This window comes from Giraffa tippelskirchi, chromosome 2 (assembly GCF_054371585.1).
Source record: "Giraffa tippelskirchi isolate mGirTip1 chromosome 2, T2T-mGirTip1v1.2.pri, whole genome shotgun sequence".
NCBI classification, from domain to species: domain Eukaryota; kingdom Metazoa; phylum Chordata; class Mammalia; order Artiodactyla; family Giraffidae; genus Giraffa; species Giraffa tippelskirchi.
Window position 1 is genome coordinate 209670307 of NC_137276.1, and position 121896 is coordinate 209792202.

The following is a 121896-nucleotide window of genomic DNA, read 5'->3' on the forward strand; positions in this document are numbered from 1 at the left end:
ACAGAACAACAGAGCCCTCAAGCCACAACTACTGAGCCAGCATCCCAAAGCTCATGTTTTGCAGCAAGAGAAGCCACCACAGTGAGAAGCCTGCACGCCACAACCAGAGAGTAGTTCCCACTTGCTGCAGCTAGAGAAGCCCACATGCGACAACAAAGAACCAGTGCAGCCAAACAAAATTAAATCAACTAATAAAGAAAGAAAGTAAAAAAAGAAAAAAAGTCCCGGGGATGTAATGTACATTTGGTGACTATAGTTAATAATACTTTATTGTATATTTGAAAGTTGCCAAGAGAGAAGATCTTAAAAGTTCTCATGAAAAAAATTGAAAGTGTGTGTGATGATGGATGTTAATTAGACTTACTGTGATGATCATTTTGCAATATATGTGCATATCAAATCATTAAGTTATACACCTGAAACCAATATAACGTTATTGGTCAAAATATAAAATAAAATGAAAGACATCAGAAAATAAAATTAATCTGTGATGAAGAAAATCATGTAATTCCAAACGTAAAGGACATATTTACTTTAAAAAGATTTAAACCCGATATATCCTGGTGAAATATTTAAATTTCAAGACTAGATGAAAAAAACTTACAAGCATCAACATGGTGTCAAGGGTAGGGTGAATATAAGTGATTTACAAAATGAAGATGTAAACTTTCAAGTTGGCCTCAAGGTTTTCTGCAATACTAAATGACAGAGGTTCATGGAGCAGTGTCTTCAGAGTTCAAAATCATTCTATGATCCAAGAATTCCATATCCAGTCAAGCTGATACACATACAAGAGAAAAGCAAATACAAAGCCTGATACCTATGCATGCCCATGCTCAGGAATATCTGATTCTTTGCAATCCCATTGATTGTAGTCACAGCCTCCTCTGTCCATAGGATTTCCCAGGCAAGAATACTGGAGCAGGTTGCCTTTTCCTTCTCCAGGGTTATCTTCCTGACTCAGGGAGCAAACCCACGTCTCTTGCATCTCCTGTATTGCAGGCGTATTCTTTAGCACTAAGCCACTGGGGAAGACCAATATAGACCACCAGAAAAAAATGTAAAAAGAAAGTGACAGTTCATGGGGACAAAATCAAGACTGGAAACCTAAAAAGGGAGAAGACACTATGTAATAATAAGTAGTTTTCAGAGTAGTTACTATGTGCCAAATACTTTATATTTGTCAACCCACTTAATCCTTTAAAGGTAAAATCCATAATGGATTTGTGAAAGGTGTGAACTTTTATATTGCACATATACCAAGGTGCTACAAAAAAAATAAAAAACAGCAAAATCTAATGAAACAAAGTAAAACTGATAAAATATAATCAGGGTAAGAAACATTTCAAGTTTTCTCAGTCTTTGGTCATTCAAGAAGAAAGTTTAGTGTATAAAACAACTGATATATTTAATATGTTTATTTTGTAGATAAAAATATAAAACTAATAATACAATAATACAGAAATATGTGCAAAGGAAATGGCTAAGGATATGACCTAAAGAGTCTACAACTGAGCACCAAATGTGTTTCCCTCACTTACCTAGCTGGATTTTGGGCAATATACTTGACATTTCTCAGCCTCAGTTTTCTCATTAGAAAGTAAAGGATATAATTGTATGATGATTAAATAAATTTATGTATATGAAATACTTAAGATGTAATAAGTATATAATAAGTACCCAACTAATTGACTACTATAAAAACAACTAATGATGATATATACAGAATTTTGAACTTTACCTATACAAAATATTTTTCTTTCCAAATGTCTTGAGGATATTTACAAAAAATAATAATAAAATATGCCACAAAAACTCAATAAATTATTAAAGGTAGAAATTGTATGAACCACATGGATATGCACAAAATTTTGCTAGTAGAAAGTAAACAAGCAAAAAAAAAAATTCAGACTATAAGAAATTGTAAAACACCATCCTAATTAACTCCTGAGTTAAAAGAAGAAACTGAAGTGTATTTTTAAATTCTCTAGAATATAACCCATGTTATATTCTGTGTGGGGGGTTACATAATGTGATTCATACATCTGTCAAATAACATTGAAGTCTAACACTTAAGCTCTTCTTATTTACCTTTATGTAAAATATCAATTGGAGCTTCCCTCATAGCTAAATAGGTGAAGAATCTGCCTGCAATACAGGAGATCCAGGTTCGATTCCTGGGTCAGGAAGATCCCCTAGAAAAGGAAACGGCAACCCACTCCAGTATTCTTGCCTGGAGAAGCCCATGGACACAGAAGCCTGGTGGGCTACAGTCCTTGGGATTGCAAGAGTTGGTCACGACTTAGTGACTAAACCACCACCAAAATATCATTGGGCTTCCCAGGGGGCGCTCATGGTAAAGAACCCAACTGCCAGTGCAGGAGACATAAAAGATCTGGTTCAGGAAGATCCCCTGGGGGATGAAATGGCAACCCACTCCAGTATTCTTGCCTGAAGAATCCTATGGACTGAAGAGCCTGGTTGGCTACAGTCCATAGAGTTGCAAAGTGTCAGGTGTGACTGAAGTGACTTAGCATGCACGAATACAAAATATCAATACACTTCAATAAAAATAAATATGACACAGTAAAAAGAAAAAGGCCAACAAAGTTCTGACATCTTTCCTGATTCCCATTTGGAAATTGATCTTTCTCCGATAATGTGCCACATGTAAGCTCATCCCTGTCTTTGTCTTCCACATTAGTTTAACAACTGTCTTCAGGCAGGAACTGGGTCTTGATTCCATTTTTTTTTAATACACTATCTTCCTAGCATAGTATTTTTTACACTGGAATTTAATAAGTATTTTTAGACATTCTCAGTGAATAGAAGGATGTTAACAACAGAACTTACTAATAGTGGCTCAAACATTTCTCATCTTGTACCATTCACAGCGAATATATTCATACCAGTCCTGGGCTACAAGCATACTCAAGACACATATCATTCCAGGAATCTTCAGGTTTTTCTGGAAATTGTGCTTTTGGGTTGGAGAAAGTCACTGTTGTTCACACACACACACATACATTCAATAACTTGATTCTCTTCTACCTTACAGTCTGCCAAATCCATGAAAAACCCTCTATTACAACATGAATTCTCTTATCTCCTAGACTGATGGTGGAGAGCAAAGATCTTAACCAAACTGGGGCAGGGGTGAGCAGTTAGAATGAAGTGAAAGTAGTAGTTGCTCAGTCAACTCTTTGTGACCCCTTGGTCTGTCCACAGGATTCTCCAGGCAAGAATAGTGGAGTGGGTAACCATTCCCTCCTCCAGGGGATTTTCCCGACCCAGCCCAGGGATCGAACCCAGGTCTCCTGCATTGCAGGCGGATTCTTTACCAGTTGAGCTACACTTAACCTCAATTGAATTTTCAGCCTCAGCCAAAAAAAGGAAAAAACCCAAGAGTGTGAGAGTGTAGAGGTAAGAGCTGACTGTTCCTACAGAGCTATTATTCCTGTCCCTCCTCTATCTAGATACCAGTGTGTACTACCATTGGTACTACTACAATCAACACCCAACTATTAGAGTATACACTGTTCAGAACTATTGATCTAGACATAGAGAATGGACTTGTGGTCACAGTGGGGAAAGGAGAGGCTGGGAAGAACTTAGAGAGTAGCACTGACATATATACCAAGTGTAAAACAGGTAGCTAGTGAGAAGCTGCTGAAAAATACAGGGAACTCAGCTCCATGCCCTGTGATGACCTAGATGGGTGGGAAGGGAATGGGAGGGAGGCTCAGAAGAGAGGGGATATATGTGTACATATGGTTGATTCACATTATTGTATAGCAGAAACCAACACCATATTGTAAAGCAATTATCCTCCAACAAAAAAAATAAAAAACAATGAATTTTAAAAATATTTATTTTTAGAAAAAAAGAGAAATGCATGGATCTGATAGGGTCCATAAATGCTACTATACAGTGAACTTTTATAGTGACACTTTTAAATTAATTCCTATTCAAATTTGGAGATATAATTTTATTTGAAAACATTCAGTTCTCAAACAAATATACAATCAACAGTTTCTAATAAAGGATGTTACTGAAGACAAATAACCACTTTATTTATGATATATCACTAATATTAAAACTAGCTTTGTGTTGAGGTTCAACAGAAAACAACAAAATTCTGTAAAGCAATTATCCTTCAATTCAAAAATAAATTAATTAAAAAAAATAGCTTCAGAATAGAAATTTAAAAGTGAAAGTAATAGGAACTAGTGTCAATTTTGAGAGGAATTCTATGGTAAAAACAGAAATAAGCCTCCTTTCACCATTTGGATGCTTATACTCACCATCTAGTGCCCTAATACTTCTAAAGTTTTGTCCCACATTATTGTTTTAAAGGATCATACTGTATTCCTCTTAATATTTCCTTGTGTTATCAAATCTCTGATTTAATGAAATCAAACTCAAGACATTTTCGTAAACTATTATTTCTATCAAAATTTGATGTCTTTATTTCCTATCAGTTCCTTCTCTTGTGCTTTGTAGCCTTGCAGACTATTAATGAATTTTAATTAGCCTTTCTTGATTTTTCCTGTTTTCATTCACTAAATTAAAAACAGTTCTGAAAAGCATTGAAGAAGTTATGGTGGCACTAGTGGTAAAGAACTTGCCTGCCAGTGCAGGAGACATAAGAGACAGGGGTTTGATTACTGAATTGGAAAAATCCCCTGCAGGAGGGCATGGCAACAGACTCCAGTATTCTTGCCTCGAGAATTCCATGGACAAAGGAGACTGGCAGGCTATAGTTCATAGGGTCGCACAGAGTCAGACATGACTGAAGCAACTTAGCATGCACTTATTGGATGAAGCTATTAGCCTATGACTTCTATCTTTATTGCTACTGGTACCAAAAGGCAGAAAATTCTTTTGACTCTCTTTGCTGCCTCAACACCCATGTCCCAACCTGGCAGCTTAATTCTGCAATGTGTTCAGAATCCATTGCTCACTCTTCTCTAATCCTGCTAGGACTGCTACTTGGTCCTTCATTGCTCTTTGCAGGGACTTCTATAACCTACCCATGGATGTCCTTGGTATAAGTCTCCTCCCCAGTCCAACCCAAATCTCAGCCTGAATGACCTTTCTAGAAGGCTGATCAATCACCCATTCATCTGCCTATAGGAGAAAGTTAGAACTCTTGAGAATCGCCTTCAAAGTTTATGACTCCAGCCTGACTTTCCAACCTCACTTGAGTTTACTACTCTCAGTCTGCGACACCAAACCCCACCCGCCTCAGGAAATACAGGACCTTTAGAAAAAGTGCTTCTGATGAAACTTCTTAAACATCAGAAACATTTGCAAACCACTGTTTTGATACTACTGCATATTTTACAATGATCCTACATTTTCCAACCATTTGTTTTTCACTCCCACATTTCTGACCTTTACAAGTACTAGAAAATTTTTCAACTGCAATTTCTTTTTAAACACCAAGGGATATTAAATCTCCTTCATGCAAACAAATTATCATCTTTGTAACTTGTGTTGCCCACACCCATCCTTGTGTTTTTGAGGAGAAACATGTGGTTTCACTCATTTCATTTTTTAAAAAATGTCCCAGACTGTTAAATAGAGTTACTCTTCTAAATGACCTGTATTCTTTCATACGTTTCTCTTTTTTCTTAACTCATGATGTTACCTCTTATTGAAAATTCCTTGATGGTTTTCTCCACCTAACCATTTATACATTCTATAGTTTATTCAAAGTGACAAATACTAGAATATTCCATCCCAAAATATGCCTCTTTGGAATATGGATTATTTTGAACTAAAGTAACAGAACAAGCACACACAGAGAAAGCTCTTTGCCTGCCTTTAACTTCCAAAAAAAAAAATTATAAATTTTCCTTTTGTAAAGGGAATTTATGTTTATAAGGGAAATTTGTAGAAATGTCTCTATGCCTGAAAGAGATCTGTTCCCAGGAGACAACCCACCACCTGAGAGACTTTTTTCTACCTAATAACAGAGCCCTTATATACTAGACATCTCCTCCCCTCACCTCCTCATAACCTGCCTCTTTCACCAGAAGCCCTATCTTGCCATCGTTTAACCTAAGACAATATTGGGTTGGCCAAAAAGTTTGTTTGGGTTTTTCTGTAACATCGTATGGATGTTTTATGTTTGACCAATATAAAAGGCTCAACCATATGACTGCCTCCCAGAGCCACATTTGTTTTTGTGAACTGTCACACACCTATAGTTATTTAAAACTATTTTTTCTTATTGATCTGTGTTTATCAGTTTCTGTTTTTGGTCCTCAGTCTTGAATCTAGGAGGATCAAAGAAGAGGGTTTTTTCTGTCCTGTAAAGGCCCACCCCAAACATAGCTTCCTCCTCAAAATGCTTTTCTCTGGATGTTCCTAGCACATCACCTCATATATGTGTAGGAAGTTGAGTTTACCTAATCTATTCATTATTGCTTAGTTGCTAAGTCGTGTCCCACTCTTTTGTGACCCCATGGACTATAGCTGGCCAGGCTCCTCTGCTGGGGATTCTCCAGGCAAGAATGCCAGAATGAATTGCCATTTTCTTCTGCAGGGGATCTTTCCGACCCAGGAATCGAACCTGCATCTCCTGCATTGGCAGGCAGATTCTTTACCATTGAGCCACCAGGAAATCTATTCATAATTACCAGTAATAGAGGCTCAAGACTGAAGATATATCAAGACTCTAGAAATAATAATGTTAAGGTTAAAAAGTCCACTTTTGTTTCCAAGTTTTAAAATACTCATGTTTTCATCCACTCTTTCTTTTGCATTTCCTATTGCCCTTAATGACCGCTCTCTTGAGACATTCGAACATACTTCTTGTCTCTTACCCTACACAGGAGCAGGTAAAATGCATTTGTAACTTTTCAGGCCCTGGATAATCATCCTAAAGGATTGCTGAACAGTGAAGGAAGGAAAGAAATGTAACAGAGCAGGACCCTACGGGGCCTTCCCGGGATAGACCCCTCCCCATATCCTCTGCTTTAGCTCCTCTCTCAAGTACCTATTGATAGATAATAAATAATACCTGATGCACATTTCCTGAGTTGTTTTGCAGATACTAAAACCCTCACCAAATGGAAGAAATTAACTACTTGATGACCCCAGACTTACTAGCACCTAAAGACTGGTAACATTAACCCCTGTGACACCACCCTGTCACCTTACCATCAACCAATCAGAGAAGTGTGCACCAGCTGATCACACAGCCTGGGTCGCCCCTCCCTCACCTTATTTTTTAAAACGTTTTCCCGAAACCCTTCAGGGAGTTTGGGATTTTTTGAGTACTCTCTGGACTCCTTATAGGGAACTAAACATGCAACAACTCTGAGTCTGTAGATTGACTTTACTCTGGGCGGGTGAGCTGACCCAAGTTTGGTTCGGTAACAAAGAAAGAAAGGAGGAAGGAAGTAAGGAAGGGAAAATGAAGAAATCAGTAGGGAAGGAGAGTTTTCCTCCACCCTCCCAGGGTCCCTGACTGGGTCTGAAAATTAAACTGACAAAGACAGATAAACAGGAGAAAAGTGTGTCAACTAGAAAAGTACACGCAGCCTAAAAGTTGAGAGTTAGTTTTTATTCGTGGGAATGTTAGAACTCAAGCCCGGCAGACAGTATCTCAGGTGACCCCAAGAGAGCTGACTCCAAGGAGGCAGGGGAGGAACCAGGCTATGAACAAGCTTGCAGCAAGGGGCAGGTATCTGAATATGAAGAGATTACTGCTAATTAAGAGAAAACTAAATTTCTCACATGAAGACATTTAGTGATCTTCTATGTATGGGAAGATGCAGGCATCTGGGCTTGCTGAAATTATTTCTTTCCTGTGCATCTAGCTATCTGGGGCCAACCCTGCTTTCTTTATTGTTCGCATACCAACTCCTTGCTTACTGTCAGAGATGGCAATTGTGGCAGATGGCCCCCTCTCACATTCTCCCAGCTCCTCAGTGCTAACTGGGAAGGAGTAGCTGATGGCTTCCAAATAGCTGGCTTTGTTTTACCTGGTCTCAGATATTTGCATTTGGAAAAGGCTTGTTTACTGGCAGAATGTAGAGCAAAAATATTTCACTTCACAAGTACATAAATCTAATTTAAATTTTATATTACACAAGATCCTTCATAACAAAAAGAAGACTCAGAGACAGAGACCTGAGTATTTCATTCTAGGGTTAGGAAGAGAATCTGCCTATAATTCAGGAAACCTAAGTTCAATCCCTGGGTTAGGAAGATCCCCTGGAGAAGAGAATGGCAACCCACTCCAGTATTCTTGCCTGGAGAATCCCATGGACAGAGGAGCCTGGTGGGCTACAGTCCATGGGGTCACAAAGAGTCGGACACGACTGAGCAACTAACACATATCCAAGAATGAGGAAGAGTAGACAGTGGTAGAGGAATATGATAGGTTAGGGGAGGTCACATAACCTTCTTGCTTCTCTTGCTTTCTCAAACTCTTTCAGCTTAAAATATTCACTATTCCTAGATGCCATATTTTGGGGTAGTATGTCCTGAACCCCATCAAAATCATTCTATTCAAGTTTCTAACTAGTCTGTCAACCCAAACTTTAGTTAGTAGAAATGAATGATCTATGATGGAGAAATCTAAATTATCAAACTTCCACCAAAAAAAAGAAAAAAATAAGAATTCTCCTTTCTCTCTCAATAGGTTTCCGTTGGTTACATTGCAGCAAGCATTTGTATATGTAATTAATTACTCTTTAAAAACAGGAAACTTGCTTCTCTACAAATACTAGTTTGCCAATTCTCTTTTTCTTTCATTTTCTTCCCTAAAACATCAATTCTGTAAATTGCTGTAGCAGCTTAATAAACAAGCATTAAGTTGTGAGCTCCCTGAGGACACTTACATCTTATACAGTGATATTTCTCAAGAAGCTCCTGAATACTGGGAAGTCAAGATGGCCTACATTTAACTGAGAATATATTGTTATTGGGATTCCCCAGTGGCTCAGTGGGTAAAGAATCCACCTGCTATGCAGGAGACATCTTATTAGGACCAATGGAGTCCTTGTTCTCTCAATGTCCATCCACAAGGCAAAACACTGTGGGAAGAATACCAGTCAGAGAAGTCGCAAAATTGCTCATTTGATATATTTTAATTGTACGTGACAGGACAAAAGTCTAGGAAAGCACTTTCTTGCCTGAATGCTGTTTGCCTCAGATCAATAATATGCAGAAAATACAACTACAGAACAAATGAGAATTATCTTGCCTCCAACCATAACATAAAAGGAAAAAAGACATAATGAGATAACTTTTGTCAGTTACAATGCACTGCTTTCAGAAGGCTTTTTTCTTGCGTCTTTAGTCATTCCTACGACATTCTAGTCACTGCTGCAATTGAGATGTGCCAAGGTTAGATTGAATGTTTATGAAACACGACTTAGTGGCCTTATGACTCGTTAACTTATTAAAAGGCATGTTGTTTCCTGGACAAATTAAATGAGAACATCGACATGCTCCTAGTATTTGTAAAGTTCTATGGTTCACTTGTCAAATTGTAGAAAATACCAGACTCGGAGCCTCCTTCTCCTCTTGCTTACCCCATAACTGGCTTTAATCTCAGGTTTAAATTCAAATGGTGCATTGCATTAGAAGGCTGGTAAATCAGCTTTAATGTTTTTTAAACAGCAAATACAAGTGAATAATTCTGCTAGATGCTTTACGGGTTCTACAAAATTCAGCCCTTACAAAACTCTTCTGAAGTTTATGTTTTCATTTCTATTTATACTTGAGGAAACTAAAGAGTTCAGCAATCAAGTGATGGCCCCCGCCCCACCACCCAATCAAACAAGTCTACAGTTGAATGCTGGAAGCCTCATCACAAGTCACGATCTTTTCTTTGTGTCAGACCTACCTCTACGTTGATCCAACCCATGGCAGTTTCAAATGGCATCCTCTTTTATCAAACAGGGTCAAGTATTCTCCACTCACCCACCACCCCATCCCTAACAAAAATTCAACAGTATGAAAGCAATTTGCCTTATTCCTTCCATCTCCCAGATGAACTAACCTCAAAATAGGTCCAACCAAGAATAGCTTCTTATGGAAAACTCTGTGCCAGCTGAGTAATTAAAGGATCTGTATTCCCTTCACCCCTTACTGTAACTGGCCATGATAAGGTACTAAACTTATTTTAGCCTCACACTCATCATCTTTAAATGAGAAGGTTAACCATCCATTTCCAGAGGATATTTTAGTCTGATTTATAATGGAACTATAAGTGTATTTTATGTTGCCTTTAAATTAGCATTTAATCAGTAAATTGCAAAGTAGGGACATTGCCCGCAACCTTAAAAAAAAGATAGTGTGGTCTCTCAACCACACTCTAATGTCACTTGGATTATGTTTCCCTCACCCCCAAATCCCTTTTTTAAAGAATGCAATAATTAAAAAAAAAACAACTCATTGGCTTGTTTTTGTTATTATTTGGCATTTAAAATGTGCTGTTCCTATGTTGCTGCTGCTGCTGCTAAATCGCTTCAGTCGTGTCCGACTCTGTGTGACCCCACAGACGGCAGCCCACCAGGCTCCCCCGTCCCTGGGATTCTCCAGGCAACAACACTGGAGTGGGTTGCCATTTCCTTCTCCAATGTATGAAAGTGAAAAGGGAAAGTGAAGTTGCTCAGTTGTGTCCGACTCTTCGTGACCTCGTGGTCTGCAGCCTACCAGGCTCCTCCATCCACGGGATTTTCCAGGCAAGAGTACTGGAGTGGGGTGCCATTGCCTTCTCCGGTAGGGGCTTAGCAGCATCCTATTAAATTAATGGGAAGTCCTGGCCCCTTTGGACAGCAGGAGTGAGCAATCCAAACACCTTTCCACCACCCTAGGAAAAGGTGAGATTGAAAGGATAACCAATTCAGTTATGTGTGTGTGTTTCCATGCAATTTGTCCCCTAGATCAGGCTTTAAATCCACGATTCCCTCAGCTTGGTTTTCAAGATGAGCAGCTGCTAAAACAGCCTTTTAAAGGTATCTTAGGTTGTTGACAACTTGTCTCCTAAGTACATAAGAAATAGAAGGACCAAGAATCCCTCCAGATCTCTAAAACTGTCCAGTCAAAGTGACCTTTGAACTGGGATCCATAAAGTGGGCTTTCATTGGATGGTCTGTTGGTTTTTACCATCAGCAACTATGCTATATAAAGAAAGGCATTCTGATTAGTTAAAGGTAAATAAATAAATAGACTGGAATCTAATTTTTCTTGAGACAATGTCAAGACGGGAGAAATGTTGGATTAAGAATTACATGAGTTGTGCTACCAAGAACCTGTGCAGCTAGGAATAACTCATGACCTTTCTCAAGACCTCAGTCTCTTCGCTGATTAAAAAAAAATTGATTTGACAATATGATGGATAAATTTTTCCAACATTTTGAAATATACTGCTCTCTTTGAAAACAAAGAGAAATACGGTCAATGAGTAGGTAGCTGATGCTGTTGTTGGGATTAAATATCCCAGGATTTATCTTTTTTGGGCATAGACCTTCTTCTGTAAATGGGAAGAGTATTCTATAATATTTTCCTCTCAGTGAACACATGGCCTAGAATCCTTGGGAAGTTTATATATTGAAGGATAGGCAAACAATATTCTTAGTATTCTTTACCATGACTCATATAACCTATTAGACAACATTTATCAACTAGTCTTGACACAATTTGTTTGTCTTTCTACTTCCTTTAACCCATAATTTAATTCTCTTAACCACCAGGAAGAAATCCTCAGACACCATTTTGAAAGAGTTCATTTCTTATAATCTTGTTAAACATAGATCACACAGTGACTGCATTTCCATTTGGTGGATTAATCTTCTATGTCTTTTCTGATTCCTTAAACTGTCTTGCTTCATCATCCCAGTACTCTTCAACACCTTACTCACAAAATAGAAGTTTAAAGAAAGATGCCGAATATTGAAGATAATTTATAGGTTTGGATAAAAGTTTTTAAATTATGGAAATCTTAATTTTGGAATTAAGGAAATTGTTAATGGAAACATTAACATTTGCACAAAGAAACATATAGGAGTTTGCCAGATCTGTATGTTCTATAGATGTCTGAGAGAGCTCATGCCCTAGAAAAATAATAAAATCAAAATTTAACATGCAGTTTCTTAGCAGGTTTTTATAAAGGTCTACAAAGAAGAGAAACAGCAACCTCGAATACATACAATTTGTCAAGCACTTTACATGTACTAGTTTGTTTTGTCTTGTATTTAGCCCTAAAAGGGTTGCATTTTGAGTCTCGACTTACAAATGAACTGAGACTAAGTGAGGTAAAGTAATGAATGCATGGCCTCAAAGCAAGCAAATGGTAGAATTAGTGTTTCAACTCTGGTCTCAAGGGCTCTGAAAGTGATGCTCTTTTTTCACTGTATATCACTGCTTCTCTTGCAAAAATCTGTTAAGGGAGTCCCCCATTTTTTGTCTTCCTCCCTTTCTTTCTCTCTTCCTCCTTAAACTCAAGGTGAAGGCTCTTTATTTCACCCTTTCTAACCTGCCAAGATTCTGAACCTAATAATAAATGTTATTTATTTATTTTAAAGTATAGTTGATTTACTGCTACTAACAATAAATATTACTTTATTATTACAGTTAGTATTTATTGAGAACTGTGTGGCCTAAGCCCTTGGTAAACATCCTCTAAATACATGATAGGGTAGATACCTACCCACCTAGTGTTTACACTTGAAACCTAGTGTTTACACTTTTACTTAGTGTTTACACTTGAAACCAAAACTTTAAGATTTTCAACTTGCCTAAGATAAAATCCTTGGTTGTTTCTAAAGAAAAAAAATTAATGCCATATCTGATTATAAAATTTGTGTTCTTGGCTACTATGAAGAAATCTAGGACTGAGAAAGAAAATATATAGTAAAATATCTTTTATTTTAAATAGGGGAAGTATAATTACATTCAATTTATATTTTTAAAATATTTTGGTTGTTTATCTTTATTCTAAAAAGTCCTTTTAACTTTTTGCTCTTCAGAAATCACATATTTGACACCTAGAAAAAACAAAAATAGCCAAACCAGATACCATTGGTATAATGATACAGCACTGCCATCCAGTGGCCATTGAGGGAAACACATCACAAATGCTTCGTGGCACCAAATGACCCTTAGTGTAATATTTGAATATGAAATGAAATACTGAGATTGAAGAAAATTGTTCAGGTAATAAAGTTCGACTTTATTATTTACCCTGAACTTGGGTCACCTCAAAGTGAATAAACTAACTGCCCGTGTCATGATGCAAATGTTAGTGTTAGAGACCTTATAATTTAGAAACATGAATAAAAGAAAATGCAGACACTTGTGCAATTAGGAATTTCTCTTTAAATATTTAAACTTTTTAGTTTAGCACAATTTTTATTGGCACATATTTCAAAAAATATGTTGAAATTGCCCGTATGAATGCGGTGCTGGCCTTGACTGATATGCACACTGAGGAAAATCAAGTAGCTTTCCGTTCTTGGACTAAGGATTCTATTATTAAACATAGCCTCTTGAATTCCTTTATTGCATGTAGTTTAATGTGCACACTTCAAATAAGGTTTTCATTATTTGCTTGCTTTGTTTGTTTTTAATGTTTGTTCAAACTTTTTTTATTTGTTGGTTTATTTAAACCAGAGGTGCCAAAGAAAGGCAAAAGCCAGAGCTCTTGGGTTCAAAAATGTTTTGAATCATGGATTGGAAGCTTTGATTACTCATTTAGAAAATATTGATTAAGATTTGGTGAGCTTCTGCATTTACAGTAAATATGGCACAGTCTTGCCTTGGAAGTAACTACTGTTCACTTCAGAAAACAGAAACACAAATAGATACATAGCAACACTAATACTGTGAGGAACAGGCACAGGACGCAGTCTCCTTGTTCACGGGGATATCTCAAGAAGCCAGCAAGCGCTTCACACACAGTGAAGACCCAGTTGTTGCTGGATGAATGCATGAAAGTGAAAGTGAAAATGAAGTCGCTCAGTCGCGTCCGACTCTTTGCGACCCCAGGGACTGCAGCCCACCAGGCTCCTCCGTCCATGGGATTGTCCAGGCAAGAGTACTGGAGTGGCTTGCCATTGCCTTCTCCAGGGGATCTTCCTGACCCAGGGATCGAACCCGGGTCTCCCGGTCTCCCGCATTGCGGGAAGATGCTTTACCGTCTGAGCCACCAGGGAAGCCAGATGAATGAATGGAGGAGTATAATTGAGGTAAGCATGAGGTGTAACAACATCCACTCACAATCTAAGAGGTTTCAGTAGGTTGTCAGGAGCAAGAAACCGGACTAAGTTGTGGTTAGGTGCAAGCAGTTAAAAGTCATAATAAGCAAAGTGGGTTCAGAAACAGAAGACAAATACCGCGTGGTATCACTTATATGCGGAATCTGAAATACAACACAAGTGAATGTACCTACAAAACAGAAACAGACTCACAGACATAGAGAACAGACTTGTCGCTGCCAAGGGGGAGGTGGAGTGGAGAATGGAAGGACTGGGAGTTTGGGATTAGCAGTTGTGAACTGATACATATAAAATGGATAAACAGCAAAGTCCTACTGTATAGCCCAGGAAACTATATTCAGTATCATGTGATAAACCGCAATGGAAAAGAGTATGAAAAAGAATATGTATTTTATCTGTGAAAATAGTATACATAACTAAATCACTTTGCTGTACAGTAGAAATTAACACAACATTGTAAATCAACTATACTTCAAAAAAATTTAAAAATAAATAAAATATAGGAATGAGAAAACAAGAGAGTATACAAACTTTAAAAAAATGAAAGACAAAGTAAGATGGAATAATGTGTTTTAGGCAAAGATTAGTAGGTGAAAAGGTCTGGAGGTGACTGCAGAATTATTTAATTAAAGTCATTTGAAAAGTAAAGACACTACAGGCAAGTGACTTGCTGAAAGTCACATCACGGAGAGTGTCACAAGTTTAGACTGGATCTTCTGATTCCCTGGGGCTTCCCAGGTGGCTCAGTGGACAGTGTCACAAGTTTAGACTGGGTCTTCTGATTCCCTGGGGCTTCCCAGGTAGCTCAGTGGTAAAGAATCTGCCTGCCAACGCGGGAGACGCAGGTTCGATCCCTGGGTAGGGAAGATCCCCCTGGAGTAGGAAATGACAACCCACTCCAGTATTCTTGCCTGGAAAATCCCATGGACAGAGGACCCTGGCGGGCTACAGTCCATGGGTCACAAAGAATCAGACACAACTGCATGCACGTATGAAATGAAATCCGATTCCTTCTCTAACCTACTTTGACTTATTAGTGCAACTGTGAATGTACTTTTACAAGGAGAAAAAAATAATGCACTGAAAAAGGGAGCAAAGGAGCTGATGAAAAAGACATATTGAAGGAATAATCTGCAGCACTCAACTAATGGTTGGACACAGACAGACTCTGAGGATGGTCAGTTTAGGAAGGATAAAGAATAAGAACAAAAGTGAACCATCAGCTGAACCTCGAGAGCATTTTTTCCGTTAACTACATACCCATTCATTGAACTGCTGCTATTAATAAGAATAAGAACCATGCAGGATGTAACCCTGGAGGGCAATGTGACTAAATGGTTGAGAAACAGCCTCTGAAGCCTAATACATTGTAGGTAGTGTTTACATAGAACACATTTACTAACAGCCAAAAGCTCATTGCCATTATAGGGGAGCCAAAGAAAATGGAAGAAATGATTCCCTTTATCAAGTAACTTTCACTCAATTTGAAGTCTTCTTAAAAAAACTTGCAGAAATGGCCTATTAAGAAAAAAATACCAGGGAAGCAATAGCACAGTGAGGAGACATCATGGTGCACACGCACTGGTCTGAATCTAAAGAAGCCCATGATGGGGTCTTCCCTGGCTGTCCAGGGGTTAGGAATCCTCCTTCCAATGCAGGGGACGCAGGTTTGCTACCTGGTCCAGGAACTAAGATCCCACATACTGGGTGGCAGCTAAGCCTGTGCACCACAGCTAGAGAAGCCTGTGCACCACAAAGAAGACCCACCACAGCCAAAAATAATAATAATAAATACATTTAAAAAAATAAGCAGCCCACAATCTCATCTGTGGATCAGGTCTATTACAGGCTGGTTGTGCTCTGTGGCACACTGTTTTCATACATTTGTGTAGTTGTTGTGAACATTTTTGGCTAGTGGGAGTAAAGTATCTCCAGTGAGATTGGTCTTTTTAAAATTCTCACAAGATAGCCAGTTGGGCCAGTGGAAGGGCTGCCGTCACTTGACCTTTCTGTGTTGTATGTTCCTCGCTTTAAAAGTGAGCGAGTTGGTCTTTCAAGGGCCCCTGTCAGTCCTCTCCCGATTCACAGTATTAGTGTAGTGCATGCTTTTCTTGCCTGTTGAGAAGCAGATCAGCGTGCTTTTTGCAGCCCCTTCATCAGGTCATGTGTTGGATTTTGAAACTGCTCCCTCGGTCAGATGTGGCCACAGCCATCCACACTGACCTCTCTGCTAGCCAGCCTCCACCTTGCGCCCTGGAAGCTGACTAAACAGAGCACTTCAGAGGCAAGTTCTCCCTCACGCGTAATTTATAATTAGCGTCTCAAATCCTAATTTGTGACTTGGATTTTACTTTGTATGTCCATCCTATGACATGACCAATCTACTCTCCCAAGGAAAATATACTATGAAGACACTATCTTCTTTGAAAATTGATGTAGAGGAGACTTAAAGAGACTGGAGTTGGGTCCTGAAGAAACTATTGGCCAAAACTGCTTCAGAGAACAGCTTGTTCACAGATGGCATTAGGGTCTCCTCTTGACTGAAGGTAGGGAGTTTTTAGAAAGAAAGTAATATAGATACTAAGTGTAGGCCAAAGAATTAAAATTTACTTAACAAGTAGTTTGGACTCTCAGGAGATATTTTTAGTACTGTCAGACCTCAGAGAGATTATGGGTTCAGTTCTAGACCACAGCAATAAAGTGAATATGGCAAAAAAGTGTGTCACATACATTTTGGGGCTGTAAGTACATGTAAAAGTTGTGTTTGGGCTTCCCAGGTGGCAATAGTGGTAAAGAACCTGTCTGTCAATGTGGGAGACATCAGAGATGCAGGTTCAATCCCTGGGTTGGGAAGATCCCCTGGAGGAGGGCATGGCAACCCACTCCAGTACTCTTGCCTGGAGAGTCCCTCAGACAGCGGGCTACAGTCCATAGGGTCACAAAGAAGTGGACATGACTGAAGCAACTGAATACACAGGCAAAAGTTGCGTTTGTACTCTACTGTAGTCTATTAAGTGTACAACAGCGTTATGTCTAAAAAAAAATGTGTTGTTTTTGTTCAGTGGCCCGGCTGTGTCTGACTCTTTGCAACCCCATGGGCTGCAGCACACCAGGCCTCCTTGTCCCTCACAAAGAAACAATGTACATACCTTAATTTAAAAATACTTTATTATTAAATAATGCTAATCATCCTCTAAGATTTCGACAAGTCATACATAATATTTTTGCTGGTCAAGGGTGCTGTCTCAATGTTGATGGCACTGACTGATCAGGGCAGTGGTTACTGAGGGTCAGAGTGACGTGTGGCAATTTTTAAAAATAAGACAATGAGGCTTGCCTCATTGATCGGCTCTCCCTTTCAGGAATGATTTCTCAGTAGCATGCAATGTTGCTTGATAGTGTCTTACCCACAGCAGAACTTCTTTCAACATTGGAGTCAGTCTTCTTAAATGCAGCCTTTATCAACTAAGTTTATGTAATATCCTAAATGCTTTGTTGTCATTTTGACAATTAGTGAAGTTCACCTTCTTACATGGATATGGTCCATGGATCCCCCAAAACAATTACAATAATAACACCAAAGATCAATGACCATGAATCATCATGGTAAATATCATAATGATAAAAAAGTTTGAATTATAGCTAAAATTACCAAACTTTGACACAGAGACACAAAGAGAAAAATGCTGTTAAAAAAAAATGGTGCTAATAGGTTTGCTAAATGCAGGGTTGCCACAAACCTTCAATTTGTTTAAAAAATTGTGAAGCACAAAAGCTGTAAAACACCATAAAGTACAGTAAAACAAGGTATGCCTGTAATAATTAAGGGATTTTGTGATGACCACACACCCTATTCAAGATGGTGTATGCAAGATGCACTAAAATTTAAGAATGCTGTACAAGAGAACAACCAGTTGAAGATCTTTACTCTGAAGAAGTTTTACAATATGATGGTCAGTAACAAATCAAAAATAGGAGAGCTCTATACAATAAGCAGTAAGCCAGACCTGATGACTTTACATAGGCAAGAATTCAAAACAGCTCCAAATGCAAATTTGATGGTATGACTAACAGAAATAAGAGGGGCTCTTTTAGAAATTATGATAATTAGCCCAGTTTTAGACTTTAGAAAGCTTCAGGTGTGAGACAGGTAATGTCCTGTCCTGGAATCTGAGCTCAGAAAAGTGTCAAATATGGCAGGAGGTAAAAGATTCAATGTTCAAGAATATATCTGTATTCTTGTGCAGAACTTTAGAGAGAAGTCCATTGTTGGTGACCATGGATAGTAAGTCTTCTGCATGGTGGAGCATTCTAGAGACTAATTTAGGACTACATAATTATAAGAAAGTTCATATCGGAGGACTCCAAAGGTAAAACAGGAATTAGTTTGGACGTGTCAATGAAAATAATGCTGCCTGCCATCTCAGTAAGCAAAGGATGTTGCAGCCATCAAGCCATCACATTACAGCTGCCTGACCGTGAGCTCTGAGGAAACTCAGGTTGGAAACAGGATGCCTGCCACCCAGCCAGCAGCCTCTACAATCACCCCCACAATGCTTTCTGAGGAGACTCAGGATGAGAAAGAACAGGACACTGGCCCCAGAGAGGTGAGGAGCATACAGGAGTAAAGATTTCAGTGAACCCAGACTCTCACATCTTCCCACATGTAGAAAAGTACTAAATTCTTTTGCAAAATTTCGTGTGTATCTTGATTCCTCCCATACCACTTGGGAGCTGTCTCTCAGAGCTCTCTGAGATACTGCATCTCAGACTCAGGTCATCAGTATCGTCTGCCAAATAAAATATAACTCTCAGCTTTTAGGTTGTGCATTTTTTTGAATTTTCAGAGAGTAGATCACTACCTCATCATATACTTAAAGAGCACCTACTGTGTGCTAGACAATTTAGTGAATGCTGGGAAGAGAAAAAAAATCAACTATGACCTGCTCTCAACTGCTAACATCTGGTTTTAGTGCCTAGGTGTCTTTTTCAACACAAATTATATCAACTTTAGCTAACATTTATTAAGGGATCATTCTGAGTCAGAGTTCTACACATTTTACATAGATTATCTCATTTAATCTTTATAGCAATCATATATTACCTTAATATATGGTAAGTCCTTATTACCATTTTGCAGATAAAGGAAACAGAAAGGAGTTGTAGGAAATAGTGGACATAACAGGTGTAACTATTACCCTTTGAATCATGTGCTTACAGAGTTGGACCTTAGCTGGCACCTGAAATTTGAATTTTGGAAATGTCCCCTCCATTCCTGAAATAGGCAAGAGTGGCCCATTGTGCAGAACTGCTTATATATGCAATGGTTTATGATAAGCGCTCCCAGAGAGACTCTTTCTGGGAGTCTAGAATTTTGGTAGATGCCAGGCAGAGGGTGCCTGCACGATCAGCCCCCAATAAAAGCCCTGACCAATGAGTCTTTAAAGAACAGTTGACAACATTTCACATGTGTCATTGCAACTCTTGCTGCCAGAATTAAGTTCATCCTGTGTGCCTCTCCTGGGAGTGGACTTTGGAAGCTTGTACCTTGCTTCCTCCAGATTTTTCCCCAGATGCTTTTCTCTTCACAGATTGTGCTCTGCTTCCTTTCACTGCAATAAATCATAACCATGAGTACAATTATGTGCTGAATCCTGTAAACCCTTCAGGAGAAAAAAAAATCACAGTAGTTCATCATCCTTCAAGTTGTGGATGCTAAGAATATCTTGTTTGGTGCTAAGAGAGAAAGAGCAAGTGTAAGGGATTAGTTGAAGGTATATAACCTACCTCCTCACTAAAACAGAACCCTTCTCCCCTCAGTTTTTTGCTGCCAAAAATGTTTTTCTTTCAATGTCACCTTTCAAGAGGGGAACGAGAAACTGATTCCTCTAGGGTGTTGGTTTTATAAAGGAAAGTTGGCTCCTTATAAAAGAAAAGCATCATCTATGCAGTGCTTCTCAAATCTTCTCAAATCTCAAATACCCTGGAGGGTATAAGTCATTGCTGGGTGCTACCCCAGCATTTCTGATTTAGTAGGTCTTAGGTAGGACCAAGAATCCACAGATCTAAAAAGAATTTGCTGATCATGGTTGTTAGTAGGGCCACAGAACTGCTAATTCACTAGCCTCTCTAAGCACATAGGGGCAAAGAGAGAGTCTTCTGCTTTGGGAGAAGAAATGTTTGTAAGATGCTTCTTGGCACACAGACACAGAACAATTGATTCTATACACAGTTTAAATAAGAATTTGGTTTTTTTTTAATCAGGCCTTTAACTCTTAACCAAAGAAACTTCCAGAATTACTTCCAGATTGCAACATTTGTATGTGGGGAGAACTTGTAGGGACAAGAAGAATAGCTCGAGAAAATCCTGTGATTCTTTGTTATTATTGTTTAGTCCCTAAGTCATGTCTGATGCTTTGTGATCCCTGTGTAATGAAATTTGATGTAAATTACTATAAATTTTGTGTATTAAATTTTGCATGTGTGGGCTGTTTAATCATTTACACTTCAAACATCAATAGAGCTTATTCTCAAATCTATAATTCATTCTCAATTTCAGTATGAAAAAGAATTATTCAGAGTTTGAGAGAATTTAAGCAAAGTCAATTTAAAGTGGAACATTTAAAATTGGAATATTTTTCCCAGTTTTAGTTCTGAGGTCTTAAAATGTATAATTAAAAGTACACTGTGTTGTGCCTATTTCCCTAACAGTAAAATTAGAGGCCATGAAAACTGGCTTGCCTACCTTAAAGAAACTGCTAAGGCCCACTTTCCAGTCTCTGTGAATCAACATGGATTCTATTTGATTGAATCTGAGATGAGTGATGTAAGTCACACCTACAGAGACTCAATTTATCTCTTACTAAAAAAAAAAAAGTTTTCAATGACAAAATTTTGCTATATTCTGTAAGTTGAGATGACCCCAATTCTTGTAATAGTAAGAATTATCCAACTGGATTCCTATCTCTGATTTGAGGTCTTCTCCTCAGACCCCTTAAGTATTGGTGCGATGTTGGACTTCTCCGGTGGCTCAGATGGTAAGGAATTTGCCTGCAATGCAGGAGACCCAGGTTCAGTCCCTGGGCTGCAAAGATCCCCTGCAGGAGGAAATGGCAACCCACCCCAATATTCTCATCTGGAGAATTCCATGGACAGAGGAAACTGTCAGGCTACAGTCCAAGGGGTCGCAAAGAGTCAGACATGACTGAGTGACTACCATGCACCTCAGACCCCTGAAGAATTGATGTTATGTAGTTTGTCACTTAATGCAGGCTGAATAAATGGCCTCAGACATAGCTTTTCACTTCTTTTAATTCCCCAGGTGCAGGAGTTGCTTTGATTATATTGTTCAATTCAGGGTGCCTTGAATTTTTGCAAAACCCTTCTTACTTCTTATTCTTTTTTCCTTCTCATCACTACTCTCATTTCCACTATGGAAATTGATAAGTGCTATATCCAAGCCTTTTTTTCCTATCTTTTTTCTCTCTTTTGGAAATATGATTTGTAAACATTTATCAGCACATCGATGGCTCAGATCTTACATGTCATTACTTGTATCTTGAGAAGATCTCTGTACCTCACTAAGCCTCAGATCTTCATCTGAAGAATGAAAATGTGATGATTAATTTTGTGTGTCAACTTGACAGGTCCACAAGGGCCCCAATATTTGGTCAAACATTATGTGCTTTGCTAGGGATGTTTTAAATGAGATTAACATTTAAATCGGCAGACTGAGTAAAGCAGAATGCTCTTCATAAAGTGGGAGGGCCCTTATAGTCAGTTGAAGGTCTGAATAAAACAAAACGCTTAACTTTCCCCAAGTAGTAGAGAATTATCCTGCATATGAAACTTCAAACTGACCCATCAATGCTTCCTGTCTGATGTTCTTCAAACTGGACATGACTTCTGCAGGTTTGGGACGTATAATCATGTGAGCCAATTCCATATAATACATCCATTTATATTGGTTTTTTTCTCTGGAGAAGCCTGATGAACACAAGGAGTCTGAGCTTGGATGGTCCAAAAGCTTTGAAGGATGTGATTCTAAATAATTCTGAGCAGACAAAGATGTACTAATTTTCTTTTCAAGGTCTCTTCCAGTCTTGGTTTTCTAGTTTATATTGATATTGAAGTTTGCGGTCTCAAAGTGCTGCTGCTAAGTCGCTTCAGTCGTGTCCGACTCTGTGCGACCCCATAGATGGCAACCCATCAGGTTCCGCCATCCCTGGGATTCTCCAGGCAAAAACACTGGAGTGGGTTGCCATTTCCTTCTCCAGTGCATGAAAGGAAAAAGTGAAAGTGAAGTCGCTCTGTCGTGTCCGACTCTTAGCGACCCCATGGACTGTAGCCTACCAGGCTCCTCCGTCCATGGGATTTTCCAGGCAAGAGTACTGGAGTGGGGTGCCATTGCCTTCTCCAAAGTGCAACACACATCTAATAAAACTTCAGTGAGTAGGAATACAAGATGGCTTTGGAAAGTCATATCTACAATTTTAAAAAAGATAAAACTGAAGAAATTATTTTAAAAATTAATAAGAAAATAAATAATCATCCTGGGAAGGTTACTACGTTTAACCTATCTTCTACACCTAGGGAAATACTGGGATATATTGGAAAAATTCAATCAAATGAATGCTGCCAAGTAACAAAACCAGGTTCACCAAATATAAATTGATATGGCTATAGTCAAAGCCAAGCCTTTGTCCCCAGTTTCATAGAAGTGACTTTAGAAGAGGAGAATTCATAGCAGTTTAATGTCACTGTGTTTTGGGATGTGTTACAGTCTCTTGAGAGTTCCTTGGACAGCAAGGAGATCAAACCAGTCTATCCTAAAGGAAATGAACCCTGAAATCTCATTGGAAGGCCTAACGCTGAAGTTGAAGCTCCAATACACAAGCCACCTGATGCAAACAGCTGAATCATTGGAAAAGACCCTGATTCTGGGAAAGATTGAAGGCAGAGTGAGAAGAGGGTGACCGAGGATGAGATGGTTGGAGGGCATCACCAATTCGATGGACATGAACTCAGGCAAACTCTGTGAGATGGTGAGCGACTGGAAGGGCTGATGTGCTGCAATCCATGGGGTCACAAAGAGTTGGACCCAACCTGGTGACTAGATAACAATAGACTGTTTGGCTGTGCCCTCTTCCAAATGTATTTGTTGAAATCCTAACACCCAATGTAATGGTGTTAGGAGGTGAGGTGTTGGGAAATAATTAGATCATGAGGGTGGAGATCTCATGAATGGGATAAGTGCTTTTACAAAAGAAATCCCAGAGATCTCTCCGGCTCCCTTTCCACCATGTGAGAACACAGCAAAAGAATAGTCTGCAGGCAGAAAACGGGACTTCACCAGAACCTGACCATGCTGGCATCCTAATTCTGACCATGATGGCATCCTAATCTCAGACTTTCAGCCCCTAGAACTGGAGAAACAAATTTCTGCTGTTTATAAGCCACCCATTCTATGGCATTTTGCTATAGTAGTCCAAATGGACTATGATAGGATGGTTGGATAAATGTGTCAACCAGTCAAGAATATGTGTACCTGTGGGTACTCAGTGTCTAAGAAGAAGCTGCCTGGGAGAAAGTAACTACTATTTTCATATAGCTTTTGGTGACAAACACTTTATGTTTAGTACCTTAAATCTCTTTTAGAAATATCATTCTCATTTTATAGAGGAAGAGACTGGGATTCATAGATAAACTCATCCAAGGCCACAAGGACAACAGTGAAACCAGGACAGAAACAAGAACAATCTGGCTCCAAACTCAATCTTCCTCCTTTTCCACATCATTTTGAAATATAAATATAGGACTTCCTTCAAGAAGATTGACCTGACTAAAGAGAGAAACAATAGTTCAACTCTTTAAAAGCAGAAGGTATTGGGCTACTGACCAATCACAGTTGGATTTAAAACTTTTAAGCAGTTAAAGAGATTAGCAAGTATTTATTAAAGTAAATTCCAAGGAGACATAAAGATTAAATACAACGTGTTATCCTAGATGGAATCTTGTAATTGAAAAAGGACATTTAGTAAGATGTAAGAAAATCTTAATAGAGACCTCAAGTTAATAATAATGTATTAATTCATTAATTGTTAACATATATACCATACTAAGACATTATTAATAGGGGAAATTGGGTGTGGAGTATATGAGAACACTCTACATTGTCATTGTAATTTTTTTCTGTAAATCTAAAACTATTCTAAAAAATAAAATATGAAATTGAAAATAAATTTATTAAAGCAATTTTGAATTCCTCTCTCCCTTTGATAGATAGTATCTTTAAACCTCATTCATTTTCCTTCCCTACCTATCCACTGTTTTAGAATCTAAGAGGAATGGTTAAAAAAAGATACTTGGAAAAAGATTCCACAAGGAAGAAAAGCAGAAGAAATAAACTCTAAAGTTTATTTATTTCAATTACAATGGAGAAAAAATTCCTTAGTCTATTGTTCTCCCACGGCTTGTTCTGGAATTGATTCTGAATCATGCTCTATTATGAAAAACATAACAAAAGATCAAAGACAATAGTTTTGTAAAGTACATACATCAGTATTTCCCAGCTTTTGGTCATGCTCTATATTCATTATCCATCATCACAATAATACCTCTTAACAAAACCTCAGTGGTATATAATCATATCCTCCGCCACTGCTCCTGATCTTTGGGGTCAGCTGGATGGTTTTATTGATTTCAGCCAGTTGTGGCTGATCTTGGCTGGCTCACTTAAGCATTTGTAGCTGACTAGGGGATATCTGAGAGCTGGTTGACCAAGGAGGTTCATAGCTGGAGAGACCTAGCTCTGTTTCATTTGCTCCTTCATCATCTAGCACACTAGCCTCTGCTTGTTCTAACTGCTCAGCAAGATTGCAAGGGAGCGATAATATACAAGGTTTCTGAAGCCCAGGCCTGGAACTAGCATTTTGTCATTCTTGCCACGCATGTTCTACTGGCCAAAACAACTTGCAAGGCCAGCCCAGAGTCAAAAGGTGGGGCAAAGGACACCTTGGGAGGAGCTGCCAAGTCACACTGCAAGCAGAAGAAGATTAATCTTGCAATCAGCCTACCACGTTTACCTACCATCTTTAGGAAATTTGCAAATTCCCTTTAGATGCTTATTAACATGCTTGTTACTTAAGATGTCCACATTACCACAACCATGTTTGTAAAATCATGGGTTTGAAGTTTTATTTTGTATATGCATTAAAAATTGCAACTAATAAAAACTGGAAAAAATATCACATAGCAGTTAAAATTCTCTCAGTGAAACACGCTGAATTAAGTAATGTTCAGAAGCTTCTGGGATCCAAAGAGATAAAGTCTCTAACTTGCAGTGAAATAGTCAAAGCAATCTCTCTAACAAGTGCTAGACTCCCTATTGTATCTGAAGTACTCAAATACATTCAGAGGAAGATACCAAGGGCTTAAATCCCATCTCAGGAGAATTTGCAATACAGGGTGGCAAACAAGATTATCTTGTCCAGCAAACTTGCTAACCCTGAGTGAGTAGAAACAGCATGTGTATCACACAGAGAATAAGTAAAATAGTACTTCAAATTAGGAAGTGATCATGGAGAGGTAGAGGAAGAAGACATAGATGGAATTGATTTTGAGCTAGACCTTCTCATATGCGTAGAAGAATAGCTAACCTTAAGGTAGGGAGGCTTTTTAAATTGAAAGAAAGCCTCAGCCAGAGGCTCAAACGCAATTGCTAAACAGTTAGGCCTCAGAAAAATTAGATAAATAAGATTAAAACCAACATTATTCACATTATAGTAAATACATTATATTATGTAACACCTGACTTTGGACTTCAATATGGTGATCATTGTGCACATCTGAATTTAAGAGAGACGGGGAGGAGTATTAAAGACTTGAGAAATGGGATGCACTCTGCTTATGGTAACTAGGGCTGCAAATTTTGAACCAACATTTCTATTAAAGGAGAAAAGCTGGACATAATATAAAAACCACTAGCTAGATTACACTGGAAAGCTCATAGGATAGTGAAGAATTGTCAGGTCAACATCCAAGAGAAGATAAAAGTCAAGAAAGCTGACTCCACACTTGGGGACAGATTTTCCTCTGGAGACATTAGCTGCTGAGAGTCTGATCAGCACTTTTGAGAGCCTCTCAGGAATAAAGTCATCAAGAGTGGAGTCCAGACACATGTTTTAGTTTGGGAGGCTAATAGTTACATTCTGATGTCAAGTTCAGGTAAATCTGCTCATCCATAGACTACAGATCATCTTCAGAGCAGCTAAATCTCTGAAATAAATTTGCATCCCAGGCCACTCGTATTTTAGAGATTTTATTTTGTATACATATATCCGCTCTCTCTTGAGCCTCCTTCCCACCCCCAATCCCACTTGACCGCTATTTCACCCCTCTAAGTCATCACAGGACACGAGTTGAACTCCCCAGGCTATATCGTGTTATAGCCACGCGTTCCGGGAAACAAGCTCACTCAGAAGGACGATGCAGATAGTGAAGTGCAGTTTATTACACCGGCGGGCCCAAGGCAGAGTCTCCTCTTAGCCAAGGACCCCAACCAGCATTTGTGAAAATCTTTTATACCCCATGTGTACGTGTCTGAACCCACCACCCAACTTCCTTGTGACTTACATAAACAAAGGAAAGGTAAATACAATCACAATAACTCCATCATTCACGTGTTATGTGTTCAAACAGTCAATAATCAATAAGCCTGAGGTTACAGATAAGAATTTATGACCTGTCCAGAGGGGGTCTTATCCTTCTATTGTCATTTCCACAGGCACTAAGCACAGAGTTCAGAGTCCATTAGAGAGGTGGCCAAGCATAATCAGCACGAACAGGCCTAAGATGGAGTCCAGGCCCTTTGAATTCCTTCTTCAATCGCAGTTTCTCACTGATTATCAATTTTTCACAAGGTAGTGTATATACGTCAATACTATTCTCTCACTGTGTCCCACTCTCTCCTTCTCCCACTATGCAGACAATAGGTGATTCATACTACTGTACAGCAGAAGCTAACACAACATTGTAAAGAAATTATACTTCAACTTAAATTTTTTTTAAAAAAGACATTTTGGGTTTTTAAGTCTATTTCATTTTCCTTTTAGCTGAATGCTCCTTTGGCTGAACACAGACAGAATCTCAAAGAGAAAGGACATTCATGAACTACTGAGAAAATATAAAATGGTGTGTGATGCGAAAAGGAATTTTAGTTATCACACTAAGGAATGCAGAGCAAAATATTGCATCTTTATTCATTAGCAAAACAAAAGCAAGCAAAAATAAAACCTTTTCATTGGAACCCAACTATGGGTTATTCACTGGCTTTCTTTTGCTATCTTCTTTACTTGGCAATCTGTTGAGATGACTTTTCTATTTTGTTGTATGTGGAGATTGATTGTAAGATGTAGAATAAAAATAATTCTGAGTGGCACACAAATTGTCAAGTCATATCAGAGAGAAGCAGACCCAACTATTGAAGATACAACAGTTAGTCTGGTGCATTAGTTTTGGTGGGGTTTAATTTGTATGATGCTTTAAAAATTCTTGACATACAGTTTCCATATATATAGCTAAGAATAGGCTCTGCTAAGCAACAGAAGTGAATTGTAACACATGACAATATGTAGGCTTATAATCTGCTACTCTACTTAAAATATCCTAGTATGTCTTCCTACTTAATTCATTTTTTCGATTCTCAATATGTCAGAACAAAATGTTCTCATTCTTTCATTTTTGAAGACACAATTTTTATTTGTATAATTTTAATTAGCACTTGTCTACTCTGTTCTTTACACTGTTTTTATATGTGGGATATGCTGTGTTAAGTGAGTAAGCAAAGCATAAGCACCAGATGCTGACTTGCAGAAAAGAATGGGCCTAATGTATCCAAGTATGTTCCATGGTAAAATTTGCCATTGCTGAACATTCTAGTACAATATACTAGGCAGGAATCTGTAAGATATTAAAAGTCACTTCAAACATTTAGTAAAATCAATGGCAGACAATGGCCCTGAAAGAAAAGACTGCAAGCAATTATAACTAGATTAAATACTTAGTGTTCTTTCTCTCCCAACCTTCTATGATGGCTAATTTCAAATGTCAACTTGGCTAGACTACAGTGCCTAGTTGCTTGGTCCAACAATAGTCTGGATTGCTGTAAAGGTACCTTTTCAATGAATTAACATTTGAATCAGTAGACTTTGAGTAGTTTATCCTCCAGAATATGGGTGAATCTCACCTAATTTGTTGAAGACCTTAAAAGCAAAGATGGAGGTTTTATTCAAAATAGGATGAATTCTGTCTCTGAGCAGCAATATAGAAATTCTACCTGAATTTCCAGTCTTTAGACACAATATTGCAACATCAACTCTTAGCTGAATTTCTAGCTTTCCATCTTATCCAATGGATTTCAGACTTGCCAGCTCCTGCAATCATAGGAGTCAATTCCTGAAAATAGATCTTTCCCTCTGTATACATATGTATATATCCCACTGATTCTGTTTCTCTGGAGAAGTCTGATTAATACAGCTTTCAAGTTACAGAATGAAGGTACATGCAGTAAATTGCCCATACTCACTTGAAATACTTCGTTTAAATTTATTAGATTTATCTAGCACCCATTCTGAGAGTATATGTTAATATCATGTCTTTGTATTTTTTAAAACAAGTGAATAACAGCCAGAGATGCTTGCTCCTTGGAAGAAAAGCTATGAAAAACCTAGCCAGCATATTAAAAAGCAGAGACATCACTTTGCCTACAAAGGTCCATATAGTCAAAACTATGGTTTTTCCAGTAGTCTTGTATGGATGTGAGAGTTGGACCATAAAGAAGGCTGAGTACTGAAGAACTGATGCGTTTGAACTGTGGTGCTGGCGAAGATTCTTAAGAGTCCCTTGGACAGCAAGGAAATCAAACCACTCAATCCTAAAGGAAATCAACCCTGAATATTCATTGGAGAGACTGATGCTGAAGCTGAAGCTCCAATACTCTGGCCACCTGATACAAAGAGCTGACTCATTGGAAAAGACCCTGATGCTGGGAAAGATTGAGGGCAAGAGGATAAGGGGGTGACAGAGGATGAGATGGTTGGATGGCATCACTGACTGAATGGACATGATTTTGAGCAAACTCCAGAAGAGAATGAAGGACAGGTAAACCTGGTGTGCTGCAGTCCATGGAGTTGCAAAGGGCTGGACATGACAGAGTGACTGAACGACAACAACCACAATCCATTTATCATGTATACTTTTTTTAGATTGTCCAAGAGAGTATGTTCTTTTGACTCTCCTATGTTTCCTTAGTCTTATCCTACTGTTGCTCCCATACTAAGTCTTAACGTTAACGTTTAGTTTTTCTACCTGGAGTAAATTTAAAAATTATAATTCTGTATCTTATGGCCCTTTGCAGATTATTTTTTTAAACCTATGATTATCTCTGTTCTTCTTTTCTTTCATGAAAACAACTACTGCATTATTTTTTTCTATTTTGAAAAACATTAAATTGCCATATGCTGCAATCTATGGAAAGAAACGTTGCTATTCTCTAAAACAGTTCCCAGAGAATTATTATCAAGGGCAGTTTATCAAAAATATGAGTGTTAGGACCATTTCAAGGGCAACTTTTAGTGGTGGAAGGAAACAAAATTAATTTATCAGAAAAGAAAAGTGAGTTAGGAATGGAGCAGTCTAGAAGAGAAGTGTATAATGAGTATATGAAGACAGGTTTTGTTATTTTCACTCTCTGCTCTCTCCTCCTGCTGTAGCCAGGTGGAAGAAAAGACCTGGATTTCAGAGAAGAGGATGGAAGAATTTTAAAGTACACATAAGGCTGTTCTTTAATCTTTTTTTTCATAACCTAGTGAGACTGAATATATCACTGATAGTTGTGATGGAAAATAAAACCAAGTGTAGGCAGCTAAGGGGAGGATAGGAAGGGACTAAAAAGAGTACAGTTAACAAAGTGCCCCAAATCACAAGATCCATTAAACTAGTAATTTTTCAAATGTGCTTCCTTATATACTCACTTGGAGATAATGATTAACTCTATTAGTTTCTTCAAAACAATCATGAGTAAGTTTTAACAAAGTTATGTAAGAACCCATGTTCACAGGATGACAAGAGAGAATTTTATCTTAGCAGCTGGTACCAATGATCTAAAAATGTTTCAGTCTTGTTTGAGCACCCTAAGCTCTGTTTTTATACATGTGCTCCAGATTTTTTCCAATATAAATCAACAAGTCTTTGATTCCTTGTCATGTGTATGATTGCAACCTAACTTGCAAGGTTTTATCTGTAGTTTATCTCCTTCATTATACAGACACCTAACTCTAGCAGCAGGTCTGAATGAGGTTGAGATGGGGAGAGACATGAGGATAATGGACTTCCTCTTCAAGGAAATCACTAAGGTGACATGATAACAGAATAATCTTTAAACAACTGAGAAAGAACCATCAGACAGGCAAAGGGAATCTGAGAGCAGAAAGATGCTTAGTGGAAGGTGGGGAAAAAACAACTAAATATCTATTTCTAGTTCCCAAATTTAGATATTTGAATTTGCCATTCCCTTTCTTCAACCATTTAATTCTATCAGAAGGATTCATGCCACCATGAACCCTGAAGCCTTATACTTTGGTGGCAACCATGCTGTCTCCCAGAGCTTGTTCCCAAGTGAATACGGGATGATGGAATTAGCAGTTTCACAACTCTTTGGGTAGATTACTAAATTCTCATGACAGAATATTATAGGATTTTGCATACATTTAGACCAGATTATCAATCGTGTTTCTCCATATTTCCCCTGGGATATTTTGTGTGTGTTTATCTATACTCTGTATCAATTAGGACATTGTCTTAAAATAAGTAACAGAAATATCTTGTGGCTAGCTTAAGATGATAGATAGATACATACATAGATAGAAAATAAAGTACTTAAGGAGAAAGACATTTAAGCATACATGTGTATTTAAAGATACATATGTATTTAAGAATATATACATGTTAAAGGATACGTATATTTAAGAATATCTATGTCTACCTAAATATATGGTATCGGGAGTAACTTTATTGATAGAAGGCTCTTCTGAAAGAGCATCTCTTAGCATTTCACTCTGGCTCAGATATGGCCGCTAATGCTCAGAGTAAATTGTTCCTATTCTTGTTTGAATCACTGAATACAGTCCAGGTCATGTTTGAAAAATCCAATTGAAAGGATTAAATCATTATCACTTCCTAAGGGCCAGGGTGTGCCCTGTTCTCTGTGTTCTATGTAGCAGGAAATCAAATGCTGCTTATGAACAAGATCACACAGTGTGGGAAATTATCCCCTAATAGGACACTAAACAGCCCTAAAATGCAATGAGCACTAAAACTTCTGGTATCTTTTTGTCCAGCATAATTCCCACATTGACTAAAGTGCACTTCAGTGTTGCTAATTTTTACATGCCTCTGAGAGTACCGTGAATTACTTCCACCCTGGACATATCTTGGCTCTTTTATCCACCACAGCAGGGATCAAAAGCAAGTGTTTTCCATTGTAATTGTTCAGTCACCATGAACATATTAACTTGTGTTGATTGGCAAGGAAGCAGTCAAATAGCTGTCACAATAGCAAAGCTAAGTATCCTTTGATCATAGAAATATCAATAATGTTTATTCACTGGTCTCTGGCACATGGCAATTACTTTTCTACCACAGAAAGGCCATCTTCATTGAACTTGTATTTCCTGTTTCCCAGGCATTTTGCGTAGGAGGAGGACAGACATTCTCCACCATCTAAAGCAATGATTTGCATCTTTTAATTTGGTTGGAGTCTTAAACATCCTAAATCCTGATTGTCTACATTCCAAGCTGTGGGGTGTGGCAAACAGCCCAGTTCTTTTAATTCCAGAAACTGTGTGATGAAGTTTTGTTAAACCTCTTTTCTTTATAAACCCTCATGAAGGGTGGGAAAAGTTTGAACTCTGTGCCTCAGTTCATGTGTTATATGTATTGAATATTTGAATATGTAAGCGATCGAAGCACATTTACTTAGTTTTGACATTTCCAGGCACTTAGTGATAATTTCCTCAGCTTGCAAAGAGAGAATAACAAGTGAATCTTATTCATCACTTGTTCCCAATAAAGTCAAAGAAACAAATGTTTGAGCTATTAAGGGATAATAAAAGATCAAGCGATAAGTACCAAATGAGTAGTACAGATAGCAACAGGAGTGCGAAGAAGTTTGTTGTTGGTGGTAGTGGTGATAATTGTGACTTATCCCACCCCCTTCCACCAAGTTCTACTTCAAAGAGAACAGTTGTATTTATTTTTTCTTATGTGCTCAGGTATAAATTAACCAAAAATTATTTTGATGTGTGATTGTTGTCATTTAGTTGCTAGGTCATGTCTGAGTCTTTTGTGACCCCATGGACTATAGCCCACCAGGCTCTTCTATCCACGGGATTTCCCTGGCAAGAATACTCGAGTGGGTAGTCATTTACTTCTCCAGGGGATCTTCCCAACCCAGGTACTGAACCCAGGACTTCTGCTTGGCAGACAGATTCTTTACCACTGAGCCACCAGGGAAGCTTGATTTGTGATACTTCTAGATTAGGGTTTCTGCCTTTATTACCAAAGGGAAAGATACTGTTGTTACCTGAAACATCTGTTCAAATACAACTTTGAATAAAGAGCCCCAAAGCTGTAGCAGGTGGTCCCTTGGTCATCAGCCTTCAATATATAAAACTTGTTATTGAATCCCAGGTTAAGACCTTGGGAAAGAAAAATCCCTGAATGGCTATATCCAGATAAAAACATCTGATCTTGTGACAAGGAACTTTAAGACTTTTTGCCCAAAGACTGAGTGGAAGTGTTTTCAGTTCATATATCCACCTGCAAGTTAATAATACTAATAAAGTAGATTATGGTGTAGGACTATCTGCATCCATGGCTTAAATAGAATTGCTAGAGTTATACAAATAGAAAAACAAATATCTTCTTAATAAATTGATGTTACTGAATTCTCCAGTATGAACTCCAGGGTACCCTCCCTATGGGTCAGCCTTTGTGTCAGTTTTATGAGCATAAAAGAATAAACAAGATAGTACTGCTGCACTGGTTGAAGGTCATTCTCTAGCACTTTACATGTTGTTTGGTATACACCAACATTTGAGGGTTCCTAAGTGTCAAGCATTGTACTAAACACATTATGGGCACATGGGTATGAAAAGACAGAGAATTTTTCAACATATTCTTGCAAACTCTGCATGCCTCTAATGGGTCTAGAAACTCTTTTCTTAAATTACAACTTTACTAAGAGCTTTTGGAATCCTATAATAGGGTCACCACACATTTTTTTTTTCTTCTAACTCCATAGTATAGTAAAGTACTGGCCCCTAAACTATAAAATATCAGGTGAGTAACAAGGTGGAGAAAACTCAATTCCCCAGAGTTTTTCGGTGCCATTTGTTGATGGAGAGGCAGAGTAAGATGAGAAGCCTGCACTGTATTTCTCTTGTCCTTGACTGTTGTGGGAAAGGCCCTGAGATAGCAGAGTGATCTTTTGGAAGAAGATGAAGGGAGGAGTCAGCAAAAACAATAAAGAGATATGACTCATGATATGACCTCACCCTCTGAAATAATTAGGAATTTGTTGGGGTTTAGGAATGTCAAATAACACTGAATTATACAGTTATTTCTAGTTACTTACTCCTAATACATTGCTTAATAAAATTAATAGAAAAAAGTCTATTGTCAGAGACTTCTTCATTTCTGGTCTGGCATGTAGGAAGCGTAGACATTGCCAATCCATCCTAACAAGTAAAAGCTGAATAAACTGAAAAGTCAACTACTCTTCTTGGATCCCTGAGAAGTAAGGCCACAGAGCAAACTGCTGGCTCCAAAAGAGAATCACAACTTACTGCACCAGAAACCTCCATGGGAAACAGTGCTCCAAGGCGGGGAACTCTGAACTATAATTGATGAATTACGGGAAGGTTAATGTGGGTAATTCTGAGAGATAAAACCTCCAGAGGGACCCAGTCATCAGTGGGCTCCTACAATTTGTGTTTTACCTCCTGGAGCTCCACTGGGTTATCACAGAAAGTAGAGAAAAGTCTTGTGCTTCCAGCAGAGTAAATGGAAAAAGAACCATCATGAAATAAATCACATCATATTTTCTTCTTTAGTAAGGTTTGCCCTTCGGAGAAACTATTTAACCAGAGCTCACCTGCTTTGGTTTCATCAGGGCCTAACTGACTTAGGGGTAGTGACGTGCACGCTCAGCCGCTCAATCCAACTCTTTGCGACACCAGGAACTGTAGCCTGCAGTCTCCTTTGTCTATAGGATTTTTCAGTCAATACTGGAGTAGGTTGCCATTTCCTCTTCCACAGGATCTTCTTGACCCAGGGATAGAACCTATGTCTCCTCTGCATTGGCAGGTGGATTCCTTATCATGTGAGCCACCCGGAAATGGAAATACACAGTTCCCATCTACCCTGGCTATCCAATCATACCTGAAGGGTTGGTAGGGTGTGGCTTCTGAGAAACACTTAGAAGTTCATAGTCCAGCACTCAAGCTCACTAAAAGACTTAATCATATGACTGTAGAACATTTCTGTTCCCCCCAACACTTCCCCACCACATTACTAAAGTCTGATTCACAACAGTTTCTTTAATCTCATACATCATATCTAGCTATTGAGAAAAAAAAATTACAAGGCATCTCAAAAGACAAAAGCCAACAATTTTAAAAGGCAGAATGAGCATTAGAACCAGACTCTGACGTGGCAGAAATGTTGGACTTATCAGACCAAGAATTTAAAATGACTACAATTAATAGTAAATATTTTAATGGATAAAGTAGACAGTATTCAGTGGTATAGCCTGACAATGGAATTTTATTCTGAGCTAAAAAGAAATGAGTTATTAAATCATGAAAGGACATGAAAGAATCTGATAAAGGCTACTGACCATCTCTCCAGAAAAACAGGCACTTGCATATTTTACCCACCCACTGAAATCCATCAAGGAGCCCCAGGTTTAAAATCCTCCTCTGAAGTTTAAAGTAGTACTTCTCAACCCTTTTTCACATTATGAAATTCATAGAAATGATAATATTTGTATATCACACAGGAACAAATTAAACAGAATTTGAAGGCAATCGCGTGGTATTTAGTGAACAATTGGTTTTAAACTATCTCATTATAATGAGAAAAAGAAAATAAACATATTAATGATATGAAATATTGTGTTTGTATAAGCTTCCAAATAAAACCTTCTTGAAGATAAATTAGCAAAAGACATAGGGAAAACTTAAATGCATGTTACAGAGTGAAATAAGCCAATCTGAAAATGCTACACACTGTGTATCTGCAGCTCTACGGCATTCTGGAAAAGACAAACTATGAGACAGTAAAAAGATCAGTAGTTGTCAGGTGGCATGAATAGGTTGAGCACAGGAGATTTCTGTGACAGTGAGACTACTCTGTATGATGCCCTAATCTTGTATATACGTCAGACACATTTGTTGAAACACATAGAATATACAACACCAAGAGTGAATTCTAATGTGAACTGCAGACTTTGGAAGAAATGATGTATCCATGTAGGTTCATCCATGGCAACAAATGTGTACACTGTGGGGGATGTTGATAATGCAGGAGACTATGCAAGTGTGGGGGCATATGAGAAATCTCTGTACCTTCCACTCAGTTTTACTCTGAACCTAAAAAGCTCTAAAACATAAAGTCTAATAAGAGAATTAGAAATCTATTTTCTAATATGAACCACAGAACCTGGGTCCTGGGAGCATGGATAAAGATTTTTGAGAAATTAACTCTGTCTTATGATAGAACCCAGTTACTTGAACTCCTTTGCCTGTCTCCTCATATCTACCCTTCTACATGAATGTTTGTGAAGGTCAATACCTGCAACGTGAAGAAAATAAGAAAAAAGTCGGGAGAGATATGAATTAAAGTGTTGGTAGCATGAAATATATAGGCTTCCCAGGTGGCTCAGTGGTAAAGAACCCACCTGCCAATGCAGGAGACGCAGGTTTGATCCCTGGGTCAGGAAGATGCCCTGGAGAATGAAATGGCAACCCACTCCAGTATTCTTGCCTAGGAAATCCCATAAACAGAGGAGCCTGGCAGGCTACAGTTCATAGGGTCTCAAAGAGTCAGACCTAACTGAGTGACTGAGCATGTACGCACACAGGTAGGGGAGAGAAAGATGAGAAGAGATAGCTGCTAAAATCATCTTCACAATCATTTTACCCTCTTACAATAGTTAATCCAGTAGTGAAATAGATTTAGTCTGTTTCTCAATTGTGTCTGATTATTTTTGCCTAAATGTTTTGAAATAGCCTCTAGTCTTTTTCTTTTCTGGTCTGTCTTCTGTATTATTGTCTGAAATTATTCTAATATATGAATAGGATTAGTGCCTGGGAAAAATAAGCCCTCAAATATTTGTTGAGTAAATGAAGTTTTTTTCGTGATTAAAACCCTCCCAAAAGGTCTAATTGCTTGTGGTATAGAGTCCAAATTTCTCAGCATGATCGCTAAGACTTCAAGACTCTACACATCCTCTTCTTTTCTAGGTTCTTCATCACATATACTTCCTTGTGACTTTCTGATTTTGAGATGTTCTCTTATGTTTCAAGTGATTTACATGTACTATTTCCTCTAGCTGTCATGTCCTACTTCCCATTTTGTCCTGAATGCTTCTATTCCTTCTCAAGCCTGTTCCTCAACCAAATCTTCGCTGAGATTTCGAGACAGACTAAGTTGATCTCATCAAAAAGTTCCCATGATACAAGCTTGCAGTTAGAAGATTAAAAAGTCCTGAAGACATAATGTACAACATAATTATAGTCAACAACATTCTACGCTTCAAAATTGCTAAGAGAATAGATGTGTTCTCACCTAATATATATGTGTATGTATATATATATATGTGTGTATATATATATATATATGTATATATTTATGTGATGTGATAGTTTTACCTAACACTACAGGGGTCCTCTTATTACAACATATAAATGTATTGAATTATCACATTGCACACCTTAAACTTACACAATACATAAAAGAAGTGAAGTCGCTCAGTTATGTCTGACTCTTCGAGACTCCATGGACTGTAGCCCACCAGGCTCCTCTGTCCATGAGATTTCCCCGTGGACAGAATACTGGAGTAGGTAGCAAGAATACTGGAGTAGGTTGCCATTTCCTTCTCCAGGGGATCTTCCCAACCCAACCCAGGGATCAAACCTGGGTCTCCTGCATTGCATTCAGACTCCTTACCAGCTGAGCCATGAGAGAAGTCCAACTTACATAATGTTATAGGTCAATTTTAGCTCAGCACAAAACAGTAATAAAACAATTTTTCTTAAAGCTCCCATGAAACTAGCAAAATGTATCCTGCTTTTCATGTGTATTATAAATGATTGTCTACGTATTTGTTTTTTTCCTTTAAACAGCTTCTTTTGGGGGCAGAGATCTCAGCCTAATTGTCCATGTCAAGTCATGGAATATAGTGGAACACGTAAAGCAGTGATATTAGACAAAGCTAGATTAGACTTCTGGCTCCCTCAGTCTTGTTGCATGACCTTAGTAAACTCAGAAGTTTAGTTTTCTTCTCTAAAAATACAAAAGAAAGGTATCTTGGCTAGGTCAGCAACTGGCAGAGAAAATTTCAATTTCTGAATTAAATATGGTGACATATAAGCAATATATATGCATGTAATTATCAAATTTCCAGAAGATTATTTTAATATTTAATGATTTTTGGTTTTCTGGGCTTTTTTGTCAAAGCTCTTAGTGCCACTTAAAATTTGTACCAGATGCTGCCTTTACAAATTCTATTGTAATTATAGATATTTGAAGTACTTGTAATTCTTTCTGGAAATGAAAAGTTAAAGCTTATGAAATATGCTTTAAGTTTCCAGCTTTTCTGAAATGTTTTCCTTTTATCATCTGACTTAAATCATTTGCTTAACATGAGTTCTAGAATCAGCAGTTCTTATTCACAGAACCTACTAGTATATTGTAGTAGCATCAGTGTAAGTGAATACACTAAGAGAGCAACACAGGTGTGAATTAACCAATGAAAGTCAAAATATAAAGCTATACATAACCCAGAAGTTAGAGTTGCGAGTCATATGTGTTAAGTCAAACTTGTGACTGGTCTACTTGGAAAAATGGATTAATAACTTATCTAGTTCCCAGGATTTCTTATTTATCCCAAGCCATCCTGATCTAGTCACATTTGCTTTTTTGATTCTTAAGTGTGGAAGTGAGGATGATTGGAGAGAAATTAAGATGAGTGAGCTATTATTGTAATCAAAGATTTAAAGCTAAGAATAGCATGAAATGCCATGGAAGTTCAAAGCCATTCTCAAAGAGGAAATGTGTAACCAGTCCCATAGCAAAGGATATCTCAACCTGAATTCAGTATATGCTATCTCTTTGTTGTAAACTAATTGCAAATCAAAGCACTTGGAATGTTACATTTAAAAAATATACCTTGGATCACATGATGAGATTTATCTTATTAAATTCTTTACCTTTAAGGATTTGAATTTCCTCTTACTCTATGCATGCAGAAAGAAAGGGATAAAACCAAAACACCCATTTAAAAAAAAAAAAAAAACACCTCCACAACTTGAAATTTGGTTGTTCTCAAAGGGTAAAATTTCTGTCAAATGGATGACAAGCTGTTGTCAAGGCATAATGGGAAGCTTTCGTGGGAGTAGGCGAAGTATTAATGCACAGAAACTATATGACATCTTGAGCTCACATACTCTTTGAAACAGAAAGAATCTAAATTTTAAAGCTTTTACTAATGCTTCTCAATAACTGTAGCATCTATTCATAGATTTCCAATATAACCTTGTAACATTAATCCTATAAATAAAATGTTAATTTTTTAAGAAATATTAAAATTATTTTCAATGACCTTTTTAACTTATTATTTTTTTGGAAATCTAAAATAATCCAATATGCCAAAGAAATAAAAAACATATTTCTCTTACAGATTAATAAAATATGAGTCTCCAGATATTAAGATAATGTTATGTCATCTAGTCACTCAGTTGCGTCCAACTGTTTGCCATACCATGGTCCACCAGGCTCCTCTGTCCATGGGATTCTCCAGGCAAGAATACTGGCGTGGGGTGCCAGTTTTTCTCTAGGAGATCTTCCCAACCCAGCGTTCAAACCCAGTTCTCCCACATAGAAGGCAGATTCATTACCATCTGAGCCACCAGGGAAGCCCATTTAGATGATCAGAAGAATATAAACCAAGACTTAGAGAGCAGACTGTGACCAATGACAAAGATTCTTTGCTTGACCAAGCTTTATTCTTTAAACAGCTGAACCTTCTCCTGAACAGCTGAAACTCTCCAGGCTCATGAACCTTCTCCTCAGCCCAGCTGTGCACTTCTTTGGAAAATCCAGTTTTATCATGATGCCTGCTAGATCAGTTTAGCAAGCATCCCCCATCCTCTGTATCTGTTCACTCTCAACATCTCATTGAGTTTCTCATTCTCCACCGTCCCACAGGTGATGTCCAATCACCGTGATCTGTCTCTTTTTAAAAACTTTTTAATTTTTATTTTGTCTGTGCTGGGTTTTCCTTGTGCCATGCAGGCTCTTCGTTGCAGTGAGATGACTTCTCTAGCTGTGGCACACAGGCTTCTCTTCTTGTGGCACAAGGGCTTCTCCTCGCTGTACGTACACTTCTTTTGTGGAGCACAGGCTCTAGAATGAAGAAGCTCAGTAGTTGTGGGGCATGGGCTTAGTTGCCCCACGGCGTGTGGGATTCTAATTCCCCAACCAGGGATTGAACCCTCCTCCTCTGCACTGGAAAGTGGATTCCCGACCGCTGGACCACCAGGGAAGTACCCATCACAGCCTGTCTTTAGGAAAGATCCTGTCAGGTCCATCTAGCTAGAATCTCTCTTTCTGATGTTCCCTCTCAGTAGTTTTCCATCCACTTACCCCTACCCTGCTTCTCAGCTGTAAATGGCCACTTGCCCATATGGTATTTGGATTTGAGCTCAGTTCTATAGTGAGGTCTCTTCTCCTTAATGCAATGGCTCTGAATAAAATCACTTTTACCACTTTAACTAATATCCAGCTCTGGTTTTTCTTTGGCACCAAAGGTCATTAGAGTCCTTGGCATAATTTTATTATTAAATCCTTACAGCAACTTCTATGCATGTTTTACATTTCAAGTTTAGAAATTAAAAGGTGGAGAGAGACTATTACTCATTGAAGATCAAGAAACTAGTTAGTGGTAGAAACAGAACACAAACGCAGGAGTTTTTGTGGATTTTTAAAAGGCCTATTTATTTCAAAATTTGTGTAATTTCTAATTTTTACCTACTGTTTCAAATTGTCTTCAAATATAGAAAACACAGGAGCAGTTAAGCAGGAAGTTTTTATAATATGGGAGCTGTAAATAGCTTCCTTTTCTCAGATATAGTAAATTTATCTTAGCATCAACACATTTTGAAAAGAAGCCATCATCATTATACAAGGGAGTCCCAGAAGGGAGCCAGAACAGAACCTTTGAAAATAGAATCACATGAACCTTTCATTTCATATCCTCTGGGGAAGGAAATGAAGCATCTCTATCCCACATGGTAATGCTCCCTGCTGACCGTCCATCTTTGGGAAGGGTCATGCTGCATTCCTGGAATGTTTGAGGTCATTTGGAAAGATTGGTTACATTCCCATCCACACCCATCATTAGGGAAAATAGTATTCAAATTCAGCTAGCTGATGATTATAAACTAACTCTTTATATCAGAGCTCTCATCCGTTCTTGAACTTACAAAATAGCCTTCAAAGTTACTTTATAGTGATAACCTGTTACTGATTTCTAAGGAAATTCATCTCATTTTATTACTAACAATGGTTATTTGTTAACATCACAATATCCAGGTAAAATAATTTTAGAAATTATTTGACTCCAAGACTTAAGAGTGAGGCATTTTACCTCCAATCTGAGGAGGAAAGATGACTTCAATATGGATACAAGGCACTGCAAAAACACACACTTCCATAAGGCTGTAAGTAGGTTGGCTCCTGGGCTTCCCTGGTAGCTCAGACGGTAAAGAATCCGGCTGCCATGTGGGAGACCTGGGTCGATCCCTGGGTTGGGAGGATTACTTGGAGGGAGGCATGGCAACCCCACTCCAATATTCTTTCCCAGAGATGCCCCATGGACAAAGTAGCCTGGTGGACTACACAGTCCATGGGGTGGCAAAAAGTCAGACATGATTAAGCGACTAAGCACATGGCACACGGGTTGGCTCATACACATCTTTCTGGCTTGTTGGGACTCACGTTTGAGGAATCAAGAGAATCCCTTCCATTTACTTTGTTAACTGAGGATAGTAATTAGGGATAGATATCACATTCTAGCTGCTTAACTCCTTAAACATATAATTCCAAATAAATGGACATGATTAGGAACTTGGACCAGGACCAATACAGAAAAGGAAAAAGAATCCTCCTCTACCCTCTTAGGTTCTGCCCTGAGCCTGAAAACTAACTGGAAACAATACAGAGTAACAGGAGAAAAGCATACTATTTTTTTATATATATACATACTTTTGTGTGCACCCAGGAGCCGTCACAGGGAAAAAGTGAAGATTCAAAAGAGCAATTAGGACTGAGAGTTTATAAACTTTTTAACAAAAATTCATAAATTTGTGGAGAAATGACAAGACAAAGAAAGAAGACAAGCTTTTAGGGGCAGTAAATTGTGCGGAAGTTGCTAGAAAGTATATAGGGGAAGTTAGTAGAAGGTTGTGGTTATTTTAGCAGATGTATTTGTACAGATCCATTTAGGAATTGATTCCCAGTTGCAGGTGATAAAAATGTTCTTCTCTTACATAAGGTACTTTTCTCATGGGAAATGTGCCCTTTCTATACCTATTGTTTCTTAAGTGCTTTAAGCTCAAAATAGTCAATAGGCCAAGAAGGATGTTTTGAGCTGGAATATTCTGAACACCACCATCATTAGCAGTAAAGGAAATATGTACTCTTAGCTCTAGGAAACTCATAAAATATAACATCTGAATGAATGCTGTTAAGAGTCCATTTAATTCATGCTCTCCAACAAGTAACACAGAAATCACTAAAAGAAAAACTGGGTTTAATAAGGTCTCATTTGTTTATTTTTGGTTTTATTTTCATTACTCCAGGAAGTGGATCGAAAAGATCTTGCCTTGTTTTTTTGTCAGAAAGTGTTCTACCTATGTTTTCTGAGTTTTATTGTACCTGGACTTACATCGATATCTTTAATAAATGTGAAAAGTGATAGTCACTCAGTTTTGTCAGACTCATTGCGACCCCAAGGACTCTAGCCCACCAGGCTCCTCTGCCCATGGAATTGTCCAGGCAAGAATATTGGAGTGGGTTGTCATTCCCTTCTTCAGGGAATCTTCCTGACCAGGGATCAAACCTGGTTCTCCTGCATTGCAGGCAGATTCTTTACTATCTGAGCAACCAGGGAAGCTGATAAATTAATAAATGTAGGGCACAATAAATGTAATATGCTTGAATCATCCTGAAACCATCCCCCACCCCCACCCACCCCCTCACACACACATGGGTCGATGGAAAAATTGTCTTTCATGAAACCGGTCTCTGGTGTCCAAAATCTTGGGGACTGCTGCTCTAGGGAACTGTACTTCGTATGGAAAATTAAGCACAACTGGAGGAATGAATATGGTAAATACTATAATTAGTACGGCTGGGGTGTTGTATCAATTCTAACAAGCAGGAATGCGGAAGACACTTCCAGACAGACTCCCCTACACTGAACTCTTCTTGCAGCTCAGTTCCAAACTGAGACCACAATGTGAACTTTGAGTAGTTGACACTATATCATCTGTTAAGAGATCAAAGCAAGTAATTTGCTACATAACAAATGAAAAGTTCTTTTTTCCCCAGGGCAATATTTACTTTTAGAAATGCCAGGAATCCATTTTAAGGAAAAGAAGTTCCATAGGCAGATAAGACATTTGCATATTTAATGGAATATGATAAGGAGACATTATTAAATAAATTGTTCAGAGATTACGCTATACAACACTGAAAAAATACAGCCAAGAAAATGGCTAGAGTCAGAGGCTGCTTTCCTGACACGATTCAAATACAGATGTTTTAAAATCAATGACCTCAAATATGAAGGAAGCCTGAAGCTAAAAATTAAGATAATTGTCTTGTCTGATTATTGATTCATATAAACATTACTGGGAATTATCCCTTTGATCATCTTTTAACCAAGCAGTTTACCAACAAGAATTGGGTTAAAAGAAGTCAGAAAATTGTTTTCAGAGAAAAATAAATATCCCCACCTCTTGTACCTCAATTTTATTTCATAATAGAGATCTATCAACAAAATAGGATGACCTTTTCACATGCTGTTTTCCCAAGTCTGTAAGCCTTCACTCAATCCCATTAGAGCTGGTGTGAAGAAGCATCCATATGACCATATGGAGCAAAGGACAGGCCACGGCCCACCATCTGTCCATCAGAAGTGGACTGGAAGGTTGTCATCACTGATCAGGCATGCCTTGGCACTACAAGCAGAAATTGGTCACCTGCTGAACAAAACAGTTTATGTTGGACGCAGGAAGTCATTTTCACAGAATGTATAATAAATCATCTACAGGGGACCATTTTGAATAGAAATTGTCACTTCTTGGTCATGTAGTGTTTATTACAGACTCTGCAGGGATTGTCATTAAATCACTGATACGTTTGCCTTCATCTTAGGGTTTCAAAGCTCATTTCTGTCTTTTCCTACCGGTCCTGGAGCCTTTCTATTTTGATGAGAGAAAAAGCTTTATATAAATTAACCAAATTCAAAGAGATCTCATGTGTGTTCTAGATGGTAATATAGTAAACTTGACTTTCATGGTCAATGTATCAAATTTCACTGCCTCTTCCCCCTGATTTCCCATATCCACTTTGACATCATTAATATGTCTTTGCTGGCTTCCAAAAGGGTTTGAGATTCCCTTAGGTCCAGATGAAGGAGCAGGGCATAGAGGAAGAGCCTTTATTTGTGAATTTGCTGTTCTGGGTTGAATAACCAAAGCTCTCTCTACGTGTGTCTTTGGGAAAAAAATATTCCAAGTATAAAGGAGATTCTGAGCAGAGTTATGTTCTTTGGTTGTATGCAGACTAAGTCGCTTCAGTCATATCCAACTCTTTGAGACCCTATGGACTGTAGCCCGTCGGGCTCCTCTGTTCATGAGATTCTCCAGGCAAGAATACTGGAGTGGGTTTCCATGCCCTCCTCCAGGGGATCTTCCCAACCCAGGGGTTGAACTCATGTCTCCTGTGTCTCCTGCATTGGCAGGCGGGTTCCTTGCCACTAGCGCCACTTGGGAAGTTCCTGCTCTTTGGTTAGATTTTATTTGCAAGAGCACTATACGAGACTCAGGTTAGAGCCTTCAAGTTTAATGAGTCAAGTGAACACTGTCATAGTGGATATTACCCTAAATTTTATGCAAGTATTGGTGCCTTTTTAGAGATTCTTATTATTTGTGGGAACAGAAAAAAATTGATTGACCTACCATGTAATAGGTAATCAGGCATTGGGTGTCTCCAAATAACACTGGGAGTGGTTACGTAAACAAATAGAGAGACCTGTGGATTTAAAATAGTATCAGATAAACTAGGTTACAGAATACAAAAAAAAAAAAAGACAGTAGTGCCATGATAATCTATTCTTCTCAGTGTGTTTCTCATGCCATTTTAGACAAAACCCATTTTCCTGTTTACTTTTTGGACACCAATATATGACATAATATATAATAGTAGCTTCTATTTTTTGAAGACCTACTGAGTACCGAATGCTAAGTTGTCTCATTTTACTTTTAGGTCAGTTTGGCAAAGATAACAATATTATTCATATTTTACAAGTTAGAAATCTAAAAGTCAGAGAAGTTAAAAGACTTACTTAGGCCCTCAGAAGTGACAGGGAATCAGAGGTGGGCTATGAACCCAAGTGTAAATCCAGATCCTTTGTTTCTCCCCCTGTACTTGACTTTCTTCCATATTATATTTCCTGTTATGCAATGGAAACTAATGTACGTACTAACGTCAATATTTTTGAAATATGTAATTTATTTCAACAAACAAATATTAGTGATGTTTTTCTCAGCCAGTTTTAGCTTTACTATTTGTATATATATAAATGAAATGAAGTGTTTTTCCCACTTACCTCTTACCCCATTCTCCACTTTCAGTTTCCACTGACACACTGCAGCAAATCCTGATATTGGTAAGTAAAGTCAAATATTTAAGCAAGAACTTCTATAATTAGTTCCCATTTTTTCATCTTGTGACATTTTCTTGAGCCCCAAGATAGTACTGCCCTTTCCAAAGGAAATATCAAGCTTTCATACTACAAGCTTGATATGTAATCACACAGTGTATTTGATGCTTTGGAAAAGATGCTTGTGTGGCCTTCTTTGTATTCCACTGGTAGCATTGATAAGTAGTTTCTGTAGTTAACAGAGTCAAATGAAATATTTCAGACAGGTGCAAACACTAATACACAATCATCTATATGGAATGGCCATGATAACTCTAGGAACTATCATCTGATATGTTTTCAAGGGAAAGCTTCAGACTAAAATCTTCAGATAGTTTTTCCACCTTCCCCATTCCCCTAACTCTATGGCAAATTTTCAGTTAATATTCTGTACATGGGATTAAAAATTAATCAAAACAGGAAGATAAATGGAGATAACATAAGTTTCCTAGACAGAAGATTTCTTCAGTACTGATTTATTGAATATTTTTTAACATGCCCAATCTTGATGAAAATATTGGAGCTGCAAATATGCTTTAAAAAGACCTATAAAACTAAATCATTCATATTTTGAATGATCTGGGAAGGATTAAATAACTGACGGTACATTTACTTGTTGGAATAGTTTGCAAACGCTAAAACTGAGAACTTCAAAGACATGAAATTATGAGGAACTGTTTGATAGTATATTAAAGTTGAAGGGAAAATAAAGTACTTGTATATACACTAAAATTACTGATTTTTTTAAGCAGTCCTACACTGGAAAACTGATCTCTGACAAGGCAGACAAGAATACACAAAGGAAAAAGGTCAGTACAGTTTAGCCTCGCAGTCGTGTCCGACTCTTTGCGACCCCATGAACCGCAGCACGCCAGGCCTCCTTGGCCATCACCAACTCCCGGAGTCTACCCAAACCCGTGTCCATTGAGTCGGTGATGCCATCCAACCATCTCAACCTCTGTCGTCCCCTTCTCCTCCTGCCCTCAATTATTCCCAGCATCAGGGTCTTTTCAAATGAGTTAGCTCTTCTCATCAGGTGGCCAAAGTATTGGAGTTTCAGCTTCAACGTCAGTCCTTCCAATGAACACCCAGGACTGATCTCCATTAGGATGGACTGGCTGGATCTCCTTGCAGTCCAAGGGACTCTCAAGAGTCTTCTCCAACACCACAGTTCAAAAGCATCAATTCTTTGGCACTCAGCTTTCTTTATAGTCCAACTCTCACATCCATATATGACCACTGGAAAAACCATAGTCTTGACTAGATGGACCTTTGTTGACAAAGTGATGTCTCTGCTTTTTAATATGCTGTCTAGGTTGGTCATAACTTTTCTTCCAAGGAGTAAGCGTCTTTTAATTTCATGGCTGAAATCATCATCTGCAGTGATTTTGGACCCCCCCAAAATAAACTCAGCCACTGTTTCCACTGTTTTCCCATCAATTTGCCGTGAAGTGATGGGACCAGATGCCATGATCTTAGTTTTCTGAATGTTGAGCTTTAAGCCAACTTTTTCACTCTCCTCCTTCACTTTCATCAAGAGGCTCTTTAGTTCCTCTTCACTTTCTGCCATAAGGGTTGTGTCATCCGCATATCTGAGGTTATTGATATTTCTCCCAGCAATCTTGATTCCAGCTTGTGTTTCCTCCAGCCCAGCATTTCTCATGATGTTCTCTGCATATAAGTTAAATAAGCAGGGTGACAATATACAGCTTTGACTTACTCCTTTTCCTATTTGGAACCAGTCTGTTGTTCCATGTCCAGTTCTAACTGTTGCTTCCTGACCTGCATACAGGTTTCTCAAGAGGCAGGTCAGGTGGTCTGTATTCCCATCTCTTTCAGAATTTTCCACAGTTTATTATGATCCACACAGTCAAAGGCTTTGGCATAGTCAATAAAGATAATCTCCAACAAATGTTGCTGAAAAAACTGGATATCCATATGCAACAGAATGAAATTAGACCCTTATTTACACCACCATATACAAAAGTAAATGAAAATGGGTTAAAAACCTAAATAGAAAAACTAACTCTAAAAATCCTTAAAGAAACTATAGGAGAAAGATCATTGACATTGGTCTTGGTAATTATTTTGATGAAAAAGAAATTTATATTTTAAGGAAGGAGGAAAAAAAACAAAAAATCTCTATCTGTGTGTCTTTTTTGGCCTCCTCCATCCCTCGTTAATGTGCATGAGCATCTTCAGTTCAGTTCATTTTCTCAATATTGTCTAACTCTTTGCAACCCCATAGACTGCAGCACGCCAGGCTTCCCTGTCTGTCACCAACCCCTGGAGCTTGCTCAAACTCTTGTCCATCAAGTCAGTGATGGACATCCAACCATCCCATCCTCTGTCCAGAGCTCCTCAAAGATGGGAGGACCTGCTCCACTCTAAAGATCAATTTTTTCTCTTTCTTCTGATTCTATTAATATAAGTTCTTTAATGAATAAATGTTCTTTCACAGCTGTGTAGGGTGTCATGGTGACTTGTTTATCACTTTGCAAGTGCTTAGCTGGACTATGCATCTTTAACAAACTTTGTATAAAATATCAGTATGTTGTTTTGATATGCAATCCTTTGTTTTATGTTCTAACAGATGAAACAGTTTTCAGAACTTTCCAAGAGTCTGTCTCCCAAGATAAAACCCTCTATTTCACTCAAACAAAATTCCTGTTTTTCTTCTTAACTTTATTGTTCATTGAACTTTCATCAACAATTTCTCGGACATTACATAAAAAGCACAGGAAACAAAAGCAAAAATAGATAAACAGGATTACGTCAAATTAAAAATCTTCTGCACAGCAGAAGAAACAATTAACAAAATGAAAAGGCAACATATGGGATAGGAGAAAATACTTGCAAATTCATATCTGATAAGGAGTTAATATCCAAAATATATAAGGCATACCTGCAACTCAACAGTAAAACCAAAATGAAAATGGAACATATAACTTGATTTAAAAAAATGGTCAACGAACTTGAATAGATATTTCTCCAAAGAAACTATATGATGTTGGATGATGACCAAAACTATCTGAAAAGGTCCTTAACATCACTAATTATCAGGGAAATACAAATCAAAATGGCAGTGTAATATCATCTCACAACCTGTTAGGATAGCTACTATAAAAAAAAAAAAAAAAAGCACTGTCAAAGATATGGAGAAATTGTAATTCTTCTACACAGTTGGAAGGGATGTAAAAATGATGCACTCACTATGGAAAACAGTATGGAGATTCCTCAAAAAATTAAAATGAAACTGCCATTATCATCCAGCAATTTCACTTCTGGATATACAGACAGAAGAACTGAAATTAGAGTCTTGAAGAGATACCCATACTCTCATGTTCATTGCAGCATTATTCAAATAGCCAGGATATGAAAACAACCTAAATGTCTCAACAGATGAACAGAAAAAGAAAATGTGTTATATACATGAAATGGAATATTACTCAGTCTTAAAGAAAGAAGAAAATCCTGCAAATACCATGGATGGACCTAGAGGACATTATGCTAAATGAAATAAGCCAGTCACAGAAGGACAAATACTGCATGATTTCATTTGTATTAAATAGCTAAAATAGTCAAAACATTAGAATGGTGGTTTCCAGGAGCTGAGGGATGGAGAAATGGGGAATTGTTGTTTTAACAAGCATAAACTTTCAGTTACACAAGATAATTAAGTTCTAGAAATCTGCTATACAATGTAGTGCTTGTAGTTTGAATACTGTATCATACACTTGAAAGTTTGCAAAAAGGGTAAAACTCATGTTGAATTTTCTTGACACAATTAAAAAGAGAGAGAGAAAGAGATAAAGAGAGCTCCCCTTTTTATGAGAAGATGAGCTACAGGAGCAGATTTATTACTGTAAGTAGATCATTCTTGTAGTTGTACAAAGGAAGACCTGGATTAGGAGAGAAACTGGAGAAAGGAAGGGCAGAAGGAGAGCTAGAAAATGGTTCTGGAGCAACATGGTAGAGCAGAGAGGCAGTAATTGTGGAAAAGAGCCAAATTAGGCTTCTCAGTTAAATTAACCCCCAACTCTATGATCTGAGATAAGCTTCTTTACTTCTATTTTTTCACCTGTAGACTATGAGTGATGGACCTTCTTCAAAATATCATTGTGAAAATTAATATATTAGAAAGTATTTTATAAGTTGTTAGACCTTATAAAAATACAAGATTTGTATAGTTGCATTGGTATTAGTTATAAAAATATTAGTATCATTCTTTTGCACCATCCTAATAAGGCATGTATTTTGAAAACATATATCAAAGGCGGTCTAGGAAAACAGATGAGAATTTCGGCTTATAATAACTTTGGGGGGAAAAGAAATGTGGTGTAGCAGTCATATAGCTTCATTTTATAATACAAGACTTTAGTACTGGCCTAAAATCAGATTTGAAGTTAATATTTTTTATTTAAAAATATACTGTTGAAAAGAATCACACAACCTACTTTTGTGATATTGGAAAATCACCAAATAAAATGTTTATTTCAAAAATGTATATTTTATCTGGCTAACTCTAGTGTTAATACAGCTTGAATGTGTGGGTTCTTTCCATCTTTTCCCAAGATTACTTTTTTTAGTTGAAATTTCTTCTTAATAACCTTTAGAATTAAAGAAAGGAAACATATCCATTCCTTTTCTTTGCAAAAGCATTTTTCTCAATCTTGAATAACATTTGGATTCAATTTTTGAAAAATGCTTAGACTAAATTCCTTTGGATATAATGTTAAATACAAGTAAAACTAAGAATACATTATATTTATAGCAAAAGTACAATCATACAATCAAACAATTTTTTTCAAGTTAAGTACAGCCAAACAAAACATCTAAAATACTTAAATTAATAATGACAGATGATACTGGTTTAGTAGAAAGATGACAACTTAAATCGAGGCCTAGATTTGATCTTTCTGTAGTTTTACATATACCCTGCATAGTATAAGAAGCAGAACAGCTTCAAAACAACCTGTTTAGAATAATGACAATTTACCCAACAAACAATCTTCAAGTGCCAATCTAACACATGAATAATGAACAAAGTTATTTTTACTTAAAATTCAGGTTAGCACTGTCGTTTGTTAAAACTGACATTAAATATTTTCTATTTTATTGATTGCTAGCATTGAAAACAGCAAATTGCTTCACTGCATATTTAGTGCCCACTTATTGTCGCTGATTTATTACAGATTGGTATCAGAAATATTTGCATAAAGCAGCCATTTGCCATGTGATTGAGGCATAGAGGTAACCATTGACTCAGGACTTGTCTATTTCAAGTGATTTTAAAACTTTACACAGTGATACAGCCTCCATTTTTCTAACACACTATCATACCCCAATACAGACTTGGGCATTCATGCAATTGCATTATAAGGTGGATATTTAGATGAAGCAAAATTCAGAAAAAATTAGGAACCTGAATATACCTTTTGATGACCTCAATGTGAGACACTGTTTGTGCTTATTTGTGAGAAAAATACATATTGTCCTAAACTCTAGTTTGCTTTTACTATAAAATTAAAATTATGGCTAAGACAACAGAAACAGAGTGATTAAACTAAAATTCCTTAGAAAAAGAAAACAATTAACCTAGACTTACTAGAGGAAGAGATAATACTAGCTGGTGAGTGAACAATATGCAATTTAGGTAAATGTGAGAAAACTAACTGGTTGGTCTGTTGCTAGTTTATGGAGTTGAGGTAAGAAAGAAATTGTAATGATGTCACTGGAGAGGTTAAGAAAGTCTTCACATGTATATTTTGCTAACTCTCCTTGTTTGTTCAGAACTAAACAGGTTGTCGAGGAAAAGAATATATAAGAAAGAATACCAAAAAAGTGCTTTTTCTCACCCCTGAGGGAATAAGTCAACCCCTGGGAATTATGTCACATTTGACACAGAATAACTCAGAGTATGGAGACATGCTCCCTTTAGAATACATCCCAATGTAAACTTAAGTTGCTAGGTCTTCAGGAAGGCTGTATTTTTGTACTGCCACAAATGTGATAGCAGCACACCACCATTAATCATCTTATGTTTACCAACTCAGTCCTTTGAGAAATGGCTCAGGAATAGCAGGCACTCTTTATAACCACCTCTAACCCAAGGAACTATACTAACTGGGAAAATGGAATGATCCAGAGAATGAACTAGGTAGCGTCCCTTATGTCACGTGTTTGTTTTTGAATCACTTTACTGTCAACATAAAATTATCATCTTGGAGTTATGTATTTTTCCTGGTGACTAAGTCACTCAGTCAAGGTCTGAAGTATATGATAGCTACTTTTCTATATTTTGGCCATTTTTAGGAACTTATGTCTTGGGTTTTTTAAAGAAATCAGTGTAAAAAATGTCAGCTCTCATGTCTGAGGTGATTATTTTCTCAGAATGCTCTTCAATTTTACTTGCAATTTTTTAAATAATGATTTTTGGTAATAATATCTTCCTTTCATGTTAGAAACCCATTCCAACCCAGATATCTGAAAATTAATTATTGAAACTTCATTAAAATTTTCTTTTTTAATTTTAAATCTAGTTCATCTGAACTTTCAGTTGTGTGAAGTGCAGATGCACATCCTGTTTTAACATCTCTTTCTTCCATCTTGGAACTTGTTTGACCTCTAACTCCTCTGTTTTTCGACAAGAGCTCAGAGTTGGCACCTGGCTTATTTCAGCTGATAGTGGTATCAACCCTTTGAGCTTTAGTTTTCAACATGGAGTGCTGGAAAACCAAAATCCTTTCAAAGTCCTGAGTATATTTTTGAAGAATTCATTTAAAATACAAAACGATAGTTAAATGTCTTCATTTATTTGTACTGAAGCACTTACCTAGAAATTCTGAAGACCTACCAACTAGTCCTCGGCCAATTGTAAACAAGCTGTTTTTTTCCTCGTATGTACTCTTCCTAAAAAATACACCTTTTTAAAAACTTTTACATATAATATGTTAGGATTTGGAGCCCACTGATAGTCTTAACTCTGATTTAGACAATGCCAAACTTTAGGTATTTACAGTGGGAGACTTTATTTTTGGGGGCTCCAAAATCACTGCAGATGGTGACTACAGCCATGAAACTTAAAGACGCTTGCTCCTTGGAAGAAAAACTATGACCAAACTAGAGAGCATTAAAAAACAGAGACATTACTTTGCCAACAAAGTTCTGCCTAGGCAAAGCTATGGTTTTTCCTGTAGTCATGTATGGATGTGTGAGTTGGACTATAAAGAAAACAGTGATGAAGAATTGATGCTTTTGAACTGTGGTGTTAGAGAAGACTCTTGAGAATACCTTGGACTTCAAGGAGATAGAACCAGTCCATCCTAAAGGAAATCAGTCCTAAATATTCATTGAAGGGAAGGACTGATGATGAAGCTGAAACTCCAGTAATTTTGGCCACCTGATGCAAAGAACTGACTCATTGGAAAAGACCCTGATGCTGGGAAAGATTGAAGGCAGGAGGAGAAGGGGATGACAGAGGATGAGATTGTTGGATGGCATCAGTGACTCTATGGACATGAGTTTGAGTAAGCTCTGCGAGTTGCTGATGGACAGGGAAGCCTGGTGTGCTGCAGTCCATGGTTGAAACTGTTCAGCTTTATCCATTAGAGCAGGTATTTGATTAAATATGGGAGGACCTTTGAAATGTGAAAGTGTTAGTCGGTCATGTCCAACTCTTTGCAACCCCATGGACTGTAGACCCCCAGGCTCCTCTGTTCATGGGATTCTCCAAGCAAGAGTACTGGAATGGGTTGCCATGCCCTCCTCCAGGGATCTTCCCGACCAGGGACTGAACCCGGGTCTCCTGCATTGCAGGCAGATTCTTTACCTTCTGAGTCACCAGAGAAGGCCCATTACCTAAATATAATTAAAGCACAATGCAATGGACTCAGACTATCATGAGGTCTTTGAAACTCTCTCTTTATTGAAATATAGTTGATTTATAATATTATATTAGTTTCAAGGGTATGGCATAGTAATTCAGTATTTTCATAAATTATATTCCATTAAAAATTATACAAAATGATGGCTATAATTCTCTGTGCTGTATAATATATCCTTGTTGCTTATCTATTTTATACAGAGTAGTTTGTATTTCTTAATTCTGTGTACATACGTTGTCCCTCGCCCCTTTCCTCTCTCCACCGGTAATCACTAGGTTACTTTATATGTCTATGAGTCTGTTTCTGTTTTGACATATACATTTGTTTTATTTTTTAGATTCTACATATAAGTGATATCATACAGAATTTTTCTTTCTCTGTCTGACTTATTTCACTTAGCATATTATCTAGGTCTGTGTTGCTGAAAATGGCAAAATTTCATTCTTCTTATGGCTGAGTAATATTTCATGGATATATATACATGTATATATGTATATATGTATCCATTGTATACATGTGTATACATATATGTCACATCTTTTTTATCCATTCATCTGCTGATGGACACTGGGCTGCTTACATATCTTGGCTATGGTAAATAGTGCTGCTATGAACAATAGTTACTTGTATCTTTTCCAATTACTACTTTTTTTTCAGATTTATACCCAAAAATGAAATTTCAGGATCATATGGTGGTTCTATTTTTAGTTTTTTGAGGAACCTCCACACTGATTTTGAAATTGCCTCTTTTCCTGAAAATCTGGAATCCCTAAAGACAGAGTAGACTTCCAGAACACTTCAGCACCTCTCCTGTATTTAAACAACACACGACTAGAAAGTAAACTAACTATAAAACAAATGGATTGGAATATTGTCCAGCCTGAGAGGTAAATTTCAGAGAATTCAGATATAGTACATCCAAGAAACAGGAATAATGGCAACTAAAAAAAATCTGTTTCAGAATCTTTTTAGACATAAATTTGGATTTAAAATAACATAGTCATTTTATTTGAAAATGCAAGAGGAATTAAATGAAAAAAATAGAAAAAAATGGAAAAATAAGAAAAACTGCTTACAATCAAGTGAAACTGTGTACCAACCCTGCAGAATGCATAAATGACAGAGAATACTATCAAACTATGCTCTTATTTTAATCTGATCTATGTGGAAAACTCTGTCCTGAGTACAATTGATCATAACCATGGCCAATTCAACTGAAAATCATTCTGTTAAGATAAATATTTGATCAAGAAAATAAAAAATAGATAAAGTGGATTGCATCAAAATTTAAAATTTTTGTGCATTAAAGGATGCTATCAATAGAGTGAAGAAACAACCCATAGAATGGGAGAGAACATTTGCAAATTACATATCTGATAAGGGATTAATATTCAGACTATATAAAGAAAACAACAAACCAAACAACCTAATTTTAAAAAAATGGGCAAAGGACTTGAATCTGCATTTCTCAAAAAAAATAAAAAAATCTCTCAGTGAACACATAAAAAGGTGCGTGTATGTGCTCACTCATTTAGCCATGTCCAACTCTTTGGGACCCCATGGACTGTAGTCTGCAAGATTCTCTATCCATGGAGTTTTCCAGGCAAGAATACCGAAACATGTTGCCATTTCCTACTCCAGGGGATCTTCCCAACCCAAGGATTGAACCCACATCTCTTGTGTCTCTTGCATTGGCAGGCATATTCTTTACCACTGCACCACCTGGGAAGCCAATGTTCACCATCAGTAATTATCAGGGAAACGCAAATCAAAACCATAATGTTATACCATTCACTTAGGAGAAGTATTATAAAATTTAAAAAGGGAAAATAAAAAGACAACAGAAAATAACAAATGTTGGAAAAGATGTGAGGAAATTGGAACCCTTGTGCATTGCCAGGCTGACGTAGAAGGAGGAAGACATTGTGGAAAATAGTATGGTGGTTCCTCAAAAAATTAACTGTAGAATTACTGTAAATTGCATAATACCATAATTCTGAAATACTGTAAATTCTTCTGGTAAACTTCATTTCTTGGTATATGTACACCCAAAAGGAAAGCAGGGACTTGAACAGTTATTGGTATACCCACTTTGACAGTAGTGTTATTCATAACTGCCAAAATGTGAAAGCAACTTACATGCCTATGGACAGATAAATGTATAGACAAAATGTGGTATATAATACAAGGGAATATTATTCAACCTTAAAAAGGAGAAAGTTCTGACACATGTTACAACATGGATGACCCATGAAGACATTATGTTAAGTGAAATAAGCCAGTCACAAAAGAATAAATACTGTATGATACCCCAAATATGAGGTACCTAGAATAGTTAAGCTCATAGAGACAGAAAGTAGAATGGTGGATGCCAGGGCCAAGCAGGAGGGATGAATGGGGAGTTATTTTTTAATAGGTACAAAATTTCAGTTTCATAAGATGAAAAAAGTTTTTGAGATGGATGGTAGTGATGGTTCACAAAAATGTGAATTTAATATACTAAACTGTACAGTCCAAAATGTTTAAAATGAGAGTTTCCCTGGTGGCTCAGTGGTAAAGAATCTGCCAGCAAATGCAGGACACACAAGTTCAATCCCAGGTCTGGGAAGATCCTTTATGCTGCAGAACAACTAAGCCCATGCCCCACAACTATTAAGCCTGTGCTCTAGAACTCCAGAACCACACCTGCTGAGCCCAGGTACCAAAACTGCTAAAGCCCATGTCCTCTGCACCAAGAGAAGCCACTGCTTCTCTTGCAAACCACAGCTAGAGAACTGACCCCACTAGCTGCAAGAAGAGAAAAGCCCACGCAGCTAGGAAGACCCAGCACAGCCAGAAATAAATAAAATGGCTAAAATGGTAAATTTTATGCTGTGCATCTTTTATAGCAATTTAAAAATAAATAATTAAAAATGATATGAATACTGGCAACAAAGTTTGGATTTTTTAAAATGATTGGATTTCCATTATAGTGGCTCTTGATGTTTTGTGTAGAGAACTCCTTAGCATATTCTTGTCTTGTAAAATGAGATAGTGATATTTGTGCCATTTCTGCCTCTCCTAAATTTTGTATTTTGCATTTTTGATTCCTCAGGAATTATAATTTACTACAATATTCCATGTGAGAAGGTATCTTTGAGCAGGTCTGCATTTCACCATCTAAAGATGGCTTATTATGAAAACTATTTTAGTCTTTAAAATGTTTATTTCTATCTCAAAATTTTTTCTTGCAATGCAGGAATTTCACCAAGTGGTAAAAAGTCTATGGCCTGTTGCAAAAAGCTTTGTGCCATGCTCTATGTGATGATTCTCTTCCTAACCACTCATAAATTTAATCATTTTTATTAAAATCACATCTTATTTGTTACTGATATTGAAATCAAGCAAGCATCAAAGATGACACCCAAATATTTAGGTGTTGGTAAGAGCAAAATTAGAAAATACATAGTCATCCCTGTCCATTTTCTACTAATCGTCACACTATTGGTTATTAATAATTTCTACCAATAGTAACAACGTATATTGGCTACTTTCTTATGCAAGTACATGCAAAGCACTGAACCTATACCATTTAATGTTTTTTCTTGTGTACAGTAGTTTATCAAGTCAGATTATGAGTATTTCATTTTAATGTATGCATTTTGTGATGATATCTATAGATGTTGAAGAAAAGTCCTTCTGTGTTTTAAAACCATCCTTTGACTCCCCTATGGTTAAGACTTCATACTTCCAATGCAGAAGGAGCAGATTCATGCCTGGTCAGTGAACTAATAATATTCCACCTACCACAAGATGTGGACAAACATGTAAACTCATGGTCGATTCATATCAATGTATGGCAAAACCCACTACAATATTGTAAAGTAATTAGCCTCCAACTAAAATAAATAAATTAAAAAAAAAGTAATACCATTCTTATTTCTAGGCAGCCAAATAAGATCAATTTAGCGTCTTACTCTTGAGAAGGGAGAATTCTTCATGATTATGATGCTTCTGGTAATAGAAACTTTTTCTATCACTTCACTCAGAAAAAAAGAAAAAGCCTCTTGACATCTCAGTTTGAAAGTCACCAGAGCACTGTGCATGTATGAGTAGACAAATATCCTACTACAAAGAAGCCCTAGATGAGAGATACTTAAAAAGATCTGGTAACCTGTATTAAATGTTCAAGCTAAGAAGTCCAGGAAGAGAGTGAAAAATCATAGATATCTTCATCACTTTTGTCTAGAGGTTTCCCCCTTCTTACTTCTCTGAGCGATGGGTCTTTGGCTAATTATTGCTGCTGTCTAATACCCTTCATTATCCTTTGACTTCAGAATGTTTTATAGTTACCTTTAGTGTGTCAGGTCTAGTACAGTACTAGAAATACATACTCTCCATTGTGGCTTTTAGAATCTATGCAATTTTAGCTTAGCATTGATACCACATTTTTAGAGGGATGTGAACGACTCTGCAATGTTCAAGATACTCAGACTTTGAGTGTCTTGATGCATGTAGAAGTTTTCAAACACTGATGGTGATATGTAGTTTACACAGCAAGAATTCAGGAAATCATCAAATGCAATTCTCAAAGTTAAATACCAGTATCAACTTTTTCAGTTCTTCTGAGAATAACTACTTACGGGACATGGATTACTTAAGTGACCAGAGGAGGAACAACCCAGAAGGGATTCATTAAAGAATTTGCATGTTAGGAGAGTTCTCAGCCTAGTTAAGGTTTAATAAAACTCACTTCTTTGAGATGAACTTAAAGTATAGCATCCCATGTTGCCATGACACTGGCATGCCTCATGGGATCAATAATCTCTGAAGCTCAGACTAATCTTTGTTTTCACAGTAATGTCATGACTACTACAGAGAGAAGACAATGATACTGATAAATTATGTATGAATAAGAGAGAATTGCTTTAGAAATGTACTTCTTTTGATGTTTTATATGGTAAGTTTTTGGCAAAATGTTCTAGTAAGTGTCATTCTCCATGTATTGGATGTCTTAATCCAGAATTACATGGTCCTTTTAAAATTTCTTAAGCCCAGTTTCATGCTCTGTATGGATATGTCGTCTAAAGCATCCTTTACAGATATAATGGAAACTCCACTCAGAAACCTACAAAGATACAGAATGTAGCCTTCTGAGAACACACATAAGTAAGTGAAATTATAGCCATTGTTTTCAGGCACATTTTATTGTTTTACTTATCTAAGATATCCATCTTAACTAAAATTTCTAAGCTTACAAGAAGTACTCCTTTCTTCTGAAGGAAGATTTCTATATGATGATACTATGTCTTAAAAAAGTAAAAAAGGAAATAGAGGGGGGAAAGATAGGAAAATCTATTTCTTTACTTACTTCCCTTTTTTTTTCACCACAGATTTGCCACCAAAAGCTTAGTAAACACTTCTAGCAATTAAAATAAACCTAATAAACATTTTCTAACAGTTTTATTGAAATATAACTTATACACCATAAAATTCACCCTTTTAAATTATACAATTCTGTACTTTTAATATTTTGACCAAGTGGTGTGATGATTATCATAATCCAATTTAAGAATAGTTTCATTGTCCCAACATAAAAGATTTTTTAGTTTATATTGTTCTTTGTTGTTCTTCTTTACGTATATATATATATATATATATATATGTACACACACACATATATATATGGATTCTCTGGTAGCTCAGCTGGTAAAGAATCCGCCAGCAATGCAGGAGACCCCGGTTCGATTTCTGGGTCAGGAAGATATTGGCTAAGTTCTTCATGTTGGACAATACATCATTCAGCCTACCTTATATCCAGTAGTTTGTACCTCCTATTTCCCCACTTCTGTATTGTCCTTTCCCTTCCACTGATAACCATTAGTTTGTTGTCTATATTTGTGAGTCTGCTTCTTTTTTGTTATATTTACTAGTTGGCTGTGTTTTTCAGATTCCACATATGTGATATCATACAGTATTTGTCTTTTTATGTCTGACTTATCTAACTCAGCATAATGACCTCCAGATTCATCCATGTTGCTGAAAATGGCAGAATTTCGTTCTTTTTATGGCTGAGTGGTTTTCCATTGTTTGTATATTTATATATATACATATATGAATGGTGGTGGTGGTGGTTTAGTCACTAAATCATGTCCGACTCTTCACAACCCCATGGACTCTAGCCTGCCAGGCTCCTCTGTCCATGAGATTCTCCAGGCAAGAATAATGGAGTGGGTTGCCATTCTCTTCTCCAGGGAATCTTCCTGACCCAGGGATTGAGCCCAGGTCTCCTGCATCACAGGCAGGTTTTTTACCAACTGACCTATGAGGGAAGCCCTACATATATGAATATACATATATACACACACACACACACATATATGAAAAGTGAAAAAATTTGTTGCTCAGTCATGTTTGACTCTTTGTGATCCCATGGACTCTAGCCTGCCAGGCTCCTCTGTCCATGGGATTCTCCAGGCAAGAATACTGGAATGGGTTGCTAGTCCCTTCTCCAGGGAATCCTCCCAACCCAGGGATCGAACCCAGATCTCCTGCATTGCAGGCAGATTCTTTATCATCTGAGCCACCTAAGAAGCCCTATATACACATATATATATATACACACATATACTTTACATCCTTATCCATTCAGCTGTTGATGGACACTTAGGTTGCTTCCAGATCTTGTCAACTGTAAATAATGCTGCTATGAACATTGGTGTACATGTATATTTTCAAATTAATGTTTTTGATTTTCTTGTTCATATACCCAGAAGTAGAATTGCTGGGTCATATGAAACTCCAATACTTTGGCCATCTGATGCGAAGAGCTGACTCACTTGAAAAGACCCTGATGCTGGGAAAGATTGAAGGCAGGAGGAGAAAGGGACAACAGGGGATGACGTGGTTGGATGGCATCACTGACTCAATGGACATGAGTTTGGGTAAACTCCGGGAGTTGGTGATGGACAGGGAAGGCTTGTGTGCTGCAGTCCGTGGGGTCGCAAAGAGTCGGGCACAATTGAGCAACTGCACTGAACTGACTGATGGCAGTTCTTGTTTTAGTTTTTTGAGAAATCTCCATACTGTTTTCCACTGTGGCCACACCAATTTACTTTCCCAACAACAGTGTAAAAGGGTTCCCTTTTCTCCACATCCTTGGCAACTATTATTTGTGTTCTTTGTGATGATAAACATTCTGACAGTTGTGAGGTGGTATCAAGTTGTGGTTTTGATTTGCATTTCCCCAATGATTAGCAATGTTGAGTATCTTTCCATGTGACTTTGGCCATCTGCATTTTCTCTTTGGAAAAAAATGTCTGTTCAGTTCTCACACCCATTTTTAAACTGGGTTGTTTGTTTTGATGTTGAATTGTATGAGGTGTTTATATATGTTGGATATTAATCTCTTATCATGAATTTGAGCAAACTTCAGATGATAGCCAAGGACAGGGAAGCCTGGTGTGCGGCTGTCCATGAAGTCACAAAGTTGTACATGACTTGGCCACTAAACAACAACAACAAATCCCTTATCAGTCATATTATTTGCAATTATTTTTCTCTCATTCAGTAGATTGTCTTCGTTTTGTCAATGATTTCCTTTACTGTACAAAAGTTTTAGTTCAATTGGGTCCCATTGTTTATTTTTGTTTTCATTTCCTTACTTTAGGAAATGGAACCTGTATTTCTGGGTAAATATAACAGGCATTTTTATTGATTTGACAATGGCTGTGTTAAATCTAAAATGAAAGGAAAAAAGGGTGAAAATTTAGACAGTTGGCAAGAAGTAATAAAAACTAACTCTTTTATTTGTTGTCTTTAGAAATGTGAATATTTCTGGGAATAAACCTCAAATCTTAGTTTCAGTAAAGGAAATTCTGGAAAGTAAAGTGTGCCAAACGCTAAATGCTACCATTCAAAATTTTTTAAGCAGTAACAAACTGTATATGTTAGGCAAATTTCTACCTTAGATTAGAAAGACATAGTTAGAGATCCTTTTTGAAGTATTTGTACTATGTTAAGGAGAAAACAAACTTACTCAGATTTAATCATACCTTTTGGCTCTGTCAATGCATGAAATATATTATCATGTGATTATACAGTAATGGAGTTTTCTATTCATATAGAAAATGTTCTCTTTTCAGTTCAGTTCAGTCACTTAGTCTTGTCCGACTATTTGTGACCCCATGAACTGCAGCACGCCAGGCCTCCCTGTCCATCACCAACTCCCAGAGTCAACCCAAACCCATGTCCATTGAGTCGGTGATGCCATCCAACCATCTCATCTTCTGTCGTCCCCTTCTCCTCCGGCCTTCAATCTTTCCCAACATCAGGGTCTTTTTAAATGAGTCAGCTTTTCGCATCAGGTGGCCAAAATATTGCAGCTTCAGCTTCAATGTCAATCCTTCCAAAGAGCACCAAGGGCTGATTTCCTTTAGGATGGACTGGTTGGATCTCCTTGCAGTCCGAGGGACTCTCAAGAGTCTTCTCCAATACCACAGTTCAAAGGCATCCATTTTTCAGGGCTCAGCTTTCTTTATAGTCCAACTCTCACATCCATACATGACTCCTGGAAAAACCAAAGCCTTGACTAGATGGACCTTTGTTGACAAAGTAATGTCTCTGCTTTTTAATATGCTATCTAGGTTGGTCATAACTTTCCTTCCAAGGATTAAGCGTCTTTTAATTTCATGACTGCGATCATCATCTTCAGTGATTTTGGGGCCCCCCAAAATAAAGTCAACCACTGTTTCCACTGTTTCCCCATCGATTTGCCATGGAGTGATGGGACAAGATGCCATGATCTTAGTTTTCTGAATGTTGAGCTATAAGCCAACTTTTTCACTCTCCTCTTTCATTTTCATCAAGAAGCCCTTTAGGTCTTCTTCACTTTCTCCCATAAGGGTGGTGTCATCTGCATATCTGAGGTTATTGATATTTCTCCCAGCAATCTTGATTCCAGCTTGTACTTCCTCCAGCTCAGCGTTTCTCGTGATGTCCTCTGCATATAAGTTAAATAAGCAGGGTGACAATATACAGCCTTGATGTACTCCTTTTCCTATTTGGAAAATGTTGTTGTTGCATGTCCAGTTCTGTTGTTCCATGTCCAGTTCTAACTCTTGCTTCTTGACCTGCATACAGGTTTCTCAAGAGGCAGGTCAGGTGGTATGGTATTCCCATTTCTTTCAGAATTTTCCACAGTTTATTGTGATCCACACAGTCAAAGGCTTTGGCATAGTCAATAAAGCAGAAAGAGATGTATTTCTGGAACTCTCTTGCTTTTTTGATGATCCAGAAATTGTTGGAAATTTGATCTCTGGTTCCTTTACCTTTTCTAAACCAGCTTGAACATTTGGAAGTTCACAATTCACGTATTGCTGAAGCCTGGCTTGGAGAATTTTGAGTATTACTTTACTAGCATGTGAGATGAGTGCAATTGTGTGGTAGTTTGAGCATTCTTTGGGATTGGAATGAAAACTGACCTTTTCCAGTCCTGTGGCCACTGCTGAGTTTTTCAAATTTGCTGACATATTGAGTGCAGCACTTTCACAGCATCGTCTTTTTGGATTTGAAATAGCTCGACTGGAATTCCATCATCTCCACTAGCTTTGTTCGTAGTGATACTTCCTAAGGCCCACTTGACTTCACATTCCAGGATGTCTGTCTCTAGGTAAGTGATCACACCATCATGATTATCTAGGTCCTGAAGATCTTTTTTTTATAGTTCTTCTGTGTATTGTTCTCTGTAGTTCTATGCAAACTATTAAAGACCAGATAGATGCTATATTATAGTATGTAAATAGAAAAAAAAAGTGTGCATTCATTTTATGTTTGTAAGTCCTATACAATTCTAACTCAGTGGTGTGTTTTATTTTAAATTTTTGTTTGCATGAGTTGGAAGAAAGTTCTTGGTCAAATATTTGGGAGGATTAGTCATTATTCTTTATTAGTTCATTTCTGCACTGGAATAAGCTGTCTTTGACAATTTTCTTCCAAACACGACTTAAGGTGCTCACCAAATCAACAATAAAATTGCTTTTAAACTATTCTATCACTCCAATTTTCAGATATTACAAAATTTTTCTGCTCTTTCTATGCTGCTTCCCCTCCAAAAATCACACTTTTTAAAAGAGTTTTTAAAGCACATTTTAAAACTCTTTGAAAATATTTGAAAATAATGAAACAGTATCTCTAGGTTTCACAAGTTGAGAATCTATACTTTTAATAAACATCCCAAGTGGTTTTTTTTATTCCTTTCTGAGAGAGAGAGAATTTGAGAAACACTGCGAAAATACAGTAAGGCAGAATTTGGGAAGCAACTTGTTCAAAATTGTGAGCTATGATGTTTCAGGACAAATTCATTAGGATGAAAGTATCATGAAGGCAGGTACCTTCTCTACCTTGTTCTCCACCCTTTTTTCAAAAACTTTTATTTTATATTGTAGTATAGTTGATTAATAACGCCATGCTAGTTTCATGTGTACATCATAGTAATTCTGTTAAACATATACACATATCTATTCTTTTTCAAATTTCTGTCCCATACAGGTTATTACAAAATATTGAGCAGAGTTCCCTGTGCTGTACAGTAGGTCCTTGTTGGCTAGCTGTTTTAAATATAGCAGAGTGTACATGTCAACCCCAACCTCCCACTCTTTGCAACAGTTACTACCACACTGTATGCACACAAATATTTGTTAAATGAAAGAATTTTCTTTATGAGCAGATCTCTAACTGAACTTGAAGTCACTTCAGATAAAAGTAGATTTGTGGACAAAGGAATCCAGAATGAAATAAATATTTTGTATGACTATTTTAACAAAGACCTCTGATTATTTTGGAGTCAAGAAAATTCTAGACATTTTGGTGAAAATTTTCCTGATGGTTCAGTAATAAAGAGTCTACCTTACAACTCCTGCCAATACAGCAGATTCAGGTTCTGTCCCTGGGTTGGGAAGATCCCCTGGAGACAAAAATGACTACCCACTCCACTATTCTTGTCTGGGAAATTCCATGGACAGAGGAGCCTGGCGGGCTACAGTCCATGGTTCACAAAAGAGTTGGACACAACTTAGCGACTAAACACCACTACCCTGATTAGAGTTACATTTCTGGAGATCCGTTAAATCAAAAGAAAATGAACAGAGATTGAATAGTATGGCAGAAGTCTTTCCTACACCCTGAAATACTCATTTGAAAGTTTTTCTAGAATATTTAATAGAATGACAGAAAGCTAACCTGAAACTCAGCACTTCGCCTTTGTTATATGTAAGCAGATGCTGTGCAACACCTTACTCACCAGGAATTATACCTGTTGACTCTTAGTCGCTTGGGGACACACTCCACTCTGGAGAAGAACAGAGAAAAGATGGAAGAAACAGAACTGCTGACTCTTCAGTTCAAGTGACTGGAATTCCTTCTCAACTTTTGTGTTCACTTAAAAATGTTATCTTAATCTCAACTGACAAGAATGTTCTTAAAACAAAACTCAGAGGCAGAAGGCTAGAGGAATGCTTCAGAGCCATCCAAGAAGAACAAACTGAATAAGATCTGCACAGAAATTACATTTTGCAACTGAAATTTGCTACCCGCAATTTTAGATACTACATGGAAAGACAAATTGTTCCTTTCTATTTTGGGGTGAAGATTATAATCGATCGTCATAGTAGCTTTTTACATTAAATAATGTTTTTCCACTTCTGTAAAAAATGCCTTAATGTCAAAAAGGAAGGAAAATCACTTAGTCACACTAGTACATGCTCAGCCACTCAGTCGTGTCCAACTCTTCGCGACTTCATGGACTGTAGCCCTACAGGCTCCTCTGCCCATGGGATTCTCCAGACAAGAACAGTGGAGTGGGTTTCCATTTCCTTCACCTAGGGGATCTGCCTGATGCAGGGATTGAACCTGTGTCCCCTGCATTGGCAGGTGGATTGTTCATGACTGAGCCACCAGGGAATCCAGTCACATGATGGGAAAAAATAATCTATGTAGTGGCAATAATTCATGTATTCTTCTCTCCAGGGGTTTCTAAACACTTATTGTATACCTAGTTTTGGTTTAAGCAAAGACATAATTATCATAAGGATCCCTACAGAGAGTCTCTTTAACTTTTGGTGGCACTTGCAAACAAAGGACAGGTGTGAGGGAAGACCTCTCAGAAGAGTATTGTCTCCTTGTAAGTAAGTACCACCTGAACTGCCTCTTGAGAAACCCGTATGCAGGTCAGGAAGCAACAGTTAGAACTGGACATGGAAGAGCAGACTGGTTCCAAATAGGAAAAGGAGTACGTTAAGGCTGTATATTGTCATTCTGCTTGTTTAACTTATATGCAGAGTACATCATGAGAAATGCTGGGCTGGATGAAGCATAGGCTGGAATCTAGATTGCCAGGAGAAATATCAATAACCTCAGATATGCAGATGACACCACCCTTATGGCAGAAAGTGAAGAAGAACTAAAGAGCCTCTTGATGAAAGTGAAAGAGGAGAGTGAAAAAGTTGGCTTAAAGCTCAACATTCAGAAAACTAAGATCATGGCATCTGGTCCCATCACTTCACAGCAAATCGATGGGGAAACAGTGGTTGACTTTATTTTGGGGGGCTCCAAAATCACTGCAGATGATGATTGCAGCCATGAAATTAAAAGACGCTTAATCCTTGGAAGGAAAGTTATGACCAACCTAGACAGCATATTAAAAAGCAGAGACATCACTTTGTCAACAAAGGTCCATCTAGTCAAGGCTATGGTTTTTCCAGTGTCATGTATGGATGTGAGAGTTGCACTATAAAGAAAGCTGAGCACAGAAGAATTGATGCTTTTGAACTGTGGTGTTTGGGAAGACTCTTGAGAGTCCCTCGGACTGCAAGGAGATCCAACCAGTCCATTCTAAAGGAAATCAGTCCTTGGTGTTCTTTGGAAGGACTGATGTTGAAGCTGAAACTCCAATACTTTGGCCACCTGATGCAAAGAGCTGACTCATTTGAAAAGACCCTGATGCTGGGAAAGATTGAAGGCAGAAGGAGAAGGGGACGACAGAGGATGAGACGATTGGATGGCATCACCGACTCAATGGACATGGGTTTGGGTTGACTCTGGGAGTTGGTGATGGAGAGGGAAGCCTGGCGTGCTGTGGTTCATGGGGTCGCAAAGAGTCGGACACGACTAAGCAACTGAACTGAAGTAGGCAATATGGAGATTTAGAAATTGAATTTTGAAACATTTTAAAAGAGCATTATAAAATTGTTTCTCTACATAGATTAAGTAATATTACTATTGCAATCTTTGTGTGCCCTAAGTATATATAACTCACAAGAGGGGAAAAATCAGCTCCATGCCATGTGTGAGAGGGAGGTATTAGATTTAAACATTTCCTAAAATCTAGTCTCCATTTAAAATAACGATTGCTCTTCACAGGATTGAGACAGTATGCTAAAAACTGACATTAGGAAAGAAGTGTTTCAGGAGTACCTGGAGTGAGCAGTCTTGAATCAGAAAGCTTTTTTTGTTTTTAAATCTTAATCATCAGCATAGGAAGAAGGACTCATTTTATTCTCTAAGGATCTAAGGGGCTCTTTTTTCTTTCCCTCCCTCCTGCCTTCTTCTCTTCCTTCCTTCTTTTGCCAACTGAAAAAAGCAAAAATACATAGCCTCAAAGTGGAGATTTATATTTGTTCTGGGAACTTACTGAGGACTATAGCCCAGAAGACAGCCTCTCAGATAATTCTGTGAAAGTGAAAGTCTCTCAGTTGTTTCTGACTCTGCAACCCCATGGACTATACCCTCCATAGAATTCCCCAGGCCAGAATATTGGAGTGGGTAACCAGGCCAGAATATTGGAGTGGGTGGCCTTTCCCTTCTCCAGGGGATCTTCCCAACCCAGGGATCAAACCCAGGTCTCCTGCATTGTGGGCAGATTCTTTACCAGCTGAGTCACAAGGGAAGACCAAGAATACTGGAGTGGATAGCCTATCCCATCTCCAGTGGATCTTCCCGACACAGGAATTGAACTGGGGTTTCCTGCGTTTCAGGCGGATTCTTTACCAACTGAGCTATCAGAGCTAAGAGCCAGGACAATAGGAGTTTTTGCTGTGAGGAAAAACAAAATACTATGTAGTTGAACATCAAAAGAATTTCTCCTGATCACAAAAGACAGTCATCGAGTTAATGATTTTAGCCCATTTCTATGTGTCATGGTTTGTTGTTCAGTTGTTAAGTTGTATCTATCTTTGTGATCCCATGGACTGCAACATGCCTGGCTTCCCTGTCCTTCACTATCTCCTGGAGTTTGCTCAACTCATGCCCATTGAGTCCATGATGCCATCCAACTATCTCATCCTCTGTCGTCCCCTTCTCCTCCTGTCCTCAATCTTTCCTAGCATCAGGGTCTTTTCCACTGAGTTGGCTCTTCACATCAGGTGGCCAAAGTATTTAAGCTGAAGCTTCAGCATCAGTCCTTTCAATGAATATTCGGAGTTGATTTCCTTTAGGATTGACTGGTTTGATCTTCTTCTGCCCAAAGGACTCTCAAGAACCTTCTCTAGCACCACAATTTGAAGGCATTAATTCTTTGGCACGCAGTCTTTTTTATGGTCCAACTTTCACATCCATACATGACGACTGAAAAAATCATGGCTTTAACTATACAAATCTTTGTCAGCAAGGTGATGTCTCTGCTTTTTAATATACTGTCTAGGTTGGTCATAGCTTTCCTTTCAAGGAGCAGGTGTCCTTTAATTTCATGGTTGCCTTCACCATCTGCAATGCTTTTGGACCCCAAGAAAATAAAATCTGCCACTGTTTTCACTTTTTTCCATCTATTTGCCATGAAGTAATGGGACAGGATGCCATGATCTTAGTTTTTTGAATGGCGAGTTTTAAACCAGCTTTCTCACTCTCCTCTTTCACCTTCATCAAGAAGCTTTTTAGTTACTCTTCACTTTCTGCCATTAGAGTGGTATCATCTGCATAGCTGAGCTTGTTCATATTTCTCCCAGCAATCTCAGTCCCAGCTTGTGACTCATCCTCCTGACATTTCGCATAATGTACTCTGCATATAAGTTAAATAACTTTATATGTATGGGAAGATACAAGAGTCTGGGCTCATTGAAATTATCCCTTTGACATGTGTTCTAACTGTCTTAGGCCAGTATCTTGTTTTTCTCCATCTGAATTCCCTCCAGCATGCACTGTTGGCATGAGGGAGGGATGGCAGGGGGTGGCTACAATAGCTGATGGCTTTTTTGAGGGAAAACATTCACTGTTTACTGAAATGGCAGATGTCATTATTTGTCCACAACTTTTCTCTCTCTCTTTGTAAAAGTCAGACCTCTAAAAAAGATGCATGTGACTTATTTATTTGCAGTCACTCTTTTGTGTCCACTTTACAAGTTCCAGGACATTGCAGAAAAAGAAGTCACTTAGGCTTTCAATGAGGATTGGGGAGGGACAGAGATAAGGGCTATTATGCAGGAAGGTAATTGTCAGCACAGAAGGGAATCTGAGGAATGAGAGGAGAGAATGGGAAAAAGATACATTAAACATAATGTTTTCAGCACTGTTGACATTGCCTTGTAGCCTTTCTTAGAAGATCAAGATTTAAAATAATAAATAACAAATGATTGATAGTATATGCTCATTCTCTACTTTCAGTCCTTATGATGCCACCAGAGTCTGGAAAAATTTTAGGTCATAGCCTAAGAGGAAAATACTAGTCAAAGAGAATTACAAGTATGGTGAGAGGAAAATGCCATAGTTTTCAGAACAATGATTAGGACACCTTGCCTTTCGAGTTTGGGGCTGGAGAGGGAGAAAGGAGATAAGACTGCAGCAGATCTGATGGGATCGCCAATGCACTCAGACAGTAGCTTCCCCACTTTCAGCCAGTGTTCTCAAACTGCAGTGTTTGGGGAACAAGGAGGGTGCTTGTTGAAATGCAGACTTCTAAACTCCACAGGAGTGTTTCCAACAGCACACCTCTCTTTGAAAAACAAGGGCTTACGTTTAGATCTTTAATCCATTTTGAGTTTATTTTTGTGTATGGTGTTAGGAAGTGTTCTAGTTTCATTCTTTTACAAGTGGTTGACCAGTTTTCCCAGCACCACTAAACGTAAGACCAGAAACTATAAAACTCCTAGAGGAAAACATAGGCAAAACACTCTCCGACATAAATCACAGCAGGATCCTCCATGACCCACCTCCCAGAATATTGGAAATAAAAGCAAAAATAAACAAATGGGACCTAATTAAAATTAAAAGCTTTTGCACAACAAAGGAAACTATAAGCAAGGTGAAAAGACAGCCTTCAGAATGGGAGAAAATAATAGCAAATGAAGCAACAGACAAACAATTAATCTCAAAAATATACAAGCAACTCCGGCAGCTGAATTCCAGAAAAATAAACGACCCAATCAAAAAATGGGCCAAAGAACTAAACAGACATTTCTCCAAAGAAGACATACAGATGGCTAACAAACACATGAAAAGATGCTCAACATCACTCATTATTAGAGAAATGCAAATCAAAACCACAATGAGGTATCATTTCACACCAGTCAGAATGGCTGCTATCCAAAAGTCTACAAGCAATAAATGCTGGAGAGGGTGTGGAGAAAAGGGAACCCTCTTACACTGTTGGTGGGAATGCAAACTAGTACAGCCACTATGGAGAACAGTGTGGAGATTCCTTAAAAGACTGGGAATAGAACTGCCATATGACCCAGCAATCCCACTGCTGGGCATACACACCGAAGAAACCAGAATTGAAAGAGACGCGTGTACCCCAATGTTCATCGCAGCACTGTTTACAATAGCCAGGACATGGAAGCAACCTAGATGTCCATCAGCAGACGAATGGATAAGGAAGCTGTGGTACATATACACAATGGAATATTACTCAGCCATTAAAAAAAATACATTTGAATCGGTTCTACTGAGATGGATGAACCTGGAGCCCATTATGCAGAGTGAAGTAAGCCAGAAAGAAAAACAACAATACAGTATACTAATGCATATATATGGAATTTGAAAGATGGTAACGATAACCCTATATGCGAGACAGAATAAGAGACACAGATGCATAGAACAATTTTATGGACTCTGAGGGAGAAGGTGAGGGTGGGACGTTCTGGGAGAATAGCATTGAAACATGTATATTATCATATGTGAAACAGAACACCATTCCGTGTTCGATGCATGAGACAAGGGCTCAGGGCCGGGGCAATGGGATGACCCAGAGGGATGGGATGGGGAGGGAGGTGGGTGGGGGGTCCAGGAAGGGGAACACATGTAAACCCATGGCTGATTCATGTCAATGTATGGCAAAAACTATTACAATATTGTAAAGTAATTAGCCCCCAACTAAAATAAATAAATTTATTAAAAAAAAAAAGAAAAAAAAAAAAGAAAAACAAGGGCTAAGAGATAAAGTGCTACAAGTTCCTTCGAACACAGGGTGAAGTTTGTTGTGGAACTAAAAGAAACCAAGTTGACCATTTAACAATTATCCGTTTCTTTGGGCAAATTTTGACAGCTCCCAGTGATTAAAGGTAGGCATTGGCTAATGATCATGTAACCGTGCTAGCCCATGGTATGTTAATAACGAAAACAAGTTTTAGATGAAAGCCTGACGTTTTCTAGCAAGCACGGGCACATACACTGTGCTTTTAAGCTTGGGGTATCAAGGGTGTTGAGATGTTCTGAAAACAGATTAGCTAACCTTCTGGTTTGGGTCAAGCAAAAATGTCCCCTCTGAAATAGAGGTGCATCACCAAACGGAGCTGTGGACCTTGCAGGCTGCTCCAAAGGTGTTGGCTGCTGCCATACTTAATACATCTTGGCTCCATCCTCATCCATATTTGTTGGCACCTGTTGCCTCCTCCTACCCAATCACATAACTCAAGTACAATTTCATTTTACTATTTTCAAAAGTCATCTTTAATATTTCTTATGAATTAAAGACCCTGGTATGCCTATACCAAAATGATACTTGACTTGAAATTTTTATACTGCTATCTCTGAACTGTGATTACCTGGTTAAAATACTGCGAATATTAAAATTATCTTAGAACAATGAACATAGGAAGCATTCAAATGTTAGTGGATATTATTTTTCTTGCAATTACCATGGTTGTCATTTTCATCTCAGTTATAGTGTATGACACATTCAACTATTTCTCTATATACCAACTTACAAAACTGGTGTTTATCACACCCATTAGAAGGTTATAAAATCAAATTAATTGTTTCTATGTAGCATTTTTTAATGAAATAGACTAGAAGAGAATAGAAAATTAAATTAGAGCATATCAACCTTTGGTTCAGTTGTAGGTGTATGAACTGAGTGGCAATGGAAAATCTGTTTTCTACAATGGGTCATGGTCAAAGAGAAAAACACTATGCTAGATTTTATGCCTCAAACTAAGGGAATAAGAAACACTGTCTTATTTATGCTGCTATCTTCAGAGTTTAGCAAATGTGTAGTGTTTTTTTTTTTTTCTGCTAAGATGAATTTCACTGTAAAATGAAACCAAAAATATTTAAACCTTTGGCACAATCTGAAACTAAGTATAAGTTAGTAAGCATTTATAACTGATATTTGCAGAATCAAGGAGTGGAAGTGTTTTCTGATACTCTGGCTTGAGGAGAACTCAATTATTTTCCTAGAAATCTTTATAGCTCACTTTCTCCTATTTCATAGGATTCTGCTTTTTTTAAAAATTACTTATTTCTATAAAATGTGTTCCTGCCCCTTTGCACTAGTTTCCTATTGTTGCTATAACAAATTACCACAAACACAGCAGCTTAAGACAACAGAAATTTATTATCTTACAGCTGTATGTAATAGACATCTGACATCAGTCTCACTGGGCTAAAATCAAGATATCTACATGGCTGCATTTATTTTTGAGACTCTGGAGGAGAATCTGTTTCATTAACTTTTCCAGGTTCTAGAGGCTTTCCCAGGCTCAAGACTGTTTCCTTTTTTAAAATTTATTTATTTTTAATTGGAGGATAATTGCTTTGCAATATTGTGTTGGTTTCTGCCATACATCAGCATGAATCTGCCATAGGTATTCATGTCTCCCCTCTTGAACCTCCTTTGCATCGCCCAAGTCCATCCTACCCCTCTAGGCTGTCACAGAGCACTGGGTTGAGCTCCCTGTATCAAACAGCAAATTCCCACTGGCTACCTATTTTATATTTGGTAATGTATATGTTTCAATGCTAATCTCTCATCTTCAAAGCCAACAATACAGCATAGATTTCTGTTGTGATGGCTGCAACTGCATCTCTGACTTTGACACAACTGCCTCCCTCTTTTATTCATAAGGACACTTCATTTATAAGAACTGCCCCAGGGAACAACCTTCCCAAATCATTTTAAATCATTTTCATTCTACTTGACTTAATGACATCATCATATGGGAAATTTCCTTTTTTTAAAATCCACACCAGTTATTTATTTCACTTTTTTTCCAGATTATACCTTCCCTTATAACTTAGAAACTTTTTTAAGCTCATCTTTTTCAGCCAAAATTATAGACCTTGGTGTTATGAATATGGCCTTTTTTGTTCTTGGCTAGAATATGACAAAGGAGACGTTTGTTAAAGGGGAAGTAAAGGGAAGTCACAGAAATAGTATTAAACAAAGGAATGTAAATGTATATGCATCATAAGAAATTGATACTAATATGGTTTTTAAATTAGTAGGCATTTTGGATAACAGAATAATTTTAAAGGTTTAGTTAAACAATATATATTCTTTAATTAATAAAAATACAGTAGCCTCGTATTTAAAAACAAATGCAAGAACCACTTATGTAATAAAATGATGATTTTGATATATATTTGTAACACTGAAATTTGTCTACTTAGGGGCAAAAAATAAAAGCATGAATTGTTATATAGGTATTAATAAAAATATAGTTATTAATAAAATAATATAGTTATAATATAGTTATAAATAAAATAATATAGTTACACTAAAATATAGTTATTAATAAAAATATGGTTATTAATAAAAATAGTTATTAATAAAAATTCAGACCTAATACATATCTTTCTGATCTTTAATTATTATTCCCTTCCTGTGACTGGATCATGATGATGCTAGGTTCCAACTGAATTAATTTTTATAAATCAACTGTATTACTTCATGTGTTGAAAATATGTTCACATTTTTTTTTAATTTCATATGACTCAGCGGATAAGGGTAAATACAGTAACATCATCTGGATTTTAGCATCCTCAGTTTGACAATTTGCTGAAGTTTGTGTAACAATTCTAATGTTTATGCTGAAGTTTTAAAAATATATAATTTTTAACATCTATATGGTTTAGTTAATAACCTTAAAAGAGAGACTCACAGAGGTCCAAGAGGGAGGTGATGTATGGACACATATAGCTGATTCACTTCATGATACAGCAGAAACTAACAACAATACAAAGCAATTTTACTCCAAAAAAACAAACACTGAACAAAAAGAATTAGAGAAATAGACATGCAGTGCACAAAATTCTAAGCCAGTGAAGATGGTTTGCTAGTTTATGAAAATGTATAATCTGCATAATACAAAACTTTGGGAAAAGATTATGGCTGTTCAAAGTTTCTGCAGTGTTTTCTAAACAATTGGAGAAAGTGATAATACTGTTTTTTATAATTGAAATATAATTAATTTATAATATTGTATTAGTTTCAGGTGTACAGCACAGTGATTCAGTATATTTGCAGATTATACTCCATTATAGGTTATTACAAGATAATAACCATAATTTCCCATACTATACCATATATCCTTCTTGCTTACCTATTTTATACATAGCAGTTTGTATTGATCAATTTATACCCCTAATTTGTTCCTCCCCCTTTCCCTATCCTGCTTGTAACCACAAGTTTATTTTCTGTATCTGTGAGTCTATTTCTGTTTTCATATACATTCATTTGTATTTTTTTAGATTCCGTATATAAATGATATTATACTGTATTTGTCTTTGTCCATCTGAATTATTTTGGTAAGAATAATATTCTCTAGGTTCATTTGCAGTAACCAACATTTCAGTTGTTTTCTACAGGTCCCTATTTTTCATGAGAATTTAGATATGCCAATCAGATTTTTACCAATCATGGAATTTATAAACAGCACAGATCCTTAGCCAGGAATTATGGCCCTTTACCTAAAATTTATATGCCTCTTTTTAAAATAAAATGTGTTCTGCATAGAAAATTTTAAAATCAAACATCTATCAAAGGAGTATATATTTCTCATTACCTCAAAGACATTAAATTGCTTTTATAAAATAGCTTCCCATCTTCTTTTTTCAGGCTTTTCTTAACTTTCTATGGTTTTTATAGCAAAGTGCACTTGCTGGTTTCATTTAGTTTATTGCTTTCCCTAACAGTAATTTTAACAGCTTAAGTAGTCCTATTAATTTGATTTTTTGTAATAGTTTCATTTATAAGTGGTCACATTTTCTCTCTCAGGCACCAATTAATATTTCTGCAAGCAACGGGGCTAGGTTTGGTTTTGAAATTATGCATCTATTTCAGTTTGAAACTACTATTGTTCATAATCAATATTAGACAAGATGAAGTAAATGTTAACTAGTAAATGTTTCTTGGAATGTTTACGTTAATAATTTATTGAAAATTGATTTGAGTCAAAAGAATTAGATTGTAAAGCAACCAAAGTCCTACTAGCATCTGGAAGAAATCAACTATAAACTTTGAAAACAAACCCAGGTTAGAACCTGCCTTTACCACTGATTGGCTATTACTCAGGGTCCATTATTTGTCCTCTGTGAACATCAGTTTTCTCATGTGTGCAATCGGGAAAGCGCCTATATTGCAAAAATGATACAAGAAGATTGGAGATTGTCAGCAAATTTGTAGCATAAGTCCCACAGTAAGCATCTAATCACCAGTAGTTACTATTACCGTGAATGTTTTACTTTAATTTGTAAAAAAATATTTTCAAGTATTCTTAAAAGAGTTTTAATTGATATATGCTATAAATCTTTTATAAATAATTTTTTTGATGTGGACCATTTTCTTTAAAGTCTTTATTGCATTTGCCTCTGTTTTATGTTCTGGCTTTTTGGCCATAAGGCATGTGGGATCCCAGCTCCCTGATTACTAATTGAACTCCCACTCTCTGCAGTGGAAGGCAAACTCCTAACCACTGGACCACCATGGTAGTCCCTACAAACTGTCTTTAAAATTACAAGAAATATACAACATATTAATACTAAATAGACAAAGATCACAATAAATTTCAAATTTAAAAAGTTCAACCTATAAAAACTAAACCAAATAAATTTTAATTGTTAGATTGACAATAAACAGGATCTTTTTATGAATAGACTGACATTTCAGATAAGTATATGTATGTGGGAAGGTGGGGGATGGCTTTTCCTATGAAGGTACTAAGACAGCAGGGCTTCCTAGGTGGCGTTAGTGGTAAAGAACCTGCCTGCCAATGCAAGAGACATAACAGATGCGGATTCAATCCCTGTGTTGGAAAGATTCCCTGGAGGAGGACATGGCAACCCACTCCAGTATTCTTGCCTGGAGAATCCCATGTACAGAGAAACCGGTGGGCTATCTAGTCCATAGGGTCGCAAAGAGTTGGACACAACTGAAGCTACTTAGCAGGCACACTCACACCAAGACCACTAATTGTTGTCCAGTCACTAAATTGTGTCCAACTCTGCAACCCCATCGACTGCAGCAAGCCAGGCTCCTCTGTCCTTCACTATCTCCAGGAGTTTGCTCAAATTCATGTCCATTGAGTCGGTGTTTCCATCCAATCATCTCATCCTCTGTCACACCCTTCTCCTCCTGCCCTCAACTTTTCCTGGCATCAGGGTCTTTTCCAATGAATCGGCTCTTCACATCAGATGGCCAAAGTACTGGAGCTTCAGCATGAGTTCTTCCAATGAGTAGTCAGTATTGATTTCCTTTAGGATTGACTGGTTTGATCTCCTTGCAGTCCAAGGGACTCTCAAGAGACTTCTCCAGCACCACAAATAGAAAGCATCAATTCTTCAGCTCTCAGCCTTCTTTATGATCCAGCCCTCACATCCATATACATGACTACTGTAAAAACAATAGCTTTGATTATAAAAACCTTTGTTGGCAAAGCGATGTCTCTGTTTTGACAATTAGTTATCTGGATATAAAACTATTTGCAGGGCAGCGATGGAGACACAGACATACAGAAAAGACTTGGAGACACAGTGGGGGAAAGGGAGGGTGGGACAAATTGAGAGAATAGCGTTGAAACCTATTCACTAGCATATGTAAAATTAGATAGTCAGTGGGAATTTGCTATATGACTCAGGAAGTTCAAATCCTGTGCTCTGTGACAACATATAGGGGAGGGATGGGGTAAGAGGTAGGAGAGAGTTTCAAGAGAAAGTGGGCATATGTATACCTACGGCCAATTCATGTTGATGTACGGCAGAAACCAACACAATATTGTAAAGCAATTATCCTCCAATTAAAAATAAATACATTTTAAAAAGAAAGATATAAGATTTAGGAAATAATATAAAAAATATCTTTATATTTCTATGATATAGGAGGATTTATTAATTAAGAAGAAAAGTGCATGACACCATTGACAAATTTGACTACATTAAATTCTAGAATGTTCATCAAACAATGCTGCAAAGAGAGTAAACATATAAATCACAGCCTGGGAGAAGATATTTACAGCAAATACATTTCCATGTCAGAGATCTCTTGCAATGCAATTTGTGCAATGTACAAAAGAGAAGCAACTCTGTAGAAAAACGAGGAAAAAGGTTAAAAGACACCTCAGAGAAAAGAAAATCTGAAGGATCAATGAATATATAGAGGATATTCAACTTCATTACTATTCAGGAGAACTCCACAGTAGGATATCATTTCAAATTTACCTGACTGGAAATTATAAAGACTGAGAATGTCAAGAGTTACCAAGGATGTGGAACACCAAATATTTACACACAGCAGGTGGTGGGAGTATTAGGTTATATTGTCACTTTGAAAACAATTTGACTGCATCTAGAGTTGAAGATGTACTTATCATACATGTGACAAAGCAACTGCTCTCCTACATTTATACCCTAGAGAAACTATGGACCAAGAATTATATATCAAAATACTCTTAGAAGCTCTATTTTTAGTAGAAAAAAGCAAAAACTAGAAGCAACCCAAATATCTACCACAACACAATTACCTTCATCAACAAAAATGTACGAGTAACAATCTACAACAAAAATACATTTCAAGAAGATAAGTTGGAGAGAAAACTACAGAAGAATGCACACTGCATGATTTCATTGCCTAAAATTTAAAAATGTAGACCTAAACATCATTTGAAACTTAGTATTTAGGGTTGCAAAATGTGGAAAAGCTACAAAGAAAAGCATAAGAATGGTAAACATGATTCTTACCACTATTAACTCTGTGAAGGTAAGCATACAAGAAACTAAAAATAGTGCAATATTCTCCATTTTAATGGAATGATGGGTTCAGGGTATTCATGTTATTATAATTCACATATTGTGAAAGGTGTAAATAATGTTTTACTGGTACTTAATAAAAACAAATGAAAAAGAAAGAAAAAGAGAGATGAAGAGAGGATGAGAAAGATGAGAGGAAGAGGGAGGGAGAATGTGAGTTACCATTCCCACTAACAACCATACCAGGAAGCATGGTTACCTATGTACAAAGGATTCCCAAGTTTAGAACTAAGTTTGTTACTTTGGTGGAATTTCACCACTTCTTTTTGTTATCTGAGCTCCATTTAAATTAACTGGGATCCCATTGTTCATTGAAGCACTATTTACAATAGCTAGAACATGGAAGTAACCTAGATGTCCATTGACTGATGAATGGATAAAGAAGTTGTGATACATATACACAATGGAATATTATTCAGCCACAAAAAGGAACACATTTGAGTCAGTTCTAATGAGTTGGATGAACCTAGAACCTATTGTACAGAGTGAAGTGGGTCAGAAAGCGAAAGATAAATACCGTATTCTAACACATATATACGGAATCTAGAAAAATGGTACTGAGGAATTTCTTTACAGGGAACAATGGAGAAACAGACGTAGAGAATAGACTTATGGACATGGGAAGAGGGGAGGAGAGAGTGAGATGTATGGAAAGCGTAACATGGAAACTTACGTTACCATATGTAAAATAGATAGCCAATGGGAATTTTCTGTATGGCTCAGGAAACTCAAACAGGGGCTCTGTATCAACTTAGAGGAGTGGGATGGGGAGAGAAACGGGAGGGAGTTTTAAAAGGGAAGGGATATATGTATACCTATGGTCGATTCATGTTGAGGTTTGACAGAAAACAGCAAAATTCTGTAAAGCAATTATACTTCAATAAAAAATAAATTAACTGGGATCAAAGTACAGAGGGGAAACTCCATTATCTGCTCCCTCTATTTCAGCCTCTTGGGATACACAGCATCACAGGCCTGGCCTCATGCTTGCTTTGGCAGAATTATAGTCCTCTCTCTTCCTAGTCTCATTGTCACAACACAAACTTTAAAAGTCTCTATCTACAAACCTGGGCTCTTCGATGCTGTAATAAGCTTCCCTTTTATCCCCAGAAACTGGGCTGTCTTTTCCTTCCTCCCTGTGACTTCCTTCTACCACACTTTGTCCAAGACCATTAATACAGCGGTAATGGAAGAATTTCTAAAGCAAAACTGGCCAATCATTGCCAGAAACACCTCTTATCTCTTCCTGTTCAAGGAAGTTTGTCAGGCATCATGAGAAAGTAGCTTGAGACAAATGCAGACCTCTTTTTAAAATGAAAGCTTCATGTTAGGTTTGAGAAAGTCTTGTTTGATTAGGATGCCAGAAGAAAAATGGTGAGCAAGCACAGAGACGGAAGACACATGGACCAGTCCAGATAGAGATGGTCTGAACCAAGGCAGTGGATGTGGCAGTGAAATTAGAAAGGAGAGGACAGAACTGAGAGAGGTTTGCCTGGATCCTTGTTTATTAGTTGATGAAAAGCTGTCTAGAGAGAATGATGTAAAAGTGAGCCATCCTCTGAAACAACTGTGGATGGACAGACTTAAAAGTTTAAATCCTAAACTTACTGTCTACAATGACACAAGGAGAAAACAGAATACATATAAGAGCTACAGATTATTGGAACAAAATTAGAAACAATAGAGCAATAGAGAAAGCATTACTTGTAACACAGTAAAACCTTATGAAATCAATGATGAATCTTAATCACATGTGTGTGTTCAGGCGCTCAGCCGTGTCCAGCTCTTTGTGGCCCCATGGACTGTCCTTACTCTGGCCATGGTTCCTCTGGCCGTGGAAATTCCCAGGCAAGAATACTGGAACAAGTTGCCAGTTCCTACTCCAGAAGATCTTCCCAGCCCAGAGATCGAACCTGCTTCTCTTGCGTCTCCTGCATTGGCAGGCAGTTTCTTTACCACTAGAACTACCTGGGAAAACCAATCTTATTCATGACTTGCTGTAATTATTGGTGTTATACACAGATTGGACTAATTTTTAAGATTATACATGATTTGAATCGTGTCACTTGGGCCATTCTCAACTATTCAAAATTTTCCCTCTTTGTTCCATGGTAAGGAAAAGTAAACAGTATATTGAGAAACATGGATGTGGTTTATAAAATGCTGGATAATTTATTCTTTTAATATTTACAAACACTTTCTGAAGAAAGATTAAAAAACTGCTAGGAAAGTGTTTTAAGAATAATTGATAAATGATAATAAAAGATCTGGAGGAAGAGAAGTGGTCTACTTAGATCAGCAACTCATGCCATAGACAGAGTTTTTAAAACTAAAAAGAATTCTGGAAAAAAAAAAGCTCGATCACACTGATTTTATCAAGGACAACAAGACAGCATTTAAACTATAGGAAAAAGGAATCAAGGTAAATTATTTTATGACTCTGTTTTCATTATTTAAAAAGAGCCTCTGAATTTCAGGTATCTGTTTTGCTCTCCCATGGGACAAACATAATATTATAAGACAATTTAGCACAATTTAAGGCCAAGGTAAAATATGCAAAAAATACAGTATAATATCAGTGATAGCTCTACAAAGGGGGAAAATTACCCAAATATCTGTTAAGGAGAAATCAAGATAAGTGTGTCATTTTTTTTATCCTCTCTTACAAGTTAAATGTTTTTGTGCTGTAAGTATTTAGGGTGAAATAGCTCAAAATTTATATTCCCTAATTAAAGGATTTCTTTTTCTTTTTCCTTCTTTTGTAAACCTGTGTATCTATTGTGTTTGTACTTCAATGCATACAATATCCCAGGATACATCTTCATCATTGCTCTCATTACATTGCACAATTTTTTTTCTTTTTGTTTTCTCCTTTAGAAAGTGCACTGAGACAGAAACTGTCATTTTTATCTGAATTTCTTAAGTCCTTTGCACCATGCATGGCACACAGTAGATGCTCAATAAATACATGATGAATTGATTTATATGAATGAATAAGCACATATAATGCTTATCCCAAGATATTATTCTTGTTTTTCAGTCACTTATGTCCAACTCTTTGTGACCCCGTGGACTGCAGCATGCCAGACTCCCCTGTTCTCCACTATCTCCCAGAATTTGCTCAAATTCATATCCATTGCGTCAGTGATGCTATCTAACCATCTCATCCTCTGCCACCTCCTTGTCCTTTTGCCTTCAATCGTTCCCAGCATAAGGGTCTTTTGCAATGGGTCAGCTCTTCACATCAGGTGGCCAAAGTACTGGAGCTTCAGCTTCAGCATCAGTCCTTCCAGTGAATATTCAGAGCTGATTTCATTAGGATTGACTGGCCTGATCGCCTTGCTGCCCAAGGGACTCTCAAGAGTCTTCTCCAGCACCACAATCTGAAAGCATCAATTCTTTGGTGCTCAGCTTTCTTTATGGCCCAACTCTCATATTTGTACTTAATGGCTGGAAAAACCAAGATACTTAATTTCCCTAAAAATTGTTATCTCTAATGATAGAGTTACATAAACAATACAGACATTCTTACCTTTACAAATGCCTGTTTATACTCAGTAATTATATATAAGCTCTGTAGTAAAAACTTTGATTCATCCCTCTAAAATATTATGTAAATTGTATAAACCAAAAAAAAAAAAAAAAACCTAAAGTACTTTTTCCCATGAAATATAATACAATTAAATGGCTTTCTGATATTTTTGAGAAGGACTATCTCATCCAGATATATAATAGAAAATCATGAATTTTAATACTTTTGTAAAACATAGTTTATGGGAGTATGAATCTTCTCTTCACTCAAGGATACAAATTCTACTCTGTGGGTTGCTAAGATACACTGAAAAGTACAGAAATGTAATTTGGCTCTTTGAAGATAGGCTAGGCAGTTTTCTTATTTCTGATAAATTTAGTGCCTAGGGAATATATATAATCTCAATACAATCATTTATTTTAATCACTTTTTGGCCTTAATCAAGCTGTGGTTTGTAAATATTTTAATCTTAGGTTTAATGCTGAGGTCAGAAAAATTATCTGCAAGAATTAACCAAGTACTAAAAGGCAGAGATCTTTTGGTTTCCCACTATTTATTTAGGCAATTGGTAGAGAACAAGCCAGATTTATTTCATTGAAAATCACTGATTTCAACTTCCACAAGTAGCTAAGTCATATTCTTTGTCATTTCTTCTTTTTGCAGAAAAAGAAAGGTTACACATCAGGACAAAGCCCATTTATTTTGAGGTGCAGTGATGGAGAAAGTGTTGAGGGATACTATGCTGAATTCTTAAATTATAACAAATCTTTGGCAAATATATTTTTTCTAGTTGACCCATATAACAAGCATGACAGATATCTGGGGGTGGGGGTGGTGGTGAAAGTCATTCAGTCATGTCCAGTTCTTTGCGATCCCTTGGTCTGTAACCTTCCAGGCTCCACTGACCATGAAATTCTCCAGGCAAGAATACTGGAGTGGGTTACCATTCCCTTCTCCAGGGGCTCTTCCCAACCCTGGGATCAAACCTCGGTCTCCTGCACTGCAGGCAGATTCTTTACTGTCTGAGTCACCAGGGAAGCTCAATGGATATTTTTAAAAAGTTCAAACAGAACCTATCATTTGTTTTCAGCTGTCAGTGTTTTCCAACTAAGTGACACTCCTGGTCATGTCCCTGACCACAGTCTGTTCATGGAAAAGAAATAAACAGATTTTTTTTTACAGTATCCTGGTTGTAAGTTGGTTTAAAAGGAATATATATATATATATATATGTATGTATGTATGTATGTATATATACATATACCAACTTAACAACCGGCATATTTACATGCACACATACACTAATATTTATATATTACATATACTATAAATTAATATATAACTTCTATCTATGAAAGTTTGAAACATATATTTTTAACAATCATCACAGACATTAAAATCCCACCTAGATGTCAGGTGAGAATAGAAAAAAAGGTGGGCGTGCCTATTATACAGAGTGAAGTAAGTCAGAAAGAGAAAGACAAATGTTGAATATTAACACATGCGTATGGAATCTAGAAAGATGGTACTGATGAACCTATTTGCAGGGCCGCAGTGGAGACACGGACATAGAAAACAGACTTCTGGACCTTGTGGGAGAAGGAAAGGGTGGGATGAATTGAGAGGATAGCATGGAAACATATATATTACCATATGTAAAATGGATAGCCAGTGGGAATTTTCTGGATGACACAGAGAGCTCAACTCAGTGCTCTGTGACAACCTAGAGTGGTAGGGTGGGGTGGGAGATGGGAGGGGGGTTCAGGAGGGAGGGGACATATGTATACCTATGGCTGACTGGTGTTGATATATGGCAGAGGCCAACACAATATTGTGAAGCAATTATTCTCCAATTAAAAAAAGAAGAAAAAGGGTGGGCAATAAATTAATCTACAGATTCAGAAGATGGGAGATTGGTGAGCTGGAGCCTACTGTTTCCAACAGACAGTGGCTTCTGGAAGGGTGAGAAGTGGTCCCCATAGGCAGAACTTGCCCCAGAGCAACAAGGTACAGAGGCTACTAAGTGCTACAACCAATATATCCTGCTGCTGCTGCTGCTAAGTCGCTTCAGTCATGTCCAACTCAGTGCGACCCCAGAGATGGAAGCCATCCCTGGGATTCTCCAGGCAAAAACATGAGTGGTTGCCATTTCCTTCTCCACCAACCAATATATACGCATTATATATTTAAATACTTTAGGATCCCTGGATCTAGAGACAGTAGATACAGATCAAAAATCTCTGCCATGGACTATCTCCTAATCCCTAAATTGGTTTCTATTTTTAGTCATCATATTATTCACATTCCCTGTGTTTCTTTTACATCCTAGCATCTCTTACTTCTTTGCAAAATTTCATTTCCTTTCCATCGCTCATTTTCAGTTCAGTTCAGCTCAGTCGTATCCTAATCTTTGTGACCCCATGGACTGCAACACGTCAGGCTTCCCTGTCCATCACCAACTCCTGGAACTTACTCAAACTTATGCCCATAGAGTCGGTGATACCATCCAACCATCTCATTTTCTGTCGTCCCCTTCTCCTCCCACCTTCAATCTTTCCCGGCATCAGGGTCTTTTCCAGTGAGTCAGCTCTTAGCATCAGGTGGCCAAAGTATTGGAGTTTCAGCTTCAACATCAGTCCTTCCAATGAATATTCAGGACTGATTTCCTTTAGGATGGACTGGTTGGATCTCCTTGCAGTCCAAGGGACTCTCAAGAGTCTTCTCCAACACCACAGTTCAGAAGCATTAATTCGTCGGTGCTCAGCTTTCTTTACAGTCCAACTCTCACATCCATACATGACTACTGGAAAAACCATAGCTGTGACTAGACCGACATTTGTTGGCAAAGTAATGTCTCTGCTTTTTAATATGCTGTCTGTATTGATCATAGCTTTTCTTCCAAGGAGCAAGTGTCTTTTATTCTCATGGCTGCAGTCACCATCTGCAGTGATTTTGGAGACCAAAATAATGAAGTCTCTCACTATTTCCAAGGTTTCCCCATCTATTTGCCATGAAGTGATGGGACCAGATGCCACGATCTTAGTTTTCTGAATGTTGAGTTTTAAGCCAACTTTTTCACTCTCCTCTTTCACTTTCATCAAGAGACTCTTTTGTTCTTCACTTCTGCCATAAGGGTGGTGTCATCTGCATATCTGAGATTATTGATATTTCTCCCGGCTATCTTGATTCCAGCTTGTGCTTCATCCAGCCTGGCATTTCACATGATGTACTCTGCATATAAGTTAAATAGCGGGGTGACAATGTACAGCCTTGATATACTCCTTTCCCGATTTGGAACCAGTCTGTTTTTTCATGTCCAGTTCCAACTGTTGCTTCTTGACCTGCATACAGATTCTCAGGAGGAAGGTAAGGTGATCTGGTATTCCTATCTCTTCAAGAATTTTTCACATTTTGTTGTGATCCACATTGTCAAAGGCTTTGGCATAGTCAATAAAGCAGAAGTAGATGTTTTTCTGGAATGCTCTTGCTTTTTTGATAGTCCAAAAGACGTTGGCAACTTGATTTCTGGTTCCTCTGCCCTTTCTAAATGCAGCTTGAACATCTGGAAGTTCACAGTTTATGTACTATTGAAGCCTGGCTTGGAGAATTTTGAGCATTACTTTGCTAGTGTGTGAGAAGAGTGCAATTGTGTGGTAGTTTGAATGTTCTTTGGCATTGCCTTTCTTTGGAATTGGAATGAAAACTGACCTTTTCCAGTTCTGTGGCCACTGCTGTGTTCTCCAAATTTGCTGGCATATTACATGCAGCACTTTAACAGCATCATCTTTTAGGATTTGAAATAGCTCAGCTGGAATTCTGTCACCTCCACTAGCTTTGTTCACAGTGATGATTCCTAAGGACCACTTGACTTCACACTCCAGGATGTCTGGCTCTAGGTGAGTGATCACACCATTATGGTTATCTGGATCATGGAGATGTTTTTTGTATGGTTCTTCTGTGTATTCTTGCCCTCTCTCCTTAATATCTTCTGCTTCTGTTAGGTCCATGCCATTTCGGTCCTTTATTGTCCTCTTTCATGGGGCATCTCTTATTTTATCAGTCACAGAATTCTATCTTTTCCTTTCTTCCTTCTTCGCTATACAGTCTGGGTGAACTTCTTTACTGTCATGTCTCAATTAATATCTACATATAAGTGAGTTTAATATATTATCTCAAATCCATTTCTTTATGTCTTTTATGCTCTAAATTCACTTCTCTGAAGCCACGTTTTCAAATGTAATATTCATAAATCCAAGCTCAGCCTTCAGTACTTCATATCTGCTCTTCTTCTGTTTCCCATCTAAAATTCTCATGACTCAGATATTGATACAGTCAAGTATCTGCAGAGACTTCTGGTAATGTTTCCCAGCCCAGGGTCGACCCTCTTTGTCTACCTCCATTGATTCATTTACATATTTATTTGTTTTACTAGAAAATGCATAAGTGAGGTACAAAATGAAAAAGATGCACGTTCTCCAATGCCTCTCCCCACAAGAACTATGACCAATTACTGAACCATTACAACGTTTTCCAAGATGGGTTTTACTCTGTAAGCGTATATGTAAATAGCTCTATGCACGCACATGGAGGCTATATATTGTTGTTCACTTTTTTAAATTCAACAGTACATTTTGGAGCATATCCCACATAATTCAAAAAATGGCTCCTCATTTTTTTTAACTGCTGCAATTATTCCGTTAAATACATCATGGAGTACGGCATTCCACTAAGGATAGAAAAATAAAATATATGACAAAGGTGGAAGGGCTAGGAGAGGAGAAATGGAAATATACTCTGGTAAAGTTCTCATGCTACATATGACGTGATATAATACTGATTTAAGCTAGATTATGATACATTAAAGATTTATACTGTAAACACTAGAGATGCCAAAAAGATAACATTTCTTTAAACAAGTTTCACAGATACATGTGTGTATGCTCAGTCGTGTCTGACTCTAGGCAACCCCAAGGACTTTAGCCCTCTTCCTCCTCATTAATATAATGAGTATTTTTGCACATACAACATTTTATGTGGGAGACTTATCTGTAGAATAAATGCCTTCAAGTAGAATTTTTAAATCAAAGTAGAATTTAAAAATTTTACATTTTGATAAGCATTGCCAAAATGCTCTCTACAAGTGGTAGTATGAATTTATATTCTCAAGAGCTTTATGTTAGAGTAAACTGAAAGTGTTAGTCACTCAGTCATGTCTGATTCGTTGTGATCCCATGAACCGTAGCCCAACCAGGCTCCTTTGTCCATGGAATTCTCCAGGCAAGAATACTGGAGTGGGTTGCCATTTCGTTCTCCAGGAAATCTTCCCCACCCAGGGATCAAACCTGGGTCTCCCACATTGTAGGCAGACTCTTTCCCGAGTGAGCCACCAGGGAAGCTTATGCTAGAGTAAAGCAATTGTATTTTACAGGTTTTAAGTTATTTTGGGGATGTATCCTCCCTCAGGTTTCCTCCTACACTAAATTGAAGCAATTATCCAAGGATTTGCACCACAAAACATTTTGTTCAAAATCTAGGTAAAAGTATCTCTTTGGTACTTCTGTAGGATAGGGAAGGATGAATTTATCTGGATAATTATAGCTGTTTCCCCATTTCAACTGGTACGTTTAAATTTACAGATGTTGAATAGGGGACCACTTTACTGTTAGGTTTTCTGTAAATCGAATAATAACTAGACATGGAAAAACTTGTTTTTCCATACATAAATTGTGAAATATCTGAAGTATGTTCAAAGTAAACTAACCACAAAATGACTTAAGAAAATAAACGTTTTAATAAAAGGAAAATTAAAATAGAAAATTGTCTCAAAAGCAATATTTGGTAGATAGGACTTCAAAGACTTTTTAATTTATAATTTTTCATCTCACCAACTCAATGTAGGTAGAAAATTTTCCTACCCTCATTTTCTTTCAATTGTCAAATAAAATTTTAATTGAATATAGTGCCAAAAATGAAAAATAGATAATCTTATGAAAAGCTATAGTAATGTTTAAAGAGACATAATTCTATTTAAATTGAATTATACAAATGGAAGTTTTTAAATCAATTTGAGGTTTCAAAATAAGTCAATTGCATCTTAAAATAATTTAACATGCATTATGATGATATATTTTGAATGGTTTTTAATTGAGTGACTAATAAGAATCAATTACTTTTTCATGTTAGCTCATTTAAGACCTACAACAGCTTTGTGAAACAGGAATTCTTCATGTCCCTTTTACAGATAAAACTGGAATTCTGGTAGGTGAAGTGGCATGTGTGTGTGTGCTCAGTCACTCAGTTGTGTCTGATTCTTTGTGACCCCACGGACCGTTACCCTCCAAGCTCCTCTGACCGTGGGATTTCCCAAAAAGGAATACTGGAGTGGGTTGCCCTTTCCTTCTCCAGGGGATCTTCCCAACCCAGGGATCAAACCCACGTCTCCTGCATCTCCTGCATTGTCAGACAGATTCTTTACCTCTGAACCACCTGAGAAGCCCTGGCTTGACTTATTCATAGACATATATAGACATAGGTAGCCATGCCGGATCTCAAGTCCCACAAATAGAAGACAGCAGATTCAGTTGTGACTAACAAGAAGGTACTTCTGCCTGATTTCTGATGTCAGTTGAACTAGCGGTGGCTACTTAGACACACTTTGACCTTGGGTTTTGACCACTGATTGTTTTAAGTTACTACTATTTTGTTTTTAATTGTCCAAAATAAACTTGAGGAAAAGCATCTTTCTTTGTATATAAATTACTTAACCCTTTGCACTGACAAGATCTTCAGGCCCAGAGAGATACCAGGTATTGTCTGTAGCTTTACCCAGACTCCTTTAATATGGTCTCATTAGTATCATTAGAAAAATGGGCAACTTATTATTGAAAACCAATAGAATACTTTCAGAAGTCACAAATTCAAATGTATTCAAGAATCTTATAATTCTAGAAGTAAGAATAAAGCTACAGGAAATAGTGAGTCCAGGGGCTTATGCAACACGATTATTTGGATTTGACATCAAAAATAAAGGTAACAAAGCAAAAATAAACAAGTAGGACTGTCTCAAACTGAAAAGCTTATATACAGTGAAGGAAACCATTAACTAAATGAACATATAACCCACTAAACAGGAGAAGATATTTGCAAATCAGATATCTGATATGGGGCTAATATCCAAAATATATAACGTGTGTATACAACTCAATAGTAAACAAATAATCTGATTTTAAAATGGACAGAGGATGTGAATAGACATTTTTCCAAAGAGGAAATCCAAATAGCCAACAGGCACATGAAAATGTACTCAGCATCACTAATCATCAGGGGAATGCAAATCAAATGCACAATAAGATTCCACCTCATACATGTTAGAATGGCTATTATGAAAAAGACAATAAATAATAAGTGTTGGTGAGGATGTGGAAAAAGGGTACCTTTGTGCACAATTGGTAGGAATGTAAATTGGTTGTCACCACCATGAAAACAGTACAGATGTTACTCAAAAAATTAAAAATAGAACTACCTTAAAATCCAGCAATCCCACTTCTGGGTTCTTATGAAAAGAAAATGAAAACATTAATTTGAAAAGCTTTGTGCCTTTCTATTAATTGCAGCATCATTTATAATGAAACAACCTGTGTCCATCAATATATGAATGTATAAAGAAGATGTGGTGTCTATATACAGTGGAATGTTGTCAGCCATAAGAAAGAAGGAAATCTCACCAGGTGCAACAAGGTGAATGACTTTGAGGGCATTACGCTGAGTGAAGTATATCAAATGGAGGAAGACAAATGACATGTGAATTCTCTTGTTTGGAATCTAAAAACAAAGGGAAAAACAGAGGCTCAAAGAACAGATTGGTGGTTGCCAGAGGCAAAGGATGGAGGTTATGCAAAATGGCTGAAGGTGGTCAGAATGTATAAATTTTCAGCTATAAAAAAAGTCATATAGTTATACCATTGAGGCTATAGTTAATAATACTGTACTGCATATTTGAAACTTGATAAGAAAATCTGTCTTAAAAATTCTCATCACAAGAAGACAAATTTTGTGACTATTAGGGTGACTGATGGATGTGAACTAGACTTATCGTGGTAATTATGTCACAATATATTCAAATACAGAATCGTTATGTTATACACTTGATGCTAATATAAAGTCATATGCCAATTATTCCTCAATAAAAATGTTTCTCTTTGAAGTTCATACTTTTTCACTTTCAAAATTTAAATACGAGTAAAATCTTCAAGTGGTAACATAGAACGCTAGAAGTAAAATAAGTTCTATTTCTTCATGTTTACAATGTGCTGTCATCATTTATTTCGACCCACTGTTTAAATATAGGAACATGTACTCTCACAAGTATTAGAGGAGAAACTGCTCCCAAAGAAAACTCAAATGAGACTCAACCGCTGCAAACTTAAACTACAAGAATGAAATTGTATACCTGAGTCTGTATGTGTGTGTGTGTGTGTGTGTGTGTGTGTACTCATCTGTGTGAGAGGAGGCAACTATATCCAGAGAATTTTGCAAAGTTCCTTCCATTTAGAATATAATGCTCATTAAAGGGTAACTAAAAACATGCCAATTTGAAGCTTTCGTACAAGTTATTAAAACACAAAAGTTACCATAGCAATTGTTTAGAATTTAGACCAAAGGATCCTTTTCTAGCAGGAGTATTTTAGCACTGACATTGTTTGGAGAGGCTGGTGCCTGGTGATAATAAAAACCAGGCTGACTTTTGTTGGTTTTATTACTGTTTCTTTTCAATCTCCCCATGCAAGGCACTTCTTCATCCCCATTCTGCACTTGTTTTTCCACTTTTCCACTGAAACCTATTATCCTTAACTGAGATAATGAACGTGACACGACTGAACGACTTCTTTCACTTTTCACTTTCATGCATTGGAGAAGGAAATGGCAACCCACTCCAGTGTTCTTGCCTGGAGAATCCCAGGGACGGGGGAGCCTGGTGGGCTGCCGTCTATGGGGTCGCACAGAGTCGGACATGACTGAAGTAACTTAGCAGCAGCAGCAGCAGCAGTGTCCAGCTCTTTGTGACCCCATGGACTGTAGCTGGCCAGGCTCCTCTGTCCATGGAATTATCTAGGCCAAAATACTAGAGTGGGATGCCATTCCTTTCTCCTGGAGATCTTCCCAACCCAGGGATCAAATTCAGGTCTCCTGCACTGCAGGCAGATTCTTTACCATCTGAGCCACCAGGGAAGCCCCAAATTAAAGTATGAAGTGAAGTAAAGTGTTAGTCACTCAGTCGTGTCCGACTCTTTGCGACCCCAAGGACTGTAGCCTGTCAGGCTCTTCTGTCCATGGGATTCTCCAGACAAGAATACTCGAGTGGGTTGCCATTCCTTTCTCCAGGGGTTCTTCCTGACCCAGGAATCAAATCCAGGTTTCCTGCATTTCCTACATCTTACCATGTGAGCTACAGGGGAAGCAGATTAAAGTATAATGATCAACATTTTTTTCCCCATATTAACCTTTTTTTCTTGCTTTTTGAACTCTGTTCTATGATTTTCAGTACACTTCAGACACAGTTTCTGAGACAAATTTAAATGTGTCCTGAACATGTGGATGACTGGTGATAGACGCAAAGTCCGATGCTGTAAAGAGCAATATTGCATAGGAACCTGGAATGTTAGGTCCATGAATCAAGGCAAACTGGAAGTGGTCAAACAGGAGATGGCAAGAGTGAACGTTGACATTCTAGGAATCAGCGAACTAAGATGGACTGGAATGGGTGAATTTAACTCAGATGACCATTATATCTACTACTGTGGGCAAGAATCCCTTAGAAGAAATGGAGTAGCCATCATGGTCAACAAAAGAGTCCAAAATGCAGTACTTGGATGCAGTCTCAAAAACGACAGAATGATCTCTGTTCGTTTCCAAGGCAAACCATTTGATATCACGGTAATCCAAGTCTATGCCCCGACCAGTAACGCCGAAGAAGCTGAAGTTGAACGGTTCTATGAAGACCTGCAAGACATTCTAGAACTAATACCCAAAAAAGATGTCCTTTTCATTATAGGGGACTGGAATGCAAAAGTAGGAAGTCAAGAAACACCTGGCGTAACAGGCAAATTTGGCCTTGGAGTACAGAATGAAGCAGGGCAAAGGCTAATAGAGTTTTGCCACAAGAACGTACTGGTAACAGCAAACACCCTATTCCAACAACACAAGAGAAGACTCTACACATGGACATCACCAGATGGTCAACACCGAAATCAGATTGATTATATTCTTTGCAGGCAAAGATGGAGAAGCTCTATACAGTCAGCAAAAACAAGACCAGGAGCAGACTGTGGCTCAGATCATGAACTGCTTATTGCCAAATTCAGACTTAAATTGAAGAAAGTAGGAAAAACCACTAGACCATTCAGGTATGACCTAGATCAAATCCCTTATGAGTATACAGTGGAAGTGACAAGTAGATTTAAGGGACTAGACCTGATAGACAGAGTGCCTGATGAACTATGGACAGAGGTTCGTGACATTGTACAGGAGACATGGATCAAGAAAATCCCCATGGAAAAGAAATGCAAAAAAGCCAAATGGCTGTCTGAGGAGGCCTTACAGATAGCTGGGAAGAGAAGAGAAGCGAAAAGCAAAGGAGAAAAGGAAAGATATTCTCATCTGAATGCAGAGTTCCAAAGAATAGCAAGGAGAGATAAGAAAGCCTTCCTCAGTGATCAGTGCAAACAAACAGAGGAAAACAACAGATTGGGAAAGACTAGAGACCTCTTCAAGAAAATTAGAGATACCAAAGGAACATTTCATGCAAAGATAGGCTCGATAAAGGACAGAAATGGTATGGACCTAACAGAAGCAGAAGATATTAAGAAGAGGTGGCAAGAATACACAGAAGAACTGTACAAAAAAGATCTTCATGACCCAGATAATCACGATGGTGTGATCACTCACCTAGAGCCAGACATCCTGGAATGTGAAGTCAAGTGGGCCTTAGAAAGCATCACTACGAACAAAGCTAGTGGAGGTGATGGAATTCCAGTTGAGCTATTTCAAATCCTCAAAGGTGATGCTGTGAAAGTGCTGCACTCGATATGCCAGCAAATTTGGAAAACTCAGCAGTGGCCACAGGACTGGAAGAGGTCAGTTTTCGTTCCAATCCCAAAGAAAGGCAATGCCAAAGAATGCTCAAACTACCGCACAATTACACTCATCTCACATGCTAGTAAAGTAATGCTCAAAATTCTCCAAGCCAGGCTTTAGCAATACGTGAACCGTGAACTTCCAGATGTTCAAGCTGGTTTTAGAAAAGGCAGAGGAACCAGAGATCAAATTGCCCATATCCGCTGGATCATCGAAAAAGCAAGAGAGTTCCAGAAAAACATCTATTTCTGCTTTATTGACTATGCCAAAGCCTTTGACTGTGTGGATCACAATAAACTGTGGAAAATTCTGAAAGAGATGGGAATACCAGACCATTTGACCTGTCTCTTGAGAAACCTGTATGCAGGTCAGGAAGCAACAGTTAGAACTGGACATGGAACAACAGACTGGTTCCAAATAGGAAAAGGAGTCCGTCAAGGCTGTATATTGTCACCCTGCTTATTTAACTTATACGCAGAGTACATCATGAGAAACGCTGGGCTGGAAGAAACACAAGCTGGAATCAAGATTGCCGGGAGAAATATCAATAACCTCAGATATGCAGATGACACCACCCTTATGGCAGAAAGTGAAGAAGAACTAAAGAGCCTCTTGATGAAGGTGAAGGAGGAGAGTGAAAAAGTTGGCTTAAAGCTCAACGTTCAGAAAACTAAGATCATGGCATCTGGTCCCATCACTTCATGGGAAATAGATGGGGAAACAGTGGAAACAGTGTCAGACTTTACTTTTTTGGGCTCCAGAATCACTGCTGATGGTGACTGCAGCCATGAGATTAAAAGACGCTTACTCCTTGGAAGGAAGGTTATGGCCAACCTAGATAGCATGTTTAAAAGCAGAGACATTACTTTGCCAACAAAAGTCCGTCTAGTCAAGGCTATGGTTTTTCCATTGGTCATGTATGGATGTGAGAGTTGGATGGTGAAGAAAGCTGAGCACCGCAGAATTGATGCTTTTGAACTGTGGTGTTGGAGAAGACTCTTGAGAGTCCCTTGGACTGCAAGGAGATCCAATCAATCCATCCTAAAAGAGATCAATCCTGGGTGTTCATTGGAAGGTCTGATGTTGACGCTGAAACTCCAATACTTTGGCCACCTCATGCGAAGGGTTGACTCATTGGAAAAGACCCTAATGCTGGGTAGGATTGGGGGCGGGAGGAGAAGGGGATGACAGAAGATGAGATGGTTGGATGGCATCACTGACTCGATGAACATGGGTTTGGGTAGATTCCGGGAGTTGGTGATGGACAGAGAGGCCTGGCGTGCTGCAAGGGGGTCGCAGAGAGTCGGACATGACTGAGCGACTGAACTGAACTGAACTGAACATTTATTTATTTCTACATAAGAAGTCAATCAAATGTCTGGTTTTTTTTTCACTTTGTAAATGAAAATATGCTGTAATATATTAATGTCGAAGGAAACAAAGGATTCCACGGAATGTTTTTGATGTCACCTTGAAGAAATTGTCACACACCATCTGTTGGTTTATTGAGTATACAGAATGGCAATGTTGATGCATTCTTCTTTAATAAATAATGCATATTGACATAGCTATCAGACACACCCTAATGCCCAGAAGCATGGCACAGTACTTTGAAATACACCCAGCTTAGATTATCTATAGGTCTTTTTTCTTTGTGAAGAAATGGATATTCTAAATAATATATTTCACTTTGTGCTGCACTTCATTTATACATGCTGGTAAGTATGTCTTTCAGTCCAGCTCACAAATGACAAGGCTAATAGTCTTCCCTGTCTTCATTGTCCTAATGGGTTGTCATCTGAGAATTCTCTGCCTCTTAAGAATGTACAGGCTGAGAAAAGGTCAATCTGGTTGGATGTCAAAAATTATTTCAGAAACCATTCTCTGTTTTATTCCTTGGATTTAATAACATGAATGGGAGATGGTTATAACTTTAGCCTGGAAATGAGAATTATTTCATAAATCATTAAGATCAACCAGTGATTCCCAAGCAAGAATGAAATTCAGTGAAACTTCTCAAGCCCCCCAAATTGGGGGTCCCAGTGTGAGTGATAAGGAGGGAGACAGATGGCTGATATAGACAATAAATAACTAATTTTTTAAAATAAAGAAAGGAGACATTAATGAATTATGTGAAAAAAAAATCATGGATTATTTCAGGATCTCAATTCTACAGCTTAGCTTATGGATGTCTTTGTTTAGTCGCTAAGTCATGTCGGACTCTTTTGTAGCTCACCAGGCTCCTTAGTCCATGGGATTTCCCAGGCAAGAATATTGGAGGAGGCTGTCATTTCCACCTCCAGGGAATCTAACTGACCCAAGGATCAAATCCGCATCTTCTGCATTGGCAGACAGGTTATTACTAAGCCACCAGGGAAGCTCACAACTTAGTTCATGCTTACACAGAGATAGATTCAAGAGAAAATAGATGCAGACCATCATTGGATCGCTAGCATTTTGGTATTGCTTATAATCGATGATATTAGTCAGGATTCAATTTAGCAGTTGGAATCACTCTGGATACTGTAAGCAGGAAAGCAATCAAATCAAGGGATTATATAAATTGGTCAGAAGTACTGAAAGTGAGGATTGAAGATCGCATCTCCAGATCTGACTTGCCATAGTCAGGAAAGCAGGGAAGCAGAAATCAATGATAAAACCACTGAATTATAAAAATAATCATGGTTATTTTGCTCCAATGATTAAAAAAAAAAAACCAAAAACATTGCCAGGGCAACTCTCACAGCTCCCAGTAAACTGATGTTAAAACATTGGCCCCCAAAGACCAGCTGCCTTCTACAGTGCACTTTCCTCCACTCCTCAAGTATGTCCAGCAGTAGAACAAAATGTAAAGCAAGCAGATGTCTGCAGCTCACTCCTACTTCATAGGATCTGATGTCTATGTTGGGGCAACTTATTTTAGGAGAGAACCATAGATACCAGAGAGACTGGGTATGATGGGCCTTGGTCTTTCAGGCTCTGCAGTGCAGAAAGGACTACTAGAAGAAAATCAGATGGATATTTTATCCCAATAAAGCATATTCAATGTATTTACAAAGTGATTCCACTGTCAGAGTGATATGAACTCTTCATAAAAACCTACTGGGATAAGTAATGCTATGCCCATTTAACAGAGGAGGAAAACTGCAGATGGAAGTTATTCCATGTCTAACATTACACATGGACTAATGTACTAGGAGGAGTAACTTGATATCACAGGTTTGCTTTTGAAATTCTCCCCAGTAATACCATACTGCCTCTATAAGGGTTTGCTGCGCAAAGGTATTATTTGTATTTTGATTATCAAACATCCATAAAAGATTTACCCAGTTAAAACTTACAAGATAAAGCCCATCTAGTGAAAAGTTCAGTTCAGTTGCTCAGTCGTGTCCGACTCTTTGCGACCCCATGAATCACAGCACACCAGGCCTCCCTTTCCATCACCAACTCCCGGAGTCTACCCAAACCCATGTCCATCGAGTCGGTGATGCCATCCAGCCATCTCATCCTCTGTCGTCCCCTTCTCCTCCTGCCCCCAATGCTTCCTAGCATTAGGGTCAATGAGTCAACTGTTCGCATGAGGTGGCCAAAGTATTGGAGTTTCAGCTTCAACATCAGTCCTTCTGATGAACACCCAGGGCTGATCTCCTTTAGGATGGACTGGTTAGATCTCCTTGCAGTCCAAGGGACTCTCAAGAGTCTTCTCCAACACCACAGTTCAAAAGCATCATTTCTTCAGCGCTCAGCTTTCTTCACCATCCAACTCTCACATCCATACATGATCACTGGAAAAACCATAGCCTTGACTAGATAGACCTTTGCTGGCAAAGTAATGTCTCTGCTTTTTAATATGCTATCTACGTTGGTCATAACCTTCCTTCCAAGGAGTAAGCGTCTTTTAATTTCATGGCTGCAATCACCATCTGCAGTGATTTTGGAGCCCAAAAAATAAAGCCTGACACTGTTTCCACTGTTTCCCCATCTATTTCCCATGAAGTGATGGGACCAGATGCCATGATCTTAGTTTTCTGAATGTTGAGCTTTAAGCCAACATTTTCACTCTCCTCTTTCACTTTCATAAAGAGGCTCTTTAGTTCTTCTTTGCCTTCTGTCATAAAGGTGGTGTCATCTGCATATCTGAGGTCATTGATATTTCTCCCAGCGATCTTGATTCCAGCTTGTGTTTCTTCCAGCCCAGCGTTTCTCATGATGTACTCTGCATATAGGTTAAATAAGCAGGGTGACAATAGATAGCCTTGACGTACTCTTTTTCCTATTTGGAACCAGTCTGTTGTTCCGTGTCCAGTTCTAACTGTTGCTTCCTGACCTGCATACAGGTTTCTCAAGAGGCAGGTCAGGTGGTCTGGTATTCCCATCTCTTTCAGAATTTTCCACAGTTTATTGTGATCCACACAGTCAAAGGCTTTGGCCTAGTCAATAAAGCAGAAATAGATGTTTTTCTGGAACTCTCTTGCTTTTTCAATGATCCAGTGGATGTTGGCAATTTGATCTCTGGTTCCTCTGCCTTTTCTAAAACCAGCTTGAGTGAAAAGTAACATATGTCTATAATAAAGGTGAGGAAGTTATGTTCTAAAATTGATCCTGTTAATCGTTTATTGAATCAAAGAGATGGAATGTCTCAAACTGTTGACCTCGAGCACTGTTGATATACCAAGAATCCTGATATATTTGGAAATATTCACTTTTTAATAGTTTCAAATGACTATTTAATTTAAATGATTATTTATTTTATTTAAAATGACTGTGTCATAACCAGAAGTTACAAAATACTATACAATATTATCTCAATTTGAAAAATATATAGTGAAGGAAAGGAAAGCCTGGCATTCTGCAGTTCATGGGGTCACAAGGAGTCAGACACGACTTAGTGAACGAACAACGACAATATATGAAAACGACATCAAAAATCAAATGACTATCTCTGGATAATGGTAATTTGAGTGCCTTTATTTCCTAGGGATTTTTATCCTTTTCCAAATTCACATTTTAAGCTAACAGAGAAATAAATATTTCTCTTAAGGTAAAACAAAAACTTTCGAAAGGACTAAAGCATTAATAAATAATACATTAAGGGCAAGGGTAGATGGAAGGAAGGTAGACAGGCAAAACTGTTAAAATGAAAATAGTTGAAAGTAAGTTTTAAAATGTGTGCTTCCTATTAAGATGGAAAAGAGAAAATCTTCTCCACTTGTTCCCCGTATTTTTTAAAACAAACTCACAGGAACATTATAAATCCTGATACTCAAGGCCAGATTATGTTCTAAATGAATTTATTTCCTTTTAAATCATACAATATCACTCACATACATTATTTTTTAAATCCTTTTTTGTAAATGCAAATTTTTTATAATAAAACTAAAGCTGTAAATTAGCACCAGAGTTTGTTCTCAGTATCATCTTTGAATATTTTATGTGATATTCTTATTTCCTTAACTCATTTGATGCATTATCATTCAGACAGGGTTTAAATCTTATTCACTATTTTATATTACTCAACATAGCATCAATCCAAATGAATTTCATTTTTTCTATAAATTGCAGCTTTAAAAAATGAGTACTGTGAAAATCTCATAGCAACTGTGAATATAAGGTTTTGACTACCTCAATCTCTAAAAAGAACAATAGAAAATAATCTTCAAGCTTATCAAGTCATCTAACTAAAAGAGAGTTTAATTAGATGACGGAACTTAGCAGACCTGAAGTCTAGTGTTTACAATGTCTTATTTAGACTCAAAGAGATAATGTGAGGCTAAAATAATATATAGAGAGAAATGAGGTTTCAAATTATAGAAAGCAATGTTTGCATATACGTTATATGATGGACTGATTGAGTTCTTTATTTTAAAGATAAATAAATAATTAGAAAAAATTATTCCTAACCCAACATTTTAACAGCAGAGCATAATCTATACTTCTACACGTCAACCAATGGAATGAAAAAACAAGTGGAAAGGCTTTTTCTAAACACTCTTCATAGCTGAGTAATTTTAAAAATATCTGCCAGGAGTGGGAGGACTATAACTCGGCTTCTTTTTGTCCCCTAAGCCCACTGACATTTAGTTTTTGAAATAAAAAGAAGACTTCAAAATAAATCTGAGCAGGTAATCGGTACTGTTTAACTGAAAAATGATTGATCAAAATTAGTTTTTGAACAAGTCTTCTTTTTTGTCCTTTTTGTTTGTCTCGAGTTTCACTCTCTGGATGAGATTATTTGGTAAAGCACATATGATTTTGAAATTTTTACAATGGTTGGTGATTCACTGCCTTTTTAGAATTACAAGTTCTCATTTAATTTGCATTTGCTGTTAGAATGTGTTCAAAGATGAGTCACTGACAGTGACTTCTTCACTTGTGCTTTAATTTCTAAAAAATGATAATTATGTAACTTAGATGAATCTAGAAATGATTATTATTGAATTAATATGCCTCTGCATTGCCAGTGATTATGATTCATGTATAGTCTAGATAAAAGTAAAGCTCCCTTTTTCTCATCTCATTTCAAATATTATTATTGAAATGAAACCTTAAATGCTGAAGTTCATTATTAAATGAAAGTAAAATCCTATAGATTTGAAACAGAAATTTATCTTAAATACTTAGAAGTTGATGACTTTATTTTTATGCCAATAAATGAACTAGGATAACACATTTTTCCTTCTGAGACCTTGAAACTGCACAAACACATATACGCACACATATAAATAACTGTGATTCAGATAATGTCATTTTTAAAAGCATGTCAGCTTAGTTGTGAATTATTACCCCAATAAGATATGATTAAACTATCATTTATTTCCCTCATGAGTATTCTGAAAATTAATAGTGCTATTCCTGAAGTGACCTTTCAGGCTTCACCACTGGACCATAGCAGACCATGGTTTGCTTCACATTATTAATACCCACTTACTAAATTAACTCCAGTTTATGGGATCAAGACACACAGAAGAAATCAGCAAACACTGTACACCCATACAAACCTGAATCTTCATGGATAATTTATAGCTTCCTACGTCAAATGTTGATGGAAAGCATTTGAGAGTAGGTTATGGATTATACAGAGATGAAATTTCAAGGGGATTGAATGGGGATTAGCTGCTACTGTTCTGGAATCTCAGGCCTATGGAATGCTGGACCGCTAGGGCTCTCGACTCAGCTATTCTGGTGCAACACATTTCATAGTTACTAGTGCCCTCCTGCCCCCAGTGGGCTGCGTCATCTCCTGGAGCATCATGTCTGTTTTCCAATACTCACTTTTTCTTCCTGAAATATATTTTGATCCCTTTTGGGAATAATTCTTGTTCTCTCCCAAGCCTGGCAGTCTCCTCTCTGACCTCTCTATTTCAAAATGGATATCAGCCAAGACATTTTCAGGATATGATTGTTACTCCATTGCTACTCTACTGGCAGCAGTGAAAACTCAGATGGGGTCAGAAGGCACTCCAATGCAATGATCATACTCTAGTCAACACTGCATCCATATCCATGTGGTTCATTCATTTTGTTTAACTGTGAAGGCTCATTTTTTCTACCCAACCACTCCACTGGCTGTGTTATGAACTGCCTGTGTTTCAAGCAGTCCTTGTGTGTTTAGATAATGCAAACAGATTGAACCGTCAGCTCCCCCAAAATAATGATAATGTTAATCTATAGAGTCCTGTCATGATCTGACCAGAGAACGCAGGGATTTATTCATTCCATTAGTTGGGGGAAAACTTATACTTACTTGGAATCATGCATTTTTAAATTGGGAAAATGTTTCTCCTTTATGTCCTAATAAGTACAAGATATGAGAATTTAAGGGACTGAACACAGGAAGTGGAATCAGATGAGGAGAGTGGGTGGATGTGTGCTGAAGAATTTTATTTCTATAAAACGTGAAGCCAGAGATACATGCTTTCATAGATCTGCTAAGCACATCTTTCTCACTTTTCCCTTGTTGTTTCTCCCGTTCACTGAACTGCTATCTTAACAGTCTGGGTAGGGAATGGTGAGATGGAGGAAGATAAAGTAGAGAGAGGGAAGTAGGACAGAATGGAGCGTTTGAGGGGCAGTGGAAGGACTGGAGTTTTCGCTGTCACTGGCAATGTCAGACTGGAGGAGCAGCGGCAGCTCCTGCTGTGAGCTGAGTAGCTGGTGATTTCATTCCAAAAGCAGCCATAACAGAGCTCTTTCCAACAAGGGAATCAGTAACTGTTTATGTAAAGAGCAAAATTGCCCAACTGCAATCCTGAGAGAGTTACTTTACCTGTTTGTGCGATGAGTGTTGGAATGTTTTGGGACGCCTGCCATTAATCTGCTTTATAGAGAACAGGTTAGCGTTGTCGGGGGAGGTTTGGGGAGAGGTGCTTGACCTCCATCTACCCACACCTTTCAGAGATGGACAAAATAATTTTTACACCAGTAATGTGGAAGAGCTGTCAAAGTACAAGAGATCAGCGAAGTCAAATATGTCTGAAGTAGGAATTGTATTTGCTTATTAATAATGTGAACTTTTCATTGAAAACAAACCAGTGTAGCATATATCAAACCTACAAATGCTATTGGCACTTTGATTCAGGAATGGTGTAAAAATATTTAATAACTGGTACACCATAGGGGCTTTCTAGGTGGCACAGTGGTAAAGAATCCACCTGCCAAAGCAGGAGATGCAAGAGGTATGGGTTCTATTCCAGGGTCGGGATGATCCTCTGGAGGAGGGAATGACAACCTGCTCCAGTGTTCTTGCCTGAAAACTTCCATGGACAGGGGAGCCTGGCAGGCTACAGTTCATGGGGTTGCAAAGGGTCGAATAAGACTGAACTACTGAGCACACACACATAGTATGAAAAATGACCAGTTAAAGCAGGTAAAGGCCAAAGCATTGAAAAAGAGTACTAGAAGACACGCAGTCCAGGGAAAAGGCTGAGGTGACCAAGACATCACCAAGTACCTCATAACTTAGGTGAGGTGTACCAGCAAAACAATGTACCACCTGAATTTCAGCCCCACCTTAATGTAATCAAGTTGTTGATGACATACCATGGACAGATGTTCTGCCAAACAGCTAGAATGAACTTGCTAGTTCAGTGGCACATACTTTGCATCCTTTCCGATATATACATGCGTTTCTCTTTTAAGTGTCTTAACACTGGCTAGTTATGATTTTCTTACCAGAAATTTGAGTCGCTTGAAAATAATGTCAAAACAAATTCTGTTGCTTTTCACAAAAAATGAGTTTTGTTACTGTATTAATCAAGGATACTAATGTGTGAAATAGTGTATTATTTCATCCAGTGTTCCGTCAGTATTTAGTTAATATATGATAAATATAAATAATATTATATAAGTTTATATTATAAAATAAGTTTATATAATCTATATTATAAAATTTCACATCAGGAGTTGGCAGCAAAATTTACCAGTGAAGGACAAAAGTTCAAAATAACGCTTGAACTTTTAAAAACTACTGGTATTAAATATCCATTTCTTAGATTATTTGATGCATGTCTTATTCTACAAAGGTAACATGTTTAGATATGTTTTCTCAATTCAGTTAGGCATGATTTTATGTGATTACTTCAGCCAACTTCCTGTTAAACATAATGACCATGATTTAAAAATACACCTATTAGTTTATCAAACTGTTATTGTCAAGTTTCCAGAGATCCTTGGCACACCTGGGCTTGGAGCTGCACCAGCTCCATCTCTGCCTCCATCAGCACATGACTTTTCCTCTGTGTCTGTGTCCAGATTTCATTCTTTTTCTAAGGGCACTAACTGTTGGATTTAGGGCTCTCCCTAATCCAGTATGACTTCATCTTAAGCACATCTGCATAGACTCTGTTTCCAAAATAAGGCCTCACTCTGGGGTCAAATGGATATAGATTTGGGGGTAGACAACTGAACCCACAGCAGTAGGTGAAGTGTTGAAAATGGAGGGAACAAGAAATGCTCACCAAACAGGAGGTACTTTCAGACAGAAAAATGATGCAGGCAGCTCTGTGTGATTAATGGATTGGTTTATCCAAAAAAAAGTGAGTAAATATTTATAAGAATTATGTTTACTTTCTAATGCTTACTGAATCTCTTTGCCATTAAGTCTAAAATTCCACACATTGCTGTATTAAACTTCTTCAATTCTTCTGAATTTAGGAAAGAGCATAAAATAGTTTATGAGAGTTGAATGCCTTCCTAAGCATTTTATGTAATTTAAATTTTAAAAATAAAATAATTTTTTAAAAAAGAAATAATGATGACCTGTTTGGAGGGAACACTGAGATGAAATCTAAGTAAAATAGTAAATGATAAATCAAATGGACTAAAACTCAGGAGAACATTCTTTCCCATCTAAGATGGAAATAGGACTCTGAAGGAAGCAGAGAGCATTTGAACACCACAACCCAGTTACCACAGAATGAGTTAATAAGGAGAAATATAACAAATATAATCAATAAGACACATTCCTACCAAGAATACTAATATCAGCTAGAATACTTGGCTCACAAGTAATAGTGTCCCAGGTGGTGCAGCAATAAAGAATCCCTCTGCCAATGCAGGAGCCACAGGAGACATGGGTTCGATCCCTGGGTCAGGAACATCCCCTGGAGAATGAAATGGCAACCCACTCCAGTATTCTTGCCTGGGAAATCCCATGAACAGAGTAGCCTGACGGGCTACAGTCCACGGGGTCACAAAGAGTCGGACACGATGACTGAGCAATAGTTTTTCTTAATGAGATTAGGCTCCAAAAGAAAAAAAAAAAAAAGGAGGGGGATGCTAGAAGAAAGGAAGAGAGGAAAAGAAAAGAGAGAAAGGCAGAGGGAAGGAGAAAAAAGATTGGCTTCTTTAAATTCTAAATCTTTGAAAATAAGTTTCCTTCAGAATTTATAAAAAGGCTTCATCCATTTTTGCTCACTTAAATGTAGTCCTCAAATACTAGAATATCAAATAAAAAAAAAGACAAGAAAAATATTTTCCCATTCATGCTTTATATCATAATAACCACTGCTACTGCTAAGTCGCTTCAGTCGTGTCCGACTCTGTGCGACCTCATAGACGGCAGCCCACCAGGCTCTGCCATCCCTGGGATTCTCCAGGCAAGAATACTGGAGTGGGTTGCCATTTCCTTCTCCAGTGCATGAAAGGGAAAAGTGAAAGCGAAGTCACTCAGTCATGTCTGACTCTTAGCGACCCCATGGACTGCAGCCTACCAGGCTCCTCCGTCCATGGGATTTTCCAGGCAAGAGTACTGGAGTGGGGTGCCATTGCCTTCTCCGATAATAACCACAGAAAGTATAAAAGTGTTTTCAACAGTATATTTACTACAAACATAATATCTTGACATAGCCTTATATTGAACAGGCTCTGTAGGCCAGTCTGGAAACTAGAATGTTTACAATAAAGCAATAATTTCTTTGTTCCAAATTGTCAATTTGGAAGTCTGCTTTTGAAACACAGCTAATTGATATGCTAACTGCTTAAGTCAATATATAGTTGTAGAGGGATACATTTATTACTGCATTTATAGTGCTTAGTAACATTGATCATTCTGTGACAAATTAAATTAAATTCTGACTTTGTTTACTAGTTGCAGATATTTTTAGGTGATCTAGTGCTACTTTGTTTTTTCTAGATTAAGTTAAATCAAAGGCATAACAAAATATTTTGAAAAATATGTTTTATTTATATTGAATAAAAATATTTTCCCCTTTAGTGTATCCACTGATTCCTCCCCCTGCCATTTAGCCCATTCTTTTATCTCGAAAACATTGAAACATTCACAAAGGAGTGATTCTCTATCATTCATGCTGCAGTTTCCCCTAGAAGTACCAGCTAAAGAAGTCAAATTTGAATCCATTCCTGGTTTTAGTAAATTAAGCTGAGTCATTTTTCACTCATGATCCATTTTGTTCCTGTTCAAAGACAACAACTCAGGCAACTAAAGGAGCTTCTAACACTCATAAATACATTTTCTCAACTGTAGGAAGCATTTTTCCTTCTGTATTCATCTGCAGTTAGATTTAACCACAGGTATCAGGCTGTCTTGAACACACTGAATGAAATCCTTTCAGAAACCAAATAATCCTTCAGAATTTATTTGTTCTTCACTCCAGTTAAGAAGAGAGAAAAAGGAGTAACAGAATCATACTGGATTGAAAGAAAGTTTGTGTCTCCAGACTTTAATTTGTATCCTAATACCTACCAGACCATACCATCTATAGTTGGCAATTAGTTGTTTTTTTATAAATTTTGAAGTTAATTTGTAAATAGAAAAATTGTATTTTCTTTCTGAAAGGGTTAATTTGTTTATTATAAATGAGAAAGCAAAACTATAATTTTATTAACTGTTTTTAGATAGCTTTATTTCTCAGATGTGTAAGCGTGCTCAGTCACTTCAGTCATGTCCAACTTTTTGTGACCCTATGGATTATAGCCCACCAGGCTCCTCTGTTCATGAGATTCTCCAGGTAAGAATATTGGAGTGGGTTGCCATGCCCTCCTCCAGATTTCTCATGTGTAAGAAGGATCAAAAAATAAAAAGTAGAGGACTGTGCCTCTCCTCTTATTCATCTCTGTAACCTCTGTGTTGAGTGGAGCAGGGGTTGAGGCTTCCCATGAGGCTGCATCCTAGTCATCAGCTTAACTAGTCTCACTCATGAGAAACCTTGACCTAAAGAGGCACCCAGATGAGGGGACAAGCAGCAAGGTATCTTCAACTTATCCGCAAAAAGTTCAGAAAAGATTGATAGATAGAGAGATAGGTAGATGTACAGACTGATAAAGTAAATGATGCTGATTGTAAGCAGTTGTTCAATTGAGGTCAAGAACATACAAGAGCTATTCATGTGAGTCTTACAGTTTTACGCTTTTGCAATTATACAAAAATATAATTTGCCAGAAAAGCAATGTTTAGGATTCCGTTTCCATAATATCAATAACTGATGTTCTTTAAAAGTGAACATTTTCCCCAAAGCACTTGGCTAGAGTCCTCTCTTTCTCTTAGTTACTGAGTTCAACACAAACTCCACCTTTAATTCTCTAAGGAACTTGGGAACTCTTTCCCAGAGTTAAATGTTCATTTGCTACTACGATTACCATGAAACCTACCACTTCTAGGTTTCAAGTTACTGGAAATCACAAAGCAACAAAAAGTCAGTTGAAAAGTGTTCAGAATCAGGAGACTAGGCTAATAGTCTAGAGGCATGAGTTCTCTTTAGACTTTAAATGATGTATATTAGCCCTGTTTTGCTCATAAGTACTGTGACTCTCACTGTTCATGGAATATTTTATATACTATTATTTTTAATTAAAATTATTACTGCATATGTTGAGTTTTAATAGAGAAAAGAGAATGAGACGCCTCCAGAAGGTAATTATACACTCCTTTAGGAAGTATATATATGCTTTAATTATAAGAACAACAAAAGAGAACTGCCCTTACTATTCCACCCACTCTCTAGCCTTCACTGAAAACTCTTCGCTTTAATGGGTAGTAAATCTCAGAAAATAATTAGGGAGAAGTAACTCATTTTTTTTTCTTTTGCAAATATTAGTTTCACTTTTCACTCCTTGTTCAAATTTGGAAAGATTAAACCAGAAATATTTTTCATTCAATACTGTTAATAAAAACATTCTGTGTCTGTGAGTTAAACTTTCTGTGTGTTACAGTTTCAGAGACCAAAAATAACAATGGATAAAGAGTATATACCTTCAGGAATGCAGAGTTTGTTATTTAAAAATGAAGAACAGAAAGTTCAACATACTTTTGAAAATGGATAGATCATACTATTTGATACTGCATGGTTATGACTCTGAATATGAATATAATTTCTTACATATAGAAAATAGTTATTTCATGAGAATTACATTTATTGGAAAACATCATTTGGAGATGATTACTCTTTAAACATCATTTACTTCTACTAAAGTTACTTGCAATTTTCTTTAATAGTCTTATAAACTCAGCCCCATCTAGTACAATGGCAATGTATTAATTTAATAAATCAACAAAGTATTGATGTGTTATGCACGTGTGCTAAGTCACTTTCCTCGTGTCTGTCTCTTTGCGACCCTCTGAACCGTAGCACACCAGGCTCCTCTGTCCATGGGGATTCTCCAGGCAAGAGTACTGGAGTGGGTTGCCTTGCCCTCCTCCAGGGAATCTTCCCACCCAGAGATTGAACCCAGGTCTCCTGCATCTCCTGCCTTGGCAGGCAGGTTCTTTACCATTAGTACCACCTGGAAAGCCCTATTCATGTGTTATACTCTGATGATTAACAACTCTAATGAACATGAGTTTGGGCAAACTCCAGGAGATAGTGAAGGACAGGGAAGCCCAGCATGCTGCAGTCCACGGGGTTGCAAAGAGTCAGACATGACTGAGCGACAAAACAACAATGTCTTTGGCTGTGAAAGTGAAACAGGTTCTAATTAAAGCTAGCGTTAAAGGGCTAACCATGTTATACCGGTGATTGTTGTACATTGAAGCACTGGTTTCTGCAATATAACAAAAGAAGGTGCAGATGTCTACAAGTATTTTGGAAAACAGTTTGGACAAAGGAGTGAAGTAATAACTAAAAAGCTATTCTGTTTTCTAAGTATTATTTACGTGGTTGCTGTTCTTGTCCAGTCACTAAGTCTTACCAGACTCCTGGTGACCCTATGGACGGCAGGACACAAGACTTCCCTGTCTTTCACTATCTCCTGGAGTTTGTTCAAACTCATTCAATGAGTGGTTTGATAAGGCATTATTGTCATTGTATTTCATTAAGAATAGGATACGTGTTTTCAAAAAGTTATGCTAGAATCACGTTTCTCCCTTGTCAATGCCTTGACCAACCTATTAATAGCTAAAAGCAAATACTGGAATGATGGCTGACTGAGTCCAAAATATTGGCTGAACTCAAAGTTTGATTCAGTTCAATTCAGTCTCTCAGTCATGTCCGATTCCTTGAGACCTCATGGACTGCAGCACGCCAAGTCTCCCTGTCTATCACCAACTCCCAAAATTTACTCAAACTCATGTCCATTGAGTAGGCGATGACATCCAACCATCTCATCTTCTGTCATCCCCTTCTCCTTTGGCCCTCAATCCTTCCCATCATCAGAGTCTTTTCCAGTGAGTCAGCCCTTCATATCAGGTGGCCAAAGCATTGGAGTTTCAGCTTCAACATCCGTCCTTCCAATGAATATTCAGGACTGATTTTCTCTGAGATGGACTGGCTGGATCTCCTTGCAATCCAAGGGACTCTCAAGAGTCTTCTCTAACACCCTAGTTCAAAAGCATCAATTCTTCAGCACTCAGCTTTCTTTATGGTCCAACTCTCACATCCATGCATGACTACTGGAAAAACCATAGCCTTAACTAGATGGACCTTTGTTGGCAAAGTAATGTCTCTGCTTTTTACTATGCTGTCTAGGTTGGTCATAACTTTTCCTTCAAGGAGCAAGAGTCTTTTAATTTAATGGCTGCAGTCACCATCTGCAGTGATTTTGGAGCCCCCCAAAATAAAGTCAGTCACTGTTTCCACTGTTTCCCCATCTATTTGCCATGAAGTGATGGGACCAGATGCCATGATCTTAGTACTGTTTGTTAACTGAACCTATAAGTGAAATAACCTACTACTTTAGTTACAGCTATAGCATGCTTTCATAAAATGGCCTGTGGAGAATGGCATTTGCCTTATAGAGAATTTCTTATGTATGATACTTGCTCAACTAGAATTTATTTGCAGTGATTGTGTATAGAGTTGCATCTTGAGTCCAAGAACTTCACTCCAGTTTTATGGTTATTGCTCTGATTCAAGCTACTACCAGCTCTTCCTTGGTCTAATGTCATAACTGAATTGATCTCTCTCCTTCCTCTCTGGTAAAATTATACTTTATTTTCTATTAGCACCAAAGTAACTTTTTTAACTTTTTTATTGTGTTAAAAGTCACCTAATATAAAACATACTATTTTAGCCATATTTAACTGTACAGTTAGCACAAAGTACATTCACATTGTTGTGCAACTCTCTATCATCCATCTCCCAAATTTTTCACCATCCCTAACTGAAACTCTGTCCCCATTAAACACTAACTTTCCATTTTTCCTCCCCAACTCCCACCTCCCAGTCCCTGGCAAGAGATTAATCTCCAAAATATACAAACAGCTCATGCAGCTCAATACCAAAAAAAAACCACTCAAAAAATGGGCAGAAGGTCTAAATAGACATTTCTCCAATGAAGACATACGGATAGCAAAGAGGCACGAGAAAAGATTGCAACATCACTAATTATTAGAGAACTGCAAATAAAAACTACAATGAGGTATCACCTCACACTGGTCAGAATGGCCTTCATCAAAAAGTCTATAAACAATAAATGCTGAAGAGGGTGTGGAGAAAAAGGAACCCTCCTACACTATTGGTGACAATGTAAACTGGAAGAGTCACTACGGAGAACAGTATAGAGGGTCCTTAAAAACTAAGCATAGAACTAGATATGACACAGCAATTCCACTCCTGGACATATACCCAGAGAAAACTATAATTCAGAAAGACACATGTACCCCAAAGTTCACTGAAGCACTATTTACAATAACCAGAACATGGAAGCAACCTAAATGTCCATCAACAGACATTTGTCATTGTGCTTTGTAACTCAGCTGTGTCGGATTCTTTGCGACCCCAGAGACTGGCCCCCACCAGACTCCTCTGTCCTTGGGGATTCTCCAGGCAAGAATACTGAAGTGGGTTGCCATGCCCTCCTCCAGGGGATCTTTCCAACCCAGGGATTGAACCCAGGTCTCCCGCATTGCAGGCAGATTCTTTACCATCTGAGCCACCCAGAGAAGCATCCATTAACAGAGGAATGGATAAAGAAGACATGGTACATATATACAATGGAATATTATGCAGAGTAATTTTTTAAACTTTACATCATTCCTACTTGATATTTTCCTATGATTTCCAGTTGCAATTAGAAACTGAACTTGCATAATCTGGGAACAATCTTCCTCTCCACTTAGGGCCATCTGACTCTTTCTCGGAGGATGGCATCCTCCGAGATGCCATCATGTTTTCTGTTTTAAGTCATCTGCACCCTTGTCTGTCTGTCCTTCCTTCAGCGCTTTGTAAGGCATTCTTCTTCCCAGGATTCAAGTCTCAACTCAAACATTCCTTTTTTGGATCAGTCTTCCCCTTAACTCTATCCTGGTACTTTCTGCATTGTCTTCATAATATTTATTACTATCTACTGAAGTGACTTAGCAGCAGCAGCAGCAGCAGTATTATCTCAGGCTTCCCTCATGGCTCAGTTGGTAAAGAATCCACCTGCAATGCAGGAGACCTGAGTTTGACCCCTGGGTGGGAAAGATCCCCTGGAGAAGAAAATGGCAACGCACTCCAGTATTTTAGTTTCCGTTTATGAAAACGTTAGTTCCGTGAGTAAAAGGACATTTGTCATAAAAAGATGCCTGGAGTAAAATCAGAACTCAATAAATATTTGTTTTCTGAATGAATCTTCAAAATCAGTATCCTTTTTTTTTTCTTCTGGCTAGAAACTATTGCTTTGTGTGAAGCCCTGAAGTCTCATAAACTGCCTCTTAGTTCTACATAAACAAAAAATTTCTTTAAAACCAAGATGGGAATCATCAATTTTTATGTCGCTATTTTTATTTCTTTTAAAATTAAAAAAAATATATAGAGGTAAAATCCTGTTTGAGAGTTTAGAGAAAACATCAAAATGTCTGCTTTATGTTCAAGTCCAGCTACCATGGAAATGCTATTGCTCTAGCGTTATGAAGTGTGTAGTGTTATTTTCCTTTGAGTATTTACATAACACAGATTCTGATCATTGTTGAATTTGCAAACAATATTTAGTGGAGAGGAGGAGATGGCAAAAGGCTGTGTCTTGCTTCACTGCAGTAGAATAATATTTAGTCAGGGTGTTGTTTAAAACACAGAGCAGGCAGTCCATACAGGTCTCCATCCAGGAAATGACAAGTCACATTCTAACCACACCCTGACTGCATAGTCTCCATTGTAATCATAGGTTCAGACAAAACTGAAAACTGTGCACAAGCCTCTCTCAGGTCATTGAAGCACTGACAGTCAACAAGGAATATGTGCTAAGTTCAGCTGCCCAAGGAGAGGGGCCCAGCTGGATACATATTCCCAAACCATGCATAGGTAAACACAGGCTTCCCTGGTGGCTCAGAAGTAAAGAATCCTCCTGCAATGCAGGAGACCCGGATTCAATCCCAAGGTCAGGAAGATTCCCTGGAGAAGGAAATGGCACCCCACTCCAGTATTCTTTCTTGGAGAATGCCTTGGACAGAGGAGCCTGGCAGGCCACAGTCCATGTGGTCACAAGAGTCAGACCTGACTGAACAACTAACACATAGGTAAGAACTGATCAGCTTAACATATTATCTGTCATCAGTGAATCAAAAAATGTTGTTCCAAAATTTCATTTCTAAGTTAACCATTTTTCTGTTAGAAAATATGTCCCTGATTCTAATGTTAGCTAAGCTAGCCCATTAAAAAAGGAGATTTTGTACTTACTCTTTCATTAACATTTTTTTCTACTGTGTTAGGCAGTGTGGGTTCAATGGAGGAGGGTGGGGAACAGATAGACCTGCCCTCATGGAACATATAGTCATCTAGGGAGAAAAAATGTGATCAACAATCACCACATATACAATTATGAACTGTGATAAGTGCATTTAAAGAAGCTTATGACAGGGTGTGTCAAGGACATGTGACTTAGTCTAAAAGGTCAAAGAAGGCTTTGGCAGTAGGGTGACTTTTGAACTGAGATTGGAAAAACAGTTAAGAATCTAAGTGAGGAGTTTGGGGAGAGGCGTATTTATGGGGAGAGAAGATTATGAATACAGGCCTGAGGTGGAAGGGAAAATGGAACATTGAAATGAATGAAATAATAACAGTGTGACTGGAGATGATACAATGAGGGAGAGAGCCTAGAATAAGATAAGACTGAAGAGCAGGGCAGGAGATAGAGCATGGGGGAGGTGGGATTAGAAGGCATTGTTAATGGAAGTTGATAAGTTCTATATCTGGATAACAGGATCAGATTTGTGGTACTGTTTTTCTTGCAACATGTTGAAAGCGGGGCCAAACACAAGGCTTCTGCTGGAGTCTTGGAACATCTCTCAGGCAATGACAATGGTGGCAAAGGGAACTAGCTAGTGGCATGTGACCTCTTAACTCTACCATTTCCTGGTACACAGAGGAACAAGCTCTTATAGTAAGCTAGCAGAAACCTATTTTGAAATCTATGCTTAATATACTCCACTGGGACTGAGGTTAGTAGGCAGAGGTGGAATAGAGATTTTGCCATGATTATGCCATTGTTGAAAAAGAATCCTTTAACGATGCTATAAACAGTTGCAAATGAAATTAGTAATCTTAAAGTCTTGTCATAAAATGATTTTCAATTCAAATAGCAATTTTATAGAATTTTTTCCTTGCTATAATATGTAAGCCGAGATTTAGTGAGTATGTGCTTTTGATATATTTAATTTATAGAAACATAGAATTCAAGCATTTGATTTTGTGCCTCTCAAGGTCCCCTATGACTTTTCTACTTGAAATGTGGTCCAGGGAACAACAAAATTGTCATCATATAGGATCATATTAGAAAGTCAGAATCTCACGTCTGTTCTCTATATCTACATCTCTATGCCTGCCTTGCAAATAGGTTCATCAGTGCTATTTTTCTAGATTTTAGATATATGTATTAATTTGGAATATTCATTTTTCCTCTTTTTTACTTACTTCACTCTGTATAACAGGCTCTGGCTTCATCCACCTCAGTTCAACTGACTCAAATTTGTCCCTTTTTATGGCTAAGTAATACTCCATTGTGGAGAAGGCAATGGCACCCCACTCCAGTCCTCTTGCCTGGAAAATCCCATGGACGGACGGGCCTGGTAGGCTGCAGTCCATGGGGTCGCTAAGAGTCGGGCACGATTGAGCGACTTCACTTTCACTTTTCACTTTCATGCATTGGAGAAGGAAATGGCAACCCACTCCAGTGTTCTTGCCTGGAGAATCCCAGGGACGGGGGAGCCTGGTGGGCTGCCGTCTATGGGGTTGCACAGAGTCAGACACGACTGAAGCGACTTAGCAGTAGCAGTAGCAATACTCCATTGTATATATGTACATCAACTTCTTTATCCATTCATCTGTCAACAGACATCTAGGTTGCTTCCATGTCCTGGCTATTGTAAATAGTGCTGCAAGTTGTTCTAAGTTAAAAATAAAATAAACCTAAAAAAAAAGAAAACCAGAACCTCAGAATCTCAGTCCTCTCCCAAATCCACTGAGTTAGATTCTGCCTTTTAACTAGATCTCCATGTGATTTGTTTGAGAAGGATTGCTTTAGAATACCGTTCATGTCCATTGTAGGAAGCTCTGTTTAGATCATTGAAAGGGTTAATGTGTGATTTTTTTGTTGTTGCTGTTGTTCAAGTTCATTAAACATTAATATTCTGCTCTTTCAATAAGTGGTTATTTAACACTGAGTTGCAAGAGTCAACCTAGAAGAGTTTGGCAAATCAAAATTTAAAAAGCCCTATTTTTCAAGTTTTTCTTCCCCCTTCCCTTCAAAAAACACTTTACTTTTACATCCTTATTTAAAATGAACAGTGAAATATATACAAACATATTTTAATGCCTTCCTGGTAGAGGAATAATATTATTTCTGGAGTCATACATTAAACAGTGTATTTGTGGTAGAAATAAAAATGTCATAAATATGATAAGAGGCCTTGAGCATGAGAGGGCTCTTTTTCATACATCTTAGGGATAGACAGCTATTTTGTGAAGCAGTTTGTTAGTGTTCTCTTTGATTTGGCAAAGTAAAATTCCAGAGCTTGGGCTGGAGCAGATTTTGAGTCAAAAGAATTAAGATGTTTCACATCAAAATGAATTTGAATTTTGCTATCTTGGTCCTTGCATCTGTGCTCCATTTGTTGCTGCAAAAATTATTACAAACAATGGTTGACAACAACACAATTTTATTATCTTAAAGTTCTGTAACTTGGAAAATCAGCACAGGTCAGGATGTCAGGAGGGCTGAGTCCCTTTCTGGAGGTTCCAGGGAAGAAGGCATCTTCTTGTCCTTTCCAGCATCAAGGGGCCTCCAGCATTCTTTGGCTGTGTCCCCTTTCATCTTCAAAGACAGTAATGATCAGTGGAGCCTTACTGACATTGCTGTCTCCTCTTCCCTTTTAATGAGACTTGGAGGGGCAGGGAGAGTTCTCTAGAGGCTCGGTGGTAAAGAATTGCCTGCCAATGCAGGAGACACAGGTTCAATCCTTGGTCCAGGAAGATCCCACATGCCTCAGGGGAACTAAGCCCATGCACCACAACTATTGAGTCTGTGCTTCTAGAGCCTGGGAGCCACAACTACTTAGCCCATGTGCCTCAACTAATGAAGCCCTCGCACCCTAGAGTCTGTGCTCTGCAACAAGGGAAACCACTGCAATATAAGAACGCTCACCACAACGAGAGTGTAGCCTCTCCGCTTGCCACAACTTGAGAAAAGCCCTCGTAGCAACGAAGACCCAGCACAGTATCCTCAAAATATAAAAAAAATAAATAATAAATAAAATTATTTTAAAAAATAAAATAGACTTGTGGTTACACTGGATTCACCTGAGTAATCCAGGCTACTCTCTGTTTGAAGGTCAGCTGATCTGAAACTTTAATTCCCCTTTGCCACATTACATATTCACAGGTTCTGAGGATTAAGACATGGACACCTTGGAAGGAATATCATTCTGCCTCCCTTAATCCTTGTAGGGAGGAGTGAGTGCACAGCCAGGGGAGAAAAGCCAAGAAGGAATTCCAGAGAGAGATAAGGACTGGGCAGTTCCTGGGAAGGGTGGCAGGCCATGTTCACATGAGAAAGATATCCAGTCAGAATTCCCCTATAGTCAGAATTAATTGTAAATGAGACTTTCAACTGCTTTTCATGATTGGTTTCAATACCTCACATGGCATGGATTCCTTTCCCGCATATTTTTGCATTTCTGCATTAAGCCCTACATGGAATGAAAAATGTATTGCTTAGGGTGACTATTTAGAATGGAGAAAGAGAGAGGGGAGGCCATGGTCATGGGGCCTGGAGTAAAGCCAAGCTCAGAACGGTAACTACAGGGAGGAGATGATAAGAAAGAATAGTGAGTCAAGCCAGGAGCACAAATTCACAGCAAGAGAGTCCAGGAAACTCACCTCTTTTCTCACGCCCCGCCTCTCACAGTGTTCAGAGGAGGTATGTTCATGACAATAAATTCCATCTGAACGGAAGTGGTCATTGTTGCACAAATACAAAGCTCCTCAAATGCATTAGGCTCTGAGAAACAAAGGCAAATAAAATATGCCTCTACCTTCAAATTGTATGCAGTCCAGTGGTGAAGACTGATGAGTAAATGCCTATTAGAAGGCAAAGTAAGCCTAGGGCAATGCACAGGGAGCATCTGGGAGCACGAGGAGAAGCTTCCAAAGCAGATTGCACTTGCCAAGGAAGGCTTTCCAGAAATGATGTCTGAGTTGTGTGTGGCAATATGGCTAGGAAACATGTGTATGTGGAGGGAGGAAGTTGGGCCTTTCAGAAACAGCAAATAGGAATATATACAAATGTGCCCTCCTAATATAGATACAAGGGCTAGACTCCAATTTTATCTTTGTCACCCAATAATTCTTCCTCACTTCTGCTGCAATGGTGTAGAATTTCACTCCTTATAGAAATGAAGACCATCTGGTCCTATCCACTCCTGCCATCTAAGGGCTATGGGTTATCCTTTTTCTCACTTGAATCTTCAGTCTTTCTCTGGATCTTTCCTTTATGTTCTTAAACAAGTTCTCTAGTGTCTCCCAGGTTTAGTAATTTTGTAAATCTCTATCCCAGTCCACATCTCCGTTCTGTTACTTCTTCCTTTCTCTTTTCTTCCTTGTCAAATTTCATGAAAGGACTCTCTACACAAGATTTTCTAACATCTTATTACTTTCCAACATCCTGTTTACCTGCAACTCTTAGCTATCTGAGTTCCAAATGTTCCCTGCAAACCTGCCTAAAACTGCTTTCATTGAAGGTATCAAAAATTTTTTTTTAAATCAAATTGTCCTTTTAGTCACGAATTTTCTGAACTCTGACACATCTGATACTGTGACAAACTTCTTTCTAGAAAACTTCTCTTTCTTTCTATTCAGGGATGACAAGATTCTGATCCCCTGCTTCTCTGGTCAAACCTCCATCTCCTTTTAGCTTCCTTTTCTTTCAATTCTCTGCTAATAATAGGTGCTCTAATATAGATTTATATACATTTTTTTTAAAGTTTATTCAATGAAATAGATTCCGTGTTGAAAAAATACATAAGTATGTCTTAGAATTCACTTCAATAGGATTCAACTCTAAAAGTTTGCTTCAAATATTTAAGTATTGCTTCAGAAAGTTGACATTGTAGTTAGAAAAATAAGTTAAGTCTATGAAGATTACAAATAGCTTTGTTATAAGAAATAGAGTGTGGGAAATATGATGGCTTGTGCTTGTCCCCAGACACATTTTCTCCCAGACATTTCTGTTACTGCTGTTGTAGGAAAGCAAATATGCCAACTTGACTTGAAAAATTCTGTGTAAGAATGTAGGACAGTGCAGTGGAGAGAAGAGGATAGAAAGTAATGTGGTTAGGGACTTCATGCTTTTTAAAAATCGGAGCAATTTTACAGAAGGAAAAATTAAATTATCAACATCAAATAAACTGCCATCGCATTTCCTCTCCAATGACTGAAGTTAATTTTTTTAATTGAAAACATCCTTTTAAAAAGTCAAGCATGCTTTTCTGATATTGAGAAACATTTTACTACTTACAAGGCTCTACCACAGTCCTCTACCCACACAAAGAGTGGTTTTGAAATTAGTTTATTTTCTTAAGAAAAATAAGTATTTATACAGATCTGGCCAAAGCAAAGTCTCTACAGGTTGAAAAAATTAAATAGTCGGAGCTATTAGAACTGCAGAGTGTCTTGCACAAGGAATGGAGTGAGAATAAATAGAGACCCTGGGCTTGGACAATGCAGCAATACTCTGATGGTTAGAGAGCTATAGAAACTTGCTTATATAGACATGTCCTTGTAGATGGAGTCACAATAGTCAAATGGTATATCAGTGTTTATGTTTTGACTTAAATTCGACAGAAGTGCAGCAATCACATTAAAGATAAACGGTATCTTGCCTAATTGAAGTATTCCCCAAAATGTGTTGGTACTTTACAACTATTTTGTAAAAAGTCACCATTTTTTAATGTTCGAGATAAATTCAATATGTCCCCCAAAGATTGACTCTTTTGAAATCAAATAATTATATCCTAACTTATTTTGTATGAATTTTTTTTACATCTGGCTCAAAGTCTTTTCTCCATGATTTATTGTGGAATCAAATTTTAGGGGAGGGCTTAGTTCTGAGAAATCATTTATAACATATATTTGGCAAAGGGTTAATAAAGTGCCTTCATAAATCAGTTAGAGTAAGTATTACTAGTGCTACCATTTACTGATGTGAAAAAACCTTGGACATAATTTGGTTTAGGAGGAAAGCTAAGAAGGTTATTCAGAGAGTGCTATATTTGAGCTGCCTGTACAACATACAAGAGGTAATATGTAAATAATTATATATCACATTTACATACCTGAAAGGGCATTCAAAAGGGAATTTTTTTGCTTAGTAAGATTTTACTCTTAATATGTCATGAAAATCTTTTTTTATTTTTTTTATTTTTCAAAATATGTTCCCAGGTGCATCATTCAGGTCCCCAAAGATTGTTCCTATCTTTACAATGCAATAAAAGATGCCGGATGCATAACAGATTTCTGTGTAGTTACTCAAATTACCTAAGTAATTTATAATGATACAGGAAGTACATGTGAAAAGCAAGATGTATTTTATATATGGTATGATCACAACTAAGTGAAAAAAGTTGTATAGATAGAAATATTTGGAAATAAATATACCAGAATGCTAATAACTTAAAAAAAGATGCTGGATATAGTTCTCTGTCTCTTTTTCAAAGTTACTATCAATGACTTTATTTGTCACACATATTTATCTAATAAAGGAAAAAAGCTTATAAATGTCAGAAACCTGGTTTTGAAGCATTTCCATTGATTGTTTTTTATTCAACCAGCATTCTGTGGGCTTGAAAAAGAAAGACAATTGTTTGAACCCACAACTTGCTGGTAAACACACTTCTGCTGAGGGAAAGTTGAGAGGAAAAGTGGCCTTGGATGTCTTCATTGGTCTCAAAAGTTACATTACCCCAAAGGACACATCAAAATCAAACCCATAGTGATTATTTTGAAATCCAAACAACTACCAAAAACAAGCAAAAAATGTGAACAAGAAACCATGTTTGTGTATGGTAACTATACACTGTAATCGTACTGCTTCTCAATCTAAGGGTCTTAACGTTCAATGGTCAAGAAACTTTTTTAATTGGTAGTTATTCTCATGTAAAGAGCGTGTTTTCTTTCTCCTTAAATACGAATACTGTATGAATGAATAAGTTTTACTCAGACTCTTCTAATGCACTGTCAGTTGCTATTGGGCTGGTGGTCATTAATGATCCTCTTGTAGTTGTGCAGTTTTCTCTTGTTTAGTTGCCGTCATAAGTGCGAGTTCAGAAGAGGCCGGGCTCAACACTGGAGCAATGGGTACCGGTTCGGAAGTGGGAGCCAAAGCAGGGACAGAAGCTGGTGCTTGAGCCACAGTTGCTGCCGTGGATGAACCAGTAGCAGTGGCGGCTTGACCTGATGGCTGGGCTGCCTGTAGCTGGGGCTGATGTTCTACAGCTTCAGGTTTTGTGACCGTTCACCATCTTGAACCTTATTATGATTATATTCTTTGAGGATAGTATCATTGTTAAAGGTTTTGTCTGCAGAAATTAATTGTCCCACTACCCAAAATGCATCTTTTACTACAAAGATGCAGCCAATTCCAAAGGCTCTACTGGGCTGAACTTAGCCGAATTCTGGAAGCCAAACCCTAACAGAGCGTGGAGCCCACAGCTCTGATCATATCCCCAGGGACAGACTCCTGCTCCCTCCCCCAACTCCCTGTGTTACAGGGCACATTTTTTTTTCTCTAGAAAGCTCTCCTTCCCTCAGACCTACTGTCACTCATGACCCAACTCATCTTTTAAATGATTAAATAGAATCAGTGTTTCTTGGTTTAAAAAGAAAAGGAAGAAAACAGTCCTATACTAGTTAGTTCTCATTACCTTAAAGTAAGCTAAAGAGGTTTAGATTACACTAGAGAGGTTATATCACACTATGTTTCAAAAAACAAATTTTAACTATAAAATTATTTGAAAACCACCTTTCTGGTTTTGGCATTTAGTACCTGGCAAACAAACACTGAAGTGTATACAATAAAGAGACTTGAGGTGGAAAAGATTTAATTAAGAGCTCAATTTTGGAGAGTCCCTGTGTGAGGAACTTGTGAATATCCATGTGGAACTGTTTGTTGAGTAGGCAGATATTAAGTTTATAATTTTTATAGAGATAGCACAAAAGTTATGGGACTAAATGTCATTATCTGAAAAGTGAATATACATAGAAAAAAAGTTCTCTGGGGTAGAGTGACTTAGAGACTATCAAAGTAAAGCAGAAATGAGTTCCTAAAAGGAGGCTGGGAAGGAAGGTCTTGACATGGAGTGAAGAACAGTCTTTGAAGAAGGAAGGGATGATCATTTGTAACAAAAGCTGTTTGAGGGACAAAAGCTGCTTACAGTTAAGGCTGTATCAGCACTGAGAATTGCCTGTTGAATTTGGCTGCATAGAGGTAACCGGTGTCCTTGAACAAACAGTTCTCATGGAGAAAAAGAGATAAGAAGCAGAATGGAGTAGGTTCAAGGGAGTGAGGCAAACCAGGAATTATAGACAATGGGTAGAGACAATTGTTTTTAAAGGATTTGGCTGTAAGAGGGAGCAGAGAAATGGAAAATGTTGCTGAAGGAGATGTGGAATTAAGGTGAGTTTGTTGAACTTTTTTTCCCTTTCTTCTTTTTTAATGGAAGAGAGAGGGGACAATTGCAGGAGTGAAGGCTTTGAACAGGTGAGAGGTGATAAGAGACATCATGTTTAACTATAGGAGGGAATACAAGATATATGATTACAGATGAAGGTTGGCAGATTGGCATTTTTTTTCCATGAAATAAGTAATAACTCCATCAGTTAAAAATAAGAGGAAAGGGGGAGTTGTTGGGAGCTTTGGTAGAAAGGAGAATGCATGAAATAGTTATGTGAGGGCAGGAGATTGAACTGACTTGGAGAAATTTCACAAACTCTCTTCCTAGACACGTCAGATACCTATACAGGGAATTCAGACTGATTAAAAAAAAAAATGTGGGCTTTTTTTGTAAATTTCACTCCACTGAAAAAGTAAGAAATCCAACTAGTCTCCATTCTTCATGAACTGCATCCAGAAGTACTAGGCTTCAAATTTTACTTTCCTCATTGTCCCGTAGAATTTCAGGATTTCAGGTTACATCAACTAAGATTATGTATGTGCGTGCTCAGTCGCTTCAGATATGTCCAACTCTTTGCAAACCTGTGCACTGAATTCCACCAGGCCTCTCTGTCCCTGGGATTCTCCAGGCAAGAATAGTGGCATGGGTTGCCATGCCCTCCTCCAAGGGATCTTACCAACTCAGAGATGGAACTCAGATCTCCTATATTACAGGCAGATTCTTTACCACTAAGCCACCTGGGAAGCCCTACTAAGAATATAGCCCCATTTAAATTTATGTCTATTTAAGCCTATACTTATAGAGCAATTTAAGAAACCACCAATGTGATTGAGTTACACAGAGGCAACCCTGCTTCCCAGGACTTGCCAGTTGAAACCACAACCTTAAACAAAGAGTAGAGGTAAAGAACCTTCCTGCCAGTGCAGGAGACGTAGGATACGTGGGTTCAATCCCTGGATTGGGAAGATCCCCTCGAAGAGGGCATGGCAACACACTCCAGTATTCTTGCCTGGATAATCTCCATGGACAAAGAGGATCTTGGTGGGCTATGGTCCATAGCGTCGTAAAGAGTCTGACACAGCTGAAGTGACTTAGCACACACACACCCATCTCTGACCCACAATTGGCCTAACCAGTGAAACAAGATATCAAATTAACATAGAGCCACTCAAATGAGGAAACCCTTCATTATAATATACTAAAATAACAATCATTTAAACTTGGGTAATGTTAATGATTTGTTACAACATCTGTCAGTGAGTACCTCAAACTAACAGAAAACAAAAGACAAAAATAAGACTTTCTTTGTAATGTGTAAGAGAAAAAATATCACTTTCCTTCTACCCTTCCAGGTTCTCAGCTGGATCTCTGTAACAAAAGTTAGATTAATTAGAGGAAAGCATTCAAATGTATTTAGCTTAAAAATGTAAGTTTTATGTGACACAAGAGCCCTCCTAAGGAAGTGAAGACCCAAAGAAACAGATGAACCTGCATGTTTTTATGCTGAATTTGATGAAGAGGGACAAGTTGTGGAAATATGTCATAAGTTGAAAAAGATATGAGCTAAATGTAGGAAACTGGGAGAATCTTAGCAAGACCTATTCGTTCACATTCAAAAAGAAGGACACTCCTTACCTCCTGGTATAGAGAGGGCACCTTTAGGACTTCCCTGGTGGTCCAGTGGTTAAGAATACACCTGCCAATGCAGGGGACATGGGTTCAATACCTGGTCCAGGAAGATTCCACATGCCATGGAGCAACTAAGCCCACGGCATTAGTTGCTAAGCAACTACTAAGCAACTAAGCAACTACTGAGCCTGCACTCCACAAGACAAGCCACCACAATGAGAAGCCTGAGCCTCACAGTTAGAGTAGCCCTCACTCACCACAACTAGGGAAAGTCTGTGTGCAGCAACAAAGACATGGGGCAGCCAAAAATTAGTTGATTAATTAACTTTTTTAAAAAATAGAGGGCACCTCCCCCTTGAGGTCATTGTGACCTGCTTCAGAGGAGAAGAGCAAAGAGTCTTTCTGGCACATTTCACTTCTCAGATTCCTTCAACTTAAACTATTCAAGGGTGCGTCCATATTTGGAGGTAGCATATTCTAAACCCCATCAGTAATAGTGCGTTCCCTTTATTCCCAAAAAGCTTCAATAATCAAAATAATCCTGAGATTGTGACACTAAATGTGATTTTAAAAGTATTTCAAGTTAGGAAACAAAAGCGAGTAGTTTCATAAATAAAGTTTCAC

The 121896-nt window shown here is 37.7% G+C and overlaps 1 long non-coding RNA gene across 2 annotated transcripts; it reads right to left on the bottom strand.

Moving 5' to 3' along the window:
• Window positions 1-43606: 43606 nt before the first annotated feature.
• On the bottom strand, window positions 43607-121396 carry LOC145539133 (uncharacterized). 2 transcript variants are annotated; one of them, XR_014077592.1, is made up of 3 exons: window positions 121279-121396; window positions 44831-44903; window positions 43607-43849 (listed from the first exon to the last, which is right to left on the bottom strand). It is a non-coding gene; the product is annotated as an uncharacterized LOC145539133 (long non-coding RNA). The 2 variants fall into 2 exon arrangements; XR_014077591.1 differs by having other exon boundaries at window positions 43607-43852.
• Between the last annotated feature and the right edge of the window lie 500 nt (window positions 121397-121896).